This window comes from Microcebus murinus, chromosome 2, assembly GCF_040939455.1.
Source record: "Microcebus murinus isolate Inina chromosome 2, M.murinus_Inina_mat1.0, whole genome shotgun sequence".
NCBI lineage: Eukaryota > Metazoa > Chordata > Mammalia > Primates > Cheirogaleidae > Microcebus > Microcebus murinus.
Genome location: NC_134105.1, coordinates 99,080,823 through 99,197,074, shown reverse-complemented (window position 1 = coordinate 99,197,074; position 116,252 = coordinate 99,080,823). Strand labels below are relative to the sequence as shown.

Genomic DNA, 116,252 nt, shown 5'->3' with positions numbered 1-116,252 from the left:
TTGGCCTTGGTATGTACATATGGCCCCAGGCCCAGCCCTAATTCTCCAATTCTAAACCCAAGGGTATCCCTATGAGATACAGCTGTCTAGGAAGTTTCCTGTTTCAGGTGTCAGGTTCCTAGTCCGAGCCGGATAATTCTAAAGTATCCATGCTACACCTCTCCCCTTTAGAAACTGAGGACTTCAGGAAGTACTGAGGAGAAAGAAGTTGATTGCAATACTTGTTTTTACACAGGCCTAATGGGCACAATTTAGACAATAAATATTTTGAATATGCAGACCAGCTGTCACAATGTTAGGAATCTGAAGTAAAATTTCATATTTCTTTGGTTAGAGTATAGCAGGGGCTGGCTTGGCTCCCTTTTGGGTTTGTCATAAAGAGGTATTTATTAAATAGCTTTTCTTACTTAAAACAGTCCACAATCACCTAATATTTCTTCATTCATTCAACACATATGGAATGTCTACGATGTGGCAGGGATGGCTTGTTTATGTTCTCATATTCATAGCTCACTGTAATTCACATAGCGCATATGTGAGTTCTGCCTTATATAATATAGCTTTATGTATTTTACTAAATTGTAAGACCTTTAATGTCTTAGATTGTGTTGATTTCAAATAGAAGTGACTCAATAAATATTTGAATTATGATGCAATGTTGTGAAAGATATTACAAAAGTGCTACATAACTTTTTTTTATTGTGTTAACAGTCTAAAAGCAGATATATCAATAGGGTATCATTGTTATGCAAGTAAATAAATACCAAGGGCTTATAGGGAAGGGTATGTTCAAGAGTGAAGGAACAAGGAAAATGCATAACTGGGTACACACTGCTCTAGAAGAAGTGTTAATTTTCCTCTGGTCAGTCCAGACTGATTGTGTAGGGTTTCTAGAATTTCAGTCGTCTAAAGTATTTTCACCCCTCTCACCTTTCTGGAACTACTCCGCCCCTTTCTGCTCCTTCTCAAAGGCTGTTGCCAAATGATTCTACCCCAACGTCTTAAGAGTCCACCCTGTGCCCCTCCAGCTCCAATTCAAGAATGCTCCAGACCATGAGCTTTAGGGACGCTGGCCAGGAAATCACCGGGTCACGCGCGGGGCAAGCGCCAAACTGGGCGCAGCTCCGGGAGCGGCGCTAAAGGCGGGGCTGCTACGGGGCGGGGCGGGGCGGGGAGGGAGGAGGCCCGGGGGCGGCTTGGGTGTCACCACCAACCCGCTCCGGCCGGAAACTGGCGCTTGTTTCCGGCCGGCCGGCCGAAAGCCACCGATCCTGAACCAGCCGCCGTAGTCGGAGTGGCAACCGGGTGTGGAGCAGGCAAAAAGCCACTGGGGGAGGCCAGTCCCGATCAGTCCCGTCTGGCTCAAGCTCTAGATCCTGTGCGGAGCACCATCCGCGGTCGCAGTCTCCGCCACCGCCTCCGCCTCCTTCGTCGTCTGGGGAGGGACCGGCCAGACCCCGGGGTCACTGCCGAGGAATGAGGAGAGGCGGCCGGGCCCCGCGCTCCGCCCCGGCCTAGGGCCTTGCCCCAGGAGCCGCGAGGGTAACGGAGTCCCCCGCCCTGATAATCTTCCCCGTCTGCTCCCGTCCCTCTCGCCTCTTCAGACTCCCAAACTCCGCACCTCTGATCTCCACTGTCCCCCTTCTCCTTCCTGGTTATATTTCAACCGAAGCCATCTCCCCTCGGCACCCTCTCCTCGCCCCGACTGCTCCTTGCTTCGTCCTAACCTTTTCCCCTTTATTCCTCCCTTTCACCTGCGTCCCGCGTGCCTAGCTTCCCTCCTGAATTCCTGGCCTCCCTTCCTAAACTGTGCTGGGCAGTTTGAACAGTCGCCTCTTGTCAGCTAGACTTTCAGGGAGGTATGATGGAGTTTTAGGGTGGTTAAGATACAGGCTGCTACCCTCATAATGGGATAAAGTTCATTTAAAAATCTCAATATGAAAGTAAAATGAAAACAAGCTTATTCTCTCTGTTGATAGCCAAACCGAAGTGCTTCCAGTAATGGAGGAAGGGAGCGAAAAAGGTGTGTGTGTGTGTGAGAGAGAGAGAGATTCTAGGGCAGTGTTATGAAGTTTAGAAAAAAAAGTTGCCATGAGCCGATGGAAACTTTAGAAGCTGATGATGAGTAAGCCGGGGGCTGCGTGATCTCACTCTTCTCATAATTACTAGGTTAACGGTGTGTGTGGCTCCGGTCGGGATGGAATGGGATTTGTTTACTGGGCAGGCGTATTTTTAGCTTGTCGGCTCACAAGGACCAGCGCTCAGTCTCTCTTTCCCCTCCCTCGTGGTAGTCGTCTGACCTAGGTGGCTTCTCTGGGTACAATACAGACGGAAAAATTTGAAAGTTAAAAGAAGCTGACTGGTGGAATTTTATTTAAGAGGTTCCCCACAAACTTTCAGGGAGTTTTGTTTTTATGAATGCAAAGCCAAGAAATGTCAGGACTTTAATTTTTATTTTCCTTATCTTTTTATAAGTACTACAGAGACTGCCTTATTTAGAGGCAGGTAAATTTTCAGTATTTGGCTTCTATAATAGTATTTAGATCTTTGAGGAGGCTGGATTCTTTTGTCTTTCAGAACCTATTTCAAAGGTGGAAAAGGACAGGTAGAGAGAAGAGGTGGTGGTAAGACTAGTCCAAAAGGGTAGCGCTAATCCCTAAATATTTTAAAAACATTTTCTATACTATGTAACTTTTAAAAACATTTAGAAAATTTCCTCCCTAGTAAATGAGATTGCATTCCTGATGGGGTGGAGACTGAGGGGATTTATGCTGGGTGGCTAGGGAGAATCAGACTTGTAGTTAAACATTTGCTGTGCATAATTTACAAATGAATACATTATAGTCAAACAATGAAGAATTAATTATACTCTTAGTCTTCATTGTTTTTCAAGCAGTTCTTTTAAAGTTTAGTAACCAACCTGCTGTAAGCTGAACAGAACTGTAAAGTAAATGAAATTAATGTTGCTCATCTGCAGGCTGAATACCAGTCTGTTCTAATTTCCACTAGTGACCCGACCCGGCATGCCTCAGAGCACCGCCCTGACAAAGTGGCCAGTTACTATGTACTTAGAGATTGCAAATGAATACAAATATTAGCTAATGCTAGGAATAATTGAGAAGGCAAATATGCTGAAAACATATATTCCAAAACCAAAATACATCTTATTCGATTTTTCCCCCATTTTGTGTTATCAGCACCTTGTGTCAATAATTATCCATTAACATGAATAATTTAGAATTGGACAGATATCTGCTTTGAACATTATGAATTCAAACAGAAAGGAAAGATTAGAAGGAAGATAGTTTCCAAACTGTTACTAATTGTTGTTTTTGTTGTCTGATTTGACTTATTCCTTTCATTTAATGCTAAAGACTACCTCAGAAAAAAAATGTAAAACTTTGCCAAAGAAAGGGCTGTCTGCTGATGTGTTTAAGGCAGGATGACCAGTAATGAATGCTAATTGTTAGCTAGACTTTGGTGGCCTTATGTCACCAACAACTTAGAGATTTTATTAAAGCTTTATTTACTTAATCTTTCTTTTCTTTTGAAAAAAGATTTATTTTGGAGATCAAAATCTAATTTTTAAAAATCCCATACACTCTTCAAGAGTCTGTTCACTATCAATAATTGTTTTGATCTGTGTTAGCTGGTTGGTGCCTGCATTAGTGATGAAATCTGGGTGAATTCTATTTATATCTGTACTTAGCAACTTATCCTAGTTGAATTGTATATTTTATTCCAGTGGGTGGGGATTGAAGGGATTGAATAAACCTAGGAATAAGCGTAGAGCAGCCCAGTATCCCACCACTATTCTCAGTTCTCAGAAGGCTTTGTTTGGAATTTTGAGATTCAATATATGTAACCAAGTGAATTATGGTGGAATAATTTAGTATTAAAAATAAGCTTCAGGTTGTTATGAGGGCACTAAGTGCCATTTGTCAAAGTTTTGGTGCTCTCAATATTTCAAGCATGCTAAGGATGCTAGCAGAGGCCATATAGTGTATGTGTGTGTGTGTATGTATGTATGTATGTATATGTGTGTATATATTAGTACCCCTCTCCTTACCCCAAACACTCATCCCACCAAACAATGCTTTAAAATGTGACCTCAGCAATATCGTTCCTTTGGGAACTTAAGAGCTGTGGAATAACAGGCAGTCTGTGGAATCTTCACAGTAGCCCCTGAAATTCAGATAATTAAAAATTTGTGTAATTGGAAGGTAGAGCAGGGTAGTTTTCTCATGAATGCCTGAATTTAGTAGACTTTTTAATATGATAGAAGAGAGTTGACTTTTTAAAGTAAGAATCCTTGATTAATAACTGAATACTCCTGTGTATAAAGCAGGCTCCAAGCTCCAATGACAGGCTTTAGGGTGACATAAAAGATATAAAGACAAGTGTCCTTGCCCTTGGTGTGGGATGTAGAGGGGAAAGGTAGTATATAAATGGAAAAGCAGACTATTATTATAAGATTCAACATTTAGGAAACAGCATATAAACAAAACCAAGTTTAATGTGCTACAAATGGAGTAGGTAAGGGCTGAGAAAACTTGAAGTAACAAAGAATCAATGAGATAAGTGAGGGAAGATTTCTGAATTAGTAAATTTTGAAGTGAACTTGTGAGGATGTGGGTTAGTCAGTGGTATGGGCTCTGGAGTTAGATGGATCTTGGTTCTACTTTTTCCTATGTGGCCTTGGACTAGTTATTTTCTTCCTCATGAGTATTCAAGTAAGTTAAATAGTTATTGTGTTGGACATAAAGGACAAGAAAAGATCTTCCAAACAAAGTATAAAATGTACTGTGTGCAGTGATGGTATGAATGACTAAGTTGTGTGTGGGGGGAATAAATGAGAGTGATTGGATAGAATGTGGGTTGGTCAAGTCATGGATAGAACAGGCAAGAGGGTGGAGGGGCCTCAGAGGCCAGAATCTGTTGGATGTTGATGGAAGGGTCAATAGAGTCATTGTAGGTCTTTGAACAAAGGGTGGATTTAATTAGATGTATTGAGCCCTTTGGTCCAGGAACTCCAGGATATGGAATCAGGCAGGCACCAGTACATTGCAACTTTTCTCTTCTGTACCATCCTGGCCTAAAGGAATGTCTCCTCTTATCCAGGAGACATAAGATTCCTTGTAGAAGATTTTGTATTTACACACCTTACTCACTATACTGAGCTCTGCTTATGCCTATCTCATAGTGCACCAACCTGTGGGGAAGTCTCAAGACTATGGCTGGATTCTCCTCAAGAGCTTATGGTAAGGACAGTGTTATGTTTCAAGTACATTTAACCCTTAGTTATCTCTGCTAACGTAGGGAGCACTGTTATAGGTAATTTAGAACTTAACAAAGAAATGTCTTGGTTTGAAAATGCATTACTTTTTATTTTTTAAATTTATTTTTAATTAATTTTTTTAGAGACAGAGTCTCACTTTGTTGCCCAAGCTGGAGTGCAGTGGCATAATCAATTGAAGCTCACTGCAGCCTTGAACTCCAGGGCTCAAGCAAGCCTCCCTCCTCAGCCTCCCAAATAGCTGGGACCACAGGCCCATGCTACCATGCCTGGCTAATTTATATTTTTTAGAGATGAGGTCTCTAAAAAATTAAGTAAATAGCTATGTTGCCCAGGCTGGTCTCAAATCCTTGGCCTCAAGTGATCCTCAGAAATGCATTATTTTTGCTCATGCCTGTAATCCTAGCACGCTGGGAGGCCGAGGCGGGAAGATCGCTCAAGGTCAGGAGTTCGAAACCAGCCTGAGCAAAAGCGAGACCCGTCTCTACTGAAAACAGAAAGAAATTAATTGGCCAACTAAAAATATATAGAAAAAATTAGCCGGGCATGGCGGTGCATGCCTGTAGTCCCAGTTACTCGGGAGCCTGAGGCAGTAGGATCACTTGAGCCCAGGAGTTTGAGGTTGCTGTGAGCTAGGCTGACGCTACGGAACTCTAGCCCAGGCAACAGAGTGAGACACTGTCTCACAACAAACAAAAAAAAGCATTCTTCTTTAAACCAAATTTATCTTCATTTTTTGGAATAATACTGATATTGAAATAAATTTCTAAGCCTATATTACCTGATGGTGAGGAGAATATACTGATGGTGAAGAACAGTCAATCTTGGATTTAAGGATTTGGCCTCAGAAATCCATAAAATGAATAATCCATTTGTGGATAATTAAGACTATAAACTGTACCGAGTATGTTAATGTAGACCAGTTTCTTTTCAAAATTTGTATGGGTCCCATGTGACCTCTTAGTCTGTCTGCCTTATCATAGGGATGACTGGTAGGTGATGCCTGCGTTCCAGCCAGAATGAGTTTTCACTCACAATATCTGGAGGAATCCCACTGCGTTATGTTGCGTTGTTGAAGATTAAGCTGGCTTTTTCAAAAGACTTGGGCTTTGTAGAGGCTCTTCCAGATACCAGCATTACTGAAATATTTGTCACATTTTTCCTCCTGAAGGAAACTTGTTTGAAAATATGGCCAGTGAAAAAACAGAAAAAAGAAAAAGTGGGCAGAATTGTCCACATTTAAGAAGTAAACAAAATCACACACTGTTCTTTCACCTTTTTTCTTTCAGTTGACTTGCTTTCCTGCATCCCTGCCACCCTCCCCTACCTTCTTATAATCATTACCACACTATGTGTTTGTGATGTCATGAGCACAGGATTATTTTTACTTCTTGAGCCAGGAGACTAGTATTTCTGAGCTGGAAATTAGAGGTAGAAAAGTCAGGAATCTTATTTTATACTAGAGAGGGATTATTTTCAACTGTGTTCTTTAGGATTATGTCTTTTATTTCCTCTAAGAAATAGTTTTGGATAGGAGAAATTACTAAACTGTTATTTTCAGTGACTTGCTATGAGTTTAAATCGATGCTAGGTGCTGTGGAGGTTTAGGAAAAATGACAACTTCATGCCTTTTAAGAGTTTATAGTCCAATTGGGAGTAAGAGGAACAGGAAGGAATGAACACTTATTGAGCCTCTATTAATATGCCAGACAAAATTTTAAAATGTGAAAGTATATTATCAGCTGCATAGTACAGACCTCATACTCTAGGTATTTTGAGAGAAGAGTATGCAGGTAGTTATGAATGTTATCACAGAGGAATTATAACTTATTCAGATCTTAAAAACTAAAACGTATATTAAGTATAGGAATGAAGATGAAGAGAATAAAAAAAATAATTTCATTTTGGAGCTGAAAAAGCCTAGAAACAGGACTATACCTGAGATGTTCTTGGGGCAATGATGAGACTGACCTGAATAGCAGTGACTAGTAGTGAAATGAAAGTAGTTAGGTTGGTTTGGAGCTATATTTCTAGGGGTCTTATGAGTTTATATTTTAAACGATAGAAATAGGGAACCACTGAGGATTTTTGACTAGGATAGTAATATGATGATAGTAAGACACAGGTTGACTTGGAGGGAAGGGAGGTTGATGCCTGGGGTATGTGAAGTGATGAGGCCCAAATAGAGTTGTGGGGTGTGCCAAGGAGAAGAAAGAGTGAAAAAGAGATTGTGAGGGAAAAATTGAAATTAGTGAGGACTGGATATGGGAGATGAAGAAGGGTGATGAGTTAACTAGGTATCTGAGACATTGACTGGGATAAAGAAGTTAGGAAAATTTCCTCATTTTTTTAGGGGAATATGATGAGTTCAGCTTGGGATGTGTTGGATATAAAGTGGCAATGAAATGTCCAAATGAGAGCTATTCTGCTTGTGAGAGTTAGGAGCCCAAACCTGGGGTAGAGGTGAGGGCTAGTAAGTTTGGAAATGCAGTTTTTCAGTTCATCGGCATAGGTGTAGTAGCTGTAGCCAAGAGAATTAATAAGCTCTCTGAGAACTAGGGTTTAGGGAAAGAGCAGAAGAGCAAAGAAAGTGGTACTGATAAACCTGAGCACTAGCATTCCCTACTTTCCAGGCCATATCTTTCCTTTCCTTTCCTTTCCTTTCCTTTCCTTTCCTTTCCTTTCCTTTCCTTTCCTTTCCTTTCCTTTCCTTTCCTTTCCTTTCCTTTCCTTTCCTTTCCTTTCCTTTCCTTTCCTTTCCTTTCCTTTCCTTTCCTTTCCTTTCCTTTCCTTTCCTTTCCTTTCCTTTCCTTTCCTTTCCTTTCCTTTCCTTTCCTTTCCTTTCCTTTCCTTTCCTTTCCTTTCCTTTTTTCCTTTCCTTTCCTTTTTCCTTTCCTTTCCTTTTCCTTTCCTTTCCTTTTTTCCTTTCCTTTCCTTTTTCCTTTCCTTTCCTTTCCTTTCCTTTCCTTTCCTTTCCTTTCCTTTCCTTTCCTTTCCTTTCCTTTCCTTTCCTTTCCTTTCCTTTCCTTTCCTTTCCTTTCCTTTCCTTTCCTTTCCTTTCCTTTCCTTTCCTTTCCTTTCCTTTCCTTTCCTTTCCTTTCCTTTCCTTTCCTTTCCTTTCCTTTCCTTTCCTTTCCTTTCCTTTCCTTTCCTTTCCTTTTTTGTCAAATGGGGCAGGTAGTGGGGAGCATCCATCAGGTCAAGTTACACCCCATCATGGCTCCCACTGCCCACCCCTCCAGGCCATCTTAATTGGTTCTTCCTTCTTCTTTCCTGTTCCTCTACTCCTTTGTCAGATATCCATTGAATGTCTCCTATCTTGTAAGTACTGTCGTAGGCATTGAGGAGATGGAGATGAGTCAGACAAGGTCTCTACCCACAAGGAGCTTTAGGTCTAGCAAGAGGAGACAGATGTGTAAAATATGTAGGTGGCATGAAGTGTGATAGATGCTGCAATAGAATTATGTAGGGGGAGAGTGGGAGCCCAAAGGTCAGTTCTACCTTGGGCATGCAGAGGTTATAAAGAGCCTTTCTGACAGTTGGGCACGGTGGCTCACGCCTGTAATCCTAGCACTCTTGGAGGCCAAGATGGGCGGATTGCTCGAGGTCAGGAGTTCGAAACCAGCTTGAGCAAGAGCAAGACCCCGTCTCTACTAAAATAGAAAGAAATTAATCTGCCAACTAAAAATATATAGAAAAAGTTAGCCGGGCATGGTGATGTGCGCCTGTAGTCCCAGCTACTTGGAGGTTGAGGCAGGAGGATTACTCGAGCCCAGGAGTTTGAGGTTGCTGTGAGCTAGGCTGATGCCACAACACTCTAGCCAGGACAACATAGTGAGACTCTGTCTCAAAAACAAAGAGCCTCTCTGAGGAGGTAACATTTGAGCTGAGTCTTTTTTTTTTTTTTGGACAGAGTCTTACTCTGCTGCCCTGAGTAGAGTGCCATGACGTCAGCCTAGCTCACAGCAACCTCAAACTCCTGGGCTCAAGCAATCCTACTGCCACAGCTTCCCAAGTAGCTGGGACTACAGGTGCATGCCATGATGCCTGGCTAATTTTTCTATTTTGAGTAGAGACAGGATCTCACTCTTGCTCAGGCTGGTCCCAAACTCCTGAGCTCAAGTGATCCTCCTGCCTCAGCCTTCCAGAGTGTTAGGATTACAGGCGTGAGCCATGGCACATGGCCTGAGCTAAGTCTTGAAAGATGAATTAAGCATATACCCTATAGATGATGGGGAGAAATACATTCCAATCTGAGAAAACACCTTGAACAAAATCTTGCAGGGGTCCTCAAACTTTTTAAACGGGCCAATTCACTGTCCCTCAGACCCCAGTTGGAGGGCCGTTGGAGAGTGTGGCGCATATTCCACACATGTGCACTGTGGGCCCGGGATGAGTCGGCTGCTAAACAGGACAGGCAGCTGCGTCAAAAACACCCGGCAGGCCAGATAAATGTTGTTGGCAGGCCACATGTGGCCCGCGGGCCGTAGTTTGAGGACCCCTGGAAAGGAATGCAATAGCCAGACTTCTTCAGGTAACTTTTAAATAATTATGGCTGGAGGACAGGGTTGGAGGGCAAGGATGAGGCTGGAGAAGTAGGCAAGACTGGATCACAGAGAGCTTTGTCTTGTTCTGCAATAAATGATAAGATATTTAAGGATTTTAAGCATTGGATGATAAAATAAGTTTCACATCCTAAAAAGGTTATTTATGTTAGTGGTGTGTAGGGTAAATTGGAGAGGGACTAAGCAAAAACGCCTTTTAATAACTTCATTCTGCTTAACCATAACAAATTTGTTGAAAATCATCATGTTTATGGAATCCTGGAATCAGAGAACTGGAAGGACTTTTATGCTTTCTTAGTCTTCCTCATTTGATTTCAAGTGGAATACATGAGGTTTACCCAGGATCTCAGAAGTGGTTTAGTAATAGCTTGGTCTAAAATTCAATCTTTAGTGGCTGGTATGTGGTAGATATGTGGTAGGTAAATGTGAGTTCACCTCTCTGTTCTCTTCCAAGTCCCATTCCAGTGTTTGTTTTCTTTTGCCACATTGCATTGTACTGGAAGACAGGGAATTAATGTCATTTCATTCCACTGTCTTTTTTACTGTCTGAGGAAGGCCTGTGCTGAGAGTACCATGGGGAAGAGGGACTTATGACCTGGGGCAATTGGATGCCCTGGAGTGGGATGAGTAGGGTGTAAGGACTCTTCAGCTGTAATGATTCAGGTGTAGAAGAATGTCAAGGTATTTGTTGTATTGGGTATATTTATCTCTCTTGCTAAGTTTCCTTTAAGTTCTTTTCTTTTAAGCTTAGTTGAAACTTTTGTTTCAACTAAGTTTTGTTTCACTAACTGTGCCAGTGAAACTTTTGTTAAAAGAAATAAACTATGATAAATTGGGCACTGACAAAATATATATTTACCTAAGAAAAAAAAAGAATTATCATTATACTCAGATTCTAAATCTTTCTTCCCTATATATACTTTTAATTTCATTTGATTTTTAAGGTGCTAAATGAGAGTTTGGATTTTGTGCTTTAGTCATTTTTGCTGGATGAGATTGGAAGAACAGGATAGAGGGCATCTTAGGTGGCCTTAGATTTCCCTGGGGGAACTTTGGACTCAGGGAGTATAGAAGGATGGATACCTTCCACTGATAGGCTTTCCTCAAAGCTTGACTGAGTTGTGATTTTTAATTCTTTTCTCTGAGTTCTGTCAACATCTTTTCCAGAGAAGGGTTTTGGTTTGGAAGCTGTCCACTTTAACAGAGTTGCCAATTCTTAATTCTTTCTCAAGTGGGCGAGGGTACATTTTGTTTTTGTTTGTGAGTGTTTGGGGGAGGGGAGGGGGGTGGAAGAGAGGAGGCACAAAATAACTACTCAATAGTGAGTACTTATCTGGAATTTCTGTGTAACTGGAAGTTCCCTTGGCTTTGTTTTAGGGGAGATGACTTGGTTACACTGGCATTTAAATTATGTGGGAAGGTGTTTCTCACTCCCTTTAGCTATCTGATTTTGGATGGCAATAAAAACTTCCTTCTTGTACATTATTGTCAGCCCCCTTATCTAAGTACCTCTTGTACACACTGTTTGAGAGATGTGAAGGCTCCTCTTGAGTCTAAAACTGAACTAATCAAGCATACCCTTAACGTTTAGGGGACCATCCTGCTCCTGATTACTCTTTTTGTGTTGACTCCTCTATTCTTCTTGTCACCTGGTCCATTCTTAATTTGTAAATTTTGCATACTGAGATATTTCAAACATTTAGAAAAGTTCAGGGGGGGAAAAAACCCTAACAGATTATTTTGAGCCCACAACCCCAATTTAATGGATATTAACATTTTGTCATATTTTTAGGTCTCTTGCTCTCTTTAAAATATGAAATGCTACAGAGATAGCTAAAGTCCCAACCTACATCCTTCACCCCTTCCTCTTTCTTAGGAAATGAATACTAGCCTGAATTGGTACATATCATTCCATTTCATATTTTATACTTTTTTCATATATATATTCATAAACAATATGTAGTTTTATTTTGAAATCTCACATAAATAGAATCATACTATATGTATCTTTTTCTTTCAATATTACTTTTCAGATATGGCTACATGTAGATCTAATTCATCTTATCACTAAATTTTTAAACTTGTTTCTTCTATTGCCCTCCCCACTTGCTCTGTTAAAAAAAACAAATAAACAACAACAAAAAATACTTCCCCATTCTTTTTTTTTTTTTTTTTTGACACAGAGTCTCACTTTGTTGCCTAGGCTAGAGTGAGTGCCGTGGCATCAGCCTAGCTCACAGCAACCTCAAACTCCTGGGCTCAAGCAATCCTACTGCCTTAGCCTCCCAAGTAGCTGGGACTACAGGCATGTGCCACCATGCCCGGCTAATTTTATATATATATATACACATATATGTATATATATGTATATATGTATATATATGTATATATATATGTATATATATATATTAGTTGGCCAATTAATTTCTTTCTATTTTTATAATAGAGACGGGGTCTTGCTCAGGCTGGTTTTGAACTCCTAACCTTGAGCAATCCGCCCGCCTTGGCCTCCCAGAGTGCTAGGATTACAGGCATGAGCCACCGCGCCCTCCCCATTCTTAAAGTCACAGTGTAAACTATCTCTTCCATGAGAACATTCCTGATTTTTTTCTTCCAACAGTATATGATCTTTTCCAATGCTGAATCCTATTATTGGTACTTGGTACTTTGTCATGTGGTAGTTGTATATTCTTATATTTTGGTTTATTTATACCCTTGGCATGCCTCTTCTACCACACTGTAAAGCTCCTTGAGAGCAGATAAGTAGTCTCTTTTATCTCTGTATCCCTTGTGGGGCTTACCCCAGTAATTTACACACAGTAGGCATTTTAGTGACTAAATGGTTAGATTAATGAATAAAAAAAGTAAAGACCATCATTTGTATTGGTGAACTGTTTTTTTATTTTTTTGAGACAGAATCTCACTGTGTTGCCCAGGGTAGAGTGAGTGCCGTGGCATCAGCCTAGCTCACAGCAACCTCAAACTCCTGGGCTCAAGCACTACAGGCATGTGCCACCATGCCTGGCTAATTCATTATCTCTCTCTCTCTCTTTCTTTTTTTTTTTTTTATTTTTTTTTATTTTAAGACTAGTCAAGTGCAGTAGTGAGGAGGGGGGAAAGTAGTAGAACAAGGAGTTCAATCTGTAACTGACTGTGAACAATCACGTGAGATAACTACCTTCGGACCAGCCTCTCTCTCTTTCTTGCTTTGTTGCCCAGGCTGAAGTGATTGCCGTGGTGTCAGCCTAGCTCACAGCAACCTCAAACTCTTGGGCTCAAGCAATCCTACTGCCTTAGCCTCCTAAGCGGCTGGGACTACAGCATGCATCACCATGCCTGGCTAATTTTTTCTCTATATATTAGTTGGCCAATTAATTTTCTTTCTATTTATAGTAGAGACAGGGTCTCGCTTTTGCTCAGGCTGGTTTTGAACTCCTGACCTTGAACAATCCGCCCGCCTCGGTCTCCTGGACTGCTAGGATTACAGGCGTGAGCCACCGAGCCTGGCCTATGTGTTTTTAGTTGGCCAATTAATTTCTTTCTATTTTTAGTAGAGATGGGGGGGTCTCACTCTTGCTCAGGCTGGTTTCGAACTCCTGACCTTGAGAGATGTGCCTGCCTTGGCCTCCCTGAGTGCTAGGATTACAGGCATGAGCCACTGCGCCTGGCCTGTATTGGTGAACTATTAATTTAATTATGACTGTCGGTGTGGTCCCCATGAAAAATAAAGCTTACAAAGTAGCACTCAGCACTGAAAATTATACAAAAATGCATATAAATGGTGAGAGTAGTTAAGACTAACTTCCTGCAGGGGATGAGAACACACATTCCTTGGAAAATGAAATGAGAGTTGATAGGTGATATCTTCCTAATGGGGAAACTCCTGGGAATTGATCCTGGTGGCTTTTGAGGCAGTGTGCTCCTGTAGCCAGACTCATTTTGCTAGCTATCAAATTCTGCTTTTGTCATCAAGGTCTTGACACCTTCACTGGAAATGGGCATTCAGAAAAAACAGCCTGTCTGTTCACTTACCAAGTATTGCTCAGGACCAGCAATTCTTTGCCTCATAAAGAATAAAGCCTGATACACACGTTCATACATGTATATACACTTTTAACTACACTCCTTTTTTATTGATGAGGTCAGGTTGTATCTCAGCATATTTTGAAACTGTTAATTCTGTAATGTATAGTCCAATATAAAGTTGTTTTGGCCTCATGGAAGATCCCCTTGCCCCCAAGTTAGAAATTAAATATTAAGTTGAACTCTATGAAATTGCCATCTTGTAGGTAAAAAGCAGTCAACTCTTGGCAATTTTGTATGGTTTAAACCTAATACATCAGGTCTTGATTTCGTCTTGGGTTCCTGAAAAGCAATATCATGGACTTTTTTGAAGTAAATAATCCTAAATCCATTTATACTTCTAAAATATGTTTCTGAACTTTAAGTTGCAACTGATTTTATTTTGCAGTTATCTTTAGCTCAAATTTTTGATAATTTTTTTTTTTTACTTTCTGAGCTCACATTTAATATATTAGAGAAAGTTGTGGGGGCATGTGTGAGAATTGCAGGTCAGAGTAGGTTCTGGGAAATTGGAGATGAAAACTTTTGCCATAAATATCTATATATAATTGAATTAGCTTTAATGAGCTTATAGTTCCTATTAGTAAATGACTTTCTCTTCTCATTATCTGCTACCCTCATGTCTCCTCTCTAGTCTTGGTAAGGGGGAATCTGGTAGTGGAGAAAACCATGGAAGAGAAAATTACCTGTGACCCTTTGGTTTTATTTAGGGACTTAACAGGGAAGAGAGCAAAAGCCCTGGCTCCTAGCACCTTACTGTTACCTCCTGGTTCTGAAAACTGTTCTTAGGGTAGAGAGGGGAATGTAGAAGTCAGGGGAAAGAGAAAGGAAACAGAGTGGATAGGAGTTAGCAGATAATATACAATAGGACTGAGGAGTAGCAGTGGAAAAAGGAGGATAGGTGTAAACATTTAAAAAGGTTCTCTTTCCTCTTATCCATCAAAACCTGGCTTAGAATTCCTTATAAACCTTGTACCTTAACTGTGTCAAAGTTGTATCCAGGCCACATGCTACAGATACCAACTTGGAAAGTATCATATATAGAATGCAGCTTTGAAAGTATCAGTGTTGTGTTCTAAAATAGTTACTTGAAAAGTCAGGGTCATTTAAAATGAGTTGGTCTGCTAGTGCCTTTTGAATCATTAATAACTGACATCAAAGAAAAAGAAGAGAATTCCTCTGAGGCTTTGGTGTTAAAAAGTCTTGATAGTTTCATGTGAGGAATTGAGGTAAGACAATGGGGAAATATAATGCTGCTAACAAAAATATATTTTAGGACAGCAAGTTCCCATCTGTTTTGAAAACTTATCTCCTTTTATGTGTTCCTTTGTGAGCATTTTTTTCTCCTTTAAACTAGCAGCTTACCTGGCAGAGTGTTAAACCGTTCATTTCTAGAATTTTTCCATCAGTTCTAAGGGACAAGATTCTCTGACATGAAGAATACTTGGTCCCTGTTTACAGACCAGGGATAGAGATTTATCATATTCCTTCTCAGAACTCTGAAAATAGAATTTGAGAATTAGACTTTAGAGTTGCTGCATTCTCCTAGCTTCTTTCATTGCCTAAAGTAAATTCTTGGCTATTTGGCACAAGGTGGCCCCTCATTTTAACAACAGTAAATTCCTTCTCTCTCACATTTTTGTAATTTTTTGTAATATACTAGTTCTTTATGAAAATTAAAATATAAAATAATCACCTACACAAATTCCTCTTGATGTTTGCTGCCTGATTGAAACTGTTAATTCCTTTCCACTGAATACCTGCTGTATATTAGAATCTGGGCAAGGTGCACTGAGAAGATGCCAAGGAGATGTTATCCAGTAAATAAATCAAACAAATAGTAGGAGAATTGGTCCCTAGGGTGTTGACATTCTGGGTTAAATAGGACATAGTTAAATATACATAAATGCATATGTAGGAAAAAAAGAAATATGAGAAACGAATACAGGCTTTGGAGCAGTATATATACCATCAAATGGTATTTTAGAACTGAAAAGGAAATTTACAAATATCCTCATTTTCTGGGTGAGGAAAATGAGGCCCAGAAAATTTAAATGACTTGTTCAAGGTAGTATTACCATTAACAACAGTTTTTTGGATATCTGCTCTCTGAAAAGTTAGGCATCAGGTATAGAAACAGTTTTGTTTTGTTTTTTTTGTTTTTTGAGACAAGAGTCTCGCTTTGTTGCCCAGGCTAGAGTGAGTGCCATGGCGTCAGCCTTGCTCACAGCAACCTCAAACTCCTAGGCTCAGGCGATCCTCCTGCCTCAGCCTCCCGAGTAGCTGGGACTACAAGCATGTGCCACCATGCCCGGCTAATTTTTTCTATATATATTAGTTGGCCAATTAATTTCTTTCTGTTTATAGTAGAGATGGGGTCTCGCTCTTGCTAAGGCTGGTTTCGAACTCCTGACCTCTAGTCATCTGCCCGCCTCGGCCTCCCAGAGTGGGAGGATTACAGGCATGAGCTACCGCGCCCGGCCTAGAAACAGTTATTGACGTAAGTCATCAGGAACTCAGTAATTGTGAGCACTGAATATTTGCAGAATGAGATAAATACTTATATAAAGTCATAAGTACTAAGTACCAAGTGAGGAGTACACTTGCATAGAGTTATATAAAAGTTTAGAGGGAATAGGTAGGGAAAAGTTTTACCCTTAGGGTAATCTAGACCTTCGAGGAGAGAGAAGACTAGATAAGTATAGAGGCATTCAAGGTAGGAGAACAGTGAGCTGAGCCCACCTTGTTTTGGGGGCAGAATAAGTAGTTTGCAGCACAGTGTATCACCTAGGAGGGCAATGAAATCAATAAAGTTGGAGAGTTAGATAAATTAGAGAGAACCTTACATCTCAGGCAAAGGGTTTGGTTTATATACTTAGAGTGAAAAATCCCCAAGCAGGGAATTGTATATGTAAATTAGTAGTTTAGGAAGACTAATTCTACCTTGTGTAAAATGGAGGAAGAGAGACCAGTAGAGTACTATTCTAATAGTCTAGGGAAAGGAGTTTCTACAAGGGTGATGGTAATGAAGAAAGGGGGAGAGATTTAAGTGATTTGAAGAGAAAGAAATAGAATGTAGTAACTTATTGTTGTGAAATAAGAATGATGCACACGTTTTCAATCTGGGTTATAGCAATAAAGGATCTAGGTTTGGTTGGTTTCTAATACATCTCTCCAAAGGGGTTATTTGGTAGAAAACTTTGTAAAGCGCTGAGTCTGACCCATCATTCTCTGTTAATACTGAATTCAGAGAGTTTTCAGTGACTGGTTTATGTTTGCATACATAGTAAGTATTATAATAGAGCTTAGTATAGAGCCCATTCTTCTGATTGTTGTTCAGTGCTCTTTCTACTTTTTTATATCCCTTAAGAGAAGGTGGATCAAGTGGTTAAAAACAGAGCAGATGCCTGGGAAATGAAATGGGAAGTTGAAGACCGCATTATGATGAGGTTTAACCACAAGCTGTTTCACTTCTGCATAGGTTTTCATTATATTTAGACACTAAATTGTATGCTTACTTATCAGGCTTATAATGCAACAGTGTCTCTTTTTTTTTTTTTTTTTTTTTATTTTAATGGACGAGGTTCTGGGGCCCCAAGAGCAGGGGCCCCGGAAGTCGCCCAACAGTGTCTCTTAAAACTATCTTCTTCTGAGATTCAAGTCTTCATATTCAAGGGGAAAGACTCCTTCAGATTTTGGATTTAAATGCATATTCTCTCTGCCTCCCAGTTTTGAAGATGAAATATTTCCCCCCAACCACTCCAAGTAGGTAGGCTTCGTGGGTTACAAACTGTGTGTGAAGTAGCCTCAAAGACACGGGTTAGTCTTTTTGGAATAAAGGGATGAAGAGAGTTTTGGACCCAAATATTTCAGGCTTACTTACCCTGTCAGCAATTAAGAACAATTATTTACACAGATCTTATTACCTAAAAAAGAGAGTAAATACTGTGAATCAGTTGAGTATTTTTACTTACAGGAGATTTTCAAAGGGTTGAATAGCCTTCTAAAAATCTTTTGTATTTGGCTTTTAAATATGTAGTCAGGGCAGGGCACGGTGGCTCATGCCTGTAATCCTAGCAGTCTGGGAGGCTGAGGGAGAGGATCCCTTGAGCTCAGGAGTTCGAGACCAGTCTGAGCAAAACTGAGACCCTGTCTCTACTAAAAATAGAAAAATTAGCCCGGCAAGGTGGTAGGTACCTGTATTCCCAGCTACTTGGGAGGCTGAGGCAGGAGGAGCACTTGAGCCCAGGAGTTTTAGGTTGCTGTGAGCTATGATGACTCCAGGGCACCCTAGGGCACCTCTCTCTTTCTTCTTCCCTCCTCTTCCCCTTTTTCCTCCCCTTCCCCTCCTCCTCCCCCTCTTCTTTCTCCTCCCTTCTCTCTTTCTTTTCTTTCCTCCTTCTTTTCTTTTCTTTCTTTCTTCTTTCCTTTTTTTTTTTTTTTGGCCATACTTTTATCTGTGTGGTAACAGATATCTGAGGATTTAAAACATTTTTTTTCAGACAGGGTTTTGCTCTGTCACCCAGGCTAGGGTCCAGTAGCACAGTCACAGCTCACTGCAACTTCAAACTCCTGGGCTCAAGTGATTCTCCTGCCTCAGCCTCCCAAGTAGCTGGGACTACACGCGAGTGCCCCTACACCTGGCTGATTTTTTTCTATTTTTTGTAGAGCGGCTGGTCTCAAACTCCTAGCCTCAAGCAATCCTCCCATCTCAGCCTCCTGAAGTGCTAGGATTACAGGCATGAGCCACCATGCCTAGCCCAAAACACCATTTTTTAAATCAGCTAACATTTATTATGTACCTACTGTAAGGGCTGTCATTGTTATTTAATTTTATCTGCCAAGACTAAATATTCTTAGATGTTATGACTAGGTCCTAGTAGAAAGTAACTTCTAATGGTTGGCTTATGCCACCTTTATCCCACCTTATTCCTTGCTATGGCTCTTCTCTCATAACTTCTGATCTGGTTGGGAAATAATGGTAAGAAAACTTTACTAATTAATAGTGAGACCCTACCCTGAGTTATACTAAACACTTTATATATCACTTTAATACTCATAACAATTCCATAAAATAGATATTCTTATACCCACTTATAGATTAATTCAAAATATTTATTACTGTGTTTAGGCACTGTTTAAGGTGCTGAGGATACCATAGTGAATGTCAGATGAAGTCCCTGTTAAGGCATAGAGAAGTGAAATAACATAGCCAAGGTCACAAGAAAGCAGCACAGCTAGGATTTAGATACAGGTCTGACAGATTCCAAAAGGAACACCTGCAACCATTATTATGTTATGCTGCCAAATATTGCATGTTCTCTGTGAATACATAAATAAATCAAGTCATAAAAATAGGTGTAACTTCCAGTATCTTTTTGTTAAAAAGGTTCTTAATGAATCTATGAAAGAAATCTGTCTTGGCACTGACAGGCATATCTACCCAATAATGTTGTTCCTCCCTACCCCCTTGCTCTTCCCTCCTATTTGTACCTGGGTATAAACTGGACAATGGGACCTGCTTTGGTATTTGGATGTGTTTGTGCTTTGAGGATTAGGAGAGTTTTGTTTGTGTCCTTGGCTTCTTGAAAGTTCGTTGTCACCCTTGCGAGTTCTTTTTTGTAGCACAGTGGTCAGTAATGTGTTGTTAACATTGTAATGTGGTTATGCCAGTTGGAATATTTTATCTTTTCCCCCTATTTTTTTCTGATGATTATGTGAGTAGAGACTCTTGGGTCAAACTTGCCTTCTGCAGTTCCTTCTGACAGAAAAAGGTTTCTGTATTCAGAGGAATAGAAAGGAGTTTTGAGATTGGGAAGAATATAAAAATTCAGTGTCTTTAGCCCCATTGAAATTCAGTTTTGTTAGCATTCTAGGTTTACTCATTAGCTTGTGCTATCCAAGACAAGTACTTGTTTTAGATTATGAGTATTATTACCATGTGCCATACCTGGGATGAGTGGTATTTATTCTGGGGTTAACAGTTTAAAACTAAGCACAAGGATTTCTTTTGTGCATTACCTAATAGAAATCATTAAAAAATGCTTAAGACTGTGAAGGAGAGGAGCTGGGTTCAATAGGAATTGAGTTGTAGTTGAGTTCTAAGGATTAATTAGGTGGGATCAAGGTTGCAAATATTATAGCTATTTGGAATTGGAGATCCAGGAGTATCTGGATATGGCTCATAAGGTTAATGAGATGATTTATGTGAATGTGTCTAACCCATAAGTAATATGTGATACTTGATAGGTTCACAGTAAATGTTAGTTGAATCTTGAAAAGGTACTTGATTTGCTGAAGTTGTCAGTTTGTCTTCTTAGGGCAGCTTCTTCATTGTTAAGTATTCCTTCTTTAGAATAATATTTATTAAGCATTCTACTGTGGGTAAAGCATTTAGAAAAGTGATTGGAGTAACAAAAATTTATAGTATCAGATTCTTGCTGAGACTAGGATTTTAACATTTACAAATCGAATCAATTAGGCCTAGGATTTAAGGGCATAGTTCAATGGGGAATTTGTGATTTTGCTTTGCTAGAGTCAGTCCTATGCTTTTTCAGTAGAAGTAACTTCTTGATCCTTTGGTAGAATCAAAATGCTTTCTTTTCAATTCCAGTTAAATTTGGCTTGATTTTTGATGTTTGAGGTAGTTGCCTGTGATATTTCCTTTCATCATCTCTCCATTTTATTTTCAGTGAATGAGATAATATATTTGAAAGAATTTCATGAAGTGTAAAACTAGCAGTTATTGCTATCACCACTACCAATAATATTAAAAATAATAATGGGATAGGACTCACTCTTAGAAGGGTTGGTTTGTTGAATTAATTTCAAGGAGAAAGAAAGACTCAGAGAGCAATATGATATTTGCCAGATGACTTATGTACTAATTTATGCCTTGTTTTTTTTTTTTGAGACAGAGTCTCACTTTTGTTGCCCTGGCTAGAGTGAGTGCCGTGGCGTCAGCCTAGCTCACAGCAACCTCAAACTCCTCCTGGGCTCAAGTGATCCTCCTGCTTCAGCCTCCCAAGTAGCTGGGACTACAGGCATGCACCACCATGCCCGGCTAATTTTTTTTGTGTGTGTATATATTTTTAATTGGTCAATTAATTTCTTTCTATTTTTAGTAGAGATGGGGTCTCGCTCAGGCTGGTTTCGAACTCCGGACCTCGAGCAATCTGCCCGCCTCGGCCTCCCAGAGTGCTAGGATTACAGGCGTGAGCCACCGCGCCTGGCCTAATTTATGCCTTTTGTATTTTTTGTGGAAGGGGGAAGGAAAAGCAGAGACGTGTCACTCTGAAAGCTTGGCCTGGTGCTATGCCATTGTGAAGGGTTGCTTACTTTGACCCACTCTGTATGGGACAAGAAAGCTTAACAAAGGCTGGCACGGTGGCTCACACTGTAATCCTAGCACTCTGGGAGGCCAAGGCGGGTGGATTGTTTAGACCAGCCTGAGCAAGAGCAAGACCCCATCTCTACTAAAAATAGAAATAAATTAGTTGGACAACTAAAAATACATAGAAAAAATTAGCCGGGCATGGTGGCTAATTGCCTGTAGTCCCAGCTACTCAGGAGGCTGAAGCAGGAGGATCACTTGAGCCCAGGAGTTTGAGGTTGCTGTGAGCTAGGCTGATCCCACTGCACTCTAGCGCAGGCAACAGAGTGAGACTCTGACTCAAAAAAAAAGAAAGAAAGAAAGCTTATCAGGATTATAATATGTTTGACCTTAGAAGCTTATAAAGTACATTCTACTGGAAGCATCTATCTACATAAAAAACATCTTATCCCAGGTTTCCAGTAAGATCAATCATATCCTTATAATATGGATCTTATACAATAGTTGTTAAAAAAAATGTATCAATCCAGATCAGTTTCTGCTTGGCTTCTCAAATTAGTAAGAGTAAGGAAACTGCCTTTGACCAAAATACTTAGTTAGGTAATATCATCAAAATCCCTTATAGGCCTGGCACAGTGGCTCACATCTGTAGTCCTAGCACTCTGGGAGGCTGAGGCGGGAGGATCTCTTGAGATCAGGAGTTCAAGACCAGCCTGAGCAAGAATGAGACCCCATCTCTACTAAAAATAGACAAAATTAGCCAGTCAACTAAATACAGAAACAAAACATTAGCCGGGCGTGGTGGCTCGCGCCTGTAGTCCCAGCTACTCCGGAGGCTGAGGCAGGGGGATCACTTGAGTCCAGGAGTTTGAAGTTGCTGTGAGCTAGGCTGACACCATGGCACTCACACTAACCCAGGCAACAAAGCCAGACTCTGTCTCAAAAAAAATTAAAAAGCCTTTACAGTCAACTTATGATGACTGGCATTCTTGGAGAGGAACACATAATTTTAATAATCCAAAACAAGTTGTTTAGTAAATTTGTTTAGCAAAGTAGAAGACTTCTCACCTTTTAAAATTTCCTCTTCATCTTTTTCTATCTCTGCTCTGGTATTCAGTAAATCTTTGTTGAATAAAGGAGGTTAGCTGATACCTATCTTGGAGTTTTCTCTGTAACCAGCCCATTAGATGAAATTCTAGAAAGCAGGGATGTTGACTTACTGGCTGATGCATCCTCTTCCCTTAGTAGTCTGTATTAAGCAAGGTCCTTAGTAGGTGTTTATTGAATGATTGAGTCAAGAGGTTAAGGTTTTCATCAAAGAGAATTGTGGTAATTCGAGTATTACTGTACTGATAGTGGCCCTTACTAAGGGGAAGAAGAAATATTATTTATTTATTTTATTCTGAAAAATAAACTTGAATAAACATGAACGTGGGGAAAGTTATTGCTTGATGCTTTCTGGCTTTACACTTTTGGAAAAGGAGAAGTAATATAGTATGTTAAAGTTGATGCTTGGCCCGGTGCGGTGGCTCACACCTGTAATCCTAGCACTCCGGGAGGCTGAGGTGGGAAGATCACTCAAGGTCAGGAGTTTGAAATCAGCCTGAGCAAGAGCGAGACCCCATCTCTACTAAAAATAGAAAGAAATTAATTGGACAACTAAAAATATATAGAAAAAGTTAGTTGGGCATACTGGTGCATACCTATAGTCCCAGCTACTCGGGAGACTGAGGCAGAAGGATTGCTTGAGCCCAGGAGTGTGAGGTTGCTATGAGCTAGGCTGACGCCATGGCACTCTAGCCTGGGCAACAAGAGTGAGACTCTGTTTCCAAAAAAAAAAAAGTTGATGCTTTATTTCTCTCTTGGTTTTATTTTATGTTTTATCCTGTTCAGAATTTAGCTATAGCGGTGATTTCTGAATAGTGTTTGAGAAGTATATTATAGCTTCAAACTATCAGTAGAAAAGAAGAAATATTATCCCTATGTTACATATAATTTTGCCTTACCCTTTTGCTGTAAAACTTCAGACCTTAGGGCTATAACATTAGAAGGATACTTTCGGCCGGGCGTGGTGGCTTACGCCTGTAATCCTAGCACTCTGGGAGGCTGAGGTGGGCGGATTGCTTAAGGTCAGGAGTTCGAAACCAGCCTGAGCAAGAGTGAGACCTTGTCTCTACTATAAATAGAAAGAAATTAATTGGCCAACTAATATATATAGAAAAAATTATCCGGGCATGGTGGCGCATGCCTGTTGTCCCAGCTACTTGGGAGGCTGAGGCAGCAGGATTGCTTGAGCCCAGGAGTTTGAGGTTGCTGTGAGCTAGGCTGATGCCAGGGCACTCACTCTAGCCTGGGCAACAAAGCGAGACTCTATTTCAAAAAACAAACAAACAAACAAAAAAGGATACTTCTAAATTGAGTTTATGTCTGTAGTGGTAATGAGCAAAACAAAATGATGATTTGATTTCAGGCAGTTTTGATAAGTCCACAAAGTGGATTACCTAGAGAATTGAGAGCTGTTGATATATGTGAAATCAAGTAAAGATTGCTGGAATGGGAGTCAACAGATTTATGGTCTATACCCAGTTTTATTACTAGTTAGTTCAGTGACTTTGGACAAGGACAAGTCACTTACTCCCACTTACCTTGTTCTCTGTGTTGTCATCTGTAACTTGAAGGTGTGAAATGAAATGATCTGTGATGGCCTAGTTCTAAAAGTCTGTAATTCTAAAGTGCCAAACAGGAAAAATAGTCTGACTTTCTGTACCTCAACTATCAGTTTGTTTCACATAAGAACAAAAGTGTTGATTATATAAATAATAGAAGTGTATAGGCTGTATTCCCAAGTAGACTAGACCAGATTGTATTATATGCTCATAACTGATTTTATGTGCCTAAATATAAGAGGCTTAGTTGTTTCTAAAAGAAAAATTATTATTACAAAAGGCATAAGATCAAGCAGAACCTTGGAGGTAAAAAAAAAAAAAAAGAAAAAAAAAATAAAAAGAAAAAAAGGCATAAGAGACCCAAATAGTGCTCCTGTTACCATGGGATGAAATTTCTGTTTATTAACTCCAACTGGGAAGTGTGGGTTTGGTGAGGGTTTAGGGAGGATAGTAGTGGCTCGGAAACAGTGTGGTGAACATGGGTAATATTTTAAAAAGCAAAGTATTAGGAGTTCTTTAGCTTGTGGAGTTTGCGTGGCTAGATTGATCTCATTTTGCTATAAATCCCTGGAAAACGGATATGAACCCTGCATTTAGAGTCAGAATACATAGATCCAGCCTCCTTGCTATCTGGATATCATTTAAGCTTTGTGTGTGTGTGTGTGTGTGTGTGTGTGTTAATCCCATCAGAAAAGATGGGATTAAAAGCCTCAAAAGGCATTTAATTTAAAAAATTTTTATTATGAGGCTATATTTGTGAAAGTGCTTTAAAAATAAAAATTAAAAGAAGCTATTAGTAAACAGACCACTGTATAAATATAACTTATATTTATTCATATCAACTTTGATTATACATATTGATGGGACAAATTTGAAACCAGTAAATCACAAACCCATTTTATCAACACACATGGACTAGCATGAATAGTTTAGAACCACAAATATTTTCTAGGCATTTACTATGTGCTAAGCAATGTGTTAGGCCTCTTTACAATTTTTCAAAATGTAAAAGAAAAGTGCAGACCTCAAGGATCTTAAATCTATCTTGAACGTACTCTTGTCCTCCAGCCTGGTGAGCTTTTACACATCCTTAAAGACTCAGCTAAAAGTCTGAGAAGCTTCCCTAACCCATCTGGGTAAACTGATTGCTCCTTAGATCTCTTCCTACCCCAGTGGGCACTAATAACATGTTTACATTTCTGCCACCAGACTTGAAAGTAGGTCTGTGGCTTCTCTTCTTTATTTGTATCCTCAGACCCCAGGGAAGTGGATGGTAAATGTTGGACTAACTTGGTTAATTTTAAATGAATGACTGATAATCACATCGGAGAGTTAATATATGAGTATTGGGAAGGCCAATTAATATTATAAGGCAATATATGATAACAGCAAGTGCTGGGTGCATGTTTTGAATACTGGGCCTATAGAAGTTCAAACAAGATTTAGGTATGACTAAGAAAGCTGGATCTATGAAACTTAGAGAATTTAAAGAAATATGGTAATAAAAAGTATCTTTCTTTGAACATGAATTGTATAATTTCATAAAAGGCAAATTTCTTTTCTTTTTGAAAAACTAGTCAGTAGTTGTATGCTGAGGGAAATTAATTTACCAGAAGAAATTTATGAAGTGGATTAATTTCCTGTGGATAACTAAGAGCACATAGTATAGTAATTTGAATGTTTTTCCTTCTGCTATTTCTCCCTTTAAATGGAAATTCTATATTTGACAGTAAAATAACTAATAGGAATCAAGAAGAGGAGAGATGGTTGTTAGCTATGGAATGTTTGAGGATTGATTTGAGAGAAGTAATGTGTTTTGCTATTTGTCTAGCCTCTGTTGATTTATAGGGTTTTTCCCCCTCTTGTGTCAAAAATTCAGTAATTTAAGGGCTCAAGTAGAACTTTTGTTTTTGCACACTTTTCTTTTAAAAGTTGAATTCGTTGAGAACCCAAACTATGGACTATCCATGGCCCTTAGCTGAAAGGGAAAAGAAAAAATTCATTGTGTGTGGCAAATAGACATGCTGGTCTGGATCTGAAAAATAAACATTCAAATGATTTCTGTTTCTAGTCAAGGTACTACTATTGGTATGCCAATATTATTATCATAATAGACTTTCTCTATGACTCTGCCCCTATTTTTCCAATGATCACTTCTATTGTGCAAGTCTTCCAAATAATTAAATTTCCCAAATAGCTGTAATCCAAGAAGCCTTTATCAGTAGCACTGAAGAAACAAATATCAGTTCACAAGTTCTCTGTGCCCTACTCCCTGATCTTTATGTTAGCATCTGGCTGTTAATGGGATTTGTCTCTTAAGAGATTAATTTTGTTATTTGTATACTTGATATAAAACTAGGAACTCTTGAAAAACAGTTAAATTTTGTTCTTACATACACATATGCCAGTGGTAGTGATAAAGCTATGGGACCAGTTCTTGAGACCTTAATAGTGTATATCTACAACATATGATAAAGTGTTTTGGAAGTGGTTAATTATATGATTGGGTTGAAGTTTTTTCCCTCCAAGTTTGACTTAGGGGGAGAAAATAGAAATTCCCTGAATACACTACATTGGAGGTAAAAAAAACAACCCAGAAGTGTGCAGGGTGAGTAGAAGGATATGTAAACATTTTCTTCCAATAATCCAAAAATAGACAACATATGTGAGATTAAGAGAATATTATAAAATCTTTGAACATGGAATGAGTAGAGTAGTAGTAAGGGGTATAGCAGGGAGGTAGGACTGGTAGATCAAGAGATTAGAATTTCAGTAACTATGTATGAAATTGCTGTTCCTGGAGATTTGGGAATGAATGAGCCATTTAACTGTGCTTGTACATATGGGAAAGGACGGACCCTTTTGCTGTTATTTTTGAGAGACCATCTGATGGAAGGTACAACTAAGGGAGCCCTTTTAGGACATATTCTTGAAGGCTTGATTTCAAAGACACTGGAATGGGAATGATAGGGTGGGCCCTGTGTGTGTATATTAAGACTGTGCTTTGGAAATGGTTGTGGGACTGGAAGGCTTGTTTGGGAGGAGTAGAGGAAGCTTTTGAGGGAAAGCTACAGGGATGTGGGCTGTACTGTGTACCAGTATAGTGAGGCAGAGTGTATGAGGGGGAATTAGGCAGAAAAAAGGCACTCTGACAATTTTTGAGGCCTTACTGTGTGCCAGGCACTGATGCTTTAAAGGCTTTACGCATCTTACATTATTTAATCCTAACAAGAGGGCTGAAATGCAGATATTGCTCCATTTTATGCATTAAGAAATGGAGTCACAAATGGTTATATTTTTTACCCAAGATAACACAGCCCTTAAGTAGTAGATCTGGGATTTAAATCTAGATCTGTCTGAATCCAGAGCCAATTCTTTCTCTTGATGGAGTTGAGAGGAGTTGCAGTGAGGGTGGACTTCCACATGGGTGGACTGCCCATGTTTTCTCAGTCTTCCGCCCTGGATGGACTAAGTGTGGTATAGTGTAAGTGTATGGTCTCTGGAGTCAGGTGGACTGGGTTAATAAAAATCCTGTTTTTACCACTTTTACCTGTGTAACCTTGAGCATATTACCTAACCTCTGTGAGCTTTAGCATCTTCATCGGTAACATGGGGTTAATGATACAAACCTCTAAGAGTTGTTTGGAAGTTTAAATGAAATAATGTCTAAAGTTTTAACATACTACTTTCTTTTACTTTCCTTCCTTTCAGACCCATCTTATTACCTCTGGATTGTAAGATTTAGTGCTATATAGGTCCCTTTAGAGTGGAATTGGTCAAATTCTTTAAGAAGGTTACATTTGTTTGACTTAGAGGGACCCATATTGATTAAAACCAATTCTGCCAAGAAAATCATTCATCTCTCCCTCCCACTTAATCAAGAATTGTGTGAAATTTCTAAGTGCCTCTGTTCCTCCTCTTCTTGTCTGGATTCCTTGGGACTGAAACATCATAAACATGGAGGAGCCTTTGACCTTTGAGAATACTTGACAGTCTAGAATGTTGTGTTTTCCAGTAAGTTTCAGGAGGAGTTGTAGAGGACTCAAACACAGCTCCAATGCACCAGCGGAACCAGGGGAATGGGTACAGAGTGAGAATGTGGAAGTTTTGGGGGATGTTGCAAATGAGAGAATGTAGAGTTAGTAGTTTCTTGGGCATTTTAATGGAGCTCTATTATCTACAGTCAGTATTTTATTTGAGGTCATTTTCTCTGCTGTTAAATATGTTGGACACTCAGAGCGTGCAAATTGATTTTGCTATTAGTCTGAGCTAAGCAATGTTTAGGAAGAGAAATCTGTTGCAAATAAAATCAAAATCAATCAAAATCTTTAAACAAACATCTTTGAGATGAGTCACTGTTTTAGACTTGCCTGTGTACAACATGGATTGACTGTCAACAGTACTCGTGTGTTCATGTGTATGTGTGTGTGTTAGAGGTACTGTAAAAATATACTTCAGTTTATCTGGATAAAAATTGAGTGCCTGCTAGGGTTATAGGATGAACAAAATAGGATTCCTGCCCTCAAAATGTTCCTGGTTTAGTGGGGAGACGAACATGTAAATGAACAAAAATACCACACAGTATGATAAATATTATGATAGAAATGGAGTAGTACAAGGTGCATTGGAGGCACCAAGGTAGAAGTGGGCAATTTAACTTGGGAAGCTAGAGAAGGTTTTGCAAATGAGGTAGTACTTAATTTACTCTTAAAGAAGAGGAAGAATTCACCTGCTAGACCAGGAGTTATTCCAAGCAGAGGGAAAAATATGTGCAAAGGAACTGAAATTTGAAGCACATAATATACTTGGGGAACTATGAGTACAAGGAGGGGAATAATGGGAAGTAGATAAAGCTGGAGAGTTAGGTAGAGCCTGATCATGAAGGCCTTGTTTGTCATGTATAGAAATTTGGATCTTAAGCTTTGGTCATTGGTGATCCATTGAAAAATTTAGAGCAGTAAGATATAATACTATCATATGTGCATTTTAAATTGTTCAATGGTTGCTTGTAGAGGCTGATCAATTGGCTGGAGAGAGGTAGAGGGAAAAGTTAAGATGCTATTTCCCGGATGCCTAGGGTCCAGGCTCTGAAAACCTGAGATAGAATAAAAGAGATGTAGCCTGTGGAAAGGGTTGTATGGATTTGAGAGATCTTTAAGGTAAAATTAATAAAACTTTATAAAAGATTATTTGTGAGGATAAGGCTAGAGAAAAGTTCAGGATGGTGGCTTGGGTGATTGGGGTGATAATACTACTATTTGCTAGACTAGGCAATACTGGAAGAGGAATAGTTTGAAAAGGATCGGGGACAGAGATGAGAGAATGAGCTCATGGTTTTGGGTTTTCTTTTGTTTGTTTTGTTTTCTTTCTTTCTTTTTTTTTTTTTTTTTTGAGACAGTCTCGCTTTGTTGCCCGGGCTAGAGTGCGGTGATGTCATCGTAGCTCACTGCAACCTCTCACGCCTGGGCTCAAGCAATCCTCCTTCCTCAGCCTCCTAAGTAGCTGGGACTACAGGTATGCGCCATCACACCTAATGGCTAATTTTTAAAATTATTTTTTGTAGAGAGGGGGTGTCTTGTCCTGGCTGGTCTTTAATTGCTGGCCTCAAGCAATCCTCTCGCCCAGGCTCCCAAAGTGCCAGGATTACAGGTGCAAGCCACTGTGCCCATCGAACTCATGTTTTTATGTGTTGAGTTTAAAGTGCCTGTAGGATTCCCATGTGAGATGGAAAGAATTTGGGGCTGCATACACATTTGGAGTTAGGAGCATTTGGGTCCTTAGGCCCATGAACGAAGTTTCTCATGGGGATGATGTAAAATGAGAATATAGAAGGCCTAAGGTTAGAATTAAGGTGCACTAGCTTTTGGTGCAGGCACAGGAAGAAGAGTCCACAAAGGTGACCAAGACATAGGACCAGAGAGACAGGCAGAGTGGTAAGTATCAAATGCTGCAAAGAGATCAGCAGTAAGGATGATTGTGATGATCTTATCTCTTATATAAGTCAGTGTCATTCTCTTTCTGTAGCAGCCCATTTTAGTAGGTTGAAGACACAGAATTTTGCAGGGAGGAGGAGAATAGCAACCAGTAAGTAGAGGCAGCAGAAGAAACCTAAAGGAATTTCTCTTTCTTTGTTGTGTAATTTATTTATATTTTTCTGTGAAGTAGGAGGGCAGAGTAATTTGCCAGGAGTAAGGGGAGGTGATATGGATTGAGCAGGAGGCTCAAGGAGAATGGTAAAGGTATGGAATAGTAGCTGAGAAGATTGGTTGAAGTCAATCTTCAATATGCAAGACCAAAGTCAAGCAAAAGACAGCAGTGTTTCAATGAAAGGAAGGAGGCTGAATACCAATTATTAGTAGTCATATTTCTCTGTAAGGTTGTGTGATCTTATCTTGCTCAATAGCTCCATTTAGTAGCAGAGAAGTTGAATATGAGATCCGTCCAAGATGGACAGATGAAATAGAAGGATAAAATAACTAGATTTTTACAGGAAAGTAAATTAAATGATCAATCATTGGTTTCACTTTCAGTTAGGCAAAAAAGGACAAAGTGTAATCCATTTTTCTCAGTCTTCATTGCTATTATCCTAGTCTAGCTCACCACCATCTCTTTTGCAATAATTTTCTAACCAATTCTTTCCCTAAATCCACTTTTTTTGTTCTCTTCTATTCTTTTTGTGTTCAAGCTATTCTTATTGTAACCAGGGTGATCTTTTAACAATTCATATCTGATCATGTCCTATCCATGCTTATAATCTTTCAGCGACATCTCATTACTTTTAGGATAAAAATCTCAAATCTTTTAACAGGATCCACTAGGCCCTTTCTTCATCCTCATTTTGTACCATTCTTACCTCTAAGTTACTTCCTGCCACAGACCTTTGATATATGTTTCCTTTGCTTGGAGCATTCTTCCTTTGCAAATTTGTCTCTCCAATTGCTATTTATTCTTCAGTTCTTATATGAAACATCATTTCCTTGGGGAAGCTTTTCCTGGCTTTCTATAGGAGATAACACTCCTTTCCTCAGCATTTCTTTATTATAATTATTTGTGAAATTTTGTGGGCTTTTTCTTCCATACTGGAAGTTTTGTGAAGATAGGGTTTTCGTCTAGTTTCACTGTTGTAGTTTTAACGTGGGCATAATGCCTAACACATATAGGCACTCTATGAATTTTTGTTGTGTTAATGAATAAAGTGGTTAAGGGATTGGATATGTTAGTGAGGTGAGAAAGCAGGTTTAGAAGTAGGGAGAAAAAGCAGAGAGGAGATGAGATTGTGCTCAGAATAAGATGGAGTTTAAGAGGTTAGGAGTTTAAGTTTAAGAGATAGAATGGTTTCAGGAAATGATATGGTCCAGGTCTGAGTTGTTGTAGTAGAGCTGGAGATCTTTGTATTTGAAGAGATTATGAAACTCTAAGGCAGAAATGTTAGGTGAATTGTGCAGGTGGATGTTGAAATGGCTCAGAAGATGGTAGGATTTGAAGGGAGGAAAATATAAAACAGATGTTTATTTAAGTCCTTAATAAATATGAGAGATAGGCACAGTGGTTTCTTATGGTGAAAGAATTAAATGGGTAAGAATCAGGACAGTTACAGGAATCATTAATGCCCTAGTCCAGGGGTCCTCAAACTTCAGTTCACCGTCCCTCAGACCGTTGGAGGGCCGGACTATAGTTTTAAAAAAACTAGGAACAAATTCCTATGCACACCGCACATATCTTATTTTGAAGTAAAAAAACAAACGGGCATGTGGCCTGTGGGCCGTAGTTTGAGGATGCCTGCCCTAGTCTCTTGGGAAGCAGTAGATATAGTAAAAAGAGCATAGGTTCAGACTATCTGGGTTCAGACTTTGGACTACCCACCTTACTTTCAAGCCTTTTTTCTTCCTCTATAAATTAGGAATAATGAGACATACTTGCAGGAGTTTTGTCATTAGTAAATAAGATAGTGTTTTTGAATGTGCTTAACTAATACTAACTTGTTAATTTTTATTCTTGTTTGCTATCATCACCTCAAAAGAGTATGGAAGTGGAATTAGGGATGAGAGGCAAAGATAGCAGTGGAAGTGAATTTTGCACAAGATATATAACATAATCATCTATTTAGCATGTTGAATTTATAGGGTCAGCACAAACATTTACAGATGAATACAGGTACAAGCAAGTACTGATAATAAGAAAGGATTTTATAAAATAAAGGCCACTGGCTGGCTATGATAACATTGTGATATTCATCTACAACAAATGTTTATGTAAAGAAATGTATTACCTAATAATTTACCATGAAAACTTCATCATGTTTGGGAGTAGATTTTATTGTTCTAGGAAACAAAATAAGGACCATTATATGAAAGTTATAGGGAGAGGGGTCTGGTGATAGCTTTTGCTTTAGTTTAGGAAAGCATTTTCTAACAATTAGAGCTGTCCAACAATAAAATAGTCATTATGACAAAATAATGAGGTCTCTATGAGACATTGTATTCAAGTAGAGACTAAATGGTTTATCTGTCAGAGATGTAATAGAAAGATTCTTGCATGGAGGTAGGCAATAAATTAAATAATTGCTAAAGGTCCTTCCAGTTGGAAGACTGGAGAATTTTGATGCCAGTTAAAATCTGTCTTTACACCATTCAAATTAACAAATATTTGAGTACCTCCTCTGTTTTATTGGAAAGGTTGAAGGTTGAAAGCCATTGTGTGCTGGTGGTGGGGTTGTGTTTCATTTTGTTTTTCACCTTTTTTCCCCTTTCTGTGTGCTGAGTCAGAGCCAAAGACTAGTCTTAGTAATTGTCTTTGATATCCCCATTTGGAATTTGAGAAGTTCAAGCCAGGTGTTTGTGTTAATATAACAAAAACTGCAGTCCTCATTGTTAGGTGCGGTTAGTGTGGAGTCCATGACATGGGCCCGGCGACATCAAATTTAAGAACATACTGCCAAGAAGTTTGGTCTAGTGGTTTGAATTTTTGCTAAAGAGCAAATTGTTTTAGATCATGTCAGACGTCTGATTTGTTGTTGTTGTTGTTATTATTATTATTACTAGAGACAGGGTCTCACTCTGGTGCCCAGGGTGGAGTGCAATGGCCTGATCATTGCTTACCGTAACCTCGAACTACTGGGCTCAAGTGATCCTCCTGCCTCGGCTTCCAAATAGCTAGGACTATAGGCACACGCCACTATACTCGGCTAATTTTAAAATATTTTTTTATAGAAATGGGGGTCTCATTATGTTGCCCAGGCTCGTCTTGAACTCCTGGCCTCAATTAATCCTCCCATCTTGGTCTCCCAAAATGCTGGGATTACAAGCATGAGCCACTGTGCTTGGCCAAAATTATCTTTTAGAAATGTTTTTTGAAAAGAATGACCTATCTTGTCTACTATGTTGACATGTGAGATCCATGATGCCATATCACTGATGGTTTTCATTCACTTTTCTCACTCAGAAAAGCCTGTCTGGCTGGGAAATTGAACATGCCTATGGTTTAATCAACTCTTCTCCTTACTGCTGAGCATCTTTTTGCTGATTGTTATTTTCTGTACTTATTGTATATTTCTAACTTTCTTTCCGAAAGTTATAAAAGTGGCTTTACCGTTACTTCAACTTTTTTTTTTTGAAAATGGATTGAAATTTATTTTGCAGCTCTGTACTTGGTTTTGGATTGTTCATGTGTATAAATTATTTGAGCTGCTACAATCACCTGTAACCTAAGACCATGACTAAAATGGGCTTGGAAAAGAAATTCTTCCCTATTTTAGGGAGGGAAAAGCCTTTCTATGAATTCTGAAGGAATTTAATTCTTAAGTATTGAATGTAAGGAACTAATTTACTTTATAACTTGACATTTTGAATTTGGGGTATCTTAGACCAAAAGTTCTTTATGTATTAGTAGCTCTCTCTAATAATTATGGTATTGAAATGGAAGTAAATTAGACATTGATAATACCTAGACTGAAAGTGAATGCAAAGATCTTAGCTTAGAAGGCTGTAGTAAACTGAAGAAGTTCATTTTTAAAACCTGGAAAGGATCTTAGGAGTCATCTAATCCAAGTCTAGATTATAGAAAAGGCAACTGAAACCCTGTAACTAATTTGACCAAAGTCACCCAGTTAATACATATAGGGGTAGGTAAAAATCATATAATATGAGGGCAGAGGGAGTAGTGACAGTATGGTTAATATCTCTTTAGAAAGGAGAGTTTTAGTTTTTAAAACTTTGTGTGATGGATTAGGACCAGGACAGACCCTTAGAAATAGAGGAGTGATAATAAGTACGGTAGAATTTCTAATCTGCTAAGCTTCAGATTGGTTGGTTTGGTGGTAGATGATGCGGAGGTTCACTTAGTCATTTAATCATTTATTCATCAGGCATTTATTGACTACTATATTACAGATGCTTTGCTAGATATTAGAGGTACAAATATGAAGAAATCATGGCCTTGCACTCATGGATCTCTTGTACTACCTGAATAGGACAAGAGAGAATACTTTCTATTGTGTTGTCTTTCTCAAAAAAAAAACCAAAAAAATTCAATGTTAAGGTATCAAGTTAGTCTTACTGGTTTTATAACCCATAAATCTTTGCTGTTTATTTGCCTTCATATTTCCAAGGAATGCAGAAAATCAGGATCTGATCATACCACTATACAAGCTGTGTGCTGGGATAAGGGGAGGCGTGAAGAAAAAAGTATCTGGGAGTCACCCTTAGACTTCAGGCTGATTAGGAGTAGACATTCCCAAATAGTCACCTGAGTCACCTGTTGCCTTCAAGAATTATACTTTTAGCCTTCCTCAAAAGGTAAGGCAGGTGTGTATCTGGCAAGCACTGTGAACCTAGCAGAATTTGGTCAGAGATTGTTCTTCACGCTGTTCAATTTCTTCCTCAGTTGGGACTGTTAACCTCAGAGGAATATTGGATTGGTGCCAGGCTGTCAGGTCAGGGACATGGTTTCTGCCAAATCAAATGTGAAAGTAGAGATCCAGGTGAACTTTTTTGGCAGCCATTTGTCCTTGGTGGAAAAAGACATGTTTAAGATAGGCATGTTTCCTGGGTTCATGAAGTTAGTGGACAGAAGTTGGTATCTGTTATGAACCTTTGGAGTCCCTACTCTGCTTTGCAGAATAGCTTATTTTGAACAGTTGTAGCTATCAGTTTACTCCTTCCATTTCCTCTACTGGCGTCAAAACGCTAGTTAACCCTAAGATTATCCAGTGCATAGTATTCATTCGCTAAACAAATATTTACCAAGGACCACAGTGCCAAGCACTGTGCCAAGTGATAGATGCATTGTGGTAGATACAGATGATAATGTATCCAGGGGATACATTAGTGAGGGAAACACATAAGTTCCCTGCTTTCAAGAAACTTACATTTTAGAGGAGATGACTAAATAGCAACTAATTAAAATAATTTTCAGAGTATTCAAGTGCCCTGAAAGAAAGAAACAAGGTACCATGTTAGAGAATATTGCAGGTGGGGAGTTTTTAGGGTGGTAGTCTGCTGCTTCCTTCTTTCAGTTTAGGTAAACAAATTCAAGATGTAATATTCTAGAAAAGTAGAGGAAAAGCAGTATTCACAGTGGTATTACAGGTTTATGGTTAATGTGGGAGTTAAGACATTAATGTTAATAAGGAACTAGGGAATTAAATGTTACTCTCTATAATAAATTTTAAACTGCTGTATTTTAAAACCTGGAATAAGTGAGCTAGGATAGTTTCCCCAGTTGGTTAGGAAGCTGCTGAAATTGGGCTATGATCATCCTGTTCCAGTGTAATTTAAGTGTTATGTGTTTATTTCTTCAGGTGGAGGCCTGAATTTTGATCTGTGTCCTACCTGCATCCAGCTGCCTGAAAGTACTTGATGATCACATGACCCTGGACATGGATGCTGTCCTGTCGGATTTTGTCCGTTCCACAGGAGCAGAGCCAGGACTGGCACGAGATCTCTTGGAAGGTAAAGGAGTCATGGTGAAGAATGAGAAAAGAGAAAGTAAAATGTGATTTTTATTGTCAAGATGATTTGAAACATTTAAGGTTATCAGGAAGATTATATATGGTAGACCCCACATTTAAGTTACTTCTAATGATCTGCTTTGTGTATGACCCACCATAATTTTAAAATTCAAAATCCTTTTTTCAGGCTGGGCAGGGTGGCTCAAGCCTGTAATCCTAGCTCTCTGGGAGGCCAAGGCGGGCGGATTGCTGGAGGTCAGGAGTTCAAAAGCAGCCTGAGCAAGAGCAAGACCCCGTCTCTACTATAAAATAGAAAGAAATTAATTGGCCAGCTAATATATATAGAAAAAATTAGCCGGGCATGGTGGCGCATGCCTGTAGTCCCAGCTACTTGGGAGGCTGAGGCAACAGGATTGCTTGAGCTTGAGCCCAGGAGTTTGAGGTTGCTGTGAACTAGGCTGACGCCAGGGCACTCACTCTAGCCTGGGTAAAAAAGTGAGACTCTGTCTCAAAAAAAAAAAAAAATCCTTTTTTCATCTTGAACTTCCTGGGGTAGCTTTTTCCACTATCAGTGTGTGCTCAGGTAATGCAAATGAAAAGTTGTATTAGTCTACTAAAAGCATAATTCTAGATCTGTACAACTTCCTCTTTATATATAAATGACTTTTGGATTTTCATATTTGGGATCATCCATGGTTTTTGTTTCTTCCTTCCCTGACTTATATGAGTAATTAATTCTATGTTGAGTGAATTAATTTCATTTTGCTGCTTTCATTTTTTTCATTTTGCTGCTTTTGTTTACTTATATCTGTATGTACACATAAGTTTGAATGTTCTATATTTTAAGATCTTGAAGGGTTAGAATCATTTCCATAGAATTCTTTGTTTAGAGTCATAACAGATGAAGATATGAAAATATACGATGACACAGGTGGGCCTATGGGGAAGGGGCAAGTTCTTAGCATACATAGGCAATTTTTTAGATTGTCAGCCCTTAGCAAAGTGTGACAATTTGACATTTGCTTAGCTACTTGTGAGAAGAGCATGAGTTTGGAAACAGAAGATCAGGGTTTAAATTCCAGTTTACTAATTCAGTACAACTTTGCCCTTAACTTGCTTAGTTTCATCTCTTACTACTTTTCCCAGCACTTGTTGTGCTTCAGCCAGGTCTGACTTATCACTTCTCCTTGATCATGCTAGGTTTTCTAAGTCTACAGCATTCTTTCCTCCATTATTGTCTTCATCCTTCAAGATTCAGTTCAAATGCGTCTTTTATAAAATAATCCTTAACCTTTCCCCATTCCTCTTGTAATCTGTAAGTGTTCAATATGTGCAAGGTGCTTGAGATATTTTATTTTCACAACTACTCTGCAATATAGGTTTTATTATCCCAGTGTTATACTTTTAAAAACTGAGGCTTAGTGAAGTTAAGAAGTAGGATTTGGAGCCGGGCGGTGGCTCACGCCTGTAATCCTAGCACTCTGGGAGGCCAAGGCGGGCGGATTGCTCGAGGTTGGGAGTTCAAAACCAGCCTGAGCGAGACCCCCGTCTCTACTAAAAATAGAAATTAATTGACCAACTAATAATATATATACAAAAAATTAGCCGGGCATGGTGGTGCATGCCTGTAGTCCCAGCTACTTGGGAGGCTGAAGCAGGAGGATCGCTTGAGCCCAGGAGTTTGAGGTTGCTGTGAGCTAGGCTGACGCCATGGCACTCACTCTAGCCCGGGCAACAAAGTGAGACTCTGTCTCAAAAAAAAAAAAGAAGTAGGATTTGAATCTAGGCAATTTGGTTTCAGAGTGGTGGCTCTTAACAATTATGTTATAAACTATTGCTTGTGTGTTCACACATGGGAATGTGCATGCATTCATGCTATGAAAGAAAAGTTGAGAGTGCTATGAGAGGGAAGAGAGAAACCTGATTTAGATCTAGAAAGAAAGGCCTTTCCAAGGAAGTGGTGTTTGAACTGAACCCTGAAGGGTGAGTAGGAGTAGCAAGACAAAGGAACGTAAAAGACAGTGTTTATACAGAAGAAATAGCTTGGGAAGGGGCTGTAAGGTGAGTGAGAGCATGGCACATTGGAGAAACTAATAATGAGCAAGGTAATAAGAATAGTGCAAGAGTGATAGGAAGCTGGTTAGATAGGAAGAAGCAGAATATAGGGGGCCTTTCTGGGCCTTAGTAAGGAGTTTACATTTTATTCTGGGAGGCTGGTGAAGGATTTTAATCAGGGGACTTACATGATTGGATTTGAATTTTTAACAGTGTACTGGTTGTAGGGTATGGAATGGATGGAAGGTGGCCAGAGAAAAAGTGTATAAAACCAGTTAAGAATGTTGCTATAGGCTGGGCGCGGTGGCTCATGCCTGTAATCCTAGCACTCTGGGAGGCCAAAGCCGGGGGATTGCTTGAGGTCAGGAGTTCAAAACCAGCCTGAGCAAGAGTGAGACCCTGTCTCTACTATAAATAGAAAGAAATTAATTGGCCAACTAATATATATAGAAAAAATTAGCTGGGCATGGTGGCGCATGCCTGTAGTCCCAGGTACTTGGGAGGCTGAAGCAGGAGGATTGCTTGAGCCCAGGAGTTTGAGTTTGCTGTGAGCTAGGCTGACGCCACGGCACTCACTCTAGCCTGGGCAACAAAGCGAGACTCTGTCTCAAAAAAAAAAAAAAAAAAGAATGTTGCTATAGTTTAGGTGAGAGATAATGGTGACTTGGACTACTGTGGTAGCAATAGAGAGAAGTAGATAGATTTAAGGTATAATTTAGAAGGAGACTCAAAGGACGTGATCCTCATTTTCTCTCTGTTCCTTGCCTTTTTCCTTTAAAAGTTAACTCTGGGCCTGGCACGGTGGCTCACGTCTGTAATCCTAGCACTCTGGGAGGCCCAGGCCGGAGGATCGCTTGAGGTCAGGAGTTCGAGACCAGTCTGAGCAAGAATGAGACCCTGTCGCTACTAAAAATAGAAAGAAATTAACTGGGCAACTAAAAATACATAGAAAAATTAGCTGGGCATGGTGGCGCACGCCTTTAGTCCCAGCTACTCGGGAGGCTGAGGCAGAAGGATTGCTTGAGCCCAGGAGTTTGAGGTTGCTGTGAGCTAGGCTGACACCACGGCACTCTAGCCCAGGCAACACAGTGAGACTCTGTCTCAAAAAAATAAAAAAAAGAATAAATAAATTAAAAAGAATAAAAGTTAACTCTGGTTGTAGTGTGAAGAACAAACGTGAAAGGGGAGAGATTAGGAGCAGGGAAACCAGTTAGCTGCTTCCTGAGAGACCAAAGACTAGGTGAAGGTTATGAGGACCTGAATTGGGACTGTGATACTAAAAATGGACAAAAAGGAATGGATTTGAGAGATATTTCCGAGTACAAACAGCCCTGAGGATCGACTGGGTGGTGAGAGAAGAGAAAGAGTGGGATCTGAGGAATGGTGAGGAGCTGAAAATGACTGAAGTTTCTGAGCCTGAGGGGATTGTGATGCCATTACTGATTTAGGGAACAGCAGAGGAAGAGAAGGAGCAAGTTTTGGGAATGAGGATGATGGACATTCAGTTTGGGACATATTGATTGTTAGGAAGACCTGACTTTAAGGAGATTTGCAGATTTGTATAGCAAGTGCTGAAGGCAGATGTCATTCGTTCATTGATTGATTCAGGACAAAAGTCCTTCATTCATTCAATAGATATTTATTGAGTGCCTACTATGTGCCAGGTACTATTCTAGATGCTTGAGCAAAACAATACAAACAAAAATCCCTGCTCTCATGTTCTAGCAGGAGAGATAGTCAATAAGCAATAAACAAGTAAATTATAAAGTATATTATAAGGTGTTAAGTGCTATGGAAAATGGTTAGGGGAATGATGAAGCGGGTTGTGACTTTTAATTAGGTCATCAGGGTAGACCTTATTAAGAATGTGACATTTGAGCAAATACCTAAAGCTGATGAGGAATTGTCTGTGTAGATATATTGAGGAAAGACTCTTCTAGGCAGTGGGGATTGTTAATGGAAAGGCCCTAGAGTAGGAGCAGACTTAGCATGTTCTAGGAACAGCAAGGCCAGTGTGACCGGAGCAGAATGAGCAAAAGGAGTCATAACAAATGGTGAATGTAATGGTTTAGAAAGAAATAAAATCATAAATAAAACCAAGCATTATTCTAAGTGTTTTAACTCCTTTTATCTTCATTACAACCCTATGAGGTAGGCACTATTATTATCCCTTACATTTTCACAGATTAGGAAATTAAAACATTTATTGTGTACTTTATTTCTATTATTATTACATTATAATATATAATGAAATAATTATACCACTCACCATAACGCAGAATTTAATGTCGCTACAGATCTGACAGCAGGCAGAGCTCAGGTGGAGAAAAGGCCAGAAAAGTAGGCCAGGTCATAGAAAGCCTCGAATATCAAGCAAAGGAGCCTAAGTTGTATTCCATAGGCAGTGAAAAGCCATTAAATATTTTGATTATGGGCCAGATGAAGTGGCTCACACCTGTAATCCTAGCACTTTGGGAGGCTGAGGCAGGAGGATTGCTTGAGGCCAGGAGTTCGAGACTAGCTTGAGCAAGAGTGTGAGATCCTGGCCGGGCACAGTGGCTCACGCCTGTAATCCTAGCACACTGGGATGCTGAGGCAGATGGATTGCTGGAGGTCAGGAGTTCAAAAGCAGCTTGAGCAAGAGCGAGACCCCGTCTCTACTATAAAATAGAAAGAAATTAATTGGCCAACTAATATATATAGAAAAAATTACCCGGGCATGGTGGCACATGCCTGTAGTCCCAGCTACTCGGCAGGCTGAGGCAGGAGGATCGCTTGAGCCCAGGACTTTGAGGTTGCTGTGAGCTAGGCTGACGCCATGGCACTCACTCTAGCCTGGGTAACAAAGTGAGACTCTGTCTCAAAAAAAAAAAAAAAAAAAGGAGTGAGATCCTGTCTCTACAAAAAGTAAAAAAATTAGCTGGGTGTGGTAGCATGTGCCTGTAGTCCTAGCTACTTGGAAGGTTGAGGCAGGAGGATTGCTTGAGCTCAGGAGTTTGAGGTTGCAGTGATCTATGATGACGCCACTGCATTTTAGCCCAGGTGACAGAGCAAGACCCTATCAAAAAAAAAAAAAGATTTTGATTATGGAACTGAAATGATTACAACTGTACTTTAGAAAGATTAATCTTGTAGGATTCTTTAGAGTGAATTGGAGGTGGGACAGTAGGTGATAGGAATTGAATTAAGGTAATGGTATATGGTATAGAAAAGAAAGTGTGGAAAACTATGCAATACATATTTATTGAATAATTTAACTGGAGAAAGCAACAGAAAAATCCATTGTGACAAATCCATTATTTAGAGTTATTTCTTCAGTAGAGTAGTGATTCTTAAATTGGCGGGGCGTCAGGGGGGAGGAATATATTAAATAGTTCCCTTTGATAAGCTGATGACAGTTTACTAGAATTTTTCTAGTAAACTCTTTTACTAGAGAAATGCACAAAACCATAACTTTGTATATAAGTTCAGTGGTTTAGGATACCCTAGCGCTGTGGTCCCTGACCACCAGGCTGCAGACCAGTACTGGTCTGTGGCCTGTTAGGAACTGGGCTGCACAGCAGGAGGTAAGTGGCATCAGGTAAGGGAGCCTGGTGAGGGAGCGAAGCTTCATCTGTATTTACAGTGGCTCCCCATGGCTCACATCACTGCCTGAGCTCCGCCTCCTGTCAGATCAGTGGCAATATTAGATTCTGCATTATGGTGAGTTGTACAATTATTTCATTATATATTATAATGTAATAATAATAGAAATAAAGTACACAATAAATGTAATGTGCTTGATCGTCCCCAAATCATCCTCTCCTCGCCCCACCATCTACAGGATAGTTATCTTCCATGAAACCAGTATCTGGTGCCAAAAAGGTTGGGGACCTCTGCCCTAGAGCACATCTAGGCTAAGAACCTCTTTGGATCTCAGAATTAGGAGACCTGGGCTGAGTCCTGCTGGGCCCTGGCACAAACTAGCTGTGCCTTTGGGCAAGTTATTTTACTTCTTTAGGCTTTGTTTCCTTTGTCTGTAAAAGGAAGTTTTAGTTTTAGGTTACTAGATCTCTGAGAGTTCTTTTAGATCAGAGAGAGCTAAACTCATTTACTAGTGGAACTTATTAGAAAATAGGCAATAAATAAGTAAGTAAAGAAATTTGATATTTTAGATTGAAGTGTTTTGAAGAAAATTAAAGCATGGTAAGGAAAAGAAGAATGATTGAATGTGCATGAATATATGTTTGCTAGTTTTGATAGGATGGTTAGTGTGATCTTTCCATGTCTTTCCCCAATTTTCCTATACTCTGAGTGCACAATTCACTTTTTTGCTTTGTCTCCTGACAGGAAAGAATTGGGATGTGAGTGCCGCCCTCAGTGATTTTGAACAGCTGCGTCAAGTCCATGCTGGGAACCTACCACCATCCTTTAGTGAAGGGAGTGGTGGCTCCAGAACCCCTGAAAAAGGATTTTCTGATAGAGAGTCTACTCGCCCTCCCCGACCCATCCTACAGCGGCAGGATGACATCATTCAAGGTACTGGAGTAACTGGGGCATGTTTCTGTATATGGAGGAGTAGGAAGGGAGGGGACTGCTAAATGGAGCCAGAAAGTCCTAGTGATCCTTTGGAGATGATTCCATTCCTTCCCCTTATCCCCAAGCCAAACCCAGATTGAGGCAGCCTCAATCTGTCCAGGTGCTGGAGGCCCTAAGTGTCTCTCTGCATCTTGAGTGTTATCCTGTGTAAAAACCTTCTTCAGATACTGTGAAAGAAATAGAAAAAGGAGGATAACAATCTATTTGTTGAGATAAGGTACACATACATGTAGAATTAAAAGGATCACTACCATCTACCTGTTTGGACGGTAATTTGTTAATATTTGCCAGTATCTATCAAAATTAAAATGCATATATGCTCTTTGACTCAGCAATTTCATATCTAGGAATTTATCATATATGTGTGTATACATATATATGTCTTTTAAATAAATATATACATATATAAACACATATATGCAATATACAAGGATATTCACTGCAGCATTATTTTATAGTAATTAAAGCTTGAAAACTTTTAATGTCCATTAGTAAAAGAATGCTTAAACAAATTGTGATCATCCATATTATGGAATACTCTGTAGTCATTAGTAAGAATTAGTACAATATATGTAGTATGCTCTTGTTTGTGTTTTAAGAAATGATTTTAGAAGCTTCATGTGCTTTTATGTGCATAAAAATTTTAGAAACATACAAAAGGTTGCCTCTGGGAAAGGGATCAGGAATTTTGAATGAGAGGAAGACTTCTTTGTAAATTCATTTTACCTTTTGATAATATTTTGATTTTTTACCATGGGTATGTGGTATTTTTTAAATATCTAAAAAATATTTTAATATAAAATAACTTTAGATAATTCTTGATATGTTTTATGCATCATCTCTGGCAAATATTGGACTAAGAATGGCTACCCAACATGCTTTTGAACTCTTATTCCCTTCTGATAATCATTAAATCATTATATGACTCAGGCCATGCAAATGAATTATAATACTACACTGAGCACTTCAGCTGTCAATAGTGCCATGGGGGAAAAAAAAATACTACACTGAGCAAATTATCATAATGGAGTATCTGCTGGGGAATTACAAGTGCCATGTATTCAAAACAAATGAAATGATTTGGGGCATAATCTACCTTACTGTTTTCCTCTGTAGCATGTTAAGAATTGACTGTCTGTATAAATTTCTGATAAATATGGGTATTAAGAAAAGTTGTAGTAAATAATTTAAATGTTATTGATATAGGAAGAAAGTTCCCAAATATGTGTAAGATTTTGTCATTAATATTCTTTTCTGTAATGGAAATCCATTCTGTATTCTCCAAGATCCTGAGAATTACCAGAGAAACGATTTAACTAAATCTAGCCTAGTGAAACCTCATTTCTCTTACTCCTTCTTCTTCCCACCAAACAATGACCAAGTTGCTAAATGAATAGGTCCCTATCATGTTGGGAAATGGAAGTGGAAGAAGACAGAGGAAGAGGAAGTCAGGCAAATTCCAAACAGGGGTAGAAAGAGGAATATGTATTTTGTGATAATGTGAGTGCCTGCCCAAAACTCCACTTTCTGTGTTTTCTCTGATTGTATTTGGCTTGAGAAAAAGGGTTGTGAAATTCAGTAGCCAATTAGACTCTGTTTTTCCCTGACTGTAAACTCTGTCGAGAGGTAACCATCACCCCATCAGTGGAGAGTTCTCTTGAGTGGGCTGTGTATGTTCTAAGGTGACTCCATTTCTCATTGCAGAAAAACGCCTGTCTAGGGGCATCTCCCACGCCAGCTCCAGCATTGTTTCCCTGGCCCGGTCCCATGTCTCCTCCAATGGTGGGGGTGGGGGGAGCAGTGAGCACCCCCTGGAAATGCCCATCTGTGCCTTCCAGCTTCCAGATCTCACTGTGTACAATGAAGACTTCCGCAGCTTCATAGAGAGAGACCTCATTGAGCAGTCCATGCTGGTTGCCTTGGAACAGGCAGGTCAGTGAGTTTTTCCTCTTTGTGCTCTTCCCTCTATGCTACACCTATAGGCTGCCATATGGCAGGGCTGGGCCTGATCAGTAGCTTTCAGGCTAAGTGTGTGATCTGATTACCATCAAAGTCGGGAGTCAGATAAACATGTACCAAGCTAGGTGCTTTTTGAATTTAGAGAAAGGATACATATTAGACAATTTACTCTGGAAATTTCCTGTTTGATGGAAGGGAAAACATGTGAAAGGCATAGGAATCAATACCTAAAAATACATGGAAAAAAATACAACAGGCCGGGCGCGGTGGCTCACGCCTGCAATCCTAGCTCTTGGGAGGCCGAGGCGGGCGGATTGCTCAAGGTCAGGAGTTCAAAACCAGCCTGAGCAAGAGCAAGACCCCGTCTCTACTATAAATAGAAAGAAATTAATTGGCCAACTGATATATATATATAAAAAATTAGCCGGGCATGCTGGCGCATGCCTGTAGCCCCAGCTACTCGGGAGGCTGAGGCAGAAGGATCGCTCGAGCCCAGGAGTTTGAGGTTGCTGTGAGCTAGGCTGACGCCACGGCACTCACTCTAGCCTGGACAACAAAGCGAGACGCTGTCTCAAAAAAAAAAAAAAAATACAACAAATATAATTGGCTCTGGAATACCTCTGTGAACAGAAAGGACCAGTGCTGTAGATGATGCACAGTATTGATTAATCTGAAAGTCACGTTTATTTATATGAACCTGGCTGAATGCAGTAACTCACACCTATAATCCTAGCATTCTGGGAGGACAAGGCAGGAGGATTGTTTGAGGTCAGGAGTTTGAGACAAGTCTGAGCAAGAGCTAGACCCCATCTCTAGAAAAATTAGCTGGGTGTGGTGGCGTGTGCTTGTAGTCTCAGCTACTCGGGAGGTGAGGAGTCAGGAGGCTTGCTTGAGCCCAGGAGTTTGAGGTTGCTGTGAGCTATGATGACACCACTGCACTCTAGCAAGAGAGACAGAGTGGGACTCTGTCTCAAAAAAAAAAAAAATTAAATAAAAATATATAAGAATTAAAAATATATATATATGAACCTTCCCCCCAAATTTATTTACCTCACAGTTGTGTTTGTCTTAAGTTTATTGTTAAAATTAGTTAATACGATAGGGTGAGGCAGCTGGGAGTTCTAGGAAAGCTAGTCAGGTATTAATATATTCCATGGGAGGAAGACTGGAGGTGGGAGATGCAGCATGGAAAGGAAGCTTTTATTTTTCATTTTTATTTTTCATTTTGTAACCTTCTATACTAACCGTATACATATAATTTTTTTTAAAGCTAACAATTTATCTAGGCTGGTGAGATTATAAGCAAGTTTTTGTTTCTGTAAACTTCTCATTAGTGCAAGAAAACTTGTAAGCATCATGCATAAAATATTTTCCTCACGTAAATAATGGGTTGGCAATTGTGGGATGACTATACAGAATTGAGACTCATTTTCTTGAGTGTTTTTTGTACCTTGTCTTATTACTCATGTCTTTAAAGTCACACCACACACATGCTGACATACTCATATGTGCAGGTGGTACTCAAAGAACATTTTAAATACATGCTTTGAGTTGTTTTTGTCTTATTGATGATGGATTTATGCTGAGCTTTTTTGCTACAGTAAAATACTGGTCTCTTGATCAGAGGGAAAGAATCAGAGCCAGACCAAGTAGCCAACACATTTCAATTTATGACCTTGGCCTCATCATTTAACCCAGGATTTCTCAACCTTGGCACTATTGACATTTTGGGCCAGATAGTTCTTTGTTATGCAAGCTGCCTTATGCTATACATTATGTTTGGCAGCATCCCTGGTCTCTACCCCCTAGATGCCACTAGCATTCCCATGCAGTTTTGACATGCAAATATATTTTCAGACATTGCCAGATGTCTCCTTGGGACAAAATTGTCCCCATTTAAGACCCATTGATCTAACTTATCATGCTCACCAGATCCTGCCTGACTAGATATAAGTAAAAAAAGATGTAAAGAGTAATAGAGTGATGGTTTTATTCCGGTAGGCTTCTTAGGGGCGGCTAACTTGCAGTCTGTTGTAGAAATAGGAAAGTGGGAAAGGCTTCATAGATAATTTCCTTCTTTTCCTTCACTGTCATGTTTTTGCAGGGCGTTTGAACTGGTGGGTGAGTGTGGACCCCACCTGTCAGAGGCTGCTTCCTTTGGCAACTACTGGAGATGGGAACTGCCTTCTGCATGCAGCCTCTCTTGGTGAGTCTTGAAAGCAGTCCTTTATTCCTCTGTAGAAAGAAAACAATTGAGTCGGATCTCATATATGTGACTTGATCTAGCCAACCTTGATCTTAGGCAGAAGCGATGGTTCAGAGCAAGGTTGTATGTGTATATGTGTGTGTTTGTGTGTATTGGCACAGGAGGAGATGGGAGCAAGCCTTACCCTAGGTTTTCAGTCTTGTTTAGAGATGTGAGGAGAGCACAGAGATTAGCCTGGGCCTTGCTCTGAGAGCTCACCCCAGGAGTAATGAGCAACAGTTAAGCAAGAGGTATATAGCTGCATGTGTGTGTGTGTATGTGTGTGTGTGTAATTCTACTTAGCATTTATTCTTTTGATGTATAAAAAAGGTTTTCAGCAGTCTTTTGTGATATTTATTTACTTTAAATTATTAGGCCTGTTTATAACTCAATATATTATTTTCCCTTGGCTTTAAAAAAAAAAAAGTCCTAATTTTTCAATCACCTCTCAAGCCTTGATGCTGATTTCTGTGTGCCAGGCCAGTCTTACCTGTTGCTACTCGGTATTTTAGCTTGTTAGACTTGCTTCAGGAGTAAGAGCTTCCTGTCAGGAGTTTGTGGGATGTGGTATATCCCCCACTTTCAGGTTCTCTAAGTCTTTGAACCTCCAGAGTAGGAACGTCTTTTCTTTCTTGATTATGTACTTCTTCCCTAAATCCCAGGTTTGTTAGAACCTGGGCTTTAGCCTGATTTCCCTTCATGCCAGGGTCTGTGTCTCATAATTGGTAAGTGGAATTGAGTCAAGGTAAGGTGTCTTATGGTCATGCTTTCTTGCCACAGGGATGTGGGGGTTCCATGATCGGGACTTGATGCTGCGGAAAGCTTTGTATGCACTGATGGAGAAGGGAGTCGAGAAGGAAGCATTGAAAAGGCGCTGGAGATGGCAGCAAACACAGCAGAATAAAGAGGTGGGAGAGCTTGGGTTGGGAGCACCTTGTTTCCCAAAGTCAACCAGTGCCTACCAGTAGGAAATATCTCCAGGTGTTTAGGTCAGTGTTACTCCCTTTTTAATCCTGAAAATTGTATAAAATGCAGATAACATCATAGGGTAAATGCCTTCCGATGGTCATGAGAACTGGTGTTGGGAAGCTGAGCTCTATAGAGGAAGTATCTAACATTGTGCATTTTCACCTGATAAGTGCTCAGTAGACTTTAGTGGCAGTCTTTTGCAAAATTGGAAATAACAATTCCATACGATTTTTGCATTGTTTTGTTTTTTTGTTTGTAATAAGGCTAGACCAATTTTTAAGGACATATGTTTTCAACTCTTATAGAAGTGGACATATATACCATTTGTTTTTCATATGCTCAGTTTTAGTTTATTTAAAATTTTAGACAGCTTCCCTGTTATATTGAGTTTGAATGGCACTTCTCAGGGATTTGGCAAATGTTATGGCTGTTTTTATGTAAGAAAATAACAATGGATTGTTTATATTTTCTATCTCCATAATAGGGGTTGGACAAACTATGACTGTTTTGTAAAAAAAATTATTGGAACATAGTCCTGCCCATTTCATGTATGTTTACGTATGTTAATGGCTTTCTTCCTACTACAGCAGGATTGTAATTTATAGCCTACAAAGCCTAAAAGTATTTATTATCTGGTCCTTTACAGAAAAAGTTTACCTATCACTTCCCTTTTCTCTGGTTCTCTCTTTGTTTTCTGTGTTTGTATCTTCTGCTCTTCGTGTATATCTGTTTTTTGCCATGTTTATGGCTGAGTGTTTCTAGTGTTGAATATGGGAATATCTTGTTGAAGCTTTCCTTTTTCTTCCATCTTCTTTTTTTTCTCATTTTATTACTCTGTCATAACTGGCAAAGATATAGAAGTAAGAGATTTATTTATTTTAGTATTTAGAATTTTATGTCTTGATGATTTAAAATACGTAAGTAAAATATGTTATGTTTCTTTCTCAAAAACAAATAATCCAACTGTTAAAAGTAGGATGATATTAAGATCAGTATCTTGTCCTTGATCAGCCAATCTGCCTCAGAAGATTCCTGAGGGAATAAAGTTGCAGGGGCAAAGCCATAGAAATGACATTCTTTATTACAACCAAAAGTTGGGCTAGACCTGTGGAAAGCTTCTTTGCCTGAGGTAGAGCCAGCCTAGAACTTAGAACCCAAAGCAAATCAGTAGTCATCTTTGCCTTCTTTGCCATTGAGTTCAGATCACACCTGAACCTTAGGTTGGACCACTGCAGACCAAACCAGAGCATGCCAGCTATTAAGTAGAAATGATAGCAATGGTGGTTCATGTCTGTAATCCCACCTACTCAGGAAGCTGAAGCAGGAGGATTGCGTTAAGCTGGAGGATTGCGTTAAGCCAGGAGTTCAAAAACAGTCTGGGTAACATAGTGAGACCCTGCCTCAAAAAAGAAAGAAAGAAAAAGAAATGATAGTAACATGGAATAGGTGTGCCCAATTCCAGTTATTAAAGCTATTATAGTTGTTATTTTAAAGATGGGGTTAGAGGCTGGGCACGGTGGCTCACGCCTGTAATCCTAGCTCTCTGGGAGGCCGAGGCGGGCGGATTGCTCCAGGTCAGGAGTTCAAAACCAGCCTGAGCAAGAGCGAGACCTTGTCTCTACTATAAATAGAAAGAAATTAATTGGCCAACTAATATATATATAGAAAAAATTACCTGGGCATGGTGGCGCATGCCTGTAGTCCCAGCTACTCGGGAGGCTGAGGCAGGAGGATCGCCTGAGCCCAGGAGTTTGAGGTTGCTGTGAGCTAGGCTAACACCACGGCACTCACTCTAGCCTGCGCAACAAAGTGTGACTCTGTCTCAAATAAATAAATAAATAAATAAAGATGGGGTTAGATTGTGATATTATTTAACCAGGAAACCCAGAAATACCCAAGTTCTATCTTTGGTCAGTCACCCTTTCCTCTCAAACTCCCCAGTGGAAATACACAAATAGAGAATAGCAGCTAGTGAAGGAATAATTGTTTTATTCCTTTCGCTCAGCACAATATAAGTTCTATACTGAAAATGTAACCTACCTAATTGTCTTAGCTAAGACCATTCATATCATTATACTCCACCTTGGGAGTGATAGCTCCCTAGGACCAAACACGAAACTAAGTTAGTTTTGATTTTCTGGGCTTCTTTGTTTTGTGTTGAAATTGGTGCTAAAGCTCAGTAAGAACATTTTCTTAAGTGTTAAGACTAGAAGTGTACACCACCTAGTGGCTGTGTATATTAAAACAGGAAGCAAAGTAGGTGAGAGGAAGAGGGAGACAGATTCTCCTGGCTGTGTAGATCGGAGTGACCAGAGCACCCATATATAACCAGTGTGTTGTTCTCTTTATCTTTAATTGAAATAAAATTTATGATAGCATTTTACAAATTGGAAATAGCTTTGTCATTTTTTTATTAAAGTAAAATGTGATCACAATAGTTCTTTAATTTCTATTAAATTTGTTCCTGGTGCTCTTCATGTTTCTAGTGTGAATTCTTTTACTTTGTCAGTGTGCATTTAAAAGTGTGAAAATAAGTTCTAAATGCTGACTGACAAAGTAAAAGAATAAAATGAATAAATTTGATAAGATTAATAAGGTAAACTTGTCTTCCAAATCATCATATACATTCTAAAGCCAATATATTTTAAAATTCCTTGTACCATTACACGTTCTCCTTTGATAAAAATTATAGTTTTACTTAGCACATATTTATTGATTACCGATCATATAATAGGCATGGGGAAAACTGCTGCATACAACATGATCCTGGCCCTTAAGAGTAGTAGGAGGAGATGGACATGTAAACATAAAATTGCAACAAAGTATAACATGTATGACTTCTGTCTGTATAGCAGAGAGGGCACAAAGGAAGGAATAGTTGATCTACCAGGGAGATTTAGGAAAGACTGCATAAAGGAGTGTTACCTGAGTTCTGTCCTGTAAGTTAAGAAGTTGTTCACCAGGTGGATAGAGTGAGGGCTGCTACAGGCAGAAGAAACAACTTAGACAAAAGTTCAGAGGTATAAAACAACATGGTACATTTCAGGAACTAGAGCAAATTCAGTGAGATATGAGACTAGAGAAGTGATTAGGGGCCAGGAAGTGGGCTTTGTATGTAATAAATAAGGAATTTAAATTATATCTAATAGATTGGGAAGATTTTTAAAAGAATTTGTATCAGGAAGCAAACATTATCAGATTTTAATTTGAGAAAACATTTTCAAGTAGCATTGTAGAAAATAGATCAGAAGAATACAAGACTGGAAGTAGTAAAACCAGTTGAGGGTGCATTGTAGTAGTTCATGCTTAATAATTGTTGACTAAAGGGATGCAGGTGTGGGGTGAGTGAAAGGAGATAACTCCTTGATTTCTTGCTTGGGTGTCTGGGTAATAGTTGGTACTATTCACTAAAGTATGAATATAGGAAGAAGAGTGGGTTTGGGAAGAAACAGGAGTTCTATTTTGACTATTTAGTGTTTGAGATAGCCATAGTCAGATGGAAGTCTTCAGTAGGTAGCTGGATATATGAATATAGAAATTAAGAGGAAATCTGGACTAGAGAGGATCATTTCAGAGTCATGAACATATAGATGATAGTGGATGAGATTATGGCATTAGAAGAAATCCCAGAGGGAACCAAAGCTAAAATCATTGCCACAACACTAATATTTTGAGGGTAGACAGATTTCAGAGAAATAGGAGAAAATAGTTTTAATGGAAGATAAAGGAGAAGAAAATTTAAAGAGGAAAACAAGCCACATGAAGGTAAAGAAAGATGAGAACCAGAGAGTCCACTGAATTGGGCAATTAGAAGGTCACTGTCCTTTGCCAGAGTCAGGCAAAGTGGTATGTAGGAGGTTGATAATAGGGTAGAGGGCAGAAACCGAAGCTAGATTGCAATGGGTCAAAAAAGAATGAAAGATGAAGTTTGAGAAAGATCATAGACTATTCTTTTACAGATCTCGACTATAAAAGAGAGAAGAGATTTGACTTTGTGGTACAATTGTAAACCAAGTGCTAAGAGAATAGAGAGTGGGGTAACAGTGAATAAGTTGGAATGGGTATTACCTAGTCTCTATAGAATCTAGTCTCTAACTGCTTGATGTCCCTGGCCTGTCTTTCACACAGTCAGGGCTGGTATACACAGAGGAAGAATGGCAGAAGGAATGGAATGAACTGATAAAGCTTGCTTCAAGTGAACCCCGAATGCATCTAGGTACCAATGGAACCAACTGTGGTGGGTAAGTATGACTAAGTGAGGGAGCAGGAAATAATCTTTACAGAGTTCTCTCTAGGCTACCGCAGCCCAGTGTCTACAAAACTCTGGGCTAAGAGGATGTTAGAAAGAAAGAGAGGAGCTATGGCAAGGGCACAAAAGTGTGTAACAGCATGGTATGTTCTATGAACTATAGGTAGTATTGCTGGAATATAGAGTATGTGGCATGAAATGAGAGATGAGGCTGGGTAGTCCATTTTTTATGTGCTATGCTAAGGAATTAAAATTGTGTCCCATCCAGACTTTGGGAAACGGTAGGTCAAATGACCCAGTATTTTCAAAAAATAAATTGCAAGGAAAATAAAAAGGAACAGGGACTGTTCTTTAAACTGACAGGCTTAAAGACACTTAACAGACATACCAACCAATTGGAATGTGTGGACATTATAAGACAATTAGGGAACAATGTCTAAATGATTATTGTTAAATTTTTTTAAGTGTGAAATTAATGGTATTTTTGTTTAAAAAAGCAGTCCTTTATTTTTTAGAGCTAGAAACTGAAGTATATATGGATGAAATGATATGATGTCCAAGATTTACTGGTAGGATGGGGGTGAAGGGTGATAGGGAAATAGATTGAGGTATAAGTGAAATGAGATTGACCATGCGTTTATAATTGTTGAAGCTGAGTAATGGATACATTGGAGTTTAGTATAATATTCTTTCTAGTATTGAGTATGTTTAAAATTCTGAAATTTTCCATTATAGAAAGTTAAAAATTACAACCTATCCAAACTTTGTTGTGCATAAGAATAATCTGGAAGAATTATTTAGAATGCAGATTTCTGCCAGACACAGTGGCCACGTCTATAATCCCCACACTTTGGATGAGGTAGGAGGATCACTTGAGGCCAGGAGTTCAAGACCAGCCTGGGCAATGTAGCAAGACCCTGTCTCTACCAAAAAGGAAAAGATTATCTGGGTGTGCCAGCACAGGCCTGTAGTCCTAGCTACTCGGGAGGCTAAAGTGGGAGAATTGCCTGAGCCCAGGAGTTTGAGGTTACAGTGAGCTATGATCAAATTACTGTACTCCAGCCTTGGTGACAGATACCCTGTCTCTTGGCGGGGAGGGGAACATGCAGATTTCTGGACCTTTACCCCAAGAAAGTCCAATTGAATTGGACTGAGGTAAGGCCCATAAATCCATGTTTGAATAACATTAGAGGTTGGGAGGCCATTGGATTTTGAGTATGTGAGTAAAAGGAGCAAATTTGTCGCACAATACTTGCACACACTGACATCAGAGTGGATGATGAAGTGGAGAGGAGACAAGAGGCAATTGTAGTAATTAGGAAAGAAGGCCATGGATGTGAACCAGGTGGTAGATTGAAGATAGGCCAGAGGAGAAAGATAAACATGTGGGAGATGGAATTGGTCAAGCCAGGTGATTAATTGAAGATGAGAGACAAAGCACAGTAAATATTTCACAATTTCTGATTAGGCTTATGAGTAGATGGTGAGGTTGTTCTTTAAGTAAAGGAACATAGGAAGGGAAATTTTGGAGTTTTTTGGTAAGATATGATGAGTATGATGGGTGGGTGGTTGTGTATAGAGTAAGCAGGATGAGGCTATGCAGTTGCATATTGAGCTACTAGATATAGAGAGTTGGGAGAGATTGGTGAGTAGGATGAATGTTGACAGAGAGGGATTACCTCCAGATACCTAACACCACTTTAACTCCTAAGCCTTCAAATCTCTTTTCTTGGATTTCCCAATCTATGAAACTGAAGTAAAAACAGCCATAGTAGCATAAAGTAATCATATCAGTGACGGCCTTAATATTGGAAAACCAGGAAAGGACAATCCTCTTTTTTCTTTCTGCAGAACTGGTCTTCAGGGGTCTTTTGTTTTTTTCCCCCTCTCCTTTCCACTGCATCCTTTCATTCTCCCTGCCATTCTAGGGTGGAGAGTTCAGAGGAGCCTGTATATGAGAGCCTAGAAGAGTTCCACGTCTTTGTTCTTGCTCATGTGCTTAGGAGGCCCATAGTCGTTGTGGCAGACACCATGCTGAGGGACTCTGGAGGGGAAGGTGAGTCAACAAGTCAATCCTCACTTCACCCTGAGAACCCCCTTTTCACAGTGCCTTGGGCTAAGCATTGGGAGGAAGGCAGGAAAGGGGATATATAGACAAAGTATAAATTAGAATAATGCAAAATTTTCAAGAGATTCAGTGTAAAGCAGTTGGTGTTAGTTGACAAGGCTTCTTAGAAAAGAATTATTAAATGAGATGGAGTGAAAGGATGACTCAATTGGCAGAGTAGGGTAGAGGTATTGTCCACTAGGCAAGGACATAGCCTTATTAATAATCTCTGTGGTTTCCTGCAGCATTTGCCCCTATTCCCTTTGGGGGAATCTATCTGCCTTTGGAAGTCCCAGCCAACCAGTGTCACCGCTCCCCTCTGGTGCTTGCCTATGATCAGGCCCACTTTTCTGCACTTGTGTCCATGGAGCAGAAGGAGAATGCCAAGGAACAAGGTGCTGAATGAGGTGTCTTTTGTCTGCATTATTTTTACTTGAGAAAATGGAATGAGAGCTAATGTAAGAGGAAATAATTAAATGATATGCAAGCCCAGACCATGTATGTTGATACTGTTTTACTAAATTATAAGATATATCAGCGTTTTTATTAAAAAAAGAAAAAAGTAGCACTCTGGGAGGCCGAGGCGGGCGGATTGCTGGAGGTCAGGAGTTCGAAACCAGCCTGAGCAAGAGCGAGATCCCGTCTCTACTATAAATAGAAACAAATTAATTGGCCAACTAATATATATAGAAAAAATTAGCCGGGCATGGTGGCACATGCCTGTAGTCCCAGCCACTCAGAAGACTGAGGCATGAGGATTGCTTGAGCCCAGGAGTTTGAGGTTGCTGTGAGCTAGGCTGATGCCACGGCACTCACTCTAGCCTGGGCAACAAAGCAAGAGTCTGTCTCAAAAAAAAAAAAAAAAAAAAAAAGTTTGGCCAAAAAACGGTCTATATTCCCTGTTGTTGGAGTAAAGGTATGAAGGTCGTATGACCTTCTAAGTGATTCTTTGCAGCATTTTTCTTAGTGATGACTTTGAATTTCCTGAATACACATGAATTGGCAAGAACATCATGAGAGTTAGTTGACTGACTGATTGGGAGTCATAGAGGGGAAACTAGCTAATTGGTTTTAATGCCAGAGGTAATTCATATATAAGAACTGAAAAGTGACTACAAGTAGAGGCCTGTGGTATGATTTTAGTAAAGTAATTCTGTGTTCATCTGCCTTCCTTGCTCCTCAAGGAGACTCCTTAATGGCATGTTTTTTCCTCCCCAGCTGTGATCCCACTTACAGATTCAGAGCATAAGCTGCTACCCTTGCACTTTGCTGTGGACCCTGGAAAAGGCTGGGAGTGGGGGAAAGATGACAATGACAATGTCCGATTGGCCAGGTGAGGCAGGCCTAGCCTTTTCATTCTGCTTTGTAGCTGGGATCTCTATTACATGCAGCATCCATTTCCCAGGTATTTTCCCTCAGGCAAGACAGTCACATCCTAACTCCAGTGTGTTTGGGAAGATGGAGGGGTTGAAGGCAGGTTGGGCACCAGGACTCTTGCATTGTGCAGCTGCTTTTTCTCCCTGTGAAAGAGATGGGAATCCTGGGATCTCGATTTGTTCTTTTCTTATAATAGGAAGAATGTTCCTACACTGATACATCCCAGAATCCCCAAAACAATGATCAGAAAATCAAGATAATCAAATCACTACTTCTAGTTGACCAAATAGTTTGGGTTTTTGCCTTTCTGGAATTTAAACAGAGAGCAAGAAAAATACCTTCCTTCCTGTCCCTCATCCCAGTCTACCTCCCTGTAGCTTGTTAAGGCTTCCTCCTGTCCACAGCTTCCCTATGAAGAGTATATGAATGTAAAAGCTCCTCCCTTACCTCTTACCTAGTGCTTCCTTCTCTGGGCTCCTGCAACTGGGTCCCAGCTAAGAGGGTTTTATTTAAAAATCCAGAGTTTATGGATTATCAAAAACAAAAGCTCTTCTAAATAATATTTACAGCAACAACAATAGTAATGGCTACTGTTAAGTATTTCCTATTTTCTAGACACTGTGCTGGGCCCTTCCAAATAGTGTTTTAATCTTCACAACAGCTCCACAGGATACATATTATTTATAGTCATTATTGACCCCAACTGAGTTTCAGGGAGTTGAAGTGACTTGCTCAAAGTCATAAAGCTTATTAATTGGTGGAATTATAATTCAGACCCTGTTTGAGTCCTAAGCCATGTAGCCCTCTCCCACCCTTCTTCCCAGCCATATCACACTGCTTTGCTTTTAAAAAGTCACAGTAAGTTTTTCTTTTCTTCTCCTTTTCACAGTGTAATTCTGTCCCTAGAGGTCAAATTGCATCTGCTGCATAGCTATATGAATGTGAAGTGGATCCCACTATCCTCTGATGCACAGGTGAAAACTTCTCCCACACCTGCCCTAGTGTGTCTTCATTTTTAGTGACAGGGAGAACAAGGAGATCTGGTAGTGGTCTTCTGAATCTGAGTAGTAGCTTATGATTCAAGGTTAGAAAATGTCAGATTTTTCCTGTCTTTTCACCCGTTAGTCCCCTTTGTTTTCCACATCTCCTCTCCAACCAGGCTCTGCTTTCTGATACTAAAACACATCCTTTAAGAAAGCTTTCTGGACTTTTTTTGTTAAACTTGAGATTATCATGACATTATCCCAAGCCCTCTGTAGATAGACCTCTGTTTTGGACACCAGATGGAGACAGAATAGCTTAAAGAGCTCCAGATTCCATGGGTTCTGAGCTAGACCAGGAACACAGGAGCAAGGGGAAATTGATGAACTCCAATGCTGAATGTATAAAAGTTGAGGAGATGCAAAATAGTTAGGCTTGGTTGGTTGTAATTAGTCAAGACTTCCTTGAGATTAATTTTGAGCAGAATTTAGCATAGAGAAATTTATAACAAAGAACATTCCTAGTGTCTGGGCCTCTCACCAAGAGGCATGTATTGTACGGTTGCTCATTGCTATAGAAGAACAGTCAATTTTTCATTTTGAAGTCTCCTTATTACAGAAGGGAGTCAAATTGCAGTGGGTGAGATAAATGTTAAATATCAGATATATCTTTTCTCAGCCCGTAAGAGAACTAGAGCCAGGGAAGGATGTGCCCTCCTGGGTGATCCATCCCTCATCATGACAGCAGCCCTTCTCTGGAACAAGGCAGTCACTAGGTAGTCACTCCAAGGATGGAGTTCATAAGAGTGTTACCACCCTTCTTCCACACGGCCAATTCCTATAGCGATGGCTGTAGGGAGCTCACCCATATAGTGAGAGCTAGATGGGTGGGGCAGAGGTCCCTGGGGGCTTCTCCCACCCAGATCAATGAGATAACTGTCAAACTGCTTCTTCTGTCTCTTGCAGGCTCCTCTGGCTCAGCCTGAGTCCCCCACAGCCTCAGCTGGTGATGAGCCCCGGTCCACTCCTGAGTCTGGAGACTCAGACAAGGAGTCAGTTGGCAGCAGTTCTACCAGCAATGAGGGCAGCAGGCGGAAAGAGAAGTCCAAGCGAGATCGGGAGAAGGACAAAAAGAGAGCAGATTCTGTGGCTAACAAACTGGGCAGCTTTGGCAAAACCTTGGGCAGCAAGCTCAAGAAAAACATGGGAGGCCTGATGCACAGCAAGGGTTCTAAGCCTGGAGGGGTGGGAACGGGGTCAGGGGTAAGCAGTGGCACTGAAACACTGGAGAAGAAGAAGAAAAACTCACTGAAGAGCTGGAAGGGTAGCAAGGAGGAGGCAGCTGGGGATGGGCCAGTATCTGAGAAGCCCACATCTGAGTCTGTTGGTAATGGAGGGAGCAAGTATAGCCAGGAGGTGATGCAAAGCTTGAGCATTATGAGGATTGCAATGCAAGGGGAGGGGAAGTTTATTTTTGTTGGAACCCTGAAGATGGGTCACCGTCACCAGTATCAGGAGGAGATGATCCAGCGCTACCTTTCTGATGCTGAGGAGAGATTCCTGGCAGAACAGAAGCAGAAGGAGGCAGAGAGGAAGATCATGAATGGAGGAATAGGGAGTGGGCCTCCTCCAGCCAAAAAGCCAGAGCCAGATGGCGGGGAGGAGCAACTGACTGCCACCCCAGCAGAGTCCAAGGCAGTGGCATTCTCTACTGGCTATCCTGGGGGCTTTACTATCCCTCGACCTTCTGGGGGTGGAGTCCACTGCCAGGAACCCCGGAGGCAGTTGGCAGGGGGTCCATGTGGGGGGGGCCTACCACCATATGCTACCTTTCCCAGACAGTGCCCTCCTGGGCGACCCTACCCCCACCAGGACAGCATCTCTTCTCTGGAGCCAGGCAGTCACTCCAAAGATGGAGTTCACAGGGGTGCATTGTTACCATCCCCCTTCCGCGTGGCTGATTCCTATAGCAACGGCTACAGAGAGCCCCCTGAGCCAGATGGATGGGCTGGAGGTCCCCAAGGGCTTCCCCCAACCCAGACCAAATGCAAACAACCGAACTGCAGCTTCTATGGACACCCTGAGACAAACAACTTCTGCTCCTGCTGTTACAGGGAAGAACTGAGGAGGAGGGAACGTGAACCGGGTGGGGAGCTACTGGTGCACAGGTTCTGAATGGGTAAAACCTTGGAGGGCAAGGTGGCTAAACAAAGAAGGTTAAGCTCAACTAATTGGCTCATCAAGACCCAGCCCCCATGTTGACGGGACAAATGCAGTAATATTTGTGGGAGCCTGGCTGGAAACTTTTAAGTGTGTCTGCACTGGAGTGTTGCCAGGCTGGCAAGAGCAGGTCAGGGCTGAATGGCGCCTCAAGGGCTCTACTATTCCTTTGTAGAGCTTGACTTGATGGGACTAAGGAGGTACAAGGGGGGAAAGGTGGTGATTCTATCTTATAACCCTTTGGCTCCCATCCCAGGACCTAAGGAAAAGTAGTAGGGGAAGGATTTGGGTGTCTGTGGGGGAGGTGGGCAGAAGTCCGGGAGGAGGAATAGGCAAGGAGGTTCTCAGTAAAAAAAAGAAAAAAATAGACCAAAGTTTTTTAGGTTGGAAAAAAAGCACATGGTGGTAGAATTGGGAGTGTGGAGGGAATTTGGAAATTGGACAAATTTGCTATTGATTTGAATTAAGGTAGAAATTAGGGTTGTATAAATTCTCCTGACATTTGGAAAGACAAGGCAGTGTGCTTATGGGTGTTTGTTAGGAGGGAGGGGGTAGTTTAAATCACAGTTTATTGAGATGTGAAAGGGAGGAACTTAAAAGGGGAATCGTTTTCCTCTTGAGTTTTATTTCCTTCTAAACAGTCATCTGTCATCAGTTCTAGTTTGAGAGGAGATTGCCCCCTATCTTTTCCTCATCCTTTCTGAGGGCTGAGCTCAGCTAAGTTAAGAAGGGTTATGATTTTTTTAAAAAAGACTTATTTAAAAACAAAAAATTTCCCTTTGGGAAGGGGAAGAGAGTGATGAGAAGAGCAGCTGTGTGTGTTGACTTTTCTCCAGGTGAATTGGTGCAGAGGTGATCTGTTTTTTAACTACTTAGCAATAACCGTACATTGGCTTTTGAGTGCAACTTGGAGAGGGATAGGGGAATGACACATTTAGCCAGACTGTTTCAAACAAACCAAAAACCTAAATAGAGCACTACCATCCTCTGTGGTAACTGGCTGCTGCATTTCTGTAGAAAGCAACTTATTTTATTAACTAATTTTTTTTAAAGGAAAAGAAACAAAAAGACCCCAACAAGCAAAAACATTTTAAAAAGTGATTTTTTTTCCTACTTAAGTGATTCTTTCTCCTTTCTCTCTACTTTTGGAGAATGAACTTAACATCCTGGCTTCTTTTGTTAAGCCATAGCTGACCTTAATCTGTGGTTAGTTTATTAAAATAATAAAAAAATACTTTGTAAGAAGAGATATTTTTGATAATAGGACTGATGTTGAAACATGGGGTATGGGTTGGGGCAATTTATAAAAAGGTAGTTAGAGAAGTATATTTTAGTGAACTATAACCACAGATCACAGATTACTCCCAATGAGCTGATCTGTCTTTGGATTTCTCCCTTTCCCTGGCCCAACCCTGTTCTCTAGGGGGTGGGAGTGGGTTGGGGACACAGTAGGGGGAGCTCCTTTGCATTTTGCACAAAGCACAAGTCTGGACAGCTTATGCTCTGGCCAGAGCCATTTCTAAGAGCTTTAAACTGGAAGACCTATCCTGGGCCAATATTCCTTTTTCTTTATATTTTTTCTGGGAAAATAAATCAGCTATGCAATTGTATACACTCCTGGGTGCATATGAAGAAGGGGAATAAGTGTACTTAAGTGTCCAGAGTATTACTAGGGCTGTTTTTCTGTATTTAGATTTCTCTTTGAGTTATGTACTCACAATCCATCCCATGGAATGTAATCCCTACATTTGATCTAAGGCACACATGGATGGGGCAGGGGTATGTGTGTGCGTGTGTTGGGGGGGACTCAATTGCAAATGTTCATTCTGCCCAGTCTGAAAAGTGTTCATCCCATTCTTCCTCAGGAACAAAGCCAGCCAAGACTGGCCTCCTCGCTGGAACTGCTCACAGTTTAGATAGATTGCTTTCTCCTCAGCAAACTCAAAAGTCACTTATTTTCCAAATCTGATAGTCTGTTGATTCATTCATTCATTTCCTATGGTTATTCATTCTTAGGCTTTTATTTGAAAATAGATTGCTTTTAAAGACACAGTGATGTTCCAAAGGAGGGGAAGTCTCTATGGGCAGGTCTGGAACCTAATATGAGATGAGCACTCCCCTCAGGTGCAGAATTTAAGGGGTACCAAAAAAACCGAGTAATCAAGATACTTTTTTAAAACTGTGGTATTTTAAAAAAATTAATGTGAAAAATTCATGTTGAACAAAATAGCAGAATCTTAAAGACAGGATCTGACAGGACCTTGATTAGAGTGAGGGAAGTGAGGCTAAATTGAGCAAGTATGGGATGAGTCCTGTCTTTAAATTTTTGATACATTGTTCATCATGAATTTTTTTTACATTTTTGAGTTTTTAAAAAAATGTTGCATTAAAATAGTATTTATCTTGGTTAGTGGGTTTTTTTGGCACCCCTTAAATTTTGTGCTCAAGGTGAGTGCCTTGCTCACCCCTGACCAACACTGGTGAGACCACTACTGTGTGACACCTCCATCCCCTATCACACACCAAACAAGTGGCTCAAACACCCTGAATTTGCATGGCTCACCTACCTTTCCCTAAGGCCTATCATAGGGTGATAGGCCTGAACCAATAGGAATAGAAACAGACCAGGGTTTTCCCAGAGAATAAAACCAGAAAAGTCTGATTCTCCACTGGACTGCTGTGTTTGGATTTGATCCTTAGATTCTAGTTAATACTTTTGTTTTTAAAAACTAAGGACAAATGAACAAAAACAGAAACCTTGCATTGTGTTTGTTTTTGTTTTTATTTATAAATTAGCCAATCCCAATTCCTTTGCATTCTTTTCAAAGAAAAAAAGATGGAAATTTTGATGGGTGGTTTAGGGGTTCATATGGCAAAATAGGGCATTAGGCCCTATAGCTTTTTATTAAGAAATTATTTTTTATTTGGGAAGGTAACTATTTATTGAGGCTTTGAAAAGCTTCTCCATTTTAAAGATGATGGACCCTGAGACAATGGATATCTTTTTATAATGGATAGTGAAGTTTGTTTTGCTTTATTTTGGGGGGAGGGTTTGAGTGGGATGGGAGGTAAAGGCATAATGCCTGGGAAATGAAGACAGACTCAGATCAGCTGTGGTATTTTGGGAAGATTTGGGGGTGGAAGAGGCAAGCCCATGCAGTTACTGTGTTGGGGAGAAAGAAAGAAGGGGTATGTTGTATGCACTCAAAATGAGCAAAAATTCCTTAGTTAAGGAGGGGTATGTGAGTGAAAGGGGAAAGGTAGATGCTGTAACCCTATATGAGGGATGATAATCATCTCTCAGGCTTAAATTTAAGTGCACTTAGTTCCTTTAATCCAAGGCATCTGCAGTTCCTACTGAAGTTTTTAATGAAAGGGGGAGATATTCATGGTTCTTATTTTTCCCCTTTTAAGACAGTGCTACCCTCCCTGCTACATTCTCTACCCCATCTCCAATGGAGCAAGTATACTAAGGATTGGTCTCTGAATCTCTTCCTTACCCTATGCTGGTTTTATTGAAAGTTACAAGATTTAACCAAAAGTTTTACCCCCATACTGGTTTTTATCAAATAAAAAGATTATATAAAAACAATTTTTTTAAAGGTTCAATCTCTTTAAGGCATGGGGATAGTGTTAAACAGTGCTGTACAGGGCCTTGGAAGTACCTTCCCTCTATTGGCTCAGTTTCTTCTCAAGCAAAACTAAAGCCCACAGACTACTAAAAAATTAGAAGTGATTTCAAATTGTGTGTTTGGGAGGTGATACTGAGCCCAAAAGAATGAAGCGGGTTGTGAATGAATTCTGAGAACCTAGCTTTTGCCATTCATACTTCTTTTAACCATGTGTCCAAGGTTCTAGTCATTTTTTCCTCAATAAAGGAGTATTTCAGAGATGATTGTCCTTAAGTTACTCAGTCACCTCTAGACTCTGTGTCCTTTCTCCAAGGAGTCAGTGCTGCAGATATAGAGCCACAGGTGAGAAGACAGAATTAGAAGCCCCTAGAATCACCTGCACCCCAGATTTTTCTAATTTCCTTTTTTCCCTCCAGGCCTTTCAACTGCAGATTCAGATGAGTCATACAGGCACTCTGTTTCTTGTACTTTGCAGATACTCAGTCTGCAAATCACGTGGTGTCCCACACACACACACACACACACACACACACACTGAAGTTGATTAACAAAATGTTTATTATGATGTCCCCATATAGACTTTGTTTGAGCCACCTCCCTTTATCGGCCACATGCATAAGGGGAAGTAGAAAAGAACAACGGAAGCTGGCTGGCAGCAGCTGGGAGGAGTGGGGATGGGAAGGACCTTGGCCTCTTTCTGTGCTTATAACTGGATCTGTGACTCATCTTGTGAGTCACTCAGCTCCACCTCCCTCCTCCAGCTACCCCTCCTAGCAGCCTTCACTCCTGGCACAAACCTGCAGCCAGACAAGGATTCTGAAAATGGAAAAATCTGATACAGCCCCTTGCCTCTCCACCCTTCCTTTCATCCAGTAAACGTCTACTGAGTGTGAGTTGGGGATGGTGAGAGATAGTCTTCCTGTTATTAACCCTCAGCTACTGCCCCTTTGCATTCCTGGTTAGGTGCTGATCCAAATCACCCAATTTATTTCTCCCTCTGATTCCCCCCCCATCCCCTGATGGTTTTTTTCCCCTCTGTATTCCTCCATTGTTTCCATACCTCCAAGTATTAAAGAATAGAATGAGGCTCTTGAATAAAGGGTTGTGGGGAGAAGGAAAGTGGGTAACGGGATTTTAAAATTGTGGTATACACCTCCTACTGTAATCTATTTTCTTATTACAGCAGACCCTGGAAAGTATTTTCTTCCCCCAAAAAGCTGAGGCCCATAGAATGCAGGGGGTTGAAGTGGGATGATGGTGCTCGGTGGCCTTTAGGACTTCGAGAATAAGGCTTCTGGGCCACCTTCCTAGCAGGTGTATACCTCTTTGTTCCAGACTGACTTCCTGTCTCACAATACTTCACTATTTCCACAGGTGCAGCCAAGACAGGGAACTTTAAAAGCTGAGGCCAGAAGGGTGTGTGCGCTGGGGAAATGGGAGGGTTGAATGTCACTCTGGAAAACTGGGGTCCCCCACCCAAGGATTGCTGCCTCTGTAGACTCAAAAACAATAAAACAGCAGCTCATTAACTCTTATTTTGTATTTTATTTCATATCTAAATAAAGATTTTTGCATTGCTGCCCCCAAGTCACCCTTGGCAGCAGCTCCTTTCCTTCCCTCCTAGTGGCCCCCCATCTTTGCTTCTTGGGTTGCAGCGGGGAGGGAGGGGAGATGGAATTGTTGAGCTGAAGAGAGGTTTCCAGCCCTCAGCTTTGAAAGTCTTGAACATGAATCATTCATTTGGAGATCTGGTGTCTGGGATGGAGGGGTGGAGTCTTATACCTCCAATGGGCACTAACTGCCAGTTGGTTGGCTGAGGTGTGTGTCTGTGCGATGGGCAGGGTTGAGTGGTTAAGATCTTTTCCTTTGCCCACCCTCGTCCACAAGACTTGCACACAAACATACCTGTACTGTGCATTTGGGGCACATTTCAATATTTCTCCATACTTGTCCATTGCACTCCACATGAGATATGTTTCATACTCCCTGGAGAAAGATAAATAAAAATACTTTAAGCAGCACCCTCACCCCTAAATTCCTGCACCTCTTTCTCCCCCACCCAATTTTTAGTAACTTCCCCATTTCAACCACTTTTGTTAGGTTTGGGGGTGGGCAGTAATGAGATTTGAACTACTTTTACCTATGCCCCTTCCCATACCTCCACCCCCTTTAAGAAGACAAACAAACCCTGAGCTTCCCAGGGAGGTCACTGAGGGACTCCAAAGAGGTAGCCCAAATTATTCCAGTTTGGTAATCCGGTGTTACAGTTCCCTTCAAACAGCCCCCTACACTCATGAACACTAAGAGAATAGGATCTGGGATTGGAGTAAAGAAGGGGATCTGGATATTTTTCTCCCAGTCCCTCATTTCCCCCCATCTTTCTCAGGCTCCTCCATTTCCTCTCCACTTTTCCAAAATTGTGTGTATTCTCCTTTAAGGGGCTGGGCATCTCTCGCCCTTCCAGCCTTTCCAGAGTCGACTGAAGTTTCCGAGGAGCCTACTCAGGCTGGACTGGACACACCTTTCAAAAGACCCCCAAATTGTGCTCCGTGCACCTCAAATGCTCCTTTTCCTTGTGTCCAACCCCCTGCCCCTCTCCCGAACATCCCTCTTCTCAACAACAAGAGTCAGCTTCTCCCCGGGGAGCTGAGCATCCTTGAAGTTTCCCACCCTTAACTGCTCCGTCCCCGGATGGAGCCAGAGAAATGTGGTGGGGGGGCCGGGGCCAGAGTTTCAACATTGCCCCCCAGAAGGAGGAGCCAGAGATGGGGGTAAGGAGAAGGAATTTGGGGGGTCAGCAAGAGGGTGAGGTGGAGACAAAAGGGGGGGAAGGATCTAGAGGAGGAGGAGGGTGTGCCTGTCATATCACCCTTCGTTTAATGGAGCTTGGTCTGCCTTTTTCATAGTCTCAAGTTCGTCGTCTCATTATCCATTAACCAGCTCCTCCCTTTACTGTCTGCCAGCCCTGCTCCGGTCCTCAGCTCCCCACCAACACTGATCTCAGTTTCCCTTGAGAGTCTCAGTGTAGGCCTCCCAAGACTGCTGCTGAGGTAATCCCAGACCCCGGGGTTGGGGAAGCCGGGGGATTAACCCTGTACCCTTTGCAGCTTTCAGGACCAAAGTCTGTCCAGGGAGGCAGGATGCCGGAGCTCAGGAGTCGTCAGCTTAGCGATTGCTTGGCCTCTGGATGCCTCCCAGGTAATAATACCCTTTCAATACTTCTGATCTCCAAAGTCTCCTCCAAATTTCATCCTACACCAACCTCACCTCATCCCTCATCAGAGATACCTCTGCATTCCTCTCCTGACTCACAGTGCTTCTGCCTGAGACTGGCTCTCTCCTCTATTTACTGCGGCTGAGAGTGTGGACTTGATATTCCCTTAGTTTTCTTGACCCTGTTACCCCTTTCTCATTTACTTATTTAGTAAATACTTAAGTGTCTATTTTATGCCAGGCCTTGTTCTAGTTACAGAGGTAAAAAAAAAAAAAAATACAAATTCTTCTTTCCTCATAAGCTTACACTCCAGTGAGGTTAGGGGAAGATTTTAATCTTCCCTCTTTAGATCCCCTGTGTCAGAGGAGTGGGTGCACTCCAGTGGGGGCAACACTGGGAATAGTCATAACCTGGCTTCCTTTCTTCCCCTTCAGGGGAGCAGATCCTAGCATGGGCTACAGGAGTGAGGAAGGGGCTGGAACCTGAATTGTCTGGAACCCTGATCTGTACAAACTTCAGGGTCATCTTCCAGCCCTGTGGATGGCAGCGGAGTCAGGTGAGATGGTTAGAGCAACAGAAAGGACAGCTTTCTGTGGGAAATAGGCAGGGGAGTCTAGAAGGCTTTAGACAAACATTATGGGTTAAGGGCAATCTTTTGACTATATCAGCAATAGTCAACGGGGACTATTTCTAGGGGTGTTGTCTCCTTGAGGGGGTTGGGGGCTGCCAAGGTAGGAAAATGAGGTTTATTTCAGATATCTGTAGCATCAGTCATGTGCTTCTTCTAGGAGACTCCCTTGAGCAGTGAATATGATTTTGCCCTTGTCAATATTGGACGATTAGAGGCTGGTAAGTGTGGGGGTTTGGTGAAGGAGGTGTTGGAGTTCCAACACCCCTCTTCATCCTTCTCCTATTCTCAGAAAACAGCCAAGGGTGGAGTGGGTTGGGCTAGAAGAGTTCCTTCTAGAGGGACCCTGGTCCATGTTACACTGTTCCCTAACTCTTGACTTCAGTGAGTGGCTTGTCTCGAGTCCAGCTCCTCCGTCCAGGGTCCCTGCTCAAATTTATCCCTGAGGAAATTCTGATTCATGGCCGAGACTTTCGGCTGCTAAGAGTTGGTTTTGAGGCTGGAGGACTAGAGCCTCAGGCTTTTCAGGTAAGAGGCCCCTAACCTGAGAATCCCTCCTCTCCTTAGAACCTTGGGATCCTCTCCCTGCAGTTCCTAATCCTCCCCCTCCCCAGCATCCCTCTCGTCATTCCCCCTGCTTCTCTCCTTATTCCTTTGCTGCACAGGTGACCATGGCCATTGTCCAAGCCAGAGCTCAGAGCAGTCAAGCCCAACAGTATGCAGGGATAACCCTGAGCAAGGCTGGTGAGTGAGGGTGCTTTAGGTTAAGGAGAGGGTAAAGAGTCTGAAAAAGCAGAGACTGGCTCAGGAAAAACAGCTAAGAAGCTGTCTCTGGTTCCTCTTCTTCCTCCTCTGTGCTTCACTCCTGCCCCAGGCCAGGGTTCTGGTTCCAGAAAACCACCTATTCCTCTCTTGGAGACATCAGAAGACTGGGAGACTGAGCGGAAGAAGCAGGGAGCCAGAGGCTGGAGGGTCAGCACTGTCAATGAGAGATTCGACGTAGCCACCAGGTGATCTCCCAGTCTACCACAACACCTGCTGCCCTCCCAATCTTCCCATGGTTCCCTGATCCTCAAGCTAGGAATTCCCACAAACTTCAGCCTCCTAGGACATCCACAAAGCTATCCTCTTACCTCTTGGATCTTTAAACCTGAGACCCCTTGGAATGAATTGTCCCTCCAAAGTGGATTCACAAGGAATTACAAGAATAACAGTTTTACATTATAATGAAGTCACTGAGCCAAGCTGTGACATAACTCTCAATTTTATAGCCTTTCTCGTTACTTCTGGGTCCCTAATCGGATTCTGGACAGTGAGGTCAGGAGAGCATTTGGCCATTTCCATCAGGGCCGTGGACCGGTGAGTGTGAGGGTTAGGGCAATGGCTGGGGATAGAGGATCATGGGAGGTTGGGGACAAGGAAGGAGGGATCCCTATGAGGTCAGCGTGGGGGCAAGGGTAGCCTGGGGCTAGGAGTTTCTCTCACAGCCACCCTCTTCTTCACTCATCCCAAGCGCCTGTCCTGGCATCACCCTGGGGGCAGTGATCTTCTCCGCTGTGGAGGCTTCTGTACAGCTAGTGACCCTAACAAGGAGGATGTCAGGTGAGGGGAAGTTTGATGAGAGGAACTAAGGGTTAGGTATCCAGAGCAGACTCCTCTTATTTCCTAACTCCCTCTCCTCCAGAGCAGTGGAGGCAATGCTCCAGGCTGCACATTCAGATGTTGTCCTGGTAGACACTATGGATGAGCTGCCTAGTCTTGCAGATGTCCAACTTGCCCACTTGAGGCTGAGGGCCCTCTGCCTGCCTGGTAAGAATAACCTTTGACCCCTTGCCCTCACCCCTATGTCTGCTGACCCTAACCTGTTTACTCATTTGCTTACTTTAGATGAGTAACTCTTTAGCCCAATGATCCTTAGTTTTCTACTCTACTCCCATCTTCCACAGACTCGCTGATTTTTTTCTTTTTCTTTATTTTTTGAGACAGTCTCACTCTATTGCCTGGGCTAGAGTACCGTGGTGTCAGCCTAGCTCACAGCAACCTCAAACTCCTGGGCTCAAGCAATCCTTCTGCCTCAGCCTCCCAAGTAGTTGGGACTACAAGCATGCACCACCATGCCCAGCTAACTTTTTCTATATATGTTTTTAGTTGGCCAATTAATTTCTTTCTATTTTTAATAGAGATGGGGTCTCGCTCTTGCTCAGGCTGGTTTCGAACTCCTGACCTTGAGCCATCTGCCCACCTCAGCCTCCCAGAGTGCTAAGATTACAAGTGTGAGCCACCTGGCCTGGCCTGACTCACTGATTTCTTGTCTTGACACCAACTTACTTTTTTTAAAAACAGCTTTACTGAGATATAATGTTCATACCATAAAATGTACCCTTCACCCATCTTAAGTATACAATTCAATTTGTATTAATAATGTTGTACAACCATCACCACAATTTAATTTTAGAAACCTCATGGCTATTTAGTTACTTTTCATTCCTATTCTCAACCCTAAGCAACCACTACTCAACTTATTCTTAACCCATCAGGCTCTAGACCTGAAACCTGCATCCTGAGTCCTCCTAATCTCTTTGCCCTTCCAATCCCTCCACCCTCTATCAGATTCGTCTGTAGCTGAGGATAAATGGCTTTCAGCCCTGGAAGGAACACGGTGGTTGGACTATGTCAGGTACTCTCCCCCTTCTTCTAGCCATCATTTATAATTTCACCTTCCCCAACCTTCTGTTAACTTGGATTCCTAAATGGCCTTCTGTTAACTCTTCTTGGTTTCCTAAGAAGACTTATTTGCTGCTCATTAGAAGGAGAGGGGGAAGGATTTTGGAGTCTGCCTCTTTTCCACCCCATTACCCATGACTCCGTTCCCCCAGGCTTATCATTCTTATTCCCTCTTCCTCATCTGCCCCCCACTCCCAGGTCTTGTCTCCGAAAGGCCAGTGATGTATCAGTATTAGTAACATCCAGGGTTCGTTCTGTAGTACTTCAAGGTGAGTTCCTTGGGTCAGCCCACTCTGTTCCTTGCCCCTTCCCATTATCCACCTGACTAAATTCTGTTCAGGAAGGTAGACCCATAAGGCTTACTCCTCTCCTGTTCCTGGGAACTACCCATGAGCTCTAACTCTCATCTTTTTGTGCTATCTCTGCCTCCCCACTGCAACTTGTGGTCCTTACCACTAAGATGTTCTTAGCCGCTCTGTTCCCTTCCTTCCATCAGTGGATGGGGACTGGGGTGGGGGTGGGAAGAGCAATGAGGAAGTTGGTTTGAGAATTGATTCTGCCTTCTACATGTGAAACTGGGTATTTCTAACCAGGTGGAGTCTATGAAGTGAATTATTCAAGGTCTTTTTTTCTCTTCACTTCTATGTGCTTGCCCAATCCTACCTGCCCCCAACTTTTGCCCTCTGTGCCTCTCACTGCTCCTTGCCATGTTTCCTCTTCTCATTCTCTCCTGCCCTAGTTTCTTGGACCCCCCTTTGTCCCCTCTTCCTCTTTATCACCCAGAGCGCAGTGATCGTGATCTCAATGGCCTCCTCTCTTCACTCGTCCAGCTGCTTTCAGCCCCCGAAGCCCGAACACTGTTTGGCTTCCAGTCACTAGTGCAGCGAGAGTGGGTGGCATCTGGACACCCCTTCCTGACCCGGCTTGGGGGAACTGGGGCCAGTGAAGAGGTGAGAACAATTTGGGCGGGTATGGAGGGAGTTATGACTAAAGAAGTAAAGGAATGAGAAAATTATATAGTACAATCCATTGAAGGTGAATCAGGTTAGAAGTGTCCTGAGGTTAGGCTGAGCTTGAAGACTCAGATAAGTAAGGGCCCACACCTCCCTAGTACCCTCAGTTCAGATTTTCATTCCCTGACCTCTTTAGTGCCTCTGGTTCCCTGTGTACCCCCATCCCCATCATTTTGTCATCGTCCCTTTTAAGTCCCCATAATTCCTTCCAACCTCTTAATTTCTCCCTTCTCAGGCCCCAGTGTTTCTCCTCTTCCTTGATTGCGTATGGCAGCTCCTCCAGCAGTATCCAGCTGAGTTTGAATTCTCTGAGTTTTTCCTTCTTGCTCTTCATGACAGTGTCAGGGTTCCTGACACCCTTACTTTCCTGAGAGATACTCCCTGGGAGCGTGGAAAGCAGAGTGGACAGGTCAGTGACTTTTATTTTTAACTTGTCTTTTTTTTTTTGCTCCTCATTGAGAAGTACTTTCTGAAGTTTATTCTTAATTTGTTTTATGAGAAGTGAGGACTGTGGGTGGGGAGGGGTAAGTTGATGTTCAGTTTCAGGACAAGACTTTCCCCCTACATCTCATTTCTAGAATAAGACATGAGAGTTTCATGATTTGTCTCTATATTTGGGAGATTATAATTTGTGTGTGTGTGTGTGTGTGTGTGTGTGTAACCATCATTTTCTTGCTTCCTCTGTCCAGTTTAACTCCTATACACAAGTCTACACTCCAGGGTACTCCCAGCCCCCAGCTGGGAACTCTACGAACCTGCAGCTGTCTGTCTGGGACTGGGATTTACGCTATAGCAATGAACAGATACTACAATTCCATAATCCTGGCTATGACCCAGAGCACTGCCCAGATTCCTGGCTCCCTAGACAGCAGGTGAAGTGTCTAAACGTCCTAAATTCCTTGACTTTCCCATGGGCTCATGCTACTAGATGGGGAGTAGAAAGACATGGTGTCTGCATTCCTCAGGGGAAGGTACACCACTCCTATTCTGCAGCTGGATTTATAGTCCCTGACTGTCTCTAGGAAGGCAGAAATCCTAGAATAGCACAGAGGGCATCCTTTTTGTCTTCCTCAAGTCTGTTTACTCATCTTCCTGTTTCACACACACATTTTACAGGTTTCCCTAAAACCAACTTTAATCAGTCCTGAGGCCTACCTGAAGCTTAATGAGAGTAGAATTCTGAGAGGGAGGCTTGTAGTTCTAGTCACTAGTGCAATGACTGGGTGGCAGATGGACACCCCTTCCTGACTCAGGTTGGGGAAACTACGTTTATTTGGTTTCTCAATTGCCATTTTATTTCCTTTCCCTTTTAGCCAAGCTTCATGGTTCCTGGACCCCCCAGTTCTATGTGGCTCTTCTCTAGAGGGGCACTGACCCCTCTGAATCAGCTCTGTCCTTGGCGGGACAGTTCCTTCCTGCTGGCAGTCTCTTCTCGTTGGCTCCCTCGACCTGCTATCTCTTCTGAAAGCCTGGCTGACCAGGAATGGGGGCTCCCCTCACATTGGGGAGCTTGCCCTTTACCTCCAGGGCTGTTGCTGCCTGGATATCTGGGACCCCAGATCAGGCTCTGGAGACGCTGCTACCTGAGGGGAAGGCCTGAGGTCCAGGTAAGAAGGGAAAACAGTGATTGGGAGTGGGAGAAGGGACTGGACTGTTGAACCAGATGAACAAGAGTTGGAAAGGCGAGGGGACTGGGGGATTGGGAAGTGACGTGCATTTCTGTTGGTATCAAACTGGGTAGGTTTGGGAGTATAGGAGGTGGGGGAAACTGCTTGTGGCTTAGATTAAGTGGAATTTAGGGCATGGATGGAAGGTGAAAGAGAACTAAAGACACCAGAAGTAGTGGATATCTGAGAAGCAGAGGGCTAGAGCTGCAATAATATTCCTCTCTGCCCCTCCTTTGTCTCTTCCCAAGATGGGCCTCTCAGCTCCCACAGTCTCTGGCCTCCAGGATGAGCTTTTCCATCTTCAGGAGCTATTAAGGAAATGGACACCAAGAATATCCCCTGAGGACCACTCCAAGAAAAGAAATCCAAACACCATTCTCTCCTAATCTCACTGAAATTATTGGCATTCTCAAACGCAGGGCAGAGGGGGATCTGGGATGAGGGAGGGTTTTGTCTAATTCTTCCATTGTTCTTGTCTGGCCTTGCTGCCTCGATTTTCAAAATCCAGCCCTTGAATAAGCTCACTTAATAGACTTGAGTTTCCATTACAGACAGTGGTGCTCATCTTCTCCAACTCTTGTCCTGTCTTGTTTGGTTCCTGAAGCTACTTTTGTTTCTTGTGATTTGAAGAATTAAGAAACAAAAACAATCTAGAATGTGACCGCCTCTTTTTTAAGCTCAATTCCATCCCTTTTGGATAACCAGCTGTTAAATTGTAAGATCAGAGGTTCTGTTCATCAGTCCCAACAAGATGGCCTGGAGGCTTCATTCTCAACCCTTTATGCTGCTTCTTTAATTCCAATTTCTATTTCTTCCCTTATAGTTTTCTACAGGAATGAGGTGAATATGGAGACACCCTGTCTCCCTCAACTCTGTATTTTTTGTAGTGGAATTTCTATTTAAGGAGTTCATTAAAGCACAGTATTTATACACATTGCTGACACTGTTTCCTGTATTTGAATAAAGGATGTTAGCTAAGAGTGGTGGGTAGAGTGTGACCCCAAAGAGGAAGGCACCCACTATATTACTGCTAAAGAAATAAGGGAATTGGGTCGGTTGAGGCTCTGCAAAAATCATATGCAATTAGGAGGGTTCTCTTTTCTGTATCTCCCATTTAGAGTAGATGGGGCAAGAGCAAATCAAGATGTTGTGGCGGGGGGCTGAGTGCGTTCAGAGCTTCAAATTCAGCCACCCCTCAGCTTTGGTCACACCCCATCTTGGAGCCTCAGATTCCCTCCAATCCCTCATCCCCCTCACTTCCCCGCCCCCCGCCGTCATGCAATTAGGACTAGGCGAGCTCAGACATCACTCCAGCTCAGACAGTCCGCAATCTCCTCCTCTGAAGGAATATGAAATACCTCGAGCCCAAACCAGGGCTGTGAGGGCAAATTTGCACGAAGACTGCAGGGCTGCCTCCTCGCCCGAAGGCAACCGAGTCCATGACCTGGGGGATTCCTCAGCACATACTTCTCTGGGCAACAAAAGAAGGACCACTTGCCCACAAAGTACTTTCCAAGTAAAGTTTTGTTCTTTTGGCTTTCGAATTTACATTTTTGGGAGCGTGTGATTCTTTCGCGTCTAGTAGTGCCTTAAGAGGGTCTGAGCGTTTCTGTTCCGTCCTGCTCGCTATAGCCACTAGCAACAGCACCTCAGTGCAGTTCCGAAAACTGAGCAGCCGGACCTGCGTCAAGACTCTGCAGCCCCTAAGATGGCCGCGGTCGCTTCTGGCCCCTCCCCCGCTGCGGCCCCGCCTGCCGCTCTGGTTCGCCTTCGCCCCGGAAGTGGAAGTAGGGATTGAGGTCAGAGGGCGGAGCCGCTGCTTGGAGACGGCGGGAGCTCTTCCACCATGGCTGCCGGGCCGATCTCGGAGCGGAACCAGGGTAAGTGGAAGGGTCAAGTCCCGAAAGGACCCAGTGGGGCTAGGAGGCCCCTACTAGGGCCAGCAATGTTTCGCCACAGTGGGAGATTGGACCCACCCCCCGAGAGCGCCCCCGTGCCTGCTGGGGTCGGGTTGGCAGGGTGCAGGCTGAGGCCTGTAGGTGTGATAATTTTAAGATCCAATCCTCTGCTGCTTTTCCACTCAAACAAAAATCCACCAAGAAAGAATTTGCATCAGAAGTACTAAGACTCCAGAAGATTCTCTGGGTCCTGGGAAGAGAGAGGTTTAAGGGTTTAATCTAACATTTTCTTTTTTTTTTTTTTCCTCTTTTGCTGCAATTCGCAATCTCAATTTATCTTCCTGGGTTCCACCTTCGTGTTTCTATCACCTCCTTTCCTGTCATACTTAACTCCTGCCCTCATCTCCCAGATGCCACCGTATACGTGGGGGGCTTGGATGAGAAGGTTAGCGAACCATTGCTGTGGGAACTGTTTCTCCAGGCAGGACCAGTAGTCAACACCCACATGCCAAAGGATAGAGTCACTGGCCAGCACCAAGGTGAGTTCGTGGCAAAAGGTGCATTCATATATTGAAGGGACAGGCTGCTCCTGGAGGGTCCAGGTAGTAGTCAAAATAGTTTTGGAATGAACAACTTGAAGATTTCTTTCTCTTAAGCTTCGGTTCACAGTTTGTTTCTGGAACCATTCTCAAGTGAAGTGAGGTTATTTCTTTCTTGTTCTTTGTGATTAGAGGGTGGGTGAGCTAAACCCCATTTTGAATCATTACACTTCACTTAAGTTGTTAACCTTTCCTTCTACACTTCCCCAGGCTATGGCTTTGTGGAATTCTTGAGTGAGGAAGATGCTGACTATGCCATTAAGATCATGAACATGATCAAACTCTATGGGAAACCTATACGAGTGAACAAGGCATCAGCTCACAACAAAAACCTGGATGTGGGGGCCAACATTTTCATTGGGAACCTGGACCCAGAGATTGATGAGAAGCTGCTTTATGATACTTTCAGCGCCTTTGGGGTCATCTTACAAACCCCCAAGATTATGCGGGACCCTGACACAGGCAACTCCAAGGGTTATGCCTTTATTAATTTTGCTTCGTTTGATGCTTCGGATGCAGCAATTGAGGCCATGAATGGGCAGTACCTCTGTAACCGCCCTATCACTGTGTCTTACGCTTTTAAGAAGGACTCCAAGGGTGAGCGCCATGGATCAGCAGCTGAACGTCTTCTGGCAGCTCAGAACCCACTCTCCCAGGCTGACCGCCCTCATCAGCTGTTTGCAGATGCACCTCCTCCACCTTCTGCTCCCAATCCTGTGGTATCATCGTTGGGGTCTGGGCTTCCACCACCAGGTAAGCTTTTGGTTCAAAATATGTTTGTCTTAGTGTTGGAGGGGAGAGGCAGGAGGAAGAAAAAAGAACCTGAAAGAGGAGGGCATTAAGTCAGTGGGTAATAGGAAGGGGATTGAGGGTTAATGGTAGTGGTAGAGAAAAAAGTTGTTGGGTTTCTCCAGGAGGTTGAAATTCTTTTGAGTTGTCTAACATTGTTTTGATTTTAGAGCGTTAGGAGGAGAGGAAAAGAGCTCCCTGCCTGGAGAGGCCAGATATGGACAGGCTTTTTAAAGACATTTTATCCTTGCTACCATTAACTGCTCCTCCTCCTTCCATTTCCTGTATAGGCATGCCTCCTCCTGGCTCCTTCCCACCCCCAGTGCCACCTCCTGGAGCCCTCCCACCTGGGATACCCCCAGCTATGCCTCCACCACCTATGCCTCCTGGAGCTGGAGGACATGGCCCCCCATCAGCAGGAACCCCAGGGGCAGGACATCCTGGTCATGGACACTCACATCCTCACCCATTTCCACCAGGTGGGATGCCCCATCCAGGTAGGTGTTGTTTATTGGGAAAGGGGGGGGGGTGAGCTTGGTAGAGAGTTTCTATCACCATTCATTTTGCTTCCCTTTGTTTCTCAACAATAACAGTCTCAGAGCTCTCCTTTCTTTCATTCTTAAAACAAACGCAAAATACTTTATTCTGTTTACATCAACAGCTACCACCCTCTCCATTTAAGTTTTTCTGAAGAGGAGACCATACTTGCTGTCTTTTGTTTCCTAAACCTTTACTTTTATTCTCTCCTCTGACTCCACCTCAAAGCAGTGACCTAATTGCTAAGTCTTGGGAACACTTTTCAAACCAGACTTCTTATCTGGTTTGACCTTTGATGTATTTGAAACTAGCTATCTCCTCTTGTTTGAAATTCTAGTCTCTTTTTGCTTCAGTTTTTCTGGATTACCCACCTGTTTCTCTGACTCCTTAATCTCAGCCACCTTGATAGGCTCCTTTTTCTCTGCTCATGCCTAGATTTTGTGCTTGTTTCTCTTTTCTGCATATGTCTATGGGTTTTTTTTGTTGTTGTTGTTGTTTTTGAGACAGAGTCTCACTCTGTTACCCAGGCTAGAGTGAGTGCCATGGTGAGTGCCGTGGCGTCAGCCTAGCTCACAGCAACCTCAAACTCCTGGGCTCAAGCAATCCTCCTGCCTTAGCCTCCAGAGTAGCTGGGACTACAGGCATGTGCCACCATGCCCAGCTAATTTTTTCTATATATATATTAGTTGGCCAATTAATTTCTTTTTATTTATAGTAGAGACGGGTCTTGCTTTTGCTCAGGCTGGTTTCGAACTCCTGACCTTGAGCAATCCACTCGCCTCGGCCTCCCAGAGTGCTAGGATTACCGGCGTGAGCCACCATGCCCGACTTGTCTATTGTTTTAATTACATATACATTGATGCTGCCTCCTTGATTTGTATCTCTAGTCCATGGTTGTTAACATTCTAGATCCTTAATCCTGCTGCTTAATAGACAACTCAACTTTTCTGTACTTCTTCAAACTGATTGTTCCTCTAATATGTGTTTTAAGATGCTTAATTCATAAATCTGAAAGCTATGTTTGATTATTCCCTATCACCCCACTGTAATACCAAGTCTTATTTATTTATTTATTTATTTTTAGAGACAAGATCTCGCTGTGTCAGACAGCCTGAAGTGCGGTGGCTTATCATAGCTCATTGCAGCCTCAAACTCATGGGGTCAAGTGATCCTGCTCCCTCAGCCTCCCAAATTACTTGGATTACAGGCCTGAGCCACTACGCCTAGCCCCAAGTCTTTCTTATATAGACTGGATGCCCCAGTGCCAGTGGTCTAGTTCAGGCTCTCCTTCCCTCATTATTTCACACTTAATTTATTGTAGTGATCTCTTCTCACTTTGACTCCAGTTTTCTCTACCTTTGATCTACTTTCACATAGTAATTTTTTTAGAAATGTAGATGTTCACACACTCTTGCTTAAAATTCTTCTGTTGCTCCCTTCTACCTACATATTAAAACCCAAATTCATTACCAATGCATTCAAAGCTTTTTATGATGTTGCCCCTGCCCATCACTCCAATAACTGCATGTTGCTCCTGGTTACTAAGTTACTGGTATTTCCTGGAACATACTGTGCTGTTTGACATGCCTGTGCTTTGCACATGCTAATCGTTTTGCCTGGGATGGTCTATTCCCACTCTCTTGTCCTCTTGAAATATTCTTATTCATCCTTTAGAATTAGCTCTTTGCTTAGACACTGTGTCTGCTACCTTCTCAAATCCTATCAACAGAGTAATCACTCCACTTGTTATATACTTTGGCATTATTATTACAATGCCTAAATTATGGAAGGAGCAAGTGAAGAGGGTGACGAGTTGATTGGGTAGTTTGTTGGTTTGTACTGTTGGGATGGGGCACTTTTTATCATCTTTATTTTCTGTACCCTTCTCTTGCTGATGTTACTTTCTCATTTTGTTCTTCCTTTCTCCATTTTCTTTGCCTTCTTCTCTTTTATCTCCTTTCTCCTTGTGTCTGTTTTATTTTCATAGGGATGTCTCAGATGCAGCTGGCACACCATGGCCCTCATGGCTTAGGACACCCCCACGCAGGACCCCCAGGCTCTGGGGGACAGCCACCACCTAGACCACCACCTGGAATGCCTCATCCTGGACCTCCTCCAATGGGCATGCCCCCCCGAGGGCCTCCGTTTGGATCTCCTATGGGTGAGTAGGCTCTAGCCACCTCCCTCATCCACACATGTCATATTTTTATAGCTTCCTTTGTCATATACCTTGTCCTGTGCCCTTTCTTACATTTCTTCTCACTGTGTCCCTATCATCTCCCATCATCAACTATCTTCTATTTCTTACTTTTACCAACTTTTCTTTCTCTTCTTGCAGGTCATCCAGGTCCTATGCCTCCACATGGTATGCGTGGACCTCCTCCACTGATGCCCCCTCATGGATACACTGGGCCTCCACGACCTCCACCCTATGGCTACCAGCGGGGACCCCTCCCTCCACCCAGACCAACTCCCCGGCCCCCAGTTCCCCCGCGTGGCCCTCTTCGGGGCCCTCTCCCTCAGTAAATTTGCATTCTCCTTCTTGTTATATCCTCCCAATATCTTTTCCAGTCCTTGGACCAGTCAGAGTGGGTTAAGGCACTAATCCCTTATGGCCCCACCCCCATTTAATGTAATTTTTTCCCACAGGAGGTATTTCTTTTTTTTTAAATGTTGGTCCTAAGTGTTTTGCAAATACCCAGAGAAAATAAAATTAAACTCCTTGTTTATTCTTTGTGGTGTTTTCTTTGGCAAAGTAACTTTGGCTCTTTTTCTCTGAGATGGGGCATTGTGAGAAGTATGGTAAGGTATGAGAGAGGATGTTCACTCCATGTTTTGAAGCTTATTCTCTAATGTGCTGTTACAGTTGCTGGACTCTGCTGTGCACTAGAACAATTGTATCCTTACATAGTGTTTATCTTCTAGTTTAGAAGATGAGGACCCAATATCTCTGGCATAGGATTATTGTATTAAAGTGAGAACAGAAGTAAAGTGCCTGGAAATAATCTGGCAAAAATTTGAAGTAACATGCACACAGCTATTCATTGCAGCAATATTTTTAATAACAATAGATTGGAATCAACTCACATATCCATTAGAAAGGGACTGGTTGAATAAACTGGTAAATGTACACAATAAAGTACTGTGCAGCTATAAAAAAGAATGAGAAAGATCTCTGCATACTGTTGTGGAGAGATCTCCAGGTTATAGTAAGTGAAGAAAATAATGTCTATAGTGTGCTACCTAATCTAAGTGTGGCATATATATATTTGTGGCTATTTTAAAAATTTAACCCAAAAACTAATGGAAATTGATACCACTGGGGGGACGGAGGGGATATGAGGGGATGTTAGGTTTCTTTGAGTATACTGTGTTAATGTTTTCATTTGGAGTCATATAAATGTCTTACATAATTGCAAAAACAGTTAAAATGAGTAAATTGGGACAGAGTAAAAGTTCATTTTCAGTAAATGTTCATTTTTCTCTGTACCACCAGACATCTCAGATAAGGAGTTTGTATCTTACCCCTATTTTTTCCCCTCATAGTCTATCCTTCCAAACCTGATTTCTATCACATTTAAATCTGAGCTCAAAGACTTCAGTAACTAGACCAAATCCAATGGGTCTTTTTTTCCTGTTCTTTGCCACATTTAATCCTGTTATATCACCTCCTTCTTGAAGCTTCCTCTTTAGCTTATGTAACCATGAACTTTCCTAAATTCTAGTCAAGAAAAGGTAAGATTGGCCCTCTGTTCTCTCTCTAAATGAATTATTCTCATTCATTTAACTTTTTTTTTTTTTCATTTAACATTTTTACGGTACCTACAAAGGCTCTGTGCTGGTGGCAGCTGAGGATACAAAGATAAGCAAGACAGTTCTGTTATCAAAACTGACACAAGAGATTGTTAGTGAAACAATATTTTGAGAGCCTGAGGAAATTATCTAGCATGAAAGTCCAGGAAAACTTCCAGGGAAAAAAGTGATACCTCAATTTAATGTTAAAGGAAAGATAGAAATTTCCCAGGCAAAGATGAAGGAGAAGCTCCTTTCAGGTGGATAGGATGTTTCTGAGCAGAAACAGATTTCTAGCATGGTGGATAACAAACACACTAAAGCTGCTTGGTGTTAGGCAAGTTGAGGTCAGAGCCAGTTAGGGAGTTCCCATAAATCTGCCTCTCAGCCCTTTTTCCCATTTATGGCAGGGAACCATTTGAAACATCATTGAGGTAAAGGGAGGCAGCTGCTTCAGACTGGAGGCTATAGACATGGGAATTCTAGCTGCCCCAGTTTGATATACTTATTAGATCCATGTGGTGACCGACATTGAATAGATGGAGATTTTGAGTTTGGACTTCATGGAAAGGTCTGCACTGCAGATATAAATGTGAGAATCATCAGCATATAGACAGCATTAAAGTGGGACTGCCAGAGATGAGCAGGGGGAAAAGTAAGTGAAAGGAAGGAAAGGTTCGATGGCTGAGCCCCTAGGACTTCTAATGATAATGGATCCAGCAAAGGGGACTGTGAAGGAGTGGTTGATAGGGTACATGGGGGTGTGGCCCCTGGCAGAAAATTGTTAAGACTTCCCTCAGAACTTAAAAATATAGGCCTTGGCCGGGCACGGTGGCTCACACCTGTAATCCTAGCACCCAGGGAGGCCGAGGCAGGCGGATTACTCGAGGTCAGGGATTCGAAACCAGCCTGAGCAAGAATGAGACCCCATCTCTATTATAAATAGAAAGAAATTAATTGGCCAACTAATATATATAGAAAAAACAAGCTGGGCATGGTGGTGCATGCCTGTAGTCCCAGCTACTCAGGAGGCTGAGGCAGGAGGATAGCTTGAGCCCAGGAGTTTGAGGTTGCTGTGAGCTAGGCTGATGCCACAGCACTCACTCTAGCCTGGGCAACAAAGCAAGACTGTCTCAAAAAAAAAAAAAAAAAAATAGGCCTTGCAAGGTGGCTCACACCTGTAATCCTAGCACTCTGGGAGGCCAAGGCGGGTGGATTGCTCAAGGTCAGGAGTTCGAAACCAGCCTGAGCAAGAGCGAGATCTTGTCTCTACTAAAAATAGAAACAAATTAATTGGCCAACTAAAATACATATAAAAATTTAGCTGGGCATGGTGGCACATGCCTGTAGCCCCAGCCACTCAGGAGGCTGAGGCAGAAGGATCGCTTGAGCCCAGGAGTTTGAGGTTGCTGTGAGCTAGGCTCATGCCATGGCACTGTAGCCTGGGCAAGACAGTGAGACTCTGTCTAAAAAAAAATAAAAAAAAAAATATATATATATATGTACACACACACACACACACACACAGCTGTCCCTTGACAGCCTCTGGGGATTAGTTCCAGGATCCCTGAAGATATCAAAATTTGAGGATGCTCGTGTTCTTTATATGAATTATGTAGTATTTGCATAAAACCTATGCACATCCTCCTGTACACTTTAAATCATCTCTAGATTACTTATAATACCTAATACAATGTAAATACTATATAAATAGTTGTTATACTGTATTGTTTAGGAAATAATGACAAGAAAATTAAGTCTATACATGTTCAGCACAGGCCCAAACATCACAAGCCTAACTACATTTTACATCTGCAGTTGGTTGAATCCACAGATGTGGAATCCAATGATATGGAGGGTCGACTATATAAGCTTTTCTTCTAAGAGTACAAGATTTCTATTTTAGCCAGTAATGATTCAATAGAGAGTAGGCAAAGTCACCTTAAAGAGAAGAAATGGCTCCCTGCCAGCAGGCCTTCACTATAACCTAATTGAAAATATTAACATATTTAAATAAAGAATGTGTCAACCTGAAGAGGGGTCAGTAATGAAAGCCCAGTAAAGGGAAAGTCCCTGAGTCTGTTCCAAGTACCATCCTGGAAAGACTGCTTTAGCCATCAGATTTAGAGTAGTCCAGGAGCATTGGCAAGGCTGCCTGCCACAGCATGGAGGTGGGGGTAGAGAACTATTGCCAAAAAGAGTTTTCTGGACCCATTGGCATGACTCCTTATTGGATATGGCCAGATGCCATTAAAGATACAAATCCTCCAGTTATGTCATTGTGCATTTATACATTGAGATTCTGATTCTGATTTGGCTGTAGGGAGAGAAGTTACTGGATATGTAGACATGAGTTTTCAGTCTGAGTGACAGTTAAATTTTCATGGGAAATTAATATTTATGTATTATGGCTTTATATTTTAGTAAATTGTGAACTTTGTTGGCACAAATGAATATTTCCAAGATCCAGCTTTGGAACCTGCAAAGCCCAGGCCCGCATCCCTATCAGTGGTAAATTCAACATGGCAAATTTTATCTGTAAGATCTCTTGGGACAAAGCCTGTCAGCCTTTCCACATAATTTATTCCAGCATTCTGAAACCTCCACATTTAGTAGAGCAGAATCATACACTATTAGATCTGAAAGGAACCTGATGCAGCATAGCATCTAGACTCAATCCTCCATTTTCCAGATGAGATACCTGAGGTTCACAGAAACAGAGAACTTGATCAAGAGTTGACAGCTTGTTAGAAGTCAGGTCAGCGCTCCTGCTCAGTGCTTTGTCCAGAGTATCCTAAGCCTTTACCTGAAATAGACATATTTGGGATGTACCTCCCCAGAACACTACATACCCTCTCACCTCTGGAGTAAGTAAGCATGGTCACCAAGTGGCATGTCTTGGATCTCTGAGTCCAGGTTATTGGTATAGGGGCAAAGGAAAGACAAAAGCAAAGAATCGACACCAGTTGACTCCTTCACAGAAGTGTATGTTAGGGGTCTTGTGGGGATTGAGAGGGTCTGTGGCAGAGAAGGGTATTGAGGGGATTTCTTTTTGAGTCATTGGAACAAATGAGTGGAAGTGGAAATGCCCGGTTGGTCAGACCTATAGAAACCTCCTCAGCTTCCCCAATACTCACTTCTGCTACTGAATGGAGGAGAATGAGGTCTGCACTGTAAATAAAAAATCTGGACTGTTTCTTGAGGAAAGAGATGGCAGGAATCCAAGAGTCTCTGACTCTGGCAGTTCAGGATAGAAACCACACCTTGTTATCTCTGCTTTCTCTAAAATAGTCAGGTAAACTTGGAGTCTGAGCACTTGGGATTTGGGAGAAGGTTGTGGGAAAGGAATTTGGCTGGGAGCAGTGGAGAAGGGGAAGGGAGGGAGTCCTGCCATGCTGGGAGTTGGGTGCTAAGCAAGGGGCTGCCTCATTCACCACTTCCCTTTCTGTCTTCCCACTTGTCTCCCTAACATCACTTTTTCTTTCTTTAGTTCCTTTCGTCTTTTACTAGGAAGGGGCTGGGAAGTGCTGTGTGTCATTTCCAGCTGTTCTTGTGACAACCCTCTCAGGCCCTTCACCATTTCTTCCCAGCGCCCTGAGTGCCTCCCCATCCTCTTTTCCTCCGCCTCCCCCCTCCCAACAATGGTCTCTCCCGATGCTCAGTGGCGCGGGGGGGGGGGGGGGTAGGAGGGGCGAGGAGGCGGGGCCGAGTGTGTGTGTGAGGGGGGGCAGGTCTGCATTGCCGCTTCCCCTGGTACCCGGAGCAGTCGCCGCTGCCGCCTCAGACCCGCGGCCGGGACCCCCGCCCTCACCCGGGACTCCCTTACCCGGGGAATCGGCCCAGGTGAGACCCCTCTCTCAATCTCTCACCTCCACCCCGCCCCTGGCAGAAGCATCTTTGCCTTGCCTTGCAGCCATTTTATCCTCCGATGCTTTGCCAATGGGGAGGGTGACCGTCCCCGCTAGGGGTGAGGGAGATTGGTGCTGGTTTGGGGATGGACATTTATTTCAGTTGTTGTACTCGTCAGGATATATATATATGTGTATATATATATGTATATATATATATATACACACACATACATATATATACACACGTAGCTATATATATAATATATATAACACATATACATATATATTATTTATTTATATATATTTATATTAGTGAATGAGGAGGAGGGGTGTTTTTCTCTACCTTAGCCCAGTCCCCACTACCCTCTTGGGAGGTTAACGTCGTGGTGGGGTTGTTAGGTGGGAAGGGGTTCCCTTAAGCGCCAATCCCTTACTCACCTTGACGTCCCCCCCCAATGAATGATAAATGACCTTGGCTGGGGCCAGAGAGTGGATGCTGCCTCAGTGTGCTCGCCTGGACTTGGTTGTGGGGAAGGGTGGCAGTGGAGGAAGGGCAGGTGAAGGATGGAGGGAAGGAAAATGAAGAATGGAGAAATATTGGTAGACAGAGGTGGTGAACGACCAGGTGTTGGGGGCACAGATGGCGGGGGCTGGAGGCATTTGCTCCAGGGCGGGGGGGGGGGGGGGGAAGGGGAGTGTCGATGATGGTGGGCACTTGGGCTCTTATATAGCAGCAGGACCAAGGGTGGGGGAGGTGCTAGGAGAAGCGATTTAGTCAATTCTAGGGGCTCTTCTCTTATACCAGAGCTGAGATGGGGGAGGGCCGCCGCAAATGCTGGTAGGGGCGGTCTCTATGTCTGTGCGTGTGGAGGTCTCTCCCTGCGTCCCCTCTCTGCCTCTCCATATTCCTCCGTGTACATTCTCAGCTGACACCTTCATTTTTTTCGTCTCAGAACTGTGGATGCTTCCATCTTCCTAACTCTGGGGTAGGATGTGGGGAAGGGAGGCACAGCCTTGCTTGTCCAATCCTCCTCACCCAGTTGTAATGGGGAGGGGTGCTCTGACACCTCCCACATTCTACCCCCCCACACATGTTTTGATGAGTAATTGCTTCTTAATGACCTTGTTACCTGGGCTAGGGTGGGCTGGGGTTCTGGGTGGTCCCCAAAGTCAGGGGCTTTGATGGGGTGGGGGGGCTTGTGGACCCTCTTATCCAGGGCTGGGGGGAGTTGTTCTGAAAGGAAGCATTTGCTCAGGAGTACCCCTGCCTGTCTCCACGCTCTACAGAAAATCTCCTAGGCACATTTTTCTGGTCAGGTGAAGCCAGCCAGCCTTAAAGAGCCGGATAACCCTGAATCTTGTCTCCTTTAACCTCCACCTCTCCAAGTCTCTCTTCCACAGGCTTAGCCACCCTGTGTGCTTTTGGGGCTAAAAATAGCACCACTTGCTCACCAGCTCAAAGAATTTGTCTTCTTTTTCTCCCTCCTGACCTCTGGGCTCATTGGCCCTGGGGGAGCTGTCTGTTGAGCCCTCATATCCTGCTGTGGCTGTGGGAGCCTTCTCTACCTTACATGCGCCTCTCAGGGGTAAATAGTGTCAACAGACATAGGGGATGGCTCCTGGTGGGTCATCTGCCTCCTTCTTTGGGGGACTCAGAGGAGGTACTGCTCAGGAAAGAAAGGAAAGCAAGCAAATTGCAATGTACTGAGGAGATTCCACAGTTCCCTCTCTTTAATGAGGATGGTTGGGACCTGAACCATGAAGAAAAGGTGACATAGGGGTCACTGCTTCTAGTCACTGTGGTCCACTGCTTACATCTGTCCTGAGGGGGATAGGCTGTGCTTGCCAGTGCTTCTCTCTGAATCACATAGCATTACTTCCTCTCTTCTACCAGACCTGTGTGTGTGTGTGTGTGTGTGTGTGTGTGTGTGTATGTGTGTATGTGTGACATTTAATGAAGGCCTTGGTTGGGTGGGAGCAGAGGAGGCAGGATATTTTTAGGGGGATGATCTCTGATCAGAATCTAGGCCTGCTGCCTCTGCTTTCATGAAGAAAGGGGAGGTTATCCTGCATCTCCCTCTGGAGGATGTCTTTTTTTGGGGGGGCAGGCCCAAGGCCCCCCTTATTCTATACCAGCCTGCTACGCACTGCGGTATTTGTGGACTCCCTTTTTCTTGATCCTTGGAGGAGGAGCAAAAAGGATTAAAGGGGATTAGGAAGGGAGGCCCTGGAGGAATGAGTTGCAACCATAGACCTTAGACCCTCATGTTGGAAAGTATGAGTCTGATTAGCCATTTCCATTCCCACCCCATTCGTGAAGGAGGGCCCAAATATGACATTCTGAAGGAAGGTGGCAGTGGCCAGTCATCACCCTTTCTCAGCTTTCAATCTGCCCTCTTGTCCATTCTACTTGGGTCCCAGGTCTCCCTTTTCTGGGTCTTCCCTTGTTTGTCTGGGGAGAGCAAATGTGGGCCTAGCCATTGGAATTGGTTTAAACACAGAGAGGTCTTGGGACTCTCTGTTTGGGGACAATGCTGGGCAACAAACATCTGAGTATGCCCCTTGCTTGTGCCCTTGTCTCTTGCCATTTCTGGCTTCTTTCGTATTTCAATATAATAGGAAGGAAGGAAACTAATATTTATAGACTGTCTACTGTGAGATTAAATTCTCACATTGACTCCGAGAAATAAGAGATTCTCCCAATTTAATGATCCCCAATTTAAATATAAGGACACTGAGGCTTAAGAAGGTTAAATAACTTACCCAAGATTGGTTAGTAAGTGGCTGAGTTGGGATTTCAACTGAGGTCATCTAACTGTTGTGTGCTTTGTACTGAATCAGCATTCTTCTCGCCAGTATCCCTTTCTGCAGCTCACCCTAAAGAGCATCCAGAGATGGCTTTTGTTTGGGGACCTTATGGGGGTAGTATAGGGCATCTTACCATATTACTATCACCACAATATTAATAGCTAATATTTATTTATCACTTTTTATGTGCTAGGTACTATGGTAAGTAGCATGTATGGACTATGCCATTTAATCCTTACTTTCCCTCTTTTAAATAAGAAGAAACTGAGGCATGGATGTTCAGAAACATGCCCTTGGTCACTTAGCTAGTATTTGCCAAAGCAGGACATTGAATTCAAGTCTGTCTGACCCTAGAAGCTCAGCTTTTACCCACCAGGTTATGTTGGGAGAAAATCCCTCCTTGTTGAGACCTATAAACATGGAACCTGAGGGAAGAACAGTGGAAACCCCACTTTTAGATGTCATCAGTGGACTGAAGGCAACAGGTTGGAGAGCTTGTCCTCTTACATATCCTCCTCAAGCTCTGTCCCCAGTAAGAAACCCAGACAAGACTAAAGAAGGGAATTCCGTTCATATTTCCTGTTTTGTTCTTTGCAGGCTGGTGGTAAAGCAAGGGGACTGGACTCGAAGGGGGTCGGGGGTTAGGAGAAGGTGGGTGGCTGTGACTGTGGAGCAAATCCCATGAGCCAGGTCTCCAAGGTCAAAGTAAGGGGACTTCTACTGGAATGACCCACAGGGGGTCCACATAATCATCCGTTTTTATAATATAGAGGCTTGAAGCAAGAAGACCATCTTTGTACCACATGGCTCAGGCAGGGCTCTGGGTTGAGAGTTGCTTTATATTGGCTTTCTTCACCATCTTAGGACTTACAGCTTCCTTTTTCTCTCTCTTGTTTTTTTATAGATCTCCAGAGGCTTGTGGAAGAGAAGTAGGCGGCCCTTCCTGGGTTATCCTGGCCTAGCCCCACCAACCTGGCTCCCCCTCCCCTTCCCATCCCCTGCTCTCCCTCTCCCTTCCCCACTCACCCAACTGAACTGGTTGTAGGCCAAAGCTCCTCTCCCTCCTTCCCCTCCTAGACACTCACTGGCCAGGTCCTATTTCCTCTTATTCTGTGCCCAAAGATACCGGAACACACTTCTAACTGCGGGGACAAGTCGTCTTGACTCCTCAAGTCCCTGAGCAAAAATTGAAAAAGAAGCAGGGAGTGTGGGGAGATCCGTTGAAGTGCCCTAAAGCCCCATCATGGAAGAGGGCTTCCGAGACCGGGCAGCTTTCATCCGTGGGGCCAAAGATATTGCCAAGGAAGTCAAGAAGCATGCGGCCAAGAAGGTGGTGAAGGGCCTAGACAGAGTCCAGGATGAATATTCCCGAAGATCCTACTCCCGCTTTGAGGAGGAGGATGATGATGATGACTTCCCTGCTCCCACTGATGGCTATTACCGTGGGGAAGGGGCTCAGGACGAAGAGGAAGGTGGCGCATCTAGTGATGCCACTGAGGGCCATGATGAGGACGATGAGATCTATGAGGGGGAATATCAGGGTATCCCCCGGGCAGAGTCTGGGGGCAAAGGCGAGAGGATGGCAGATGGGGCACCCCTGGCTGGAGTGAGGGGGGGCTTGAGTGATGGGGAGGGCCCCCCTGGGGGCCGAGGGGAGGCACAGCGGCGGAAAGAACGAGAAGAACTGGCCCAGCAGTATGAAGCCATCCTACGGGAGTGTGGTCATGGCCGTTTCCAGTGGACACTGTATTTCGTGCTTGGTCTGGCACTGATGGCTGATGGTGTTGAGGTCTTTGTGGTGGGCTTCGTGCTGCCCAGTGCTGAGAAAGACATGTGCCTGTCTGACTCCAACAAAGGCATGCTGGGTAAGACACTGGGGGCACTCCAGCCCTATCCTGTCTCCAACTCCAGAAACCCCCTGCTCCTGGGAACTGCCCCTGTCCTTACCATTGGGCTCCTTAGGACCCTGCTTCCAAGATGTTCCAGAGGGCTCAGGGTTCCTCTGCACATGCTCCCTCTTCTTGGGGTTGGATGAGAGTGAAGCTGTATATGAGGGGCTTGGGCCAGTGGTTGGGTGGTGGTCGGCTTAGTTAGTTCTGCAGGAGGTGACTGTGGTGGGATGGGCCACTGTTTAATGTTTCTTCATAGGCTTCCCTCTTGTTATCCTGTTCCCTTTCCCTGATTGGGGAACAAGAAGCCAGTGTGCAAACTCCCTGGTATAAATGGGGAGGGTCCGTTTGGGCTGGTGGAGGTAGGGGAAAGGTCCTGGGCCTTCTGCTGGAGATGCTGGTTACACTTGCTCTCACCCAGACTTAGGAGTTTCCAGGAGCCAGCGAGTGGCCTCTTATGGCCTTTTCTGATAGGGACCCTGGGGAGGAAATCCCCTAGACTCACTGAGAAAGAATCTAGGCCTTCCTCTGTCACTAACTTGCCATAGGATCTTGAACAATTCTCTTGTCCCTGGGGCTTTGTTTGGGCTTGGGTAAAATGTAGTTTGGAGTAGATGATTTTAAAATTTAATTCCAGTTCTGATTTATGAAGGAAGTAAGAAACGGGAGTTTTAGGATCAGAAGTACTGGAACTGGAAAGAATAAAGGATAGATTTTGTGTGGGGGATTCCCTGGGGAGACTGAAGCAATTGGAGCTCCTTTCCCAAGGAGAAAAGGAGGGCAGCAAAGCAGGGAGGATAGAGACGACCCTGGGCCGGTCTGGGAATCCAGGCAGATCCATCTCCCTAGGTGAGCCAGGGATGGGGGTGGGAGGTGCGTGTGGGTGAGAGAGAGAGATATTGAGGAGATGAAGTGTGTGAGGGAGAGTGAGAAATTAGAGAGAGAGAGAGAGGAGAGTGGAGAGTTCTGGGGTTCCCATTTCTGCCTTTGAACCCCTGGCCTGCAGAGATGACCTTCCATCTTTGCTCACACAGTTCATTTTCTCTCACTAACACTTATCTTTGGATAGACTCAGCTTCTAGAAGTTCTTCATATCTGATCTATTCTGCTGCAGTTTCGGCTTCTTTAACGCTCAACTAATGGGAGAATCGAGGTGTGTCTGCTCATACCCTGTCTGCCTCTGTTTTCCTCCCCCTTCTAGGCCTCATCGTCTACCTGGGCATGATGGTGGGAGCCTTCCTCTGGGGAGGTCTGGCTGACCGGCTGGGTCGAAGACAGTGTCTACTCATCTCACTCTCAGTCAACAGCGTCTTTGCCTTCTTCTCATCTTTCGTCCAGGGTTATGGCACTTTCCTCTTCTGCCGCCTCCTTTCCGGGGTTGGGTGAGTGTCCACTTCCTAAGCTCCTGGAGGGCAGGACTGTGCCTTGGTCAGTGTTATATCTTTAGGGCCCAGCACAGTGCCAGGCACAGCAGATGCATCTCAAATGGGTGGGAGTTGAATGAATGAGTGAATTTCTTTATCCCCCCACTGTCTTCAGGCCAGGTGGAATTTCTGGTCTGTTCTCCCTGTCTGCAGCTGTCCAGAATGCCATTCCATGCCTGGTCTACCCCACCAGCCTACCTTCACAAAGAGGCCTGGTGGGCCCAGGCCTCACCCCTGGGCTCCTATGGATCTAGAGTTATCCCCTCCTAGAGTCTACACACTTTCTGCACTCAACTACAAACCCTGCTAACAGTCACACCTGCCAGAACTCTGAAGCCTTGCTGCACAGCCCTACACTTCCCCAAGCATGCCACACACTCTTGCTCTGCCTTGTGCCAACCTCTTCTGGCCTGCTCCCACAATGCCTGCACTCAGACTCCTGCCCTTCCTTTCTCTCTGGAGATATTCCCTCTTTTCTGCAATCGTCTTCCTTCCCTTCCAATTCTGTAGTCATCTTCAAGATTTAATGTTTGCTCCTCTTCTTTTGCTGGTACCTGCTTGCCTGTTTCCCATGGTGCCAAGGATGGGTGCTTGATGTCTGGCTGTGAGGGTAACAGTCTCTTAAAATGTCTAGAAGATGAAAGGAACTTGGGGATCCAATGCATTGGGGCAGGGGATCAGGAATATGGCCATTTTCTAATGCTGAATTCTTGAAATGCCCTCCAGGATTGGAGGGTCTATCCCCATTGTCTTCTCCTATTTTTCGGAGTTTCTGGCCCAGGAGAAACGTGGGGAGCATTTGAGCTGGCTCTGCATGTTTTGGATGATTGGTGGAGTGTACGCAGCTGCTATGGCCTGGGCCATCATCCCCCACTACGGTGAGCAGCCCCCAGGAATCCACCCCAGGTTCTCTCCCTCCTCCTGCTCCTCCTGTGCTCCCTGCGATGGGAGACCCCAGCCTCTGGTCTCTCTGCTGACACTGTGACTCTGTCTCTGCCAGGGTGGAGTTTTCAGATGGGTTCTGCTTACCAGTTCCACAGCTGGAGGGTCTTTGTCCTCGTCTGCGCCTTTCCCTCTGTGTTTGCCATTGGGGCTCTGACCACACAGCCTGAGAGCCCCCGTTTCTTCCTGGAGGTGATGGGATGGGGCTGGGGGGAGAGGAGGGGAGGGGAGGGCTGTGGAGTGTGGAGGGCAGCAAGGGCTCCTGTATTCAAACACACACTGTGGGTTGGGTTTGGTCCTGTGTGGCTGCCTTCCTTCCTCACAGGGTCCATGCTCTGGGGAGCTTTATCTTGCTTCCTTTGCCTTGGAATATCCCTCCAGAGGGGTTCTGTGGGTGAAGAAACCAGGGGCCCTATTCAACCATGGGTGGCTTGAGACTTTGCAGGGAGAGGCCTTGGCCTTGGCCCTAAATTTATAACCTAAGAGAATTTCCTACTCTCTATTCCTCCCCCCCCCCCAACTATACCTTGGCCCAGCAGGGTTAGGATGCTGCCTCTTCTCTGACTACATCCTTGCCCATCATTCTCCTTGTCTTCAGATTTCACTTTTCACTTTCCATTTTGCCAGGAATTCTTAGGACCTGTGCTTGCCTTTGTCCCCTAGATGGCTCCTCTCAACTCTTTTCCAAGTCTGATTATATCTTGCTGTACTCTAGCTTGGGGCTCTTTCAGAGTGGGTGATGCATGTCCATAGGTCAGGGGTTGGTGGTAGGGTTGGGGGTGGGGTGAGAGCTGTTTTGTGTCCCGTGACTCCAGAAGCCAGGTTGGAGGGAGGGGGTCTATAACCCTGGGCCAGGGAGGGGCTGACTTGGATGTGGGGATTATGTCTGTGGCTCTAGAACGGGAAGCATGATGAGGCCTGGATGGTGCTGAAGCAGGTTCATGACACCAACATGCGAGCCAAGGGGCATCCTGAGCGAGTATTCTCAGTAAGCCGCAGCCCTCCCCACTCAAACCTCCAAGCCCCTGCAGCCCCAGCCCCCACCTGGCCCCTCTCTGGATACCCCTCACCTTCTGAGACATGTTAGACTGCACTCTACCTCAAGGTGACTTTTAGGGTATCATATCTTATCCCCTGCCTCCCATTTTGCAAATGCAGGGGAAATTGAGGTCCCTGAAAGAGGTTGGGAAATACAGAGTGTGTGATTGCTCACCTCTTCTCTTGACCCCAGGTAACCCACATTAAGACGATTCATCAGGAGGATGAATTGATTGAGATCCAGTCAGACACGGGGACCTGGTATCAGCGCTGGGGCGTCCGGGCCTTGAGCCTTGGGGGGCAGGTAATGGAGGATGGGATGGTGGAGAGCGAAGAGGGTTAAGAGAGAAGGGAGTGGGAGAGGTAGAGAGGAAGGCAGGACTTAAGCCCAGGTGGGCTGAGGGTGACAGATGAACTGAAGGGTGGTGGTAGGGCAGGAAAATGGGGATCTGTGGGCGCTAAAAGTTAGTACAGCCAAGGTCTGACTTTGCTCTGATCCTTGCAGGTTTGGGGGAATTTCCTCTCCTGTTTTGGTCCGGAATATCGGCGTATCACTTTGATGATGATGGGTGTGTGGTTCACCATGTCATTCAGGTGAGGGGTGGAGGGGTAGGGGGTTGCCATGGTGTGTGGGCTTGGGGAGGGGTAAGGGAAATGGAAATATGGGGGACAAGCAACAAGGAGAGGTGCTGTTCAGATCCCCTCTGATCCTCTACCCAGCTCCTTGACTTCATTCGTTCATTCAACAGACTTGTATTGTAGGCTGACTGGTGTTACGTTTCTATTCCGTGCTGGTACTATGCTGGGATGAAATAGATGTGGTCCCAGTCTTCTTGGAGTTTACGTTTTGGTCAGGGAGCTGGATGAAACTTGCTATGTGATAATGACAGCCAGTGTGATGAGAGCCACGGTGGACGAAGGGCAAAGAGCTAAGACAGCACTTGGGACTCGGGGGGTGGGGGGTGGGAATCTGAGTCCAGAAGGATGAATGGGGGGAGGATCAGATAGGCTGTGGGCGGTTGGAGAGGCCAGGGGTGGGGAAGAGTGTTTTAGGCAGGGAGATGTCTAAAGAGAATGTCTGGGAGGTAAGAAAGAGTATGGGGTGGGGTGGAAGAACTTAAAGTCCCCAGAACCACAGCCATTGGTGAAGGGAGGAACAGTGAGAGGTGAGGCTGGCAGGGAGCCAGTCCTGTTAGGGGCTGCCACTGCTTCTCCCTTGTTCTGAACTGCCTAGTTCTAATCTCTGAGCTTTGTCTGTTTCCATCACCCTTGCCTCTTCAGCTACTACGGCCTGACGGTCTGGTTTCCTGACATGATCCGCCATCTCCAGGCGGTGGACTACGCAGCCCGCACCAAAGTGTTCCCCGGGGAGCGTGTAGAGCATGTGACTTTTAACTTCACACTGGAGAATCAGATCCACCGAGGAGGGCAGTACTTCAATGACAAGTATGTGGGGGACTTTGAACTTCACTCCTCCTCTGTCCCTTCTACCCCATCTCTTTTATGAGTCTGGGAATTCCAGAGGAGGCATTTTGGGGAAAATTCCTGTGGTTTCTCCTCAATGCTGAGTTTCCCATTACTTCACTAAAGGTTTGAGTCTTGGAGGAGGGTATGGGGATGAGGGGAAAGTGTTTCTCATCATCCCGGCTATACAGGTTTATCGGGCTGCGTCTGAAGTCAGTGTCCTTTGAAGATTCGCTGTTTGAGGAGTGTTATTTCGAGGATGTCACATCTAGCAACACATTTTTCCGCAACTGCACATTCATCAACACAGTGTTTTATAACACGGGTAAGGTGGCATGGCCAGTGGGTGTCAGAACAAAGGGTTGGGTGGGCCTTGATGACAGAGGAAGGAACCTTCCTCATTCACTAGCTAAGAGTTCTCAAGCTGAGATCTCTGGAGCCCCGTGGGAATGTGGTAGAGGAGCCTAACAGCTACCGCCAATAATTCTGAAAATCTAATGGAAAGTGCACATTTTCCTGATAGAATCTCTGACAAAAACATCAAGTTTCTTTGCCTTTGGCTGGAGTTATAATAATTCAGTGAGGTGATATTAATGTACTTTTGAAGAGGCCAAAAATCACCCAAAACAGTGTCCTTGGGGAAAACAATAAAAGGATATTTGGTGGGGAAAAGGTTGGGAATCATTGCATTAACCCACTCTTTTAACAGTGATTCTCCAATATGAAGTGCTTGTTTTGTGAGCTAGATTGAGGTTTCCTAACTCTAAATGCAGTACTGGGTGAGCTTTTCCCACCTTGCAGAAAAAGAAAACAAAAAACAAAAACCAAAAAAATTTCCTGAACCCAGGGTACTGCTACTGCTTATAGTCAGCTAGCATGGACAAAAATAAGAATGAATAAGAAACAAAGACTATTAATGGGAAAACTTAGAGAAAGTCACACTGTTTGATTGTTGGTCATTTTCTGCTATAAAGATTCCTAATTCCCATGGTGATGTTACTGATGTTTTGCAATGAGTGCCCTGAGTCATTGTGAGAGCCCCCACTGCTTACCCTCATAAATGCAGAGCCCTGGGTCATAAGCAGTAGCAGCCTCCTCTCACGTTCACTGTGACTGCCTGCCTGTCTTGGTCTTCACCCCCAGACCTGTTTGAGTACAAGTTTGTGAACAGCCGTCTGGTAAACAGCACATTCCTGCACAACAAGGAGGGCTGCCCACTAGATGTGACAGGGACAGGCGAAGGTGCCTACATGGTGTACTTTGTCAGCTTCTTGGGGACGCTTGCTGTGCTTCCTGGGAACATCGTGTCTGCCCTGCTCATGGACAAGATTGGCAGGCTTAGGATGCTCGGTAAGGGGGAGAGACTGTGTGGTGGTGTTTTGGAACTGACTGGGGGGGCCAAGAGCTGGGGGAGGCTGTCAACAGGTGCCTCACCTTGGGCTGTGGAAGAGATTGGCCAGAGAGCTCCTCTCACGTTTTCTGTTTAGGGGGTGCTACAGGAAGGGGTGGGGCCTGGCACAGAAGCTTTTCTAAGGGGTAAAAGGAGGTAGGCAGAATAGCAAGTGGTTAGGGCATAGGCTTTGAGGTTATGGGTTTTGAATCTCAGCTCTGCCACCTGCTTTGGACAAGTTCCTTAACCTCTATGAGCCCGGTTGTCTTGTCTGCAAAGTGGGGGTAATAATAGTACCTGCCTCATAGGTACTATTGTATGTACTCAATCAATGCATGTAAAGCGTGAAGTTGCTGGCATTGAATAAATGGTTGTTGCTGATATTATTAATAAACAAACAATTGTAAGGGAGGTTGAGATGCTTTTGGGTACCTTGGGAAAAAGAATCTCACCCTGGGCTGTCTTAGAGCTAGCTGATGGGACAAGATGGGTTCTACATGGGTTTCATTGTGGTCAGGCTCATGCTGCTCTCTCCTTTCCTGGCTCCAGCTGGCTCCAGTGTGATGTCCTGTGTCTCCTGCTTCTTCCTGTCTTTTGGAAACAGCGAGTCGGCCATGATTGCTCTGCTCTGCCTTTTTGGGGGGGTCAGCATTGCATCCTGGAATGCTCTGGATGTGTTGACTGTCGAACTCTACCCCTCAGACAAGAGGTACTTGGAGTGTAGTAGGGACAGGGCAGCAGGTCCAGGGTCTAGAGGGAGGGGAGGAGTGGAGTGAAGAGGGAGGCTGAATGGGAAAATGATCCTTAGGGGTAAGAGGGGCATATACATTCCCATTGAGTTTCTCCCCTCAAAGCTGGTAGCTTTTGTATCTACTTCTTGAAGTCTTAACTACTAATCTCATTTTTTGATCTTCTTTCTTCCTTATCCCCCAATTTATTTATATTCCCTAATGTACATCCCTCACCTTTCCGATCTCTTCATGCTTCCCTCTCCCTCTTGGACACTGCCCGCCATCTTCCTCGCCCTCACTTCCCCACCACCCACTCTTCCCTTGTCTCCCTCCTGGGCCCGCCCTCTGTGCTGCACACGGGACTCCGGAGCAGGACCACAGCCTTCGGCTTCCTGAATGCCCTGTGCAAGCTGGCGGCTGTGCTGGGGATCAGTATCTTCACGTCTTTTGTGGGAATCACCAAGGCTGCCCCAATTCTTTTTGCCTCAGCTGCTCTTGCCCTTGGCAGCTCTCTGGCCCTGAAGCTGCCTGAGACCCGAGGGCAGGTGCTGCAGTGAGGGGGTCTCTGGGGCTTCGGGAGTGGCAGGCACACTGTGAGACCAACAACTCCTTCTTCCCCTCCCTCCCCTGCCTTCCTGGCCCCCAGAGCCCTCACTCCCCACTCCCGTTTGGTGTCTTAGCTGTGCGTGTGTGCATGTGTGTGACCCCCGTGGGCAGGGACTACAGGGAAGGCTCCTTCATCCCAGTTTTGGGATGAAACTCTACTCCCTTCTTCCTACTACCCTCAACTTTGCACAAGAGAAGGCTGAGCCTCACCCTTCTCCCCCCGGTGTTAGTGAGGGGCCCTCACTTCCCTGCTCCAGGAGTTCCAGAACTGGCTTCCTGCCTTCCCCCTCATTCCCTCTGCCTAGGCCCTGGTGAGACCATGGGTATGCAGTTATCCTGGGGGCTGGGGCTTGGGTATAGACCATGGACCAAAAGAACTTCTTAGAGTTGGAAGGGCTGGGTGCCCTCTCACACCGCCTGGTGGACGCTGGGGGAGTAGCAATAAACCTCAGGCCCCTGGCTTCTCCTTCCCCCTAAATTTGGGCTGCAAATACAAGGCCTGAATTTTATGAAATTAGCTAATTCTTATTTATTTATATATTAAGTTCTGAGGCAGCTCAGCAGGACTGTGTGTGTGAATGTGTGTATACATTTATGTATGTGTGTGCATGTGCCATGGGGTGGGGGTGTCAATATACTGTCCTAAAATATAAGCCAAGGGTAATCTCAACGGACACACACACAACCCTGCCTCCCATAGTACTTCCCCTAATCTCCTTTCTGTGTTGAGCCTGGGAGGGAGGAGCCCTAGGCCAGTCTAGGGTAAGAGTCCCACAGTCTAGGGGGATCTGAGAGCACCTGACAAGGCCCATCGCTTTCCCTCCTCTCAAGAAGCACAGGCCTCCTCTGGAGCCAGAGGCTCCACCCACTATCGCACAGACAGGAACAGCACAGCTGCCCTCCCCTGTCACCTCACAGGCAGGGGAGCAAGGGAGGGAGAGAAACCAGGCATATGGTCAAACCAGCAGATCAAAAAGCACAAGGAGCTGGGGCAGGGGCCCTCCTGGCAACTCCTCTGAAAGTGGGGAGAGGTTGGGCTATATGTGAGGGACCCCTAATGCAGGGACCAGAAGCCTCAGTTTCCCCATCTTACCCTTCTACACAATAGCCTCTGTAGGTTAGGCTGCCCTGTCCCACCCTACTCTGTGTGGCTGCTTTCTTTGGTGCCCTCTCCTCACCCTACTGTAGCTGTGATGTGTTGTAGTTTTTAGCTGTTTGTAAAATGTTTAAAAAAGTTAAAAGGAAAAAAGTGAAAATAACAACAAAAAAGAAAATCTAAATTCACCCTCCTCATGCTGTGTCTGGTGCCCCCACCCTGTGGTCAGTCCCCCATTTTGTAACACTGAACCAGGTGGTGACTGTTTAACTCTTTGGTGTCTGTGCTCAAGACTGCCTTCTCCTCCAGTGCCCAGTGTACGAGTGTGTACCTTGTGCCCTCTCCCCTCACCCTTCACTTGCTGGACGTAGCCCTCTCCCCTATACACCTGGGAGGGACCCATCCATCTTCCTTGCTCTCCTGGGGAACCCTAAACCCAACTCTGTTGATGTGAAAAATGCAATGAAAACTATTGATGAAAAATAAAAAGGAAATGAATCCTTAAAATAGAAAATGGCTGTCTGCTTCTGTGCTCTCCACCCATATCCAACTCTCCTAACAGTCCTGGGAGGGTAAATTGGTGAGACAGAAAAACAACTCCCTCCAAACTGGAAGCGAGAATAACATGATGTATCACATTGACTTCCTAAATTGGTGCCTGTACCCTGACCTCTCTACTTATGAAGGGCCCTCATAAGTCTCCCAGATTTGAAAACTTGGAGTAGTTTCTTAAGAATAGAACCAACTTTGCTCCAAATCTTCTGGTGTGCCTTTTATAGATTCCAGACTCCATTCTTGACTTGTGTAATTAGAATCCCTTTTTGTTTGGAAGTGGGGGGAACGTGAATGTACATTTTAAACAATTCCCTTGGGAATTCTTACCCAAGAAGAAATCTGAAAACCAGAGACACTGCCCCTTTTCTCTGTGTGACACGGGGGAATCTGGCCTCTAGCTGCTGGTGGTGGAGGGGCAAGGGGGGATTTGAGGGGCCTGCACTAGCGATGTGCGTTTGTTCCTAAGGGGATTTGCAAGGAATGGGTTGGAGGCTGCAAAAGTAGGATGTGTGCAACTTTGTGCTTTTGGTTTATCCCATGCCCCTGGAAGTTAGCCTTGACTTCCCTCTCACTCCAGCCCATTTCTGTTCTAATCAAGTCATTTTCTTTTTTTTTCTTTTTTTTTTTTGAGACAGAGTCTCGCTTTGTTGCCTAGGCTAGAGTGAGTGCCATGGCGTCAGCCTAGCTCAAGCAAACCTCAATCTCCTGGCTCAAGCAATCCCTCTGCCTCAGCCTCCCAAGTAGCTGGGACTACAGGCATGCGCCACCATGCCCGGCTAATTTATATATATATATATATATATATATATATATATATATATATATATATATATATATTAGTTGGCCAATTAATTTCTTTGTATTTATAGTAGAGATGGGGGTCTCGCTCTTGCTCAGGCTGGTTTCGAACTCTTGACCTCGAGCAATCCGCCCGCCTCAGCCTCCCAGAGAGTTAGGATTACAGGCGTGAGCCACCACGCCCGGCCCATTTTCTTTTTTTTAATGGTAGCTCTCACATCAACTCCTTCCTTTCCATTCTCACAATTACTCTTATGCATTCTACACTCTTTAGCCAGAAATGGTCAAGATATATATTAACCAAGGACTTTCTCTAATAATTTCCACATTGAGATTATTGGAAAGTTGCTTCTGTATATATTACTTGAGCTCCCCTAAAAATATGACCTTTGAAAGGCTCATAAGAAAAAGGGTACATAAAGATTTCCCCAACTTCTGTGATCATTTTCTAGGTTCTCCTTTTTTCAATACTTTAGTAGTCCTATCCTCTCCTTTCTGGTTAATTCTGTGATTGCCTTTAAAAGTCCAAATAGGTCACTTTCCCCCATGAAGCTCTGACTGCCCTAGTCTACGGATATCTTTCTCCCAAGAACACCTGTAGTACTGATTCAAAAGTATATTAGGAACACAGTAATGCAATTCATATTGTTAATTCCTCTTTTAATGTACAGAATTATTTCCAATTCATCAGGTCTGATGCAGTTCCTGTCACAATTTATTAATAACATGGAACAACTGGGCAAGAACAGTAGTGACTCTGCTCTTTCCTTGATTTATATTTGACCTGAAACTAGTTGCTATTCTAGAGAATACGTAGAGACCACACAAGAATGGGGCCCAGGGACCCTCAGCCCTTACAAATTCTGGACTGTATTGAGGGGAAGGCTTCAGTAGTTCATTCTCACCCAGCCCAGTCGATCCTGGCCTCCCCCCCTCTTGGGTTCAGGGGGTTCCTCGAGTTTTCTTGTTCCCACCCAGGCAGGGAGGGCTAGTGTCCAGCTGAGGGTTCTCCCTCCACTGGGCAGGGGTCCGCGCCTGGATGGCCAGCGCATGGACCGGACCGGCCAGCTCTTCGGACAGGGCCGCGTGTACCAGCCTGTGCCGTTGCAAGGGGCTCAGACCCTCAAAACGAGAGCTCACCACCGCCACTCGGAAATGCGTCTCGCTGCCGGGTGGGACCGCATGGCCGCCACTCTCGTTGCGAAGCTCCAGCACCTCGGGGCTCAGGGCCTGCTCCAACTTGGCGCGAATAGCGGCCTCTACCGGACCGATGGTTCCAGATCCCGCGCTGGCCCGGGACAAACAGACGCTGCCAGCCATGGAGACAAGGCGCGGGACCAGCCGCCCACTCAGCATCCGCTACCGCAGAGAAGCAGACGCACGGAGTGAGGGTCAGGGCCTTCCGCTCGGTGAGGGCCGAGTGTTACCACCCGCGCCGCAGGCCCCGCAATCGTACCCAACTCCCCGCCCCCCGCGACATCTACACCCAGCCCCGATAGGAAGCCCGCCTCGACACCACACGGGGAGGCCAGCGACACCGCCCCTTTTCTCTGTGTGACGTGGGGGAATCTGGCCTCTAGCTGCGGGTAGTGAAGGGACAAGGGCACTTAGAGAGGCCCGCACCGGAGGCGCGTTTTTTCCTAAGGGGATTTGCAAGGAATGGGCCGGAGCCTGCAAAAGTAGGGTGTGTGCAACTTTGTGCTTTTGGTTGATCTGATGCCCCTGTGACGCCTCTGAACCCCAGGCTGGCCCCTTTCTACCTGCCGCTTAGCCTCGGCTACTGCAATTCCAGCTCTGGATCAGGACTCCTGACGTTCCGGGAAAAACGCAGCGCCGGCGTCCTGAAGCGCGCTGGGAAATGGAGTCCGTCTGCGCCTTAGCAGGGCCGGCAGGCGCCGCGCGGTGCCCGAGGGCTCATGGGAACTGTAGTCTCGGGGTTTCCCGACTCGCGAGGTCGTCCGAAACCAGAGCCCGCAAAGAAAAAGGAATTTCCTGTGCAGTCGGGGTTGGGATTATTCGACCTATTTATTGCCAATAGATCTTGTAGGTCATCTAGCCCAACTCCTTTATTTTACATACGAGTAAGTGGAAGTCTGTTCCATTTACTGAATACATAATTATTGTGCGCCAGGCCAGTGCTGGAGGCTGGGGAGTAAAGACAGACCCTGTCCTCAAGGAGTTTACAGAACGCTGGAGAAGATGGAAAAGTGAGCGGACGATAGCAATACCGTGTGCTAAATACTGTGGTGAGACTAAGCATACAATGCTAAGGAGCCAGGTCATCTGGACTTTGGGGGGTGGGGGTGGGGAAGAGAAAATTTCCAAGAGGAGAAATTTAGGGGAACAGTCCAGAAGGGACAGCATGAAAACCGTTTCTCAGTCCCTCATAGACTATGGCTGTGGTAGCTGCACATGCGAAAGCCAGGAGGAGAGAGATCTCTGAGGGGGTGTACCTAGTGGGGTAGTTAGGGTTTTGTAAGGTCTGTGCCCAGGGGGCAGAGATGATGGTAATGAGTCAGGAGTTAGGGGCCAGACCACGCTAGGCCTTGTAGCTCTTGTTAGGTGGTCTTGTCATTATCCTAGGAGCAGTGGGAGGCTAGTGAAGGTTTTAAGCAGGATTAGAACAGAATGAGATTTTTCTAAGATGATACATAATTTTAACTTTATTCATATTTGTTTTATATCCTCAGTATTTTATATATTTATATATCTTCTAAGTATTTTCCCCAGCTTCTCATTTTGAAAAATTTCAAACCCACAGAAAAGTTGAATAGTGCAAAGTAACACTGCCTATCTTTCACTAGATTCACCACTTTTTACATTTAAACATATGTTATATACTTATACATATATGCTTATGTATTTAAGTACTATACATACTTTAAAAATATATTTATATATTTTTTGATGAACCATTTGAAAATAAGTTGCAGATAGCATGACATTTCACCCCTAAGTACTCCAATATGTGTCTGCTAAGAATAAGGATATTCTCCTACATAACCACAATACCTTTATCAGACTCTAGACTTAACATATAATGACATATAATATTTTCCCTAACCTTTTAAAAAAATTTAAAACTTTCAGAAAAGTTGCAAGATTAGTATAATGAGTAACCCATTTACCTACCTTCACCTACATTCACTGATAACATTTTGCCAAACTTGCTTTGTATCTCTCTGAATATGAGTGTGTATAATAGCAATGATAAAATAATTATTTTTGCTGAATCACTTGAGTTAGGTATAAAATTCTTTACACTTCACTGCTATATATTTTTAACATATATCTCCTAAGAACAAGGACATTTTCATACATAACCATAATACCATTATCACATTCATCCAATACTATTATGTAATATACAATTGACATTCAAATTTCCCCAGTTGTCTCATTCATGTCTGCTATGGTTTGAATGTGTTCCTTCCAAAATCATGTTGAAATTTAATCCCTATTGTGTTGGTATGAAGAGGTGGGGCTTTTAGGAGGTGATAAGGTTATGAGGGCTCTACCCTCAAGAATGGATTAGTGTGTTATGAAAGGGCTTGAGGGGGCAAATTTGCCCTTTTTGTCCCTTCTACCATGTAAGGACACCTGGAGGGCACTATCTATGTGGAACTGGCTTTTGCCAGATACCTAACATGCCAGAGCCTTTATCTTGAATTTCCCAGCCTCCAGAATTGTGACAAAATAAATTTGTTTTTATAAATAACCCAGTCTGCGGTATTTTGTGATAGCACCACAAACAGACTAACACGGTGCCCTTTATAATATTTAATTTTTAGAAATGCAATCAAGGATAGTACATTGCATTTAGCTGACTTTAAATTTGTATTTTTGCAAAGATCACTGGCTGCAGGGTGGAGAATGATTGTAGAGGAGGAAAGACTGAAAAGCTGGTAGACCAGTTGGGAGGTTATTGTAGCAGTCTAAGTGAGAGATGATGATGACTTGCACCAAAGTGGTGGTGGTGGTGGTAATGGAGAGAAATTGTGGCTACTAGATGTATATTAGGACAGTAAAACCTACAGGATATGGTAATGGCTCAGTTATGGGAGAGAAAGAGTCAAGGATAATTATCAGGTTTGTGCATCTGAAGTTGCGAAAGTAGTACAAATCCTTCACCCTGATTACCCAAATATTAACATTTTACTGTGTTTGTTTTATTTTAATATATTTATCTACACATATGTAATTTTTTTTTCTGAACTGTTTGAGAGTTTCAGAGATAAAGCTCATTTAATTTAACCATATGTGATGGTTAATTTTGTATTTATTTATTTATTAGAGATGAGGTCTTGCTCATCTCTAATATGGAGACTGCACTGCAACCTCCAACTCCTGGGCTCAAGGGATCCTCCTACCTTAGCCTCCCAAGTAGCTGGGACTATAGGCTCATGCCACCACACCCAGGTCATTTTTATTTTTGCTGTAGAGACAGGTTCTCATAATTTGCCCAGGTTGGTCTTAAACTCCTGGATTCAAGTAATCCTCCCACCTTGACCTCCCAAAGTGCTGGGATTACAGGTATGAGTGACTGCACTGGCCCTGTGATAGTTAATTTTAATTTGTCAACTTGGGGCAATTAATGTGTTTTTGGAGTATTGGTGCCCAGATATTTGGTCAAGCATTATTATGAGTCTTTCTGTGAGGGTGTACTAAATGAGATTAACATTTGAATTGGTAGACTGAACAAAGCAAATCTCCCTCCCTAAGGTGGGTGGGCCTCATCCAACCATTTGAAAGCCTGAATAGAACAAAAAGGCTGGGCTAGGTGTGGTAGCTCACGCCTGAAATCTTAGCACTCTGGGAGGTTGAGGCAGGAGGATTGCTTGAGTTCAGGAGTTTGAGACAAGCCTGAAGAGCAAGACCTTGTCTCTGTCAAAAATAGAAAAAATTATCTGGGTGTGGTGGTGTGCAGCTGTGGCTGCCGGGAGGCTGAGGCAAGAGGATACCTTGAACCCAGGAGTTTGAGGTTGTAGTGAGCTGTGATCACACCATAGCACTCTAGTCTGGGCAACAGAGAGACCCTGTCTCAAAAAAACAAACAAATGAAAGAACAAAAAGGCTAACCCTCTCCCAAGTAAGAGAGCCTTCCTCTTTTGCCTGATTGCTTTGGGATAGGAACATTGGCTTTTTCCTACCTTCAGATTCAAATGGAAATATTAGCTCTTCCTGGGTCTTGAGCCTGGCCTTTGAACTGGAATTACACCATTGGTTTTCAGGCCTTTGTACACGGACTGGAGCTACACTGTCTGCTCCAGCTTGTCAACTCACCCTGAAAATCTTGGGGATCTTGGGACCTGTTAGCCTCCATAATCAATGAGCCAAATCTTTATAATAATATCTGTCTCCTATTCTTTTTTCCTGGAAAACCCTGACTAATGTATATTTACTTTAAAAAATAGACAATTTCTTACATAACCAGAACATAATTGTCAAAGTGTGAAAATTAACATAGATACAGTACTATTATCTAATCTATAGACCTTAGTCAAAATTTGCCAATTATTCCACTAATGTGCTAAATACAAAATGAAAAGAATTTTTCTGGTCTGGTCCAATAGAGGATCACATACTGCATTTGGTTGTTACGTCTGTTTGTTCTCCATTAATCTGGAATAGTTCCTTAATCTTTCTTTGTCTTATGACTTTGACATTTTTTTTTTTTTTTTGAGACAGAGTCTCGCTTTGTTGCCCAGGCTAGAGTGAGTGCCGTGGTGTCAGCCTAGCTCACAGCAACCTCAAACTCCTGGGCTCAAGCGATCCTTCTGTCTCAGCCTCCCAAGTAGCTGGGACTACAGGCATGAGCCACCATGCCCGGCTAATTTTTTCTATATATATTAGTTGGCCAATTAGTTTCTTTCTATTTATAGTAGAGACGGGGTCTCGCTCTTGCTCAGGCTGGTTTTGAACTCCTGACCTTGAGCAATCCGCCCGCCTCGGCCTCCCAGAGAGCTAGGATTACAGGCGTGAGCCACCGCGCCCGGCGACTTTGACATTTTTTGAAGAGTACAGATCCTTTATTTCGTAGAATGTCCCTCAATTTGGGTTTATCTAATGTTTCTCTATGATTAAGATTTAGCATAATACATTTTTGGCAGGAATACTGCAGAAGCGATGTTGAGTTTTCAATGCACCTTCCCAGGGTGCACGTGATCTTGATTTTTCTTATTACTAGTGATAATTCTGATCACTTGATTAAGGCGGTATCTGTCAGGTTTCTCCACTATCAAGTTATTCTTTTTCTGTCTGTATTTGTGGGAGATACTTTGAGTTTATATAATTTCCTATTTCTTATTAAACTTTTGTCCACTACTTTTAGCATCTGAGGAGTACATTTGAGGCATCTCTTAGTCAAGGGTTATTGAAGATAGAATGAAATCACTGGAGGTGGGTGTGTGTGGGGGTGAAATCACCTAGAGAGAGAGAGAGTATATGGTGAGAAAAGAATCAGAATGTTTATTAGAAAGACCACTCTAGCTAGTGTGTGAAGAGTGTATTTGAGGAGTGGGAAGAGTAGAAACAAGAGGAGTGGAAAGGCCTTTGTTAGGAGTCTGGTGAAAGATAACCCGATGAAGGCAGGAGATGGGCTAGAGAGAAATAAATTGATCAAAAAGCTGTTAAAGAGATAGCATCTATGGGACTTGTTTTTGGTCAGGGCCTTGCAATTTGCTAATCCAGTGACAGTGGTAGGGAGAGGTGGGAGTCTGTGGTCAGGGAAAGTATTGGTGTGGAGGTGACATTTAAACAGAGATTTGAACCGATAGAGGGAACTAACCATGTGGAAAAAAAGATCTAAGCACAGAGAATGGTATTCAGTATATTCTAGATGTGTGATGTCAAGCTCAGTGTTGGCATACTTAGGTGTTCAGTAAAAGATACTGGATAGATGAGTGAATTAATGTATGATTGGAGAGTGCTAATATCATTATTATTTCTGCTGTACAAATAAACAATTCAAGTTGTAAGCTCCAGAGGGCAAGCTTACTATCTTTGTTTCTAATAAAAACATAGTCATAATAATATGGACTATTTAGTGAAGGTCTTCTTGGTCAGATTAAGACTTTTAGGCCAGGCTCGGTGGCTCATGCCTATAATCCTAGCATTCTGGGAGGCCGAGGAGGGTGGATTGCTCAAGGTCAGGAGTTTGAAACCAGCCTGAGCAAGAGCGAGACCCCATCTCTACTAAAAATAGAAAGAAATTAATTGGCCAACTAAAAATATATAGAAAAAATTAGCAAGGCATGGTGGCGCATGCCTGTAGTCCCGGCTACTCAGGAGGCTGAGGCAGGAGGATCGCTGCACCCCAGGAGTTAGAGGTTGCTGTGAGCTAGGCTGACACCATGGTACTCTAGCCAGGGCAACAGAGTGAGACTTTGTCTCAAGAAAGAAAAAAAAAAGACTTAGAGGCTTTAAGCACTGAGAGATTATGTCAGCTATCTAATTAAACAAAAGAAATAATAAACACTCATCTGTAACATGAAGATTGGGATGCCCAACAAAGTACTTATTGCTTTTCCAATAATTACTTTAATATTTGTTCATTTAAAAAATTAATTTGTATTTATTGAGGTATAATTTATACATAAGAAATTTATAAATCTTAAAATGTACAGCTTCATTTTACATATGAATACATACACCCATGTCAAGATATAGAACATTTCCAATTATCTAGCACCTTGGAAGTCTCCTAGGGAAGTCAATACTACCATGCCCCTAACCTTTATCACCATACAGTAGTTTTACCTGTTTTTTATTTATTTTTTTTTTTGAGGCATAGTCTCACTCTGTTGCCTGGGTAGAGGGGCAGTGGTGTCAACATAGCTCACTGCAATCTCAAACTCCTGGGCTCAAGCCATCCTCCTGCCTCAGCCTCCCTAGTGTGCCACCATATCTGGCTAATTTTTTTTTTAGTAGAGACGGGGTCTCACTCTTGTTCAGGCTGGTCTCAAACTCCTGACCTCAAGTGATTTTCCCGCCTCACCTCTCAGAGTTTTGCCTGTTTTTGAACTTCACATAAACAGCATGAATTCATTTTTGTTTATTGTCTTTTGCTCAACATTAAACTAACGTCAACTATTAAATTCACCCATATGTGGCAGTAATTTGTTCATTTTCATTGTTGTATAGCAGAGCAGTATATTAATATATTACATTCTTGTACATGCTTTTTATTGGACATAAACAATCATTTCTGTCTGGAATATATGCAGGAGTGGAATTGCTGGGTCATAGGATACACCCAATGTTTATTTTTAAAATGGCAAATTTATTCAAAGTATTTTTGGGATGGCCCTGTTTTGTTGGTACCTGGTACTGTTCTAAATGCTTTACATTCATGAACTCTTTTAATTCTTACAACAGCCCCACAAAGTAGCTACTATTATTACTCTTGCTTTACCATTGAGGAAGCAGAGACCCTTTGAGATTAGGTAATCTGTCAGTGGTCATAGATCTGGTAAACAAACCCAGAGAGTCAGGCTGCAGAATTTGGGCTCTTAATCAGTAAGCTATTCTGCCTCTGTATTAATCAGGGTGCTCCAAAGAAACAGAATCAATTGGAGATTATATATATATATAAATATATATTTATTATGAGGGATTGGCTCACTTAATCATTGAGGCTGAGAAGTTCCGCAGTCTGCTGTCTGCATGCCGTAGAACCAGGAAAGCTGGTGGTTTAATTCCAGTCCAAATCAGAAGGTCAGAGAACCAGGGCAGCTAATGATGTAAGTCACAGTCTGAATCCAAAGATCCAAGAAGGAAGGGCTAATGGCATGAGTCCTGGTCTGAGTCTAAAGGCCCCAAGACCATGAGCAGCAATGTCCAAGGACTGGAGAAGATGGATGTCCATCAGGCAGAGAGCAAACTTGCCCTTCCTCCACCATTTGCTCTTTGTTGAGGCCCTTAATGGACTGGATAATGCCCACCTGAATTGGTAAGGGTGATTGGAAACATCCTCACAGACACACTCAGAATTGTTTTACTAGCTAGCTGGTCTCATTCAAGTTGACACATAAAATTAACCTTCACAACCTCCTAATCCAGCTTTGGGGCCTCTCAGGTTCCTGGCCTTATACTAAGATCTTTACATTTATTCTAACAACTCCATTATGGGAGGGTATGTTATTTTTATTTAATTGATGAGCTGTTATTATATCTTCCATCATTCTGTCTATCATAGTCTACTATTTATGTTTGACAGAGTAGTGTTGATTAATGATAAATATTTTAGAAAAGAAAATACTAATTCTGTAAGAGTATTGTTTTACTTATTCATGCCAAAAACATTTAGCTATTAAGAGGCAGGTAGAAGGAATCATGAAGTCTCTCTCTCTCCCTCCTTTTTTTTTTTTTTTTTTTTTTGAGACAGGGTCTGGTTTTGTTACCCAGACTAGAGTGCAGTGGTGCCATTATAGCTCACTGTAACCTCAAACTCCTGGGCTCAAGTGATCTTCCTGCCTCAGCCTCCTGAGTAGCTGGAACCACAGGCACACACCACCATGCCTGGCTAATTTTTCTATTTTTCGTGGAGATAGGGTTTCACTATATTGCTAGGCTGGTGTCAAATTCCTGGCTTCTAGCAATCCTCCCCTTGGCCTTCCAAAGTGATGGGATTACAGGTGTGAGCCACTGTGCCTGGAAGACATGATCTCTCCCATGAGGTGGTTACAGAAAGGTGAGAACAACTTTAGCCTTTAAAGAACAACTTAAAGCCCAGTACAAAGTGTTAAGTGCTATTGTCAGGATGTGAACAGAGATATGGGCACACCAAGGCTGTTTGTGTGGGAGAGTGAAGGCCTCATTTATTAAGGTTTTGTATGGAATCTAAAGTATTAAATCTTTCTTCCTTTCTTGCCTTTTGTCTCTTTCTTTCTTTTGGAAGAAAGCAAGGCTGGATAAATTAAATGACTTCATTAAACACAACATCTAGTTAGTGAAAGAATATGAATAAGGTGAAAAGCATGTTCCTTGAGTCAGGCAGACCTGGGTTCTAATCATGTCTTAAGTGGTTCTCTGACCTTAGACAAGTGCTTGAATCCCTCTGAGCCTCAGTTTATCTGTGAAACACACAATTATATCTACTTTGTAGGTAGCCACTAGCATAGGGTTTATCACATAGTAAGGGTTCAACCTTACGGTAATTTTCCTTTACCCTCCTCATAGCACAAGGCATTGTGATAGAAGTAAAAAGATCAGAGGTCAAAGAGAAAGGAAGGTCAGCTGGTCCCTCAAGCAGGGCCTCTCAGGGTGCTAGGATTATGGAGGGGTCCCTATTATCTGGATTTTGTTCTCAGTACTGTAAGTCTGAAAAGTTGACACTTATCAGAACATCCAGAATTGATTGGCTTCTTGGGAAACGACCCATGCTAATAAAATATACAAGAAATTTATGAATAGTCTAGAATGCAAACTCATCAACTTCTAGCAATAGATATATATTTCTATAACTGGCTCCCTTCTCACTCTCATATTTTTATCTTGAAATAAAATAATCAGAAAGTTGTTAACTGAACACAAAATCTGAATAAAGAGACTTAGATAAGTCTTCAGAATTATTTCACCCAGGCTGTGAGAAAAGCCTAATGCTTTCATAACCAAGGATTCTTCTCTAGTAGCCCAAAACCTTTTGGTCTACCAGATCTATGCTCTTCATATTGGAGAAACACAACATATTCCTACAATAATTACCACCTGTTTGGACTTTATGCAGACCACATCTTTCTGTTAACACATTCGTCTTCTCAAATGATATAATCAAATGGGTTAGACCTATCTTCTGATACATTCTATTATTGAGGAAACATTCCCATCACCTCCAATTGGACTTGCATGTCTCCCTAATCTATAACAGTTTTCTTACCAGGAGTAATCTCTACACAATACTGATATCAACTAATTTAACTCTCAGAGCTCAACAGATTCCCTCCATTTCTGGAGATGTTTCATCACAGACTTGTTTGTACTAATCTCAATCATCTGTATACCCATTGCCCAATAATAGCAAGCACCCAATAAATGTCGGTTGAATAAAAGGTGAGGTCAAAAGAAAATCAGAAAAGGGCTCAATGAATGCAATTTTTTTTTTTTTTTTTTTTTTTTGAGACAGAGCCTTGCTTGTTGCCCAGGCTAGAGTGAGAGCCATGGTGTCAGAGCTCACAGCAACCTCAAACTCCTGGGCTCAAGCAATCCTCCTGCCTCAGCCTCCCGAGTAGCTGGGACTACAGGCATGTGCCACCATGCCCGGCTAATTATATATATATATTTTTAGTTGGCCAATTAATTTCTTTCTATTTATAGTAGAGACGAGGTCTCGTTCTTGCTCAGGCTGGTTTTGAACTCCTGACCTCCAGCAATCCGCCCGCCTCGGCCTCCCAGAGTGCTAGAATTACAGGCGTGAGCCACCGCGCCCGGCCAATGAATGCAATTTAAGTCGATTCTTTATAGCACTGTACTTCCTATCCTTATGGGACACTAAGGAAAGGGTGAAAATGGTATGGGGAATGTAGAACTATGGCTGGGAAGTTGGGGAGGAAGAAACGGAAGAACTTTCAGGAAAGGAAGGCGGGTGGAGGATCCTGCAAATGATCAGTGCCTTCAGGTAGTTAGTTGCCATTGAGGGGCTGGTGCTGAAATCTAAATGACCAAAAATGAGGTAAACAAAGGGAGCATGGAGAAAAACACCTGAAGAAACGTTAAAGAAGGAACTGACTGGATATGCTGTTGAGACGAAGGGAAGAGTAGAGCAGATTCTGGCTTAGGTACCTGGAAGTTTGTTGGTTCAATTCAGGGAAAGGAGGGTGGGGGTTGTTTGCATGAGTTTGCGTCTGGATAGGGTGAGGTTGCGTTTGAGGTGCCTGTTGGGACAAATGAATAGAGGTATCCAGTAAACAATCAAGTACAAAGGTATGAGCTTCTGAAACAGATCTGGACGTTAGTCTAAAGCAGGGAAGTAAGACTCTTCGGGAAGAGTGAAGAATTGGAGATGCGGAAGCCGAGTCCAGCTGGACTAGCTGACATAGGGATGAGCAGAGGAACGCGAGCAGGGTAAGGAAAGTCGTAAAGGTCAGAAGAAAAACAGAGGGCGACATTTTGAAAGACAATGGAGCAAATTTCAAGGTGACATCGGACGCCTCCTGGAGGTCAAAAGGAGGCTGACAAACCTAGCCTTAGTCAAACCCGATTCAGAGAAGCGCAGGCGGGTGCGGGTGGGAGTGGGGGTGGGGCGAAGCCCCTCTGCAGCTAGCGACTAAACTGAGTAGGGAGGCAGTCTTAATAGTAGATATATTTTAAGGGAGTTTGGCTGTGACCCGGCAGAAAGAGCGGGACTTGGAGGGTAATTTAGGGCTCAAGGGGATCATCGGTTTCAGAATCCCATACCCTCGAGTGGGAGTAACTCTCCGTCTACTTGATGTCCTCTGCATTCCTTCAGGGTCCTCCTCGGGATTTCCCCTGCTCTAAGCTAGGAGAAAACAAAACAAAACGCCCTATAAAGTGCCAACAAGTGAAAAAGAAACCGTTTCACTTCAAAGCCTTCTCCCTTTAAAATTCCTGGCATGCAAATAAGGGGTTTCAATGTGGCTGTCAGCGATTGGTAGGTACTTATAAAACCGTCATTTCCTTTTAGTGCAGGATGCAAACCAAGAGTCTGCTTTCTGCTTTGCTATTGGCTGTTTGAACTGACTTCGCTTTTAGCCAATCAAATCAGTTCCCTCACCCCTCCCCGTAGCTCTTATAAATTACATCAAATTGGTTATCCTTTCCACATCCTTCTCCTTGAAAAAGAAGCTGTAACTGCATTTTTATCCGTAATGTCGGGACGCGGAAAGCAAGGAGGCAAAGCCCGCGCCAAGGCCAAGTCGCGCTCGTCCCGCGCCGGCCTTCAGTTCCCGGTGGGGCGAGTGCACCGCTTGCTGCGCAAGGGCAACTACGCCGAGCGGGTGGGGGCCGGCGCGCCGGTGTACTTGGCAGCTGTGATCGAATACCTGACGGCGGAAATCCTGGAGCTGGCAGGGAACGCGGCCCGAGACAACAAGAAGACGCGTATTATCCCTCGCCATCTGCAACTAGCCGTGAGAAATGACGAAGAGCTCAACAAGTTACTTGGGGGTGTCACCATTGCCCAGGGCGGCGTCTTGCCCAATATCCAGGCTGTCCTGTTGCCCAAGAAAACGGAGAGTCACAAGCCTGGCAAGAACAAGTAATAATTAGGAGGCTTGACACCATACCCACTCACTCCAAAGGCTCTTTTAAGAGCCACCAAAGTGTCAAGTGAAGGGCTGATCACAAAACAGCGCATTAGCTCTTTCTTTGAAAACTTGGGTGGCTCTAAAAAGAGCCTTTGGTCTTTGGTTTACTTTCTCTGGGTTTATTTGCTTTTGGCTTTGTGGCTTTCAGTTTTCTTTGGTAACAGAACGGCCTGGATGTTAGGCAAGACGCCGCCCTGGGCGATGGTGACCTTGCCCAGCAGCTTATTCAGCTCCTCGTCGTTGCGGATGGCCAGCTGGAGGTGACGGGGGATGATGCGCGTCTTCTTGTTGTCTCGGGCCGCGTTGCCCGCCAGCTCCAGGATTTCCGCGGTCAAGTACTCGAGGACCGCCGCCATGTAGACGGGCGCGCCGGCCCCCACCCGCTCGGCGTAGTTGCCCTTGCGCAGCAAGCGGTGCACTCGCCCCACCGGGAACTGAAGGCCAGCGCGGGACGAGCGCGACTTGGCCTTAGCGCGGGCTTTGCCTCCCTGTTTGCCACGACCAGACATAATTGATATCGAGGTTAAGAAACAGACAAAGCTCAGCACCTCACAACAAAACAAGATTGAAAGAGAACCAAGAAGAAACCCTTTATAAGCTCTTCTAGGGGTGGGGTCAGGAACGAGTTTTCCATTGGTCCTAATTTGGCTCCAGAAACGGCCAATCAGATTAAGAGTTGGTGTTGTTACGTAGGTGTTGCTGAAAACGCAAGGTCCCTACATGGACCAATAGAAATGAAGGACTTTTGGAGCCCTAATTTGCATAAGGTGGTTATAAAAGGATCAGGCCCGCCCATTCTCATACTTCTTTTCTTTGCAAAGCTGTACTTCTGTTTCGTGTTGTCATCATGCCTGAACCGGCAAAGTCCGCTCCGGCTCCCAAGAAGGGCTCCAAGAAAGCCGTCACGAAAGCCCAGAAGAAGGATGGCAAGAAGCGCAAGCGCAGCCGCAAGGAGAGCTACTCCATCTACGTGTACAAGGTGCTGAAGCAGGTCCACCCCGACACCGGCATCTCGTCCAAGGCCATGGGCATCATGAACTCGTTCGTCAACGACATCTTCGAGCGCATCGCCGGCGAGGCGTCCCGCCTGGCGCATTACAACAAGCGCTCCACCATCACGTCCCGCGAGATCCAGACGGCCGTGCGCCTGCTGCTGCCCGGCGAGCTGGCCAAGCACGCCGTGTCCGAGGGCACCAAGGCGGTCACCAAGTACACCAGCTCCAAGTGAGTCCCTGCCGGGACGCGGCGCTCGCTCGCGCGAGTGGCCGGCCTCCTGACTCCAAAGGCTCTTTTCAGAGCCACCCACCTAATCACCAGAAAAGAGCTTTATTCACTTGTGTACCTTTTAGTTCCTTCTCACGTATTAAGACATTCTAGTTTAACACATAGCTTTTTTGACCATTTGAAACTCGGTTTCAGCCACAGGATTGGATTTATTTTTTAGTCTACCGTGAGTCTTTACTCCTTATTGTGCTGCTTAGCTTTCACAGGAGTCGATTCTAAATTAGGGTGTTGGTTGTACTGCCCCTCTCCACCCCTGCCCCACACTGTTAGTGTCCTGTTGCCTTTTGTTGGGTATGTTTTATATTAAAAGTGAAGTGACAATTCTGCCATAATTTAAGAGAGGACTCCAGGGCATAACGACCCGGGTGCCGCGAACACTGCGTGACAGCTCTGTAAGGCTGAAGCTTGGCGGCAGCTCGTGTGTAGGGTCACCAGTTCTGCGCTGCGACTGAGCGTCCTGTGAATACCAGCGGTTCCGCGTACCTTGGGCGGGGCCTGGTTAGCCGAGTCCCAGCCTTTTTCTGATTGGACAACATGAATATTTAAAATTCTCCCGCTTCATTAATTCGTGGATTTCAGTTTCCGCCGTTCACTTTGAGGCTTTGAAATCCCTATCATTTCTTGGTATATAATTTTTGTATTTAATGCTTTCTGCTTGTAATGCTCCGGTCCCAGGTCGCTGCAAGGCTCTTGCCACTTAGATCTGGGCTCAAAAGTCACCTCTCAGGGGCCTTCCCACGTCATCCACTCAGAAATTGGTGCCTCTAGTTAATGCTCGTCTCATTGTTTTTATTTTCCTCCTAGCAACTGTCTGAAACTGGTTCGTTTGCTTTCTTTTTTTTTTTTCTGGAATACCTGGTTTATTGGGAAAAATTCATAATGAAAACTTCAAGTGCTTATTCTGCAACTTACAAAATAAAAATTTGATATATAAAATGAGTTAGTTTTCATTATGTAAGTATAAATGGTAAAAAAAAAAAATCCATCAGATATATATGTGCCATTCAGAGAAACTCACATCCCTGATTCTTTTGCATGTTTTACATCAGACATTTTAAATCTGTTTACCAAGGAAGACCAGGTCTATCAGAAGCTATGTCTATGTAATTTAGAGCCCAGTTAAACCTGGTATTTAAAAAAAATCAAACCAATTTTTCTTAGGCTGTTTTATTTTATTTTATTTTATTTTATTTTTTTGAGACAGAGTCTCACTCTTGCCCAGGCTAGATTGAGTGCTGTGGTGTCAGCCTAGCTCACAGCAACCTCAAACTCTTGGGCTCAAGCAATCCTGCTGCCTCAGCCTCCCAAGTAGCTGGGACTACAGGCATGTGCCACCATGCCCAGCTAATTTTTTCTGTATATATTAGTTGGCCAATTAATTTCTTTCTATCTGTAGTAGAGATGGAGTCTCACTCTTGCTCAGGCTGGTTTGGAACTCCTGACCTTGAGTGATCCACCGGCCTCGGCCTCCCAGAGTGCTAGAATTATAGGCGTGAGCCAGCACACCCGGCCACTTAGGCTGTTTTAATGGGACTTTAGTGATAGGAATGGCTCTCCTAACACTTTACTACACAACTAATCAGATCTATCAGTCATGAGAAATTAGACCCCCATCCATCTTTCAATCCTGTCAACTCTGGTTCTGAACATATAGACACAAAGCAGAATAGTTTTTATTAATACAGCATTTTCCCACACCTTAACCCTATAAAGAACTTTAAAAGAAAATTTCATCTTAACATTTCACTACTTATGAAGGCCTTGCTACTGTAACATATCAAGTCAACACGATGCTTAGCAAAAATTTAATTATTCAGGCTATTGACTAGAAATTTTTACAAACGATACACATTTAGGAAACTATTTTGCTTCTTTAAATAGCTGAAGGCTTGAATTTTTTTTTTTTTTTTTTTTTGCAGTTCCTTTAGTCACTGGTCATTGACAATTTTTACCAATTATATCCCTTGTCTCCTTAGCCCTAATAGAACCAGTCCATTCTGTGTGCAAATAACAAAAATTTGATCAGATTATTAAAGCTTGGAAGCCTTCCCATTTTTACCTTCTCAAATGGTAAGTTTCATGTTCATATTCTCTTACAAATGCAAGATAGATGTTATGGGGGGATATGCAGAAATTTTGGCATAGTACAGATAATAAGTAAAAAGAAATGTTTTATCATAAAAGATGAATATGAAACCATAACACTACTTAAGAAATATTTTCTCCTAAATTATTTAGGCATTTTTGACTAGTTTAATAGTATGAACACTGCAAAAAAAAAAAAAAATAGGTACAACGTAGCCTGGGGAAATAGTTTCTTCCTCTATAATCCCTCTCAGCTGCAGCGATTTCCTTCCGCTCTCGTTCCCACCTTAGGCGGATGTGTAGAAGTACCTGGGCTTGGCGTTGCCCAGGAGGTCGTCTTCGTAGTTGGGGAGGCAGCAAAAGAAGAAGGCACAACCGATCAGGATAACTGTGGCCGCCCACCCGAAGCCGTAGGCCCAGTTATAGATGTAAGTGACAGCAGGATTGGCATGAAGGTTGAAGGTCTGGGTGTACTTCACGGGGTAAATGACGAGGGAGATGATCTGGAACACAGCCGCCAGGGCGAGGAGGCCTCCGATCACTCTTAGGAAGACAAGCATCTGAGGTCCGCAGAGGGCAAAGAAGGAGAGGATGAAGCAGATCACCAGGATGATGAAGCCACAGAAGAGCGTGGCGGCGGCTGCTCTTCCCCACGCGTAGACCATGAGGCTCTCGCAGCCTTGCTCTGGGGACCCGCTGCCGCCGCGCTCTCCGGGGCATCTCCACCACAGCGAGGACGTCTGGATGTGGGTGCTCGACTGCAGCCAGCCGCGGCCAGACAGCGCGACGATGTCGAAGGCGATGGCGCTGAGCAGGAGCAGCGGCAGGATCCACCGGCAGCGCTCGCAGACCAGGCCGCAGCGCAGCATGTCGACGGTCGCGGCACAGAGCAGAGGAGCGCGCGAGGCACCGGCGGCTACCAAGAGTGGCCCGCTAGCGCGGGCGCCCAGACAAAAGGGAAGAGGCAGCTGGGAGGTGGCTCCCGAGAGGACGCCGCTCTAGGCGGTCGCAACCTAGATTCGGGTGACTCAGAGCGCACCCGCCCAGACCTGCCGGGCAGGGCCGGACGCCTGGTGTTTTCCTCTCAAGCTCGTGACAGACTTTGCTGGTCTGGTTTTCTGCCCTATTTTCAGCGCCAATCTGTGCCTGGCACATAGTGGACACTAAATACTACTTATTGAATTTATATTGTTGGATTAATTTTTTTCTATCCCAACTTTTTTTTTTTTTGAGACAGGGTCTTGCTCTGTCACCTGAGCTATAGTGCAGTGGCATCATCATAGCTCACAGCAACCTCAAACGCCTGGGCTCAAGCGATCCTCCTGCCTCAGCCTCTCAAGGAGTTGGGACTACAGCCGCCACGCTCGTCTAATTTTTCTATTTTATTTTGTGGGGACGGGGGTCTTGCTCTTGCTCAGACTGGTTTGGCACTCCAGACCTCAAGCTATCCTTCCTCCCTAGCCTCCCAGAGTGCTAGGATTACAGGCATGAGCCACCGCTCCAGGCCTCACTTGTTTCTTAACCGCTTTTGTGGATGGTTGGGGCCTGTTCATTTCCATTAAATGTGTATAAAGACACGGTGAAGATAGAAATATTTTTGGAGCACCTTTCCAAAATCTTTTAGTCACCTTAGTGCAACAGCTTGGAGGGGGACCGTGTTAAGATTCTTTTTGTCCCAGAGAGGAAGTGGTGATGGTAGGTTCTCCCTTTATGCTTTCCAGTTTAGCCTGACCTCTTTTGGTTTTTCATCAAATTCAGCGGGTTGATCACTAGAAAGAGTCTTTTTCCTTCTTTTCTTACTCTCCCACCCCATCCTGATTCTCTGTTCCCCACTGAGATGAGCTTTTGATTTACACTCACCACCTCATTTGCTTTCAAGGGGCCCTGCGAGATAAACAGGACTACAG

General features: G+C 43.1%; 9 protein-coding genes and 1 long non-coding RNA gene across 12 annotated transcripts; 6 read left to right on the top strand and 4 right to left on the bottom strand.

The window, feature by feature from the left end:
* The first annotated feature begins 1,229 nt into the window (after positions 1 to 1,229).
* OTUD7B (OTU deubiquitinase 7B) lies at positions 1,230 to 62,221 on the top strand. Of its 3 annotated transcripts, none has more exons than XM_076000075.1 (13): positions 1,230 to 1,542; positions 5,204 to 5,261; positions 35,741 to 35,891; positions 42,275 to 42,463; positions 44,362 to 44,455; positions 46,587 to 46,688; positions 47,508 to 47,635; positions 51,825 to 51,937; positions 53,874 to 54,001; positions 54,298 to 54,447; positions 55,271 to 55,385; positions 56,319 to 56,403; positions 57,376 to 62,221. In XM_076000075.1, exons 4-13 carry the CDS (start codon positions 42,332 to 42,334, stop codon positions 58,582 to 58,584), a joined length of 2,256 nt encoding a protein of 751 aa, XP_075856190.1. In that variant the 5' UTR covers positions 1,230 to 1,542; positions 5,204 to 5,261; positions 35,741 to 35,891; positions 42,275 to 42,331; the 3' UTR covers positions 58,585 to 62,221. The 3 variants fall into 3 exon arrangements, with proteins under 3 accessions (XP_075856190.1, XP_012609548.1, XP_012609549.1); XM_012754094.2 differs by having other exon boundaries at positions 44,228 to 44,455; XM_012754095.2 differs by lacking the exon at positions 5,204 to 5,261 and having other exon boundaries at positions 44,228 to 44,455.
* On the bottom strand, positions 46,634 to 64,536 carry LOC142869571 (uncharacterized). The gene is made up of 3 exons (XR_012918149.1): positions 64,449 to 64,536; positions 64,167 to 64,247; positions 46,634 to 46,717 (listed from the first exon to the last, which is right to left on the bottom strand). It is a non-coding gene; the product is annotated as an uncharacterized LOC142869571 (long non-coding RNA).
* On the top strand, positions 62,352 to 73,051 carry MTMR11 (myotubularin related protein 11). Its single transcript, XM_012754099.3, is given in 18 exon segments — positions 62,352 to 65,032; positions 65,369 to 65,459; positions 65,910 to 66,031; positions 66,264 to 66,324; positions 66,489 to 66,631; positions 66,769 to 66,847; positions 66,978 to 67,113; positions 67,375 to 67,462; positions 67,617 to 67,705; positions 67,788 to 67,912; positions 68,714 to 68,780; positions 69,026 to 69,096; positions 69,611 to 69,777; positions 70,076 to 70,249; positions 70,530 to 70,712; positions 71,154 to 71,447; positions 71,756 to 71,890; positions 71,892 to 73,051. Coding segments are annotated over 18 exon segments (2,148 nt in total). The 5' UTR covers positions 62,352 to 64,966; the 3' UTR covers positions 71,949 to 73,051.
* Positions 73,052 to 73,178: 127 nt separating this feature from the next.
* Positions 73,179 to 78,059, top strand: SF3B4 (splicing factor 3b subunit 4). The gene is made up of 6 exons (XM_012754102.3): positions 73,179 to 73,387; positions 73,816 to 73,944; positions 74,215 to 74,757; positions 75,084 to 75,290; positions 77,318 to 77,491; positions 77,669 to 78,059. The coding sequence occupies exons 1-6, from the start codon at positions 73,354 to 73,356 to the stop codon at positions 77,854 to 77,856; spliced, it is 1,275 nt and encodes a 424-aa protein (XP_012609556.1). The 5' UTR covers positions 73,179 to 73,353; the 3' UTR covers positions 77,857 to 78,059.
* Positions 78,060 to 82,831: 4,772 nt separating this feature from the next.
* SV2A (synaptic vesicle glycoprotein 2A) lies at positions 82,832 to 96,875 on the top strand. The gene is made up of 13 exons (XM_012754093.2): positions 82,832 to 82,965; positions 86,686 to 87,646; positions 88,872 to 89,052; positions 89,821 to 89,972; positions 90,095 to 90,228; positions 90,935 to 91,024; positions 91,268 to 91,378; positions 91,580 to 91,668; positions 92,356 to 92,520; positions 92,730 to 92,863; positions 93,682 to 93,888; positions 94,478 to 94,637; positions 95,033 to 96,875. Exons 2-13 carry the CDS (start codon positions 87,025 to 87,027, stop codon positions 95,214 to 95,216), a joined length of 2,229 nt encoding a protein of 742 aa, XP_012609547.1. The 5' UTR covers positions 82,832 to 82,965; positions 86,686 to 87,024; the 3' UTR covers positions 95,217 to 96,875.
* A 1,482-nt stretch (positions 96,876 to 98,357) lies between these two features.
* BOLA1 (bolA family member 1) lies at positions 98,358 to 99,609 on the bottom strand. The gene is made up of 2 exons (XM_012754111.3): positions 99,475 to 99,609; positions 98,358 to 99,073 (listed from the first exon to the last, which is right to left on the bottom strand). The coding sequence occupies exon 2, from the start codon at positions 99,068 to 99,070 to the stop codon at positions 98,657 to 98,659; it is 414 nt and encodes a 137-aa protein (XP_012609565.1). The 5' UTR covers positions 99,071 to 99,073; positions 99,475 to 99,609; the 3' UTR covers positions 98,358 to 98,656.
* Positions 99,610 to 109,976: 10,367 nt separating this feature from the next.
* H2AC21 (H2A clustered histone 21) lies at positions 109,977 to 111,420 on the top strand. The gene has a single exon (XM_012754113.3). It carries the CDS (start codon positions 110,539 to 110,541, stop codon positions 110,929 to 110,931), a length of 393 nt encoding a protein of 130 aa, XP_012609567.1. The 5' UTR covers positions 109,977 to 110,538; the 3' UTR covers positions 110,932 to 111,420.
* Positions 111,095 to 111,576, bottom strand: H2AC20 (H2A clustered histone 20). Its single transcript, XM_012754114.3, has one exon. It carries the CDS (start codon positions 111,483 to 111,485, stop codon positions 111,096 to 111,098), a length of 390 nt encoding a protein of 129 aa, XP_012609568.1. The 5' UTR covers positions 111,486 to 111,576; the 3' UTR covers position 111,095.
* Positions 111,577 to 111,767: 191 nt separating this feature from the next.
* H2BC21 (H2B clustered histone 21) lies at positions 111,768 to 114,549 on the top strand. The gene has a single exon (XM_076000074.1). The coding sequence runs from the start codon at positions 111,824 to 111,826 to the stop codon at positions 112,202 to 112,204; it is 381 nt and encodes a 126-aa protein (XP_075856189.1). The 5' UTR covers positions 111,768 to 111,823; the 3' UTR covers positions 112,205 to 114,549.
* A 69-nt stretch (positions 114,550 to 114,618) lies between these two features.
* On the bottom strand, positions 114,619 to 115,214 carry LOC105865498 (p53 apoptosis effector related to PMP-22). The gene has a single exon (XM_012754108.3). The coding sequence runs from the start codon at positions 115,212 to 115,214 to the stop codon at positions 114,633 to 114,635; it is 582 nt and encodes a 193-aa protein (XP_012609562.1). The 3' UTR covers positions 114,619 to 114,632.
* Between the last annotated feature and the right edge of the window lie 1,038 nt (positions 115,215 to 116,252).

Excerpts from the sequence above, each read along its gene's own strand:
- H2AC20 (XM_012754114.3), bottom strand. The coding sequence starts at position 111,485 with ATGTCTGGTCGTGGCAAACAGGGAGGCAAAGCCCGCGCTAAGGCCAAG.
- BOLA1 (XM_012754111.3), bottom strand. The coding sequence starts at position 99,070 with ATGCTGAGTGGGCGGCTGGTCCCGCGCCTTGTCTCCATGGCTGGCAGC.
- SV2A (XM_012754093.2), top strand. The coding sequence starts at position 87,025 with ATGGAAGAGGGCTTCCGAGACCGGGCAGCTTTCATCCGTGGGGCCAAA. Across the intron at positions 90,229-90,934 it reads GCCCCCGTTTCTTCCTGGAG|AACGGGAAGCATGATGAGGC; the intron begins GTGATGGGATGG and ends CTGTGGCTCTAG. Across the intron at positions 92,864-93,681 it reads CACAGTGTTTTATAACACGG|ACCTGTTTGAGTACAAGTTT; the intron begins GTAAGGTGGCAT and ends CTTCACCCCCAG.
- SF3B4 (XM_012754102.3), top strand. The coding sequence starts at position 73,354 with ATGGCTGCCGGGCCGATCTCGGAGCGGAACCAGG. Across the intron at positions 73,945-74,214 it reads AGTCACTGGCCAGCACCAAG|GCTATGGCTTTGTGGAATTC; the intron begins GTGAGTTCGTGG and ends ACACTTCCCCAG. Across the intron at positions 75,291-77,317 it reads AGGTGGGATGCCCCATCCAG|GGATGTCTCAGATGCAGCTG; the intron begins GTAGGTGTTGTT and ends TTATTTTCATAG.
- OTUD7B (XM_012754095.2), top strand. The coding sequence starts at position 35,807 with ATGACCCTGGACATGGATGCTGTCCTGTCGGATTTTGTCCGTTCCACA. Across the intron at positions 42,464-44,227 it reads GCAGGATGACATCATTCAAG|AAAAACGCCTGTCTAGGGGC; the intron begins GTACTGGAGTAA and ends TTCTCATTGCAG. Across the intron at positions 51,938-53,873 it reads AATGGAACCAACTGTGGTGG|GGTGGAGAGTTCAGAGGAGC; the intron begins GTAAGTATGACT and ends CTGCCATTCTAG.
- LOC105865498 (XM_012754108.3), bottom strand. The coding sequence starts at position 115,214 with ATGCTGCGCTGCGGCCTGGTCTGCGAGCGCTGCCGGTGGATCCTGCCG.
- H2AC21 (XM_012754113.3), top strand. The coding sequence starts at position 110,539 with ATGTCGGGACGCGGAAAGCAAGGAGGCAAAGCCCGCGCCAAGGCCAAG.
- H2BC21 (XM_076000074.1), top strand. The coding sequence starts at position 111,824 with ATGCCTGAACCGGCAAAGTCCGCTCCGGCTCCCAAGAAGGGCTCCAAG.